At 36.5% G+C, this 124,900-nt stretch overlaps 1 protein-coding gene across 2 annotated transcripts; it reads right to left on the bottom strand.

The window, feature by feature from the left end:
• Window positions 1-8,122: 8,122 nt before the first annotated feature.
• Window positions 8,123-104,695, bottom strand: LOC123540230 (regulating synaptic membrane exocytosis protein 1-like). 2 transcript variants are annotated; one of them, XM_045325067.2, is made up of 24 exons: window positions 104,307-104,695; window positions 97,975-98,179; window positions 86,925-86,966; window positions 73,977-74,707; window positions 69,256-69,986; window positions 66,587-66,675; window positions 54,219-54,330; window positions 51,824-51,931; window positions 49,374-49,497; window positions 46,907-46,956; window positions 44,947-45,077; window positions 36,780-36,910; window positions 34,069-34,234; window positions 33,550-33,657; window positions 32,578-32,692; window positions 31,579-31,894; window positions 31,105-31,232; window positions 29,872-30,093; window positions 27,061-27,181; window positions 26,464-26,696; window positions 23,337-23,466; window positions 22,262-22,479; window positions 18,887-19,026; window positions 8,123-18,577 (listed from the first exon to the last, which is right to left on the bottom strand). In XM_045325067.2, the coding sequence occupies exons 1-24, from the start codon at window positions 104,438-104,440 to the stop codon at window positions 18,350-18,352; spliced, it is 4,713 nt and encodes a 1,570-aa protein (XP_045181002.2). In that variant the 5' UTR covers window positions 104,441-104,695; the 3' UTR covers window positions 8,123-18,349. The 2 variants fall into 2 exon arrangements, with proteins under 2 accessions (XP_045181002.2, XP_053382722.1); XM_053526747.1 differs by lacking the exon at window positions 86,925-86,966.
• Between the last annotated feature and the right edge of the window lie 20,205 nt (window positions 104,696-124,900).

Raw genomic sequence — 124,900 nt, forward strand, 5'->3', positions numbered from 1 at the left:
TTGCATATACTCTTTCTTAACATTAATCTCCACATTATTATTTTATCTTATCTGTCAATCAAACAGAAGAAAATTGTTAGAGGTTTGTTTTCCCTGTACAGCCCATGTGAAAAATTCCACTATAGGTCTCTATAACAACAACTACTGATGAGGAAGATCTTGTTACCACGTACACCTTCTCCTGTTTAAGGTGAGGTAAAGGAGTAGGAAAAATCAGATTATGAAATGAGCTTATACAATTACTGTGATAAAAAATGGCTTTAAAAACACAAGAAATGTTTCATGGAGATCAAATTATAATATGATTTTTTTCATGAAATATATAGCAAAATCTTGACACGGGCACTATCCCAGCTGACTGGACCAAGGCCAATGTCACTCCTTTATTTAAGAAGGGTGACAAAAGCAATCCTGCAAATTACCAGCCTATATCCCTAACTTGCATCCTTTGTAAATTACTGGAACATATCATAGCCTCTAATATTACCAAGCATTTCCAGGTTAACAATGTCCTGTATGACCTACAGCATGGGTTCAGAGAAAAAAGGTCATGTGAAACGCAGTTACTCGAACTTGTAGAAGATCTATCCCGAAACTTAATTCAAGGCCACCAGACGGACCTGATCCTTCTGGACTTCTCTAAAGCATTTGACAAGGTTAACCATCTAAACTTCATCAAGATGGCGTTCAGGGCACCACGTTGCAATGGGTCAAGTCTTTTTTGATTGGCAGGCGCCAGTCTGTCCTTGTGAATGGTGAAACATCAGAAGAAGTTCCAGTAACGTCCGGAGTCCCACAGGGCTCCGTCCTAGGCCCCCTTCTATTCTTACTCTACATTAATGACCTGCCTGAAAATCTAATTTAACAGGTTCGGTTATTCGTAGATGACACTGCTGTCTACTTAACTGTAAATAGTTCTGCCCAAGAAAACATCCTCCAGCAAAACTTAAATAGGTTACAGATATGGGAAAGTAAGTGGGACATGGAGTTCAACCCCTCAAAATGCACTGTTATGAACATAACAAGGTCAAAAAACCCTTTTAAATCAAAGTACACACTCCATGGCCAAGTCTTGGAAACAGTTCCTGATGCAAAGTACCTTGCGGTCACTATATCCTCAGATCTAAATTGGAATAAACACATCAATTTAGTCACGTCCAAAGTTACCCGAACACTAAATTTCATTGAACGAAACATCCCATGCAAGAACCCAAAAGTTTGAGAAGTAGCTTATAAATCAGAATATGCTAGCTGTGTTTGGAACCCTTACACCCAACAAAACATCCACCAGATCGAAATGATTCAGCGGAGGGCAGCGCGATGGGTAAATCATGACTACCGGTACACCCCTTACAGCAGTGTCACAAACATGCTAGGTCAGCTGAGATGGCGTACCCTTGAAGATAGGAGATCTGATTCATGCCTACTTATGTTCTACAAGATAGTGAATGGTTTGGTTGCTGTGCCACTCCCCCCCACCCCCCCTATGTCAGCCCCCCATCCCGTCTAACAAGACATATGCATCCCCACTCTTATACTCAGATCCTCACTCCCTGTAATTACTATAAGTACTCTTTCTTCCCAGCCACCATAGTACTTTGGAATGCCCTTCCAGTACAACTTGTGCAAGCCCCCACCCTGAATCAGTTTAAACAGGGTGTGACCAAACTTGTACACAATGCTTAACATGACAGACCTGTTTTTAAACTGCTTTTATCTGTAAATCCTTCTTGTTTTTAACACTATCAACTGTATTTATACTGCAATACACACCGTGTATTACTTTTATCCTTCTATCCAATCTACTTTTAACTTCTTGTACAGGCGCGCAGCTGCACATAATACTCGCAGAGAGGAGCGCTGCAGTACAAATAGATAGATAGATATATTGTTTTATAGAGTGTAAATATTTTGTTATGATTTGATTCATTGATATATTTTTAATTTTCATTTCATCGAGCTTGCGTTTCATATTGCTATATATTTCATGAAAAAAAGTCATATTCTGGCCAGATTTTGTGTAAATCGGATTGACCGTCATGGTAGATTATAACTTGCAGTTGTCATGGTGATGTGTGGTTGCTGTGCTCTAAGTCTAAGGAAATCTACCCTTGCCAGTTCATTTTTATGTGTATACATACTGAACCAAAGAGCCAAACCGCCATGTCCTATTTCAAAAATAGTTTTAAAATTACTGAAAGTATATTATTTCTTAAATTAAAGGGACAGTTAAATTGAACTATAAACATATCAAAATATCAATAGTATTAAATTACGCGAAAATATACTTTTATCCAGTCACAAAAATACGCATCAAAAACTGCGTTTTCAGAAAATAGGTCTAAATTTAACTAGAGCTATCATTAAAAGCGATTAATACCTCCAGTCACCACTTTGACACAGGGAAAGGTAAACGTTTCACCTTCAGTTGTGACACTGCATGACCTTGGACCTAGTGACCTGTGTGGTACACACTCCAACTCGTCTTGATCAGGCTAACAATTGATGGCAGTTTATGAAAACCTTTCTAGTAGTTAAGATGATATGAAGCAAACACAAATGTTAGCTATTTGATTTTTGACCTCTAAATATGACATTGACCTTGAACTCTGTTTGCTTTATGAATGTCATCTGGATTAGGTTAATAATTGGTATTTCTTTGAAGAAGTGTATTAGACATGGAGTTGATACAAATTTTAAGCTACTGAATTGACCTTAATGTGTGACCTTAAACTTGGGCTTAGTGACTTTGCAATTTGACTTAATACGGTTAAAAATTGGTGCTAGTTTTGTGAAAATCTTCCCAGCAATTTAGATGATACCTGGAAAAACTGATACGTATTAGACCTTCCTCATGATACGGAATATACACAAATTTTAGCTATTTTTAACATGTGACCTCCAAGTGTTAACATGACCTTGGATATTTTGACATTGGTTGTGCGCTCTGCACATCCTATTGGTGCGTTAAACAGTATGTGTTTTAATTTTATGAAAATCTTCCAAGCGGTTTAGACAATATGGAGCAGACACGAAATTGAGCTATTTGACCTTTGCCCTCCAAGTGTGACCCTGACCTTAGAACTAGTGACTTGGTTTATGTGTTCTGCACGTTGTTTAAACACTTGATGCTAGTTTTATGAAGAACTACCTTACGTCTATAATGATAAGTTAATTTACTCTATCTGACATTTAACCTCCAAGTGTGACCTTGACCTTGGACCTAGTGACATGCATGTTCACTTGGTGAGATAAACAGTTGGTGTAACTTATATGAAAATCTTCTGGCGATTTAGAGTGGACACATAATTAGATTATTTGAAGTTTGACTTCAAGTGTGACCTTGATCTAGAACCTAGTGACCTGAATTTACGCTCTGCGTGTTGTCTTGATCAGGCTGATACTAGTTTTATGAAAATCTTCCCAGCGGTTTAGAAGATATGGAGCAGACAAAACGGATGTATCTTTATTTGGGAATATAATAAAGACAAATATTCTGACCAGTTCCGACCAGGTTTCATTTATTTTCTCCAAAACAATCCAGTATTGACCTAGATTAACCAGTTTTGACCATAGCTTAGGTCACACAAAGGATGCTTAACAGTGCCGTAGCCAGACGCTAATTTTAACCGAGGCAATCTAGGGGATCCGAGGGCATACCTAGACTCTTCCACGCGTTTATATTACATATTAACCTCTGTATTTCTAGACAGATCAGTGTAACAGACTAAGGGCATATCCCCGCCCCTGGAATTTTTGTCCCCAAGAAGTTTCTTGTGCATTCTAAGGCCCATTCAGACGTGTTATATCACAGTAAAAATCGTCCTTTTAGCTTTATTTATCACAGTTACTTTCATATTTTTAGAAAACAATTACATTGATTACAAGGATAATTGGGGAATTATCCTAGTCTTATATTTTTGTAATTAAAGGCAATAAATAAAGGCATCAGTAAAGACATACAAGAACATGCAATTTTTTTCAGTTTACTAATAGGTTATTAGTTTATAGCCCGAGAGGGGGTAGATACGGGAGGGGGCTCTGTCCATGTCAGGGGGAGCAGGTGTAAGGGGATCTCTCCCCAGAAATTTTTGAAATACAGGTATGAAATGGTGGCCTCTTGTGCATTTTTCGGTTTAAATTTCAAGGAATGGTTGGGATTTCCCCCTCATTTTAGTGGGGCCAGAGGGCTCTCTTCCTGGAAAATTTTGAAATACAGATCCGAAATGGTGGCCTGTGGTACATATTTTGTCATTATTTTGAGGTAATTTAGGGGGAACCCCCTCATTTTAGAGGTGGGGCTCAGGGAGCTCTCCCTCTGAAAAACAAAATGGAATACAGGTATAAACTTTAATAGTATGGGCGGGGGTTTCCCCCATCATTTTAGTGTGGTCAGGGGAGGGGAGGCGGCTCTCTTCCTAGAAAAGTTTGAAATACATATACAAAATGGAGGCCTATGGTGCATTGTTTGGTGTAAATGTTTAGGTACTGAATGGGGAACACTCTTATGTTAGTGGGGTCAAATGGCTCTCCCTGGAAAAGAAAAGTGAAATACAGTTATGAAGTTGTTGCATGCCTCCGGTGCATTTTATGGTCTAAATTTTGAGATATGGTGGTTCCACCTCATTTTATTGGATCAGGGGGCTCTTCCCCTAGAAAATATTGAAATATCGGTACGAACTAGTGGCCTCTGGTGCGTTTTTGGATTTAAATTTGATAATAACAATAATAAACAGTCGGGTTTAACATTGATGGGTAAAGGTCACTTTTCAGTCAACTGGGGTTTGGGAAGGGGTAGTCCGGGCCTGGCAAAGCTATCAGTATGACTGCTAGAACTATACCTCACCTTGCCTCAAGGATGTAATGAGGCAAATGATTTCTGGTATATTCTATTGATATTAATAACTTTTTTGAACTTTAATAACTAAATTTTCATGATTGTGATAGGCCTATATTTTACTCTTTTTTTTCTTTTTGGCTCCTCAAATTTTAACCGAGGCAGCTGCCTCGGTTTGCCTCAGTGTGGCTACGGCGCTGCTTAATGTGAACCAAACAAAAATGTAGCTGATTGAGCGTTTGTGACGTTTTTCTACGATTTGACCTAGTGACCAAGTTTTAGACTAGATGAGCCAGTTCTGGGTCAAGTCGTTCTCAAGTTATTGATGGGAAAGTGTTTTCCATGTTCAGGTCCTGTGACCTTGACCTTTGCTCAAGTGGCCCCAAAGACAATAAGGGTCATCTACTCTGTAAGTCCTATCATCCTATGAAGTTTGAAGGTTCTGGGTCAAGTAGTTCTCAAGTTATTGATCAGAAACCGTTTTCCATATTCTAGTCCCTGTGACATTGACCATTGACCAAGTGACCTAAAAATCAATAGGGGTTATCTACTCTACATGTCCAATCATCCTATGAAGTTTCAAGATTCTTGGTCAAGTGGTTTTCAAGTTATTATCATCAACGTTTTTCCATGTTCAGGCCCCAGTGACCTTGATCTTTGATCTAGTAACCCTAAAAATAATAGGGGTCATCTACTCTGTAAGCCCTATCACCCAATGAAGGTCCAATGGTTCTGCTGCTACGGATCAATAATGAAGTGTGAAGGATGGATGGCCCCTGTGACCTTGGCCTTTGATGGAGTGGCCCCCCAAAAATAGGGGTCATCTTCTCTGTACATCCTATCACCCTATGAAGTTTGAAGGTTCTAGGTCAAATGGTTCTCAAGTTACTGATCAGAAATTGATTTTCATGTTCTGGCCTCTGTGATCTTGACCTTAAATAGAGTGACTCCAAAATCAATAGGGGTCATCTAATCTGCATGTTCTATCATCCTAAGGAGTTTGAAGGTTCTGGGTCAAATGGTTCTCAAGTTATTGATTAGAAATGGTTTTCCATGATCTGGCCCCTGTGACCTTGTTCTTTAACAGAGTGACCCCAAAATCAATAGGGTTCATCTACTCTGCATCTCCAGGCATCCTATGAAGTATCAACATTCTGAGTCAAGCTGTTCTCAAGTTATTGATCAGACATGGTTTTCAATGTTCAGGCCCCTGTGACCTTTGATGTAGTGACCCCAAAAACACAATAGGGTCGTCTACTCTGTAAGCTCTGTACCCTATGAAGTTTGAAGGTTCTAGGTTAAATGGTTCTCCACGTATTGATCGGATATGAAGTTTGACGGACGGACAGACAGACTGCCGGACGGACAGGGCAAAAACAGTTTTCATGTTTCTGATGTGCAAGTTCCTGTCCTAATATATGTACATGTGCAAGTTCCTATCCTAATAAATGTTGATGTGACATGTTCCTGCCCAAACAAATGTGGATGTGCAAGTTCTTGTACTAATAAATGCACAATTGCCAAATTCATTCCCTGTACATGTGGTAAATTCCTGTCCTAAAACTATGGATGTAACAAGGTTCAGTCCTAATAAATGTGGATGTGTAAATTTCTGTCAAAAGAAATGTGGATATGCAAGTTTCTTTACTAATAAATGTTAATGTGACCAATTCCTTTCTTCATTACTGTACATGTAACAGGTTGCTTTACTCATTACTGTATATGCAACAAGTTCCGGTCTTTCTTACTGTAAATGTGACAGGTTCCTGTCCTACTTACTGTACATGTAACAAGTTCCTGTTCTGATAAATGTGCACAGGAAAGGTTGTTGTACTAATAAATGTACATGTGTCAGAATGATATGACAAGTTTCTCTCATAATAAATGTGCATGTGACAAGTTCCTGTCCTAATCAATGGGCATGTGACAAGTTCACCTCTCATAAATGCACATGTGACATGCTCCAGTCCTAATAAATGTGTATGTGGCAAGTTCCTGTCCTAATAAATGTACATGTGACAAGTCCCAGTCCTAATGACAAGTCCCTGTCCTAATAAATGTGCATGTGGCATGTTCCTGTCCTAATAAATGTACATGTGACAAGTCCCTGTCCTAATAAATGTGCATGTGGCATGTTCCTCTCCTTATAAATGTACATGTGACAAATTCCTGTCCTAATAAATATGCATGTGACAAATTCCTGTCCTACTTAATGAGCATGTGACAAGTCGATCCTATCCTTATTACTGTACAGGTCATAAGTTCCTGTCCTGATATAAATGCGCAAGTTTTTGGGCTAAATGAACAAGAATCAAATGCCTGTCCTAATGACAAATTCCTGCCATAGTATAAATACACACCTAATAAATGTACCTTTGACAAGCTAATGTCTATTATGTGTCATTTACTGTCCTTAATATTACACATGCTGCACTCTCCTGCCTTAATTACCTGCAATAAATGAGGAAGAAAAAACAAACAAATATTAGTTATCAGGAAAGTGCTTTATTCATAAATAAAAATTATGAACGACTGTACGCAACAGGTATACTAAATACATATATTGAAAAAAAAATCACATACTAGTAAAATCATTTAACAGTGAATAATAGTTTTTTAAGAAATAAAAACTCTTTATACACATTCAAACACATAGTATTATTTATAGTATAATTGCAGAAGTTGTATATAATTCTATACATAAATATCAACAAATGTATATAACAAAGTATATATAACTGTTAACAACAATAATGTATAGCCAACTTGGGTTATATAATTACATACATAATTGTTTAATATGGAATGCTAACTTTCATTAAAAACCTTAAAATATTAAAAAAAAAAAAATCGCCAAATTTTACAGAAATGAACAAAAAAAAATGGCGCAACTCACAACAGTTTTCTATAAAGTCATCCTCTAGTATGAATTATGCACTGCAAACGATGCTACTTTACAATTATACACTAAGTTATTATGCTTGTAATGGAACTGAAAAACTCTAATGCATTATGGTTGTTACCAAAGCAAAGTACACTATGTATTATATTTGTAACTGAACCAAAATGCTCTATGTGTTACAGGTGTAATGAGATAGAAATATACCATGATTTACAATTGTAATGGAGCCAAAATACATTTTGGTAATTACTTCTGTAATAAAATCAAAGTACTGTAATGAAATGGAAATACACACACGGTGTATTAGTAATTTACAGTAGTAACAAAAGCTAACTACTTTAGTTTTGTAATTGTAATGGAACTGGAGGGGGGGGGGGGGGGGGGGGGGGGGAAATTGTATTAGTAATTTATGGATGCAATTGAGTCAAATTACTCTATGTAATTGCAGCTGTAATTGAATAGAAATAGACTATGATTTATAGCTGTAATGGGGCCAAAATACACCAGGTTACTACTATTGTAATAAAACCAAAGTATAATTTAGCTTTAATGGAATTACGTAATTAAAAGCTGTAACAGAACCAAAACACAGTATACATTACAACTGTAATGGAACAGAAATTACACTATGTATTAGTAATGTATTGATAATAAAGGAATTAAAATACAAAATGTATTAGTATTTTATGACTTAAATGGAACCAAATTACGTTTTGTATTCAGCTGGTAGTTATGGATTGAACTGAAGATAATTCCAACAAAAGTCATCCACAGATACCCACAACTGACTTAACCCTTACCCTGCAAAATTTCTATAATGAACTCGTCCATCTCCCAATTTGGACCATACCATTAAGTGTTAAAAGGGATGCTTACCAAAAAGATACTGACTGAATAGTGAACAGTGCAGATCATGATTTACACTGGTCGCAAAGGCAGAACCAATCGTGTCCAGCTTGGTAAGGGTTATTTATGTTTAACTGCATGCTATGAAATATGAGAAACAAAAATGGATCAGTCGCTGGTGTCTCACAATGAATACAACTGTTTAATCAAATCTACTTATATTAATTCAGGCAAAAAAGGGAGTATTATAGAAGTCTATCTGCAAAGCTATACCTACTGGCCAATACAGAATCATGATTTCTATATCATATTGTCCAACATAGTAATAAATAAAATATTTAATTGTTGTGGTTACATTTACACGGACACCTAGTATAGGCAAAGGCTTTAAAATTGTGTTAGGAGACCAGTCTAAAAACGTAAGCGTATGATTGGCTGCATCTATGAATGAATTTAAAATTGACCAATGACAAGGCTGCATTCTTGGACTGGTCACCAAATACAGAATTACAACCTTGGAGCCTAAAGAACTACATTTAAACTCACAATTAACAGCTGGGAATAGCTGACAATGTATTATGTACATGCAGCTGACCCATTCAAGATATACAACACTCAACAATGTTCATTTATCTCAAAATCTGAAAGACATAAAATACCTACAACTATGTTATGCCTGATACAAAAACTTAACAAAAACGTGTAACAGTTAATTAAATAATTAAACACACTATAAAATCAAACATATAAACATTTTGCTTTTTATTGCACACACAATATATAATCTAAATTAACAGAAAATAACAGTGCATTCTACATATTTTACTAACAATAAAAGTTGTTTTTTGAACACCCTTATTTGTATACTGGTAAGGCGGGTATAGGAAGAATGATGCATACAGATTTTGTCACAAAACCAAGGCATTTTTAGTCATCTCATTGTTTTTTTTTTTTTGCACAACTGTCAAAATTAACATCCATATTCATCGATGTTAAGACTATGAAATGCTAAATTACTTCCTGCCCTATGCTTGTTTATCTTAAACAGATTTAAATGAAACTTAGCAGGCGTATAGCATATACTTCAGCTTAAAGATATACAAAGTTTCAGTAGAACAGATACATAATAAAGAAAGTTACGTCAATCTGAAGTTTTTCAGATGTACGTCTTAACCCTTACCCTGCTAAATTTCCATAATTAATGAACCTGTCCATCTTCCAATTTGAATGGCGAACAGTGCAGACCATGATCAGCCTGCAAGATGATCTTGGTCTGCACTCGTCGCAAAGGCAGAATCACATACCGCCAGCTGGCTATGGGCTAATTTTAGAGTTAGAACATAAACCAGAATGTGCCCAGGTTAAATTTTATCTCGAAATTCTGCTTTTTTTTTATTATTCTTGAAATACAAACTTTTCGATATAAAAAACAGATATCATTCTGGACTGAAAAACGATAAAACTAAATTAAGGACACTAGATATCTAGGTCTTTCATGTTGTATTTTGAAAGACACTGTGGAAACATATGACTAAACTACGACTATTACAAATTTTAAAGTCGTTTGTCAACAAATCCATGTTCTGTAACATGAATCCATTTTACTGTGATAACACATGATTAAACAAACACCCTAACACACCAGATCTGTTGTTTACTTACACAAAGAAAGAACACAACTGTGATAAAATCTGTGATAAACAATGGTTGACAGATAAAAGAACAAATTGCCACATGATATATGATTCATTACTGCTCAGATAAGTTAAGTCCAGCATAATTTTTCTCATAATATTTCAACGAGCATGTTAAAATGAAAATAATCAATGCCTTCTTGTGCTTTATCATCAGATTTACCACAGTTCATCATTCAGATGCTTGGATATCTAAACAACTCTGGCTAATGCCGTTGTTCAAATTCTTGCACATCTGAACTCTGACCCCTGGTAAATCGGACAATATACCACGCAAAGGCATTGATTAATTGATAAACTTAAAATCAGGTGCTTGTTCAGTCATTTCTTATTCAAACCTTATACATTAAGCGATGACCTTATACTGAAATATAAAGTCAAATAAGTTGGCCACTGACAGCAAGTCACACACTTACAAATTACAATTCTGTTCAAAAATAGGCCACTTTGCTTTGGCCTTGCATTTACAGAAATTTCATAATCATGCTGCAAACAAATAATGATTCACAGAGTCACACAAACTTCAACTGACTATGCGTTTTCTCTTTGTATGTCAGTTCTGAAGATAACAGATTCCATTAATACAAAAAATGCACTTATAGGCACATTTTACCCTTTAAAATCTCTGCTATTTTTTCCCAATCAAACACAGTAGTCAATAATTACCCAAAAAAAACAAAACATCACAGTATCTGTACATGAAATATTAAATGAGCAGCGCCATGAGAAAACCAACCTAGTGGCTTTGCAACCAGCATGGATCCAGACAAGCCTGCGCATCCTCGCAGTCTGGTCAGGATCCATGCTTTTTTGCTTTCAAAGCCTAATGCAATTAGAGAAACTGTTAGCGAACAGCATGGATCCTGACCAGACTGCACATATATGCAGGCTAGTCTGGATCCATGCTGGTCGCAAAGCCACTATGTTGGTTTTCTCATGGCGTGGCTCAAATATGTGTTTCTAGGTAAGTGAATATATTTACTTATGTTTACCTACTGTAATTTTGCATCACTTTTATTTAGCATTTTGTAAGTCATCAGCATTGATATCATATGTTACATATACAGTATAAAAAGAAATTTTGCAAAGGATATATTTCCTCTAAAATTGCTAAAGGTCCATACTGGCAAACATAAATATTTGCAAAAGTGCTATTGTTCTAAATGTTTAACAAGTTGGCCATACATAGCAAATATTCTTACTCATGAATTAATCCTCAAAAATTTAGCCTTTTGAAAATATCTGACTCAAACAGGTCGTTTTGCTTGTAATGTACATAACAAAACACATCTAACTACAGTCAAATCAAACATTTACTGAGGATCAGATTTTTTGTGCTATATCTGGTTACACTTACTCTCCAAATCTTGGAAAAAATTAATATTCTTAAAAAAGCAATAATTTAAATAAACAGACCAGTATGTTTAGTAAGATGACCATATACCACAAATACTGATCTCTGTCTGTGACATGAACCAATTCAAATTCTGAATATAGACAAGAGGGTCATGATGACCCTGAATTGCTCACCTGAGTAATACGAGTCACATGTTTCAAATGGCAAACTGATGCTAAAATATTAGAAAGTAGGTCACACTCATGGTCACTGAAAGTCAGTTTTAAGATCGGTATGCAAAACTGTACATGTCATCCAAATTTCAAGGCTGTATCTTAAAAAACAAGAAAGTAGGTCAGCAGGTTATCACTTGGGTACATCAGGTAAATATAATTAAACAGTCTAGGAAATATGATCTAATAATTTTTGAAGTATTTTTTCCGATATAACTCATATAACAAGTGACCCCCAAGGCGGGGCCTCTTTTCATAATTTGCATAATTTGAACAATCCTGTTAGAGGTCCAGTAGGCAATGCTACATACCAAATATCAAAGACCTAGGCCTTGAACTTTCAGACAAGAAGATTTTTATCTTTTTCACTATATAAGTCTATGTTAAACTTGGGACCCCAGGGGCAGGGCCTCTTTTCAACCCAGGTTAATAATTTGAACAATTTTGGTAGAGGACCAAAAGGCAATCCAACACACCAAATATCAAAGGCCAAGGTATTGGCCCTTACAGAAGCAAGCCTCTGTGGCGTACATGCTGCGTATTTGCTGTGTATATGCCGCGAACACAGTAGTACGCCAGAGGAGTACATTTTACATACACCGCATGCTGCGTACTATTTCGACGAGTACACAGCATGTACGCAGGAGGTCACTAGTACAATTCAGGTACGCAGCACAGACTCTGAAAATTTAAGGAGTACACTGCATGTATGCAGGAGGGACTTGTACAAGAAAATAGTACACTGCATGTACACCGCAGATACTTTGAAATTTGTGCAGTACACTTCATATACACGGGAAAGACTTGTACAATTTCTTTTGGCATTTATACTTAAATTTTTTTTTTATAAAGTCTGAAGTAAACTTCATATACGCGGCTGGGACTTGTTCATTTTCTTTTGGTGTTTATACTTTGAATTTTTTTAGGTAAAAGTCTGAAGTACACTTCATGCAGGAAGGATTTGTACATTTTTTTTTTTTTGGAAGCAAGAACTTGATTTCCGAGTAACTTTTATCTTAATAGCATAGAATAGTTCAGATTACCGGTATTCTGAACAATGAAAATTTGCCAAACTATTTGCAATGTTCATTTGTGAAGCTTACATCTTAGTGATTTCTGAGCTGCACCTTGCATGCAGTGTAAAAATATATTCTTTTTCATTTTGAATTAATCCCGGAGCTTTCTAACTTGGATAATTGAAAAGCCTTATTTGAACTTCGTTGCACTGCATTTTGTAATACATGAAATAATTACCGAGATAATGCCTCAACAGCGCCCGAATGAGAAGAATTAATAGCTCTCACTGTTATTTGATTACTCTTAAGCAAAACACCATTCTATCACGTTTTATAAACTTTATAATAAAGGCTTAAATGCTCATTATGTTAACCCATTAAGGCCTCACCAAAGTTGTTCATCGGATTTGCCGCTCGTATATTTTCAGAACGTTTTTGGCTAATTGCGCTCGCCCCATTTGAAAAAATCAGTCCAAAATTTTTTGGTGTGCTACTTTTTACAGAAATAAAAGTGTATAAATGCTTATATAATTCGTCATAGATTGTTCTCAGATGGATTTTAATCAAAACAAATACATACTACGCACACATGGTCCATAATAAATCATAACACTTATATTTAGTTACATTAAAGTTGTTTCCCCTTGATGCAGTTATGCCATTTTCTTCAAATGTTTACCAAATTACAAGCTACAAAAATTGATTTATTTCATTGAAAAGTGGATGAAGAAAAGCATACTAATTTATTTGATAACATCAATCTACATTATTTTGGTAAGGGTAAATACTTATTAATGCATGTCACTTATCTTTTTTCTGTTTTTTTTTCTGTTCAAATGATCAGCATTTGCATACGAAAGTTGGTGGGGTAAGGAATTTACATTATCACAGCAGTTTCGCCACAAGAGTACACAGCATGTATGCAGCAGGAGTACACAGCATGTACGCCGCAGGACTCGGGCCAGGAGTACACAGCATGTACACTGCAGGAGTACACAGCATGTACGCCGCAGGACTCGGGCCAGGAGTACACAGCATGTACGCCGCAGGAGTACACAGCATGTACGCCGCAGGGGTAGTACACCGCAGGCTCATTTGCATGTGAAAAGTGTATGTGCCGCGTACATGCTGCGTACTATTTCCCGCATACTAAATTCCTCCAGCGTACATCCTGTGTACTATGTAGTCCACAGCATGTACGCAGCAAGTAGTACGCGGCAGAGCTCATTTGCATGTCAAAAGTGTACTACAAACGTACTATCGGTGTATGTGCGGTGTATATCCTGTGTACTATTTAAAGCCCTTGATTTCAGTACACATCATGTACGCATCATATACGCTGTATGTACACAGCAAGAGTACCCAGCAGGCCTTTTTCTTCTGTAAGGGGTGGTTTTAGACAAGAAGATTTTTAAAGTTTATGTAAAACTTCGGACCCCTGGGGTGGGGCCTCTTTTCCTCCCAGGGCCACAATTTGAAGAATCTTTATAGAGGACCATTAGATGATGTCACATGCCAAATATCAAAGCTCTATGCCTTGCAGTTTTGGACAAGAAGATTTTTAAAGGTTTTCCTTTCGGTTGCCATGGCAACCAGAGTTCTGCATGGAATTAAATTCTTTGAATAATTTTGAAAGGGGAACACCCAAGGATCATTCCTGTGAAGTTTAGTGTAATTCTGTCAGGTGGTTTTCAAGAAGAGGAGTTTTTTAAAAAATGTTGAGGGACACACGACGCACACCGCATGGCGCACGTAGGTCATTGAGCGGTCACAAAAGCTCACCATGAGCCTTTGGCTCAGGTGAGCTAAAACCTTTTAGCTTTTTGAAGATATCTGAGTTTAAAGAATGGCAATAGAAAGTTTTGAATTACAAAGCTGGGTTACCTTCAATCAAGCTGTCAAGGTTATAAAACTGAATTTGGGAACCTGTCTCATAACTTCAAGGTATAAAACTAAGTTAGGGAACCAGTCTCATAACTTCAAGGTATAAAACTAAGTAAGGGAACCAGTTTCCAACTTTAACGAATAAAATAAGTTAGGGAACCAGTCTCATAACTCAAGGTATAAAACTAACTTTGGGAACCAGTCCCCTAACTTTAAGGTATAAAACTGAGTTAGGGAACCAGTCTCAAAACTTCAGCATCAGATTGGTTTATTTTGAGCTTGCAGTGTAATTGACCAATGGCTCATTTGCATTTTTTTGACTGGTGTTCAAATTCAGTTTTATCACTTGGAATCTTGATAAAACCAAATTTGCCAACCAGTCTCTGACTGGCATAATTATCACTATTGGCCACAGCTCAGACACAACCAACTGGAAGATGGAGATTTCAGACTGGTCTCCTAACTCAGTTTTATAACCTCAGAGCTCAATGTGGAAAGTTATCATCATGACACATTTAACAACCTACCGCACCTGTTAAATGTTGGGCAGAATTGCACCATATAAGGGATAGTGGAACATGTTACAAATATAATGTTAGTGCTGTACATTATGGGTGATGCTTTAACATACTGATACATATATACTCGTAAAACTGCTCTGTTTATATGGAAAGTGAGAAAAGCAGTAAAAGAATGGAGTTAGGCCATATTTTACCTGCTATTATAATGGCTAGTTTTGACTGATATACAATATCAGGAGGGCCAACATGACCCTTAATCATTCACCGGACTGTACAGCTCTGTGCAGAGGGATGCAAACTTTTACACTTTCTGTTATAAGTGTCATGTAGATTGGAACAAAGTTCAGTGAAAATCCATGACTATTCATAAGAAGATGCTAACAGAGATTTTCTTCTTTCAGCTCTTATGCAATGGTTTGAAACTCTTTAAACAACCACAGTGTTCATTTTTATAATTCGCATTAAAGGAGGCTTCAATTAAATCTGGAGAAGATCCAAGAGAAAGAACCCATTTATACTAATTAAAGCTCACCATCAGCCTTTGGATCAGGTAAACAACAGGCCAAAATCAAGTTTGGTGAACATCTACCTAATGTTTCATGAGAAGTTGTTTAAAACTTCTCCTATTTTTGATTACATTATTTTCAACAAGAGTTATATAACATGGTTCTGTCTACAGATTTGTATTCTATGAGTATTTGTTTCAGGCTTATACCTAAAAATACCTTTTACCGATATCTCAGAGATTTACATATGGTCTGTAATTGTCTTAGTCTACTATTTCAACATAAAACAGTAGTTATGCTCTCATTTATCCCTCAAACTGTTGTAAGCTTGGTCTACCATGATCGGAAATCTGACGCAACGAGGTTTAAAGTTTGCATGATCTTTCCTTTCCTTAACAGTACAAACTTCAAAATTAACAGACTTTTCTGAAATGTATCACAATTATATTAACATAAATGATTTATCTATTTTTTGTACTTTTAACTAGTACACAAATAATATTTGTCAAAGCAGCAACTTGGATAACCAAGCTGTGTACCTACTTCTATCAAATAGAGCGCATGTGCAACTTAAAGGAAAGACAGCCAACAGTACACTAACCTTCACTTAAGAAAATCACAAAAAAATCTTTGGTTAACAAGAAAATCTTCAATTCACATGAAAATCTTTAGTTAAATATATAAACTGACTTTTCAAAAAGCAGTCTTGCATGTCTTGTGGCTGTTATATAAAGTCACTTTATACCTTGACAGAGTGCAAAATCCCTATATGTATAATTTTTCAATTGCTCAAACTACCAATAACTCTAACAAATATTGACTGTCCCATTAAGTTTGAGCAAATGAGGGTATGAGGGGTGGCAAACATCATGTTACCACTTGTGAATATAGTCTGTCAATACTTAGCTTGGTTGCATTCTAGGCTTCCAAAGGATCTTCTTAGAAAATTAACTGCGAAACCTTTAGTTTAATAACAAAAACTTCAGTAAACAAAAAAAAATTTGATATATACAAATTGTTATATCTTAGTTAATACAAAGAAGTATAAAATACACAGAATGGCAACAGGATATAATCACACGTAAGCAAATGTCACCACATTATCTTATTGAAGCATTTGCCGACTTGATCACTGAGTCTCGTAATAAACCGAATCAGGTCCAATTTTCAAATGACAACTGTTGATTTCTCAGATTTCCAATCATAAATTCATTCCTTCCCCATGTAGAAAATACTAATAACATTAAAAAAACACCATTATCATTATAAACAAACGATCTGATAGAAAGTTTTTCACAACACAAATTTTTAGCCTTTTGCTGTCTGTTTCATTCACTGGTAAAACGAGATCTCATTCAGTTCCCATGTGATGCTGGTGAGATTCGCTCTATATACCTTTCAAGTTGCTGATCTATTTATTTTATAGCTCTTTGGTTAACAAGAACATTTTTAAACTTCTAAACACACATTCTTTAACATGACAACAAACTTTCAATATTAATATTACAGCAGTTAGACTATAAGAACTAGTAATGGGAGAAGTGTTTTCCAATCACAACTTGTACAACCTTGCATGAGTGTTGTTAGAAAAACCTTTTACACTTGACACAAGTGTTGTTGTCACTACCTATACAATCTGATTTAATTGTTGCCAGCAGCAGAACACGCACAACCTAAGATTAGACTACCTTTCATCTTTGTACAAATTCATGCAAATGTTGCAAGCAGAACATGTACAAGTAGATCATGCAAAGATTGCCTTTAGAACTTGTACATATTCATGCAGATATTGCCTGCAGACCTTGTACAAGCTGATGTAATTGTTGCATGTAGAACTTGTACAAGTTGGTGCAAACATTGTCTGTAGAACTTGTATAAGTTGATACAATTATACTACCTGCAGACCTTGTACAAGCTGAAGCAAGTATTGCATGTAGAACTTGTACAATATACAAATATGCTTCACCTGCCTTTAGAATTTGTGTAACCTATGGCTTCATTTACTTTCACAGCATGTTCAAGATTACACTACAGCTATCTGCATATGAAACTCTTGCCTGTAAACTAATTTTACATCCCAGCTGCCTGCATAACTTGTACAATTTAATACAGAATCTACATGAGTTAATGCAGCTGATTGCCTGCAGACCTAATACAAACTGATACTACAGTTGCCTGCAGAATAAATTTAAAGCAAAATGAAAATTCAGCAAGACACATTTTTTGATTAATTTGCAGCGCTCAACCATTTTTTAGCAGCACTCCTTTTCAATAAGTCTCTGTAGCTGCAACATTTACTGTCATAAAAACATCTTTTTTTTTTTGCACTTAATTACATAAAGAGACACATTTACTGTAGTTTTGTTGACTGCAGATATAACACGTTGGTTAAACTATTCCTGTAGCACCTTGTGAACTCAAATTGCCCTACAGTATGATCCTTAACATTTTTAAAAGGCTGACCCTTTCACGCATGTTGCGTCGTATATAAATTTGACAATAAAATCAAGCAGACGCATCAGTTAATGCGAGCAAAAAATTGGAAAAGACTGGTTACTATTTACACAACATTAGCTAGGTCCGTGTGCTGTTATTATATCCACTGTCTAAAGAAGTACTGGAACCTTTCCTACTTGCCGTCAGGGTACCAGTCGAGGAATGATGGCCAACGAGGGAAGAGCTAGTATATAACTTATACCAGCCAATCACAATGTTCGATAGGTCAAGTTGGTCTAACATTATCTGAGCTACTCCCATAAACACTTTGCGATCCATTCTGCCATAGTCTCCCCATACTGTCAACTGTAACAGCAAAAATATATTGAAATCAAACTTCCAAATTTCAATGTGACTATTTCCTTCACAGATATATATATGAGATTTAATAAAGATGCAACTATGATTTGAACTATTTTATCAAATGCATCTATTTATGTGGTCATCTGTTTAAACTTACTGACAAAATAATTTTTTCAATAAAAAAAATCTATAAACATTTTGATTTAGCTCAAGATTACTTCATTCTCATGTTTCATATAAGGAATTCCTTCTACATATTTTATTCAAGAAGTGAAAATCCCCCAACTGATTTTACAGAAGACAGATAGATACCTGAAGAATTTTGCCAGAATATGGTTCAGTAAACATAAGCTGTTGCTGATAGAGAGGATCTAGTGTTCTCCTTGCTACAGTTGTCTTTTGTTTTTCTATACAGTGTTTACCCTCAATCAAATACACCTTTACATAGGGTGCTGAAAAATAGAACATTTCTATGCAGCGTTTACTCTCAGTCAAGTACACCTTCACATAAGCGGCTGAAAAATAGAACATTTCTATGCAGCGTTTACCCTCAGTTAAATACACCTTCACATAAGCGGCTGAGAAATAGAACATTTCTATGCAGCGTTTACCCTCAATCAAATACACCTTCACATAAGCGGCTGAAAAATAGAACATTTTCTATGCAGCGTTTACCCTCAATCAAATACACCTTCACATAAGCGGCTGAAAAATAGAACATTTCTATGCAGCGTTTACCCTCAATCAAATACACCTTCACATAAGCGGCTGTAAAATAGAACATTTCTATGCAGCGTTTACCCTCAATCAAATACACCTTCACATAAGCGGCTGAAAAATAGAACATTTCTATGCAGCGTTTACCCTCAATCAAATACACCTTCACATAAGCGGCTGAAAAATAGAACATTTCTATGCAGCGTTTACCCTCAATCAAATACACCTTCCCATAAGCGGCTGAAAAATAGAACATTTCTCTATGCAGTGTTTACCCTCAATCAAATACACCTTCACATAAGCGGCTGAAAAATAGAACATTTCTATGCAGCGTTTACCCTCAATCAAATACACCTTCACACAAGAGGGCCATGATGGCCCTGTATCGCTCACCTGACAACCATTGCTCAAAATGATAGGATCAAGTTTTGACATACAGCACAAAGGCATACACACTAAATATCATCAGGATAAACATTTTCTTGTAACAGTCCCTTTTGACCTAGTCAGGGCCAATTTCCATACCAAGTTTGAGGGTCCTAGGCTCAAATGATGCATTTTTGTACTAACATGACTATTCCTTACCCTGGAAGACTGAAATAACATTTAAAACCAATCTCATTAGATGCTGCTGATATATATTCATTTACATAAAATAAAGGGAGGTAATTTGTCATAAATTCAGTCAAAAGTTATCTACCCTGATTGTCCGAGTCCATCTGATGGCACAAATGACATTTCAAATCAGTATCTTCATTGGTTACTAAGTACAACCATTTTAATTTGAAACAAAGGGAGGTAATGTGACATAAAATCAGTCCATAGCTATCTACCCTGATTGCCCCAGTCAAACTAAAGACAATAATGAAATTTCAAATGAGTACTATAAATATTTACCGAGATAAATCCATTTTTATTAAAATCAGGGGAGGTAATCATGCATTGGTATATGCATGTAGAAGATACAGAGTACAAGCCTATACAACAAATTATTAGTAAAGTATTCATATCGATAAATGTTCAATCAAGAGTTATCTAATATGACTATTTCTTACCATGGAAGACATAAATAACATTTCAAACCAATCTCATTAGAAGCTGCTAAGGTGTATTCAATTAGATAAAAAATAAAGGGAGGTAATTTGTCATAAATTCAGTAAATATGTATCTTCACTGATTGCCCAAGTCCATCTGTTGACATAAATGAAATTTCAGATCAGTATCTTCATTAGTAACGGAGATATACCCATTTTAATTTAGGGAGGTAATTTGACATAAATCAGTCCATAGTTATCTACCCTGATTGTCTCAGTCCAACTAATGACAATAATGAAATTTCAAATAAGTTCTGTAAGTACTTACTGATATAAATCCATTTTGATTACAATCAGGGGAGGTAATCAGATATAAAATAACTCTGGAACCTACGATTGGATCTGACAGATTCGTCATGGAATCCAAGATATATTGCTGTTGAAGGTATTTTTGAAGTTTGTATCAAATCAAACCAAATATGAAGCCTCAATATGGCTGCAAAAGCCAAAACAGCAAATTTTGGAGCTTTAAGGGGCCATAACTCTGGAACCCATGATGGAATCTGGCCATTTCAAGAAAAGACCGAAATCTTGTGGTGATACAAGTTGTGTGCAAGTTTGGTTAAAATCAAATCATAAATGAAGCTGCTATTGTGCAGACAAGGTCAAAATAGCTAATTTTGGCCCTTTCAGGGGCCATAACTCTGGAACCCATTATGGGATCTGTCCAGTTCAAGAAAGGAACCGAGATCTTATGGTGATACAAGTTGTGTGCAAGTTTGGTTAAAATAAAATCATAAATGAAGCTGCTATTGTGCAGACAAGGTCAAAATAGCTAATTTCGCCCCTTTCAGGGGCCATAACTCTGGAAGCCATAATGGGATCTGGCCAGTTCAAGAAAGGAATCGAGATCTTAAGGTGATACAAGTTGTGTGCAAGTTTGGTTAAAATAAAATCATAAATGAAACCTCTATCATGCAGACAAGAAATTGTTGACGCACGGACAGACTGATGACGGACGACGGACAAAGGGTGATCACAAAAGCTAACCTTGTCACTATGTGATAGGTGAGCTAATAAGCTGCTGAAAAACAGAACATTTCTATATAGTGTTAACCCTCAGTCAAAGACACCTTCACATAAGCTGCTGAAAAATAGAACATTTGTATACAGTTTTTGTTCTGACAGTTAAATATACCTTTACATAAGAGCTGAAAAAACTTCTACACAGTGTTATCAAATACACCTTCACATAAGATGTTGAAAACAGAAAATCTTTATCAAAAACATCTTCACACAACTACTACCCAGTGTTAACCTTCAATTAAATTTACAGTCACAAAGGGCATTGAAAAAAAAAAACAACCGTTGTTTAACCTTCAATTAATTTTCACCTTTTCATAAAATTCCAAAACAGACAATATCATAGAATTAGTTTTCCTTCAACTATTATTAACGAGTTTAATATCAAATATTGCACAAGTGTTATTCCACACCTAATTTTGTAAATGGAGACATTATGGGATGATATTTAACACTGTTCATGAAGCAGAAAATATCACAAGTGTATAACTTTGCAAATGAAAACCAAAAGAGATTTTGCTGGTTTATTAAACAGCAACTGTGATATAGATAATATTCGTGGGGGATGAATTTCCATGGATTTCATGTTTGTGTCAATCCTAGACAGTTAATAGCCCATTTGTTTTATACATGCATTACAATATTATATCCTTGGATCTGCACAAATCTCAGGACCTCTCTGGGTCATAAAAAAAATCGGAAATCCGCCGAAAATCAAAAAAAATCTCATGCCCGATATATAAAATTTGAAATCCACAAATTCAAATCCAAATGAAAAAGAAGTTTTAGGCAAAATCATGAAATATAATACCGACAAATTTAAATGGTTTTACAGTAGAAGAAGGCAACAAACCTGGAAGTAATTTAGCGCCTGCTTTTGCAAGTAAACCTCTTGCTCGTATAACTTCAACCTCTAAATGACCTTTCCTGTCATACAGGCCAAGCTGTATCTCTCCCAGACATGCTGAACCCAGCACCTGTCTCCCTACCAATTGAGCCGGGCCCAAGCCTTCAACAAAATCACCAAACTGTCCTTCAGCACCAAGCCTCATACCTGGTGGTAACCACAGCCTACAAAACAAACTTGTGATCAGATATATTACCAAATGTAATTACAATTTAATTCTTAGCCTGCTAAATTTCAAAATGGACTGGTTCATCATTCAATTTGGGCAGTACCATTTATTATTCCAAGGGGGGTTCACCGAGAATTTACTGACTGAATAGCGAACAGTGCAGACCATGATCAGCCTGCACTGGTTGCAAAGGCAGAATCAATTGCCGCCAGCAGGCTAAAGGTTAATTGTACTGTAGTAGATCTATTTTTAGACTGTCATAAAATGTAAAGTGCTAGCAGTAAGTGCCACCTATATCATACCTAGGCAATGTTTGTATCTACAATCATTTTTTTTTCCATAATACCTCAAGTAAACACCCAAAGTAAAATTTCCATAGATCCATCACACCAAGCTAAATTTTGATGCTACATTTCAGACATTATGAAGGTGTTACAATTGTTTTGAATATCACCTGATTGTTGTCAGTGGATTCCCTAATATCCTGTTGGTATCTATTTTATACTTACATGCTACAGGAATTACTGCTATTTTTATCTAAATTATATTTACATGCTACCAGAATCACTGCTGATACTTCCATTAGTGGACTCTCTACTACCATGTTTTTATCTAAATTATACTTACACGCTGCCGGAATCACTGCTGATACTGCCATCAGTGGATTCTCTACTACCATGTTTTCATCTAAATTATACTTACACGCTGCCAGAATCACTGCTGATACTTCCATTAGTGGACTCTCTACTACCATGTTTTTATCTAAATAATACTTACACGCTGCCAGAATCACTGCTGATACTGCCGTCAGTGGACTCTCTACTGACATGTTTTCATCTAAAGTATACTTACACGCTGCCGGAATCACTGCTGATACTGCCATCAGTGGATTCTCTACTACCCTGTTTATACATATGACTTGGTCCTTCGCCGGCAGGTATCACCTCCTCACATCTCTGGAATGAGCTTCTTTTTCTGCCATCTGAAATGGATACAAAAATGTACATTTATTTATTTCTTGAGCTTTTTAAATCATCCTGTATCAGTACTGAAACTTAATACCACATCTTTTTGCTTGTTATCCTCATATAAACTTTTCATGTATATGAAAGCATAAAACAGACCTATTCAGGAAATTGGGTTCCTTCAAAGGGGCACAACTCTTGATATATCAAAACTCTTTTGTCAAACTTTGTTCACTCAAACTTGATCATTCGAACACGACCTTTCACTCCAGCTTAATGCATGGTCTGGCAAAATCTCTTTATAATCTGTATTTATCGACAACTTAAACTATCAATTTCTCACATGAATTTTGCCAATCCCATTGAGTTCAAGAGAACGAAGTTCAACTGTAATAACAAAGTGATTCAGGTAGTTCCTGGCAGTATTTAGTTATAAAACAAGAGGACCATGATGGTCCTGAATCGCTCACCTGTCCCAACATTACCCAGTTTTGAACTGAGTATGACGTCGTTTTTTTTCTACTATTTGACATAGTGACCTAGTTTTTAAGCTCATGTGACCCAGTTTTGAACCTGACCTAGATATCATCAAGATGAACATTCAGACCAACTTTCATACATATCCCATGAAAAATATGGCCTCTAGAGATGTCACAAGGTTTTTTCATTATTTGACCTACTGACCTAGTTACTGATGGCACGTGACCCAGTTTCAAACTTGACCTAGAAATCATCAAGGTGAACATTCTGACCAATTTTCATGAAGATCCATTCAAAAGTATGGCCTCTAGAGAGGTCACAAGGTTTTTCTATTTTTAGACCTAATGACCTAGTTTTTGACCGCAGCTGACCCAGATTCGAAACTGATCTAGATATCATCAAGATGAACATTCAGACCAACTTTCATACAGATCCCATGAAAAATATGGCCTCTAGAGAGGTCACAAGGTTTTTCTATTATTTGACCTACTGACCTAGTTTTTGAAGGCACATGACCCAGTTTCGAACTTGATCTAGATATCATCGAGGTGAACATTCTGACCAATTTTCATGAAGATCTTGTGAAAAATATGGCCTCTAGAGAGGTCAAAAGGTTTTTCTATTTTTAGACCTACTGACCTTGTTTTTAACCATAGTTGACCCAGTTTCAAACTTGGCCTACATATCATCAAGATGAACATTCAGACCAACCTTCATACAGTTCCCATGAAAAATATGGCCTCTAGAGAGGTCACAAGGTTTTTCTATTATTTGACCTACTGACCTAGTTACTGATGGCACGTGACTCAGTTTTGAACTTGACCTAGATATCATCAAGGTGAACATTCTGACCAACTTTCATGAAGATCCATTCAAAAGTATGGCCTCTAGAGAGGTCACAAGGTTTTTCTATTTTTAGACCTAATGACCTAGTTTTTGACCGCAGCTGACCCAGTTTCGAACTTGACCTAGATATCATCAAGATGAACATTCAGACCAACTTTCATACAGATCCCATGAAAAATATGGCCTCTAGAGAGGTCACAAGGTTTTTCTATTATTTGACCTACTGAACTAGTTTTTGAAGGCACATGACCCAGTTTCGAACCTGACCTAGATATCATCGAGGTAAACATTCTGACCAATTTTCATGAAGATCTTGTGAAAAATATGGCCTCTAGAGAGGTGACAAGGTTTTTTTTATTATTTGACCTACTGACCTAGTTACTGATGGCACGTGACTCAGTTTTGAACTTGACCTAGATATCACCAAGGTGAACATTCTGACCAACTTTCATGAAGATCCATTCAAAAGTATGACCTCTAGAGAGGTCACAAGGTTTTTCTATTTTTAGACCTAATGACCTAGTTTTTGACCGCAGCTGACCCAGTTTCAAACTTGACCTAGATATCATCAAGATGAACATTCAGACCAACTTTCATACAGATCCCATGAAAAATATGGCCTCTAGAGAGGTCACAAGGTTTTTCTATTATTTGACCTACTGACCTAGTTTTTGAAGGCACATGACCCAGTTTCGAACCTGACCTAGATATCATCGAGGTGAACATTCTGACCAATTTTCATGAAGATCTTGTGAAAAATATGGCCTCTAGAGAGGTGACAAGGTTTTTCTATTTTTAGACCTACTGACCTAGTTTTTCACCATAAGTGACCCAGTTTCAAACTTGGCCTAGATATCATCAAGATGAACATTCAGACCAACTTTCATACAGATCCCATCAAAAATATGGCCTCTAGAGAGGTCACAAGGTTTTTCTATTATTTGACCTAATGACCTAGTTTTTGATGGCACGTGACCCAGTTTCAAACTTGACCTAGATATCATCAAGGTAAACATTCTGACTAATTTTCATGAAGATCTTGTGTAAAATATGGCCTCTAGAGAGGTCACAAGGTTTTTCTATTTTTAGACCTACTGACCTAGTTTTTGACCGCACGTGACCCAGTTTCGAACTTGACCTAGATATCATCAAGATGAACATTCTGACCAACTTTCATAAAGATCCCATGAAAAATGTGACCTCTAGAGAGGTCACAAGCAAAAGTTTACGCACGGACGACGGAGACTGCGCGATCACAAAAGCTCACACTGTCACTTCGTGACATGTGAGCTAAGAATGTGTGTAATCTAAAAAATTTGTAGAAATGTGTTGTAAAACAAAGGAAATTAAACAGTGTTTATATTGTTTAGTATGCTTTGGGTTTAACATCATCTTTTCAACAGTTTGTCAGTTATGTAAGGTGGTAGTTAAACTAACCAGTGTTCCTGGATTCTGAAGTAACTTCCAACTTCCACACATGAATAAGAGGTGGAGGACAAATGATTTCAGACACAATTTCTTTTATCAAATCATCACGGAGAACATAACGCCAGGGATCAAACTCACAACTCTGAGATCCATAAAACTGCGCTCTCCCTACTGAACTAATTAAGCGAGTGGGCTTCAGCAAAATGTAATGCCACTGGAGCATTAATAAGAGAATATACAATAGTATATTTTATTCCTACCTAACTGAGTGGCACTGCTGCTTCTCCTCCTCAGTCCTACAAAAGATGCCATTTTATGACTCAAACTGGGCCTACGTTTACTCCGCCCTTCAGTTATACTGCTGGAAACGGCAGAATCTGATTGGCTACCATCTGTTTTCTCAAATCCGGTACTATCATTACTGGAGCTACGGGGCGGGGCACGACGGGCAGGCATTGGTGTACTACGACTCTCCATTCTAGATGTAAACTCACTGTAAAATAGTTTTTAATGCCATTGTCACACAAATAACACATTTACTAACTGATACTAAAACAGAGTATTGCAAAAAAATAACCAAAAACAGTTTTCAAACAAAAATAAACATGTTCAAATTTATCTCTTAGAAGGAAAGAAGACTCCCCAGCATCAAATATAAAGTTGCACTTTGACATTTTTTATTGATACTTAAACACTTCTGTAAAATTTCACAGCAGTACTTACACTATTAAAGCTTGCTGAGGCATTTAAATTTATGGTACTCATAATAAAATTTCAAAAATACTTTTGCATAATAACTTTATCACAACTTTTCAAGAGTATATTAGGTCATAAGTGTGAGAGATATATGTTAATACCTGAATTTTCTAGGTCTTTCAGACTGTGTGGACCTCAGACTGACAGTGCTGACTTTTGAGACTTCAGACATATCACTCGTCTCCGAGGCATCACTCTGAGCATCATCGTCCATACCAAACTCTGAAACATTTACATTATACATCATCATCCATATCAAACACTATAAATCATTATCAATACCAAACTTTGAAACATTTACATTATTATCTCCTCCTTTTTATACAGATTTCCATAACACTCTTACCTCTCCTTTACAGATTTTCGTAACACTCTTACCTCTCCTTTACAGATTTCCGTAACACTCTTACCTCTCCTTTACAGATTTACGTAACACTCTTACCTCTCCTTTACAGATTTACGTAACACTCTTACCTCTCCTTTACAGATTTCCATAACACTCTTACCTCTCCTTTACAGATTTCCATAACACTCTTACCTCTCCTTTACAGATTTACGTAACAATCTTACCTCTCCTTTACAGATTTACGTAACACTCTTACCTCTCCTTTACAGATTTACGTAACACTCTTACCTCTCCTTTACAGATTTACGTAACACTCTTACCTCTCCTTTACAGATTTACGTAACACTCTTACCTCTCCTTTACAAATTTACGTAACACTCTTACTTCTCCTTTACAGATTTCCATAACACTCTTACCTCTCCTTTACAGATTTTCATAACACTCTTACCTCTCCTTTACAGATTTCCATAACACTCTTACCTCTCCTTTACAGATTTACGTAACACTCTTACCTCTCCTTCACAGATTTACGTAACACTCTTACCTCTCCTTTACAGATTTCCATAACACTCTTACCTCTCCTTCACAGATTTACGTAACACTCTTACCTCTCCTTTACAGATTTCCATAACACTCTTACCTCTCCTTCACAGATTTACGTAACACTCTTACCTCTCCTTTACAGATTTCCATAACACTCTTACCTCTCCTTCACAGATTTACGTAACACTCTTACCTCTCCTTTACAGATTTCCATAACACTCTTACCTCTCCTTTACAGATTTACGTAACACTCTTACCTCTCCTTTACAGATTTACGTAACACTCTTACCTCTCCTTTACAGATTTAAACTAGAGATGCTTTTGAGAAAAGAGCATGCCTCCCACAACTGCCTAATTATCTAAATAGTAAGTCAGTCTTTATATACTGTTCACTTAATCCACATGTGCATGCGCTTTCTTGACACCAAAAGGACGCCTATACTAATAGTAGTATAGGCGTCGGTTTGGGGGCAAAACTACGCAAGAAATCTGAGTGATTTTGGTAATTCAAGGGCCATAATTCCGAAGTGCCTAGGCCGATTTGGCTAGTTATCGAACCTGGCCGAGCACTTATTAGCAGACACATTTTGTTGAAGTTTGGTGAAGATCGGATGAGAAATGTTCGACTTAGAGTACGGACAAACTTTGTGACAGACAGACAGACAGACTGGAGTAAATCAGTATGTCTCCCACACCACTGTGTGGTGGGAGACATAATAACACTCTTACCTCTCCTTTACAGACTTACATAACACTCTTATTCCCCCTGTTCTACAGTTTTATACAACTGTTGACCTCTCTTCCATATATTTCCCTTACAGAAGCAAGCCTCTGTGGCGTACATGCTGCGTATTTGCTGTGTATATGCCGCAAACACAGTAGTACGCCAGAGGAGTACATTTTACATACACCGCATGCCGCGTACTATTTCGACGAGTACACAGCATGTACGCAGGAGGTCACTAGTACACTTCAAGTACGCAGCACAGACTCTGAAAATTTAAAGAGTACACTGCATGTACGCAGGAGGGACTTGTACAAGAAAATAGTACACTGCATGTACACCGCAGATACTTCGAAATTTATAACACTTATATTTAGTTGCATTAAAGTTGTTTCCCCTTGATGCAGTTACGCCATTTTCTTCAGATGTTTACCAAATTACATGCTACAAAAATTGATTTATTTCATTGAAAAGTGGATGAAGAAAAGCATACTAATTTATTTGATAACATCAATCTACATTATTTTGGTAAGGGTAAATACTTATTGATGCATGTCACTTATCTTTTTTCTGTTTTTTTCTGTCCAAATGATCTGCATTTGCATAAGAAAGTTGGTGGGGTAAGGAATCTACATTATTACAGCAGTTTCGCCACAAGAGTACACAGCATGTATGCAGCAGGAGTACACAGCATGTACGCCGCAGGACTCGGGCCAGGAGTACACAGAATGTACGCCGCAGGAGTACACAGCATGTACGCCACAGGAGTACACAGCATGTACGCCGCAGGGGTAGTACACCGCAGGCTCATTTGCATGTGAAAAGTGTATGTGCCGCGTACATGCTGCGTACTATTTTTCGCATACTAAATTCCTCCAGCGTACATCCTGTGTACTATGTAGTCCACAGCATGTACGCTGCAAGTAGTACGCGGCAGAGCTCATTTGCATGTCAAAAGTGTACTACAAACGTACTATCGGTGTATGTGCGGTGTATATCCTGCGTACTATTTAAAGCCCTTGATTTCAGTACACATCATGTACGCATCATATACGCTGTACGTACACAGCAAGAGTACGCAGCAGGCCTTTTTCTTCTGTAAGGGTTAATAAACATTATTTCACCTTCTTTTTAACATAACACTCTAATCCCCTCTTATGTACATTTAAATAGCCCCTTTCTCCTTTTATACATTTACAAAACACTCTCTTTATTTACGTAATATTTTCACCTTCTTTTCATATATTTACATAAAACTCTTAATCCTTCTTCTTATTTACATTTATATAAAACTCTTACCTCTTCTTCTTCTATGATGATAACCTCCTCCTCCGAAATCACGACCCAGTCTGAAGTCATATTCTCTATCAAATGCTCTATCACGCGACCTTGACCTACTTTCATGACTCTTTCTACTCTGTCTATATCCTTCACTATCAGAGTGAGGCATGCTGGAACCTTCTGCCTGGCGAATAATTCTCTGCTTCATCATTCTCGCACGTTCCTCCAATTCTTGGGTCACTAAAATATACAGAATTATAATTAAATCAATAGTTACAGTCATGCATTTTCATTGGTCTGAACACTGTCACATGATCAATAATAAAATATTGTACTAACCAGAGGGCGGAGCCAAGAACATGTATTGACCAAGCAAATTTGCAAGGGCACTTAACAGAAGAGATATCAAAACATCAAACTGTCTCAGGATAGGAGCTAAATACATGTACTGAGGTATTCAGTTACTAACTTTAAAGTGGAACAAACAACGGTTACAACCAAGTCTTTTAGGCTCAGTCAAAATGGGGACTTATTGACCTGGGAAAAAGTTATATCAACATCAGGCTTCAACTCAAGTCTGTTAAAATAATTTTCCCCCCAAGTTGCTTAATTCTCGTATAGAATATACTAAAAACTAAAGATTGTTTTTCAAGAAAAACGTATGTTTCCCACCACCAACCATGCAGAAATTGTAAAATTCTACAAATTAAGGGCAATAACTCAAGGGAAAATCACTTGACAGTTACATTCAATATATATATATACAACTTGGCTTGGTAGTAGTAACTCCTGTGAAGTTTTATGGAATTCCAACCTGTGGTATCATAGAACTTACAAGTACAGATCAAACAATTTGACAAATCAAGGGTCATGACTCAGCTGAAATTAATTTACTCAGATCATGACAATAAAATGCATCAATTATACTTTGTCCTAATCACTTGTGAAGTTTGGTGAAAGTTAATTGTGATTTCTTAGTATTGTAACCAATTCTGCTGTCAATCAACATGCAAGAAAACAAAGTTTAATCTGTGGCCTGCTAAATTTTTAAACTGGACTGGTCCATCATTCAATTTGGACAGTACCACTTATCATTCAAAGGGGTGTTAAGTAAAAATTTACTGACTGAATAGCGAACAGTGGAGACCATGATCAGCTTGCATGGACGTGCAGGCTGATCTTGATCTGCACTGGTCGCAAAGGCAGCCAGCAGGCTAAAAGTTAAACAGATTTCAGTGTAAAAGTGAGTACCTCTATCTCGACTGGCTCTCTGCGCCTCTACCGGTATTGCTGGAAGCTGACGTTTCTTTGGTGATGGAGTACTGGTTGGTGAAATAACCGGCATTCGTACCGGGGTGCTAGTTGAGGAATGTCTGCTGCTGAAAATTGGGAACAATTTTAAACTTTAATAACTATTCTAACAGATGCAAAAGATTTGATTTTATACAAAAGTTTCTTGGTGTTTTAGTATAAGTCATTGGAGAACATACTGCTTTTTTTTCAAATCACCAAAAATAAAAAAATATTTCTTAGCACTAGTACAGAAACCAGGAATACTTGTTTGGTAAACTTGCAACAGTTACATAACTAAAATACTGTTGAAAAATGGTGCTTTAGCCATAAGAAACAAATTGTCATAAACAAAACACTGGTTAATTTCTACTGGTTTTTAGTACAATACAATAATTACAAATTCTAGTCATTAAACAGAAGTAAAAAATTTACCTGAGATCTGTGGGTGACAATGAGCGAGCTACAGTATCAGGCACTCGGTGATGTGAGGAAGGTGACCTTGACCTCATGTGACCATGACCTCTGTCTGGAGCAGGTGACCTTGATCTATGACCTTGTTCTGGAGCAGGTGACCTTGCCCTTTGACCTCTATCAGGAGCTGGTGACCTTGACCTCGTTCTGTGTCGATCTCTTGACTCTGGAACAGGAGATTTAGATCTTCTTCCCCTATCTGGAACGTCAAGTTTTTCATTTGCAGCACTTGGCATTCTAGCTCTCCTGCCAGGTTCCATTGTGTCTCTTGTCAATCCTTCAAATATACAAGTTATATTAACCCTTACCCTGCTAAATTTCTATAATGAACTTGTCCATCTTTCAATTTGGACAACACCGTTAACTGTTAAAAGGGTGCTTACCAAAAAGATAATGACTGAATGACAGGCAGTGCAGATCATGATCAGACTGCATGGATATGCACTGGTCACAAAGGCAGAATCCAGCATGACAAGGGTTAACAATTTATTATTAAACTTCATACAAATTTAGTCAATAACAGTGTACGGACTATAAGCTGTTATATAGTAAAATTAAATATTCAGGAAAATATGTTAATGTTACTTGAAAACAAATTGCGTCTAGTCCATTGGAATCAGTGTAGTCCATTGAATGTTACTTTAAACTTTAGCCTGCTGACAAAAAGTGCAAGAAGATGTGAGTGGTGTTGCACCTTGCATTACCACTCATGTGGTCGCAAAGGCAGAATCAATTGTGCCCAACAAGATAAGTGTTAAGGCATGATCTGGTATGTATTTCTGCTTCAAATGAGGAGTAATTTCAAACAATAATCTGTACAGCTAACAGTGCAGCAGAAGAACTTTTTTGTTACCTCTTACATTTCCTTCTTTAGAAATCAAGTAAACTTTTATTGTTTACATCAAATTACATTTTGTTTACATCAAATTACATTATCATTTAACGTAAACTTAAACTCACCACCCACAACTCCTATACTGTCATCAATTTCTGACACATCACTATCACCACGACCTACTCGAGGAGGTGACATCTGTTTTCTATGCCGAACATCATAGGGGTCTTTACTTGTTTTCTGAAATACAAAGTTATGGTCAACTTTAGTAAATGACCATTGATTCAAGTCTCAAGATGATAACTGATAGAAGTTAAATATCATTTCATTTTATTTTCAATGTTACTTTTTTCCAGTTAAAGTGGAATTTTCATGTACGTAAATTATGTAAGCCAGTTCCTGTTTTTATTTCATTGTGGACCTATACTTGACTTTTTGGTAGCATTTTCAAGGAGAATTTTAGCATTCACAGAAATGTAAAAAAACCTTATTACTCATGTGTTTATACACACATTTTAGCTGTCAGGTTGGAAGATATTTCATAGTTTTGACCTGTCAGACAAGGAATCCCTTAGAAGATAAATAACCCCAACTTTTCTTGGTGGTTTATAGGTCATTCTAACAAGACCAGCAAATAACCTACATACATGTAGAGCAAAATCTATCTCAGGTTATTCTGCAATAAACCACTCGCGTGCAATGACGTCATCCGATCCAGGTGCATAGCACGGTTGTAAAATGTAGTTACCATTTTTTCTAACATTTGTATGTCATGTTAGAATAGAAATAATAAGTTCCCAAGTGTGATTTACCACAGAAAAACCTGTGTTTTGAGTTCTTATGCATAAGAATATATCACGAAGGCCGTAGGCCTGAACGATATATTGTTTCGCATAAGACATCACATTGTAACTCAAAACACGGGTTATTCTACGATAAACCACGTTTGGGAACTTATTTCTTAATCTAAGAACATAAAGCTAGTAATTCATTTTTAAAATGGGCCTGGCTATGTGTTACAGCTCTCAGAAGATTGTTAAATTTTAAATAGAACATAAAGCAAATTTATTTACTACTATACAGTTGTAAATACTTACATTTCTAGGAGAAGAACTAGGAAGTGGTAAACTAGTGTTGTCATGGTTACTTAGCTGATACCAGTATGGTTCATCTGTGAGACATGCTGAAGTTAGATCTATTAATACCTGAAATAAGGTTTTATTAATAATTGTTTAATTTCCATGCTGTAAGGAAGAAGATTTTAACAAGATATGAAAGAGGTTATTTTTTCAACTAATTGTTGTCCTACTTTACAATTTTAGACAGATTTTTATTGAACAGAAATAATGAGCAGAATACACTTCATCAATACATACTGTAAAATCAGATATTTTATAAAGCAAAAAATTTCGCAACATTTAGATATTTGAGTTGGTTTGCAAGGCAGACCATTCAAGATATATGGCCATCTTGAGTAAGAGCTATTCATATAAATAAAGTGCTTTTCTGAGTAATAATTGTTTTGAATACCAGTAATTTGCAAATAGCGAAAAAAAATCCCTCACAAAAGTTTAAGATTTTATAGTACCACTCTACAAAAGAAATTGAAAGAATACCTCGCCAAGGAATTCACTTGCACCTATTCTATCAAAGTCCCACACAGTGATCTCTATCATTCTTTCTACAAAGTCTTCTGGTTTCACATTCTGGTACATGAAAGTTTGATTCCAGGTTGGTTCGTTTGTGTTCTGCACCGTTCGTGTTCTCCTCTTACTCTTCTCACTGAAACATTACACCCAGTACATGTTTACAAATACACAAAAGCTCTATTACGTCATTACAATGTAGAACAATGCCCAATTTTGTTAAAACTGTAATTATCTCAGAACCCTTCTATCATAAAGCAACACGCTTAAAGATATGATAATCATAAATAAACAAGAGCTGTCACAGGAGACAGCGCGCTCGACTATTTCGATGCTGGATAGTGAAACTGGGTACATCTGAGGAAACTAGAGCTGTCACTGGAGTGTTTAATGACTCCAATTGTGGATGAAGATATTGCACAATAGCCTGAGTCTATGTCAAAAATATCAACTTAAAGTAATAAGACAGGTAAAGATAAAATGTATCAAAACACTATATAAGTATATCCTAAGCAAAAAGGGATATAATTCATTAAATATTGGTAGCAGAGTTATGCAGCTTGTGTCATATAGTGTGGGTGATGATGTTGAACAACTATTTTAAGTTTGAATCAAATCCGTTCAGTAATAACAGAGACAGAGTGAAAGTGCATCAAAACTTTAACCTAAAATTCTAAGTAAAAAGGGGGAATAATTAATGAAAAATTGGTGCCAGAGTTATGCACCTTGCATCATATGGTGTGGGTGATGATGTTGAACAGCTATTTTAAGTTTGAATCAAATCCATTCAGTAATAACAGAGACAGAGTGAAAGTGCATCAAAACTTTAACCTAAAATTCTAAGTATAAAGGGGAAATAATTCATGAAAAATTGGTCCCAAAGTTAGGCACCTTGTGTCATATGATGTGGGTGATGATGTTGAACAACTATTTTAAGTTTGAATCAAATTCATTCAGTAATAACAGAGATAGAGTTAAAGAGCATAAAACTTTAACCTGAAATTCTAAGTAAAAAGGGGAATAATTCATGAAAAATTGTGCCAGAGTTATGCATCTTGTGTCATATGATGTAGGTGATGATGCTGAACAACTATTTTAAGTTTGAATCAAATCCATTCAGTAATGACAGAGGTAGAGTGAAAGTGCATCAAAACTTTAACCTGAAATTCTAAGTAAAAAGGGGGAATAATTCATGAAAAAATGGTGCCAGAGTTATGCACCTTGTGTCATATGATGTGGGTGATGATGTTGAACAATTATTTTAAGTTTGAATCAAATCCATTCAGTAATAACAGAGATAGAGTGAAAGTGCATCAAAACTTTAACCTGAAAATCTAAGTGAAAAGGGGGGATAATTCATGAAATATTGGTGCCAGAGTTATAGCCCTTATGTCAGATGATGTGGATGATGATGAGGAATAAATATTTTAAGTTTGAATCAAATCCATTCAGTAATTACAGAGATAAGTTGAAAAAAGAGAAAGTGCACCAAAACTTTAACCAAGGTGGGGACGCGGAAAGACGCCGACGCCGGGGCGAGTCGGATGGCTCTCCTTATACTTCGTATAGTCGAGCTAAAAATTGCTCTGATTTGCCACTGGTGTTCCTACACTAATGATATCACTAGTTTACGACATCACTTTGTAAAAATACAAGATCATATTTCTGGAGAGATTCTGTATTAAAGGTGTTTTCCATTTATTGTATATACATATTATTTTAAAGAAATAATGCTATCACTAATGGATCCAAAAAATGAATTCTCAACTAGTACACCATGAATAACACTATGCTGATGCAACCAACTGCAAATTGCCTTGGATCAGAGTAGTACCTCCCTAACCAGATGACCACAGTGTATGGTATAAAAGTAGTACCTCCCTAACCACATGACCACAGTGTATGGTATAAAAGTAGTACCTCCCTAACCACATGACCACAGTGTATGGTATGATAATACAGTCGACATTGTACTTGCGACCCCCTCTATTAAGCCATTTTTGTATTAAACGACCAGTCAAAACTCTCCCGGACGTTTTCAGTATATAAATTCATTCCATTAAACGACTTTTATATTAAATGACTAGTGACCACATTAATGTAGTCCCAACAGGTAAAATATTCAACGAAAGTATCTATTAAGCGACCGGGTACCAAAATTCTACCGGGCATTTCTTCATCTGTGTAATTAGTGGGTACGTTTTGCATGTGACTGAATGCAATTAACCTTTGTATCAGTCAAACTGACAAAAACAATCTAGCCATAATTTTCACAGTTTTTGGACTTGGAAAAGTATTCACAGTGTTAAAACAGATTTTGAAACCATACATGTATGTTCATAACAAATACAGTTAAAAATAACTTTCCTTTTCATCTGACTGAAATTCATTAAGACACCATTCCATTAAGAGACCACTTCTTAGCAGTCCCATGGGTGGTCTCTTAATAAATACAATGTCGACTGTATTACCTCTTTAACCACACGACCACAGTGTATGGTATGAAAGTATTACCTCCCATACCACACCACCACAGTGTACGGTATGAAGTAGTACCTCCCTAGCCGCACAACCACAGTGACTGATATGAAAATATTACCTCCCTAACCACATGACCAGTGTATGGTATGAAAATATTATCTCCCTAACCACATGACCAGTGTATGGTATAAAAGTATTACCTCCTATCTGGAAGCAGGTAGATTTTGCAGTAAGGGTTTCTAAACTTCCCATCATTGGTCATAGGAAGGTCTATAGCACTGATGATTGTAATAATGAGCTCAAAACTTCTCTTCTCATACCACAGTTTTACCTGGAAAATACAATGATACTGTTATAGTGAGCTAAAAACTTTTCTTCCCACACCACAGTTTTACCTGGAAAATACAACGATACTGTTATAATGAGCTCAAAACTTCACATATCATAGTTTCACCTGGAAAATACAATGCAAGGTAAATGAGCTAAAAACCCATACCGCAGCTTTTCCTGGAAAAATACAAGTCATAACGCTTCAAACTTTTCTTCTCACAACATAGTTTTACCCGGAAAATGCTCATTGATTTATACAAAGAGCTAAAAACTTCTCTTTGTACAGTTGAGAGCAGGCTGGTCTGGATCCATGCTGGTCGCAAAGCCACTATGTTGGTTTTCTCATGGCGTGGCTCATTTTCATGTCTTGTCTTAAAAACCCATGCATAAATTATCCTTTTTAAGTTGGATTTCAGTTATCTTAAAGTAAAATGCTCGATCCCTTGGATTTCGAGATTCTGAGTATCAACTGTGATTTCACTAGGCCAAAATTTCATGATTTTTTACAACTGTATACATTCTCAATGTTTAAATTTTGGTAACCACTATTAGGTGTCAAAATATCCAATGTTCTCATAAGCTGTTTTATAGCTGAACCCAGTTAATATCTTATCAATAAAAGAACAACAAATTCATTTATAATGTCTGAACTTTTATATTACTTAAACATTTGAAGGCACAGTAAAAGCATATTGTAGCAAACTGTTATAACCATGCTAGATAGATTGCAGAAGTTTTCAACATTTTCTGTTTAAAATAATGTTAAATTTTAGAAAGAACTTTACAATGGATTTTAGAGAGAAAATGGAATATGTTAAAATTAAACCCTAGTCGTTTATTCTGATGCTTACACTAAATCCAAGTAAATACTTATGAAACCATTTTACCATTGGAAAAGATGCATTAATATATTATAAGGATGTACTAAAACAAGAGCACTGCAATGTGGAGCAATATCCGTAAGTGTGACCTTGAAGCGAGCCATCCAAAACATGCGCTCTGCATGTTGTCTTGATGTGGTGAACATTTGTGCCAAGTTTCTTTAAAATACTTCAAGCAGTTCAAGAGTTACAGAGCGGAATAAAAAACAAGAGGACCATGATGGTCCTGAATCGCTCACCTCTTCCCACATGACCCAGTTTTGAGTATGACGTCGTTTTTTCTATTATTTGATATAGTGACCTAGTTTTTGAGCTCATGTGACCCAGTTTTGAATTTGATCTAGATATCATCAAGATAAAAATTCTGACCAATTTTTATGAAGATCCATTGAAAAATATGGCCTCTACAGAGGTCACAAGGTTTTTCTATTATTTGACCTATTGACCTAGTTTTCAAAGGTACGTGACCCTGTTTTGAACTTGACCTAGATATCATCAAGGTGAACATTCTCACTAATTTTCATGAAGATCTCATGAAAAATATGGCCTCTAGAGAGGTCACAAGGTTTTTCTATTTTTATACCTACTGGCCTAGTTTTTGACCGCATGTGACCCAGTTTCAAAACTGACCTAGATACCATCAAGGTGAACATTCAGACCAATTTTCATGAAGATCTATTGAAAAATATGGCCTCTAGAGAGGTCAAAAGATTTTTCTAATTTTAGACCTACTGACCTAGTTTTTGACCGCAGCTGACCAAGTTTCAAACTTGACCTATATATCATCAAGATGAACAGTCAGACCAACTTTCATACATATCCCATGAAAAATATGGCCTCTAGAGAGGTCACAAGGTTTTTTCATTATTTGACCTACTGACCTACTTTTTGAAGGCACGTGACCCAGTTTCGAATCTGACCTAGATATCATCAGGATGAACATTCTGACCAATTTTTATGAAGATCCATTCAAAAGTATGGCCTCTAAAGAGGTCACAAGGTTTTTCTATTTTTATACCTACTGACCTAGTTTTTGATTACACGTAACCCAGTTTCAAACTTGACCTAGATATCATCAAGGTGAACATTCAGACCAACTTTCATACAGATCCCATGAAAAAATTGGCCTTTAGAGAGGTCACAAGGTTTTTCTATTATTTGACCTACTGACCTAGTTTTTGATGGCACATGACCTAGATTCGAACTTGACCTAGATATCATCAAGGTGAACATTCTGACCAATTTTCATGAAGATCTTGTAAAATATATAGCCTCTAGAGAGGTCACAAGGTTTTTCTATTTTTAGACCTACTGACCTAGTTTTTGACCGCACGTAACCCATTTTCGAACCTGACCTAGATATCATCAAGGTGAACATTCTGACCAATTTTCATAAAGACCCCATAAAAAATTTGACCTCTAGAGTGGTCACAAGGTTTTTCTATTATTTGACCTACTGACCTAGTTTTTAACAGCACGTAACCCAGTTTCAAACTTGACCTAGATATCATCAAGGTGAACATTCTGACCAATTTTCATGAAGATCTTGAGAAATATATGGCCTCTAGAGAGGTCACAAGGTTTTTCTATTTTTAGACCTACTGACCTAGTTTTTGACCGCACGTGACCCAGTTTCGAACTTGACCTAGATATCATCAAGGTAAACATTCAGACCAATTTTCATAAAGATCCGATGAAAAATGTGACCTCTAGAGTGGTCACAAGCAAAAGTTTACGCACGGACGCACGGACGACGGACGCTGCGCGATCACAAAAGCTCACCTTGTCACTTTGTGACAGGTGAGCTAAAAAGTCATATGACCTTTGACCCCCTAAGTGTAACCTTGACCTTGAAGTGCGCCATCCAAAATATGCCCTGAGACTGCACATCCTCTCGTTGTGGTCAACATCTGTGTCAAGTTTCTTCGAAATCATTCAAGGAGTTCAAGGGTTACAGAGCGGACACGAAATTGCTAACAGATGTATGGACAGATGGACACCGGCGTCATAACATGATATGCCCCCTTCGGGCATATAATAAAAACTTCAACTGCTATTTAAGCCAAATGAAAATGTTTTGTGCAGCCAGTGGAATATAAAACCACTAGATCAACTTAAGAGAAATCTGTGCAATGGTGTAAAAATGTGAAATTCACAATGGTCTACACACTGTGAATATGTCAGTCATGAAATGGTGTTGTATTATATACAGTGTATTCATACAATATTGTCAGTTAAAGCTTACTGTCTCAAAGCAAGGAAGCACGTTATCGAATTTTCCGCTAAAGTGATGAGGTGTGCGTACAAGGCTACAAAATGTTTACTTACACAAATAAGTGCAATAGAAGGCAATACCTGAACTTTCATTCTGCGCTAATGCAGCAATTAGAAATGTATTATCTTTATAAATTATTTGAATTATCCTGATAAAAGTTTTTAAAATTCAATTCAGTGCTTAATGAAGCCATCAGAAGCTACCCTATCTTGAGAAAACCAACATAGTGTATTTGCGACCAGCATGGATCCAGACCAGCCTGCACATCCGTGCAGTCTGGTCAAGATCCATGCTGTTTGCTAACAGTTTCTCTAAATGCAATAGGCTTTGAAAGCGAACAGCATGGATCCTGACCAGACTGCACTGATGCGCAGACTGGTCTGGATCCATGCTGGTCGCAAACGTACTATGTTAGTTTTCTCATGGCGCGGCTCAAATACAGCTCTTAGAAACTAATTACCCTGCTAAAAGCACTAGCAATTAAACTTCCTTCTAATGCAGTAATGAGAGATAAAGTAGTTGAACTATCCTGATAGTTTTTTTGATCAGCATTAATTCTCCCACATTGAGTGTACGCACGCATAAAATTTACCCAATTAAACCTATTATTACCTAAACCTAACCATTAGTCAGTATTTTGTACATTCAATACATGCGTATATCCAATAGGGGCAATTTAATGTTGACAAGATTTTTTTTAAACCTCCATTTTGCACAAATGCAACAAGTAGAAATGTAGGGTCCCAGTATCAGTTTCGAACATTCGTTCTATGCTAATGCTTTTCAATATGAACAGTTGCATTAATATTTAACTGAAATGTACGGTCTTGATAAAGCATCAATATTCAAACAAATATTTTTAAGATTATGCAGCAATTAATAAAATGCATGATCCTGATGAAATCTTGAACTTTCATTCAGTGATTATATGGAAATTGGAAATGTATTATCCTTATGAAATTTTTGAACTTCCATTCAGTGATTACATGGCAATTAGAAATGAATTATTCTGAGATTGTACAGCAATTAGAAACAGATTATCCTGATAAAAGTTTTTGAAACTCTTTTCTACGACTCTGAAGCAGTTAGAAATGCATTATCCTGATAAAAAAAATTGAACTTCTATTCCATAACTTTGCAGCAACTGGAAATGCATTATCCTGATAAAGTGTTTGACCTTCTATTCCATGACTTTGCAGCTATTAGAAATGCATTATCCTGATGAAGTTTTTGACCTTCTATTCCATGACTTTGCAGCAATTAGAAATGCATTATCCTGTAAAAGTTTTTGACCTTCTATTCCATGACTTTGCAGCAACTGGAAATGCATTATCCTGATAAAGTTTTTGACCTTCTATTCCATGACTTTGCAGCAATTAGAAATGCATTATCCTGATAAAGTTTTTGACCTTCTATTCCATGACTTTGCAGCAGTTGGAAACCCATTATCCTGATAAAGTTTTTGACCTTCTATTCCATGACTTTGCAGCAATTAGAAATGATGAAGTTTTTGAACTTCTATTCCATTCATTTCATTCTGTGTTAATGCACTAACTGGCAATGTTATGTCTGTGAAAAGTTTTTAAACTATCTCAGTTTTTTGTTAAGGCAATAAATGGCACTGTGATATACATAAACAAGAGGACCATGATGGTCCTGAATCGCTCACCTCTTCCCACATGACCCAGTTTTGAGTATGTCGTCGTTTTTCTATTATTTGACATAGTGACCTAGTTTTTGAGCTCATGTGACCCAGTTTTGAACTTGACCTAGATATTATCAAGATAAAAATTCTGACCAATTTTCATGAAGATCCATTGAAAAATATGGTCTCTAGAGAGGTCACAAGGTTTTTCTATTATTTGACCTATTGACCTAGTTTTCGAAGGTACGTGACCCTGTTTTGAACTTTACCGAGATATCATCAAGGTGAACATTCTCACTAATTTTCATGAAGATCTCATGAAAATATGGCCTCTAGAGAGGTCACAAGGTTTTTCTATTTTTATACCTACTGACCTAGTTTTTAACCGCACATGACCCTATTTCGAACTTGACCTAGATATAATCAAGGTGAACATTCAGATCAATTTTCATGAAGATCCATTGAAAAATATGGCCTCTAGAGAGGTCAAAAGATTTTAATAATTTTAGACCTACTGACCTAGTTTTTGACCGCAGTTGACCCAGTTTCAAACTTGACCTAGATATCATCAAGATGAACATTCTGACCAACTTTCATACAGATCCCATGAAAAGTATGGCCTCTAGAGAGGTCACAACGTTTTTTCTATTATTTGACCTACTGACCTAGTTTTTTAAGGCACATGACCCAGTTTCAAACTTGACCTAGATATCATCAAGATGAACATTCTGACCAACTTTCATACAGATCCCATGAAAAGTATGGCCTCTAGAGAGGTCACAAGGTTTTTCTATTTTTAGACCTACTGACCTAGTTTTTGACCGCACATGACCCTATTTCGAACTTGACTTAGATATCATCAAGATGAACATTCAGACCAATTTTCATACAGATCCCATGGAAAATATGGCCTTTAGAGAGGTCACAAGGTTTTTCTATTATTTGACCTACTGACCTAGTTTTTGAAGGCACGTGACCCACTTTCGAACTTGACCTAGATATCATCAAGATGAACATAGAGACCAACTTTCATACAGATTCCATGAAAAATATGGCCTCTAGAGAGGTCACAAGGTTTTTCTATTATTTGACCTACTGACCTAGTTTTTGACGGCACGTGACCCACTTTCAAACTTGACCTAGATATCATCAAGGTGAACATTCTGACCAATTTTCATGAAGATCTCATGAAATATATGGCCTCTAGAGAGGTCACAAGGTTTTTCTATTTTTAGACCTACTGACCTAGTTTTTGACCGCACATGACCCAGTTTCGAACTTGACCTAGATATCATCAAGATGAACATTCAGACCAACTTTCATACAGATCCCATGAAAAATATGGCCTTTAGAGAGGTCACAAGGATTTTCTATTATTTGACCTACTGACCTAGTTTTTGATGGCACGTGACCCAGTTTCGAACTTGACCTAGATATCATCAAGGTGAACGTTCTGACCAATTTTCATGAAGATGTTGTGAAATATATCGCCTCTAGAGAGGTCACAAGGTTTTTCTATTTTTAGACCTACTGACCTAGTTTTTGACCGCACGTGACCCAGTTTCAAACTTGACCTAGATATCATCAAGGTGAACATTCTGACCAATTTTCATGAAGATATTGTGAAATATATGGCCTCTAGAGAGGTCACAAGGTTTTTCTATTTTTAGACCTACTGACCTAGTTTTTGATGGCACGTGACCCAGTTTCGAACTTGACCTAGATATCATCAAGATAAACATTCTGACCAACTTTCATAAAGATCCCATGAAAAATGTGACCTCTAGAGTGGTCACAAGCAAAAGTTTACGGACGGACGCACGGACGCACGCACGGACGGACGACGGACGACGGACGACGGACACCGCGCGATCACAAAAGCTCACCTTGTCACTTTGTGACAGGTGAGCTAAAAAGGACATTCATTCTGTGTTAATGCAGCAATAACCAGTTAAAATGCATCATCCTGGTAAAGTACTTGCATATAATACTGTCATAGGGTTGAGAACATACAGACTTGCTAAGAAAGTTTTTATGTTCAGCCTGTCAATAGCAGTTACCAGAGGGGAATGGCTATATGTGGTTGCTATAGATGTGTGATTACTGTATATATGATAAATAGTTAAAAACAACAGTTTGTCCATATTGTTGGGGGTGTGGGTGGGTAATGTGGGGGGTAGGAAATAAAGTGGATGATTGAATACTGTAAATGGTCTCTTCTCCCCCAACCCCACCCACTGTAAATATTTCAGTTTTAAAGTTAATACCTTGAATCTTTGTTTTTAAGTTGCTCTAAAGGCAAAAATTACAGACAGACTTGACTTTTGAAATCAGTTTGTAACTTTGACCTTTAGACCAAATTTCTAGACTCTGCAAAGCATCTCAGCCCAATCTACCTATATACCAAGTTTGAAGTCAATACCTTGAATGGTTATTAAAATATGCTCTGGACACAAAATATGACAGGCAGATTTGACTTTTAAGATAAATTTAAGATTAAGACTTGTGACCTTCTGACACAGTTTCTGCACTCTACACATTACCTCACTGCCACCTACTTACATGCAAAGTCAACAATACAATGGTTAAGACCCAGACACAAAATCTGACATACAGATTTGACCTTTAAGCTTTATCTGTGATCTTGACCTTTGATGCACTGGCTCAATTCATGTACTCGTGCATGTTTACTCGTTCTCACCTACCTATTATGCAAAGTTTAAACCAGTACCTTCCTTGCTTGGAGCTTAGCAACTAGAGGGCAACTTGCTTCTCTTCTCTCATACCCTCAAGATGATAGATGTCATCAGGAATGTGGTGATTAAGGCATAAAAAATATTGTTTCCGGTATCCCGACCTACCCTAAATTTTTGGCCTGACCCTAATTGTTTTATGGCCTTGGAGAATATTTTTTTCAACTTTTTAAACTGCACTTTTTATGCTTTAAACATCGTCAGTGATGTTAGAAATCAACTTACTGATGCTCTAAAGGTATAACCCCCTTATTTGTTTTCATATTTTGACTCAAAAATAATTTCCGAAGACTCTTTAAAAAAAAAAAAAAAATTTCCGACCTACCTACCGTAATTTTTTTTCGCATGTTACCGGATAACCTACTGTAATTTTTTTTTGAGCATGTTACCCGATACAAAGATTTTTTTTAGGCCTAATGTAAGTTGTACCACTTACTTTACAGCTGAACTCAAATAAATTAGCATAAACTAATGAAACTATACCTGTATTCTGCCAGAGATTTGCATTGCATTCTTTTGAGTCTTCTGCGTTCTAGGTGACTCTGGTGATGTTACTTTCAAACTTGGACGATTGAGACGTGTCGTCCCAACAACATCCTTTATATGACCAAAATCTGTGGAAGATAGAGAATATTGCATATAATTTGTATGAGAATATACAGTACTTCCTCATTTTACCTAAGAAAAGCAGTCAACACTTCATTCTATCATCTACTGTAAGAAAATGAGTAAATACCATCTAAGAAAATGAGTAAATACGATGTCTGAAAACAGCATCAATGTCTGATTCTTTCACCTAAGAAAATGAGTCAAGTCTCATTCTAACATCTACGAAAATAAATCAATGTCTCATTCTATTATCTATAAAACTTTGTCAATGTTGAACTAAATCATTTATGAAACAAGAGGGCCATGATGGCCCTATATCGCTCACCAGAGTTTATCTGGCATACTGGCCTAGTTTTTTATCCCAAATGACCCAGATTAAAACTGGGCCTAGAGATCATAAAGACAAACATTCTGACCAAGTTTCATAAAGAATGAGTCACAACGGTGGCCTCTAGTGTGTTTACAAGCTTTTTCTTTGATCTGGCCTACTGACCTAATTTCGAATTTGACCTAGAAATCATCAAGACAAACATTCTGACAAAGTTTTTTTAAAATATGGGTCACAACTGCGGACTCTAGAGTGTTCACAAGCTTTTCCTTTGATCTGGCCTACTGACCTAGTTCTTCACCCCATATGACCCAGTTTCAAAACTGACCTAGAAATCATCAAGATAAACATTCTGACCAAGTTTCATAAAGATTGGGTCACAACTGTGGCCCCTAGAGTGTTCACAAGCTTTTTCTTTTGATTTCTCCGGGTGACCTAGTTTTTGACCCAGCATGACACAGATTCAAACATGACCTATAGATTACCAAGACAAACATTCTGATTACTTCTCATGAGTTTCAAACTTAAATTGTAGTCTCTAGAGTGTTGACAAGATTTTCGTTTGATCTGGCATAGTGACCTAGTTTTTGACCCCACATGACCCAGTTTCAAACTTGACCTTGAAATCATCAAGACAAACATTCTGACCAAGTTTCATAAAGACTGAGTCAAAATTGTGACCTCTAAAGTGTTCACAAGCTTTTCCTTTGATTTGATCAGGTGAGCTAGTTTTTGACCCCACATGACCCAGATTCAAATTTGACCTAGAAATCCTCAAGACAATCATTTTGACCAAGTTTCATAAATATTGGGTCACAACTGTGGCCTCTAGAGTGTTCACAAGCTTTTCCTTTGATTTGGTCTACTGACCTAGTTTTTGAACCCACATAACCCAGTTTCAAACTTGACCTTGAAATCATCAAGACAAACATTCTGACCAAGTTTCATAAAGACTGAGTCAAAATTGTGGCCTCTAAAGTGTTCACAAGCTTTTCATTTGATTTGACGGGGTGACCTAGTTTTTGATCCCACATGACCCAGATTCAAACTTGACCTAGAAATCATCAAGACAATCATTCTGACCAAGTTTCATAAATATTGTGTCACAACTGTGGCCTCTAGTGTTCACAAGCTTTTCCTTTGATTTGGCCTACTGACCTAGATTTTGACCCCACATGACCCAGTTTCAAACTTGACCTAGAGATCATCAAGACTAACATTTTGACAAAGTTTCATAGATATTGGGTCACAAATGTGGCCTCTAGAGTGTTCACAAGGCAAATGTGGATGGAGGACGCACGTTGCACGACAGACGCCGGACAATGACCGGTCACAATAGCTCACCTTGAGCACTTTGTGCTCTGGTGAGCTAAAAACAAATAAACATCTTATTTTATATTCTAATCATGGGCAACTGATACAGCCTAATTACCACTATACTGTCTCACCGCACATACTCATGAACTGAAAGAGTGGTAAGTAACATTAAGAGGAGATGTGAAATACCTTTATGAGCATCATACTGACTGTTGGCACCGGGTGGAACTTCTCCAGTACTGTAAATATAACATACAAAACTGATCTTTACCACGTGTACCAAAATAGATGAAAATCCAAAATTTGAGCATTTTACGTCAAGACAACCTAAATTTGACTTAAAAAGTTAAAATAATATTTTGTGCACGTTTTTGAGACGGAACTTGACATCTACAGAACAAGACGGCCATGATGGCCCTATATCGCTCACCTGAGTAGAGTTGCTTGCTTGAACAAATTTCTTAGCTAAAGCTTTAAGATCAAGGCCTTCTGGTTTAATTTTAGCAAATTTATGAAGATTTCCCTATGCACAATCAAGTAACCCTGGGGCTGGGTCAATTTGACCCTGGGGGGTCAAGATTTGAACAATTTTGTAGAGGTCCACTAGGCAATGCTACATGTCAAATATCGTAAGCTCTAGGCCTTCTGGGTTTTTTTAAGAAAATTTTGAAGATTTTTCTATGTACAATCAAGTAACCCAATGGGGCGGAGCCAATTTGACCCCGGGGGTCATGATTTGAACAAATTTTGTAGAAGTCTACTAGGCAATGCTACAGGTCAAATATCTAAGAATTAGGCCTTCTGGTTTATTTTAAGAAATTTTTTGAAGATTTTCATATGTAAAATCAAGTGGCCCCTGGGGCGGGGTCAATTTTGACCCCGGGGGTCATGATTTGAACAAATGTGGTAGAGGTCCACTAGGCCATGCTACATGTGAAATATCTAAGCTGTAGGCCTTCTGGTTTATTTTTAGAAAATTTTTTGAAGATTTTCATATGTAAAATCAAGTGACCCTTAGGGCGGGGTCAATTTTTACCCCGGGGTCAAGATTTGAACAACTTTAGTAGAGGTCCGCTAGGCAATGCTACATGTAAAATATCTAAGCTCTAGGGCTTCTGGTTTTTGAGAAGAAGAGTTTTTAAGATTTTCCTATGTAAAATCAAGTGACCCCGGCAGCGGGGCCAATTTTGACCCCGAGGGTCATGATTTAAACAAATTTTGTAGAGGTCCACTAGGCAATGCTACATGTGAAACATCTAAGCTCTAGGCCTTCTGGTTTATTTTTAGAAATTTTTTGAAGATTTTCATATGTAAAATCAAGTGACCCCTGGGGCGGGGTAAATTTTGACCCCGGGGTCATGACTTGAACAATTTTAGTAGAGGTCCACTAGGCAATGCTACATGTCAAATATCTAAGGTCCAGGGCTTATGCTTTTTGAGAAGAAGATTTTTTAAGATTTTCCTATGTAAAATCAAGTGACCCCTGGGGCGGGGTCAATTTTGACCCCGGGGTCATGATTTGAACAAATTTGGTAGAGGTCCACTAGGCAATGCTTCACACCAAATATCTAAGCTCTAGGGCTTCTGGTTTTTGAGAAGATTTTTTAAGATTTTCCTATGTAAAACCAGGTGACCCCTGGCGCGGGGTCAAATTTGACCCCGGGGTTCATGATTTAAATTTTTTTGTAGAGGTCCACTAGGCAATGCTACATGTCAAATATCTAAGCTCTAGGCCTTCTGGTTTATTTTTAGAAATTTTTTGAAGATTTTCATATGTAAAATCAAGTGACCCCTGGGGCGGGGTCAATTTTGACCCAGAGGTCATGATTTGAACAACTTTAGTATAGAGGTCCACTAGGCAATGCTACATGTCAAATATCTAAGCTCTAGGGCTTCTGCTTTTTGAGAAGAAGATTTTTTAAGATTTTCCTATGTAAAATCAAGTGACCCCTGGGGCGGGGTCAATTTTGACCCCGGGGTCATGATTTGAACAAATTTGGTAGAGGTCCACTAGGCAATGCTTCACACCAAATATCTAAGCTCTAGGGCTTCTGGTTTTTGAGAAGAAGATTTTTAAAGTTTTTCCTTTCGGTTGCCATGGCAACCAGAATTCTCCATGGAATTCAATTCTTTGAACAATTTTTAAAGGGGGCCACCCAAGGATCATTCCTGTGAAGTTTGGTGTAATTCTGCCCAGTGGTTTTCAAGAAGAAGATTTTTTTACTAATTGTTGACGCACGACGGACTACGCACATCAAGCGGTCACAATAGCTCACCTTGTCGCTTCGTGACAGGTGAGCTAAAAAGATAATTAATCTTAGATGTTGTGGGAGTAAAATAAAGCCATATCATACTTTTTGTATTACACTAATTAAATAACATTTTAATGATGATGCTGTCTCAAGTATAAAAGACTTTGGTCAAACTGGCTTTGTTATAGATAAAGAAAGAAGAAATTTTTGTTTCGATGAGCAGAAAAAGCTGAAATATGATAAAAAGAATCTTACAATCTTACATAATTATGTATCTTTCTACAGTGAGTTTATTTTCTTGGAAGAGCCTCACATTTTATTATCTTATTCAACTCGTTTAATGAATTTAATATGAAGAGACACTCGTGTAAGAAGATCCTCTATGTAATATGAATAAGCTTTACCTTTTACTTCTATGGACGATAAGTTCGACCTGGGGTTCTTGTTTTGATTCTAGAACAATGTCACAGACTTCCTCAAATGTTGCACCTTGTAATGAACGACCATTCCATTCTATCACTTCATCACCTGCAGGGACAAAGCATGCTTTACTATGCATTATATACCAATAGATAACTGGTATGTGCTGAAGAAGAAACTATGACTAATTTAGGATCAAAGAACTACCAGGTATCTATAACCAATAAAAATGTTTTAGGTTTTAATTGTGAATTTAACCTTAAAAACCTTAATTTTAAACATCAAATAACTAGTGCACACAATGCATTTACGGCTAAACATATGTCAAGATAAGGATTAGCTATTAAAAGACAGTGTGTCCTTCATCTCTTGACCCTAAAATCTTCACTCATTGACCCTAAAGTCTTCCCTTCCTGTCTAAAAAACTTCACATCTTGACCTAAATTCTTCACATCCTGACCAAAATTTTTGACTTCCTGACAAAATCTTCACTTCTTGACCTGAAATCTTCACATCCTGACCAAAATTCTTTACTTCCTGACCAAAACTGTTCATTTCCTGACCAAAATTCTTTACTTCCTGACCAAAAATCTTCACTTCTTGACCTTAAAGTTTTCACTTCCGGATCATAAATCTTCACTTCTAGACCTTAAAATCGTCACTTCCCGACCAAAAATCTTTCCTTCCTGACAAAAAACTTTACATCTTGACCTATGGTAAGATCTTTTAATTACTTCTTGGCCCTTAAATCAATGGTAATCAACTCAATTTTTAACTCCTTACAAGTAAAGGGGACCACGATTTTGGTCATTTTAATTTAGTTTAAAATTCTGCAAAAAAAAATGAACCATTGAGACTTTCTATAATATCAACAATGAGTAAAGCAGCGTGTGTGACAAATGTCACGCAAAGGCTTGTTTTCAGTATTAAAATGTACAAATTGCTTTTTGCTAATTTACATTTTACTAGAACAATACAAAAACTAAAGCACATCAAGAACAAAATAATCTACATTACTTACCTTCAATGGTAAAATATCCTATTTGAAAGCCTTTTCAAAGGTTATGTTAAAAGGATATTAGCCACACCATGAGAAAACCAACATAGTGGCTTTGCGGCTAGCATGGATCCAGACCAGCTTGCGCATCCGCACAGTCTGGTCAGGATCCATGCTGTTCGCTAAAGGTTTCTCTAATTCCAATAGGCTTTAAAAGCGAACAGCAGATGCGCAGACTGGTCTGGATCCATGCTGGTCACAAAGCCACTATGTTGGTTTTCTCATGGCACGGCTTGATTATTATTTTTGAAACAGCTTGAGAGGTATGACTGTTTCTCATCCTGTCCTCGAAATATCACACAACAAAATTATCCTATAATTTTTCCTTCTTTTACATTTATGTTGACCAAAATGGCAGACATTTACACGAAAATAAAACAACCATCAATAATTCTAACAGAGTTACTATGGAAATTTAGAAATAGTCTTGACAACAACCTTGTTTGCACGATAAGTTTGTTACAGACATAGATCTTTTTGTTCTCGTGTACTGTCTTTCTTTTGTTCTAGCAAGTATTTAATTGGCGAATACCCTTAGATTCTGATGAGGATAAATATACCTTCAGGAGTCTTTTCTTTCTACTCTGTTTTTTTAACGAGTGTTAGCATAAAACTAGCTGCTAAAATTAAATTTTCTTAAAATAAGGATTTCTTGACAGTACTGGGTATTGTATTCTTAATTATTTGGTTTGTTCGTGACCCTGCGTGGAAATATGTGGGGTCTATATGGTAAACAGGGCAACGCGTTAGCCAAACCCTTTATTTATCATACTGATCCCACATATTTCTGTGGCAGGTCAACTAACAAACACTATACCTTATTTGCTTTATCAACCACTTACTTTTAGCCTGAAACGACATGAAAATCTACTGATCCTCCATAGAAATATAGGGGGTCACCACATGACCACCTTTTTATCCAATTAAAATGCTAGAATCTTCAGGGAGGTATTTAAACAAATAAGGATGCTATCTCCAATTTTTATACCCTATAAATCAAACCAAAGGTCAATGGGTTATCACAAGTACTTGGATAAAGGTCTCTACTAAAATCTTAAGTCTGTTACTAAAACAGAGCATTCTCAACTTACTGGATAAAAAACTAAACATTTTATCATCTATGTCTGAAAGTGAAAGCATAACTGTCTTGGATTTACAGTTAACCCTTACCATGCTGGACACGACTGATTCTGCCTTTGCGACCAGTTTAGATCATGATTAGCCTGCACTGTTCGCTGTTCAGCCAGTATCTTTTTGGTAAGGACCCCTTTTAACAGTTAATGGTACTGTCCAAATTGAAAGATGGACAAGTTAATTATAGAAATTTAACAGGGTAAGGGTTAATGTTTTTGATTAACGATGATATTCCATACAAACCTGCTCTTAAATGGCCTACTGTATCAGCTATAGAACCTTTTTTCACTTTGGTGATGTATGCTGCATAACTTCCAGCATCCGTCATACGACCTCCAACGATCTTTAAACCTACAAATAACAAAATAAAAGCTTGTGAGTCATACGACCTCCAACGATCTTTAAACCTACGAATAACAAAATAAAAGCTTGTGAGTCATACGACCTCCAACGATCTTTAAACCTACAAATAACAAAATAAAAGCTTGTGAGTCATACAACCTCCAACGATCTTTAAACCTATGAATAAAAAATAAAAGCTTGTGAGTCATATGACCTCCAACGATCTCTAAACCTACGAATAAGAAACTAAAAGCTTGTGAGTCATACGACCTCCAACAATCTTTAAACCTAAGAATAACAAAATAAAAGCTTGTGAGTCATACGACCTCCAACAATCTTTAAACCTAAGGAATAACAAAATAAAAGCTCATGAGTCATACGACTACCTGGGGCACCTGGGGTCTGTTCTTTCGACATCAAATGCTGTAAATTCACCATATGATCTATACATATTGTTAGTGTGGCATTGAACCCAATAAAACAAAACAAAAACTTGTACTGGTGTGTACAGTTTTGAAAAAGGAACAAGAGGGCCATGAAGGCCCTGTATCGCTCACCTGACCTAGGAATCATTAAGATTAACATTCTGACCAAATTTCATTAAGATATGGTCATAAATGTGGCCTCTAGAGTGTTAACTACCTTTTTCTTTTATTTGACCTGGTGACCTAGTTTTTGACCCCAGATGATCCAATATCGAACTTGCCCAAGATTTTACTGAGGGTAACATTCTGACCAAGTTTCATTAAGATTGGGCCAAAATTGTGACCTCTAGAGTGTTAACTAGCTTTTCCTTTGATTTGACACGGTGACCTAGTATCTGACCCCATAAGACCCAGATTTGAACATGACCTAAAGATCATCAAGATTGACATTCTGACTAAGTTTCATGAAGATACAGTCATAAATGTGGCCTCTAGAGTGTTAACAAGCTTTACATTTGATTTCACTTAGTGACCTAGTTTTTGACCCCATCTGACCCAGATTTGAACTCGACCAATATATCATCAAGATTAACATTCTGACCAAGTTTCATTAAGATATGGTCATAAATGTGGCCTCTAGAGTGTTAACTAGCTTTTCCTTTGATTTGACCTGGTGACCTAGTTTTTGACCCTACATGAATCAGATTTAAACTGGACCTTAAGATCATCAAGATTAACATTCTGACCAAATTTCATCAAAATACAGTCATAAATGTGGCCTCTAAAATGTTAACAAAATTTTCCTTTAATCTGACCTGGTGACCTAGTTTTTGACCCAGATGACCCAATATCAAACTCATCCAAAATTTTGTTGAGGGTAACATTCTGACCAAGTTTAATTAAGATTGGGCTAAAATTGTGACCTCTAGAGTGTTAACAATCTTTTCCTTTGATCTGACCTGGTGACCTAGTTTTTGACCCCAGATGACCCAATATCAAACTCATCCAAAATTTTATTGAGGGTAACATTCTGACCAAGTTTCATTAAGATTGGGCTAAAATTGTGACCTCTAGAGTGTTAACAATATTTTCCTTTGATTTGACCTGGCGACCTAGTTTTTGACCCCAGATGACCCAATATCGAACTCCTCCAAGATTTTATTGAGGGTAACATTCTGACCAAGTTTCATTGAGATTGGGCCAAAATTGTGACCTCTAGAGTGTTAACAGTCAAATTGTTGACGACGACGACGGATGGACGACGACGGAAACAGGGCGATCACAAAAGCGCACCTTGAGCACTTTGTGCTCAGGTGAGTTAAAAATAGCTAATTTTCTATCTACAATAAAATATATTAACCCTTATCATGCTAGTCACGACTGATTTTGCCTTTGCAGCCAGTGCAGATCATAAGCAGCCTGCATCTGTGCAGTCTGATTATGACCTGCATTGTTCGCCATTCAGTCTGTACCTTTTTGGTATGCACCCCTTTTAACAGTTAATGGTACTGTCCAAACTGAAAGATGGACAAGTGGTTAAACATTAACAGTCATACATAAAGTACAAGACAATGCAATATAGAAACAGGGATATAAATGCTCTTACTGCAATGGCATAATCTGATGACTGTTTCTAAAAATCATGTGTGCATCTCCATGAGAAAACCAAACATAGTGCGCTTGCAACCAGCATGGATCCAGACCAGCCTGCACATGCACGCAGTCTGGTCAGGATCCATGCTGTTTGCTAACGGTTTCCCTAATTTTCTCATGGTGCGGCTCATGTCGTCTTGAAAAACATCTTTGTTACATCAATGGTATTTTAGGTGCTAATAACTCTGCTATTTTAACACACTGGGAAGCATACGTACCTAACACACTAGAATCACTTGGTTTACCAGAACCATCTAATACTGCTTTCTTCAATATCATGTGACCAATCCAGTGTTGACCATCCGCTGAGGGTTGCCATATCACTGGATGCTAAATATAGATAGTATACAATGATGAGATAACATACCCTCTGCATCCAGATAGCACCTGCTCTGGAACAATAATATCCTATAGATACAGTTAAATAGCAGCCATAGCATGAAAGGTTTCACTATCCCCTGAAGATTAAATAGTAATTGTGACAAAAATCATGATACTAGATGCAAATACAGCAAAATTTGAAAGAGTTTCAATATCTACTATACATATAACTAGTAATCATGACAAAAAGATCATCTGATCCCAAATAATTAGCAGATTAGACTTTGTATCACTGGATGTTAATCTGGTAACAACTTGAAAAAACATGTAGGACATGTCAGTTACTGAACCCATGACAAACAGTTCTTAATATGTATTTCTGACAGATTGTCACTAACAATACCAAGACTAACCCAGGCATACCAGTTTCGCATTCCTACCACATTAACACAGTATACACTACAGCAAAAAAAAATGTGATTTAAACATAAGAAAAAACACTGGCTCCGACACACTGAAAACATCTAAGATGAGTTACTTCCATAATATTGGATAATATCTGGCTTCGTCACCTCAATGGATAATATAGCTGGTATTATCAAACTTGGCAACATCCAACTGCTGGCACAGGCCAGCACCTTATTGGATAATACCTAGCTAGTATTATCAAGCTTGGCAATATCCAACTGTTGGCACCAGGCTGGCACCTCAATGGACAATATCTATCCAGTATTATCAAGCTTGGCAATATCCAACTGTTGGCACCAGGCTGGCACCTCAATGGCCAATATCTATCCAGTATTATCAAGCTTGGCAATATCCAACTGCTGGCACCTGGCTGGCACCTCAATGGACAGTATCTATCCAGTATTATCAAGCTTGGCAATATCCAACTGCTGGCACCAGGCTGACACCTCAATGGACAATATCTATCCAGTATTATCAAGCTTGGCAATATCCAACTGTTGGCACCAGGCTGACACCTCAATGGACAGTATCTATCCAGTATTATCAAGCTTGGCAATATCCAACTGTTGGCACCAGGCTGGCACCTCAATGGACAATATCTATCCAGTTTTATCAAGTTTGGCAACATCCAACTGCTGCCACCACACTGGATAATATCTAGCTAGTATTATCAAGTTTGGCAACATCCAACTGCTGCCACCAGGCTGGCACCTCAATGGACAATATCTATCCAGTATTATCAAGTTTGGCAACATCCAATTGCTGCCACCAGGCTGGCACCTCACTGGATAATATCTAGCTAGTATTATCAAGCTTGGCAATATCCAACTGTTGGCACAAGGCTGGCACCTCAATGGACAATATATATCCAGTATTATCAAGTTTGGCAACATCCAACTGCTGCCACCAGGCTGGCACCTCACTGGATAATATCTAGCTAGTATTATCAAGCTTGGCAACATCCAACTGCAGGCACCAGGCTGGCACCTCAATGGATAATATAGCTGGTATTATCTAACTTGGCAACATCCAACTGCTGGCACAGGCCGGCACCTCACTGGATAATATCTAGCTAGTATTATCAAGCTTGGCAATATCCAACTGTTGGCACCAGGCTGGCACCTCAATGGACAATATCTATCCAGTATTATCAAGTTTGGCAACATCCAACTGCTGCCACCAGGCTGGCACCTCACTGGATAATATCTAGCTAGTATTATCAAACTTGGCAACATCCAACTGCAGGCACCAGGCTGGCACCTCACTGGACAATATCTAGCTAGTATTAACAAACTTGGCAACATCCAACTGCAGGCACCAGGCTGGCACCTCACTGGATAATATCTAGCTATTATTATCAAACTTGGCAACATCCAACTGCTGGCACCAGGCTGGCACCTCACTGGATAATATCTAGCTAGTATTATCAAGCTTGGCAACATCCAACTGCAGGCACCTGGCTGGCACCTCACTGGATAATATCTAGCTAGTATTATCAAGCTTGGCAACATCCAACTGCAGGCACCACGCTGGCACCTCACTGGGTAATATCTAGCTAGTATTATCAAGCTTGGCAACATCCAACTGCTGGCACCAGGCTGGCACCTCACTGGACAATATCTATCCAGTATTATCACGTTTGGCAACATCCAACTGCTGGCACCAGGCTGGCACCTCACTGGACAATATCTAGCTAGTATTATCAAACTTGGCAACATCCAACTGCTGGCACCAGGCTGGCACCTCACTGGACAATACCTATCTAGTATTATCAAACTTGGCAACATCCAACTGCAGGCACCAGGCTGGCACCTCACTGGATAATATCTAGCTAGTATTATCAAGTTTGGCAACATCCAACTGCTGGCACCAGGCTGGCACCTCACTGGACAATATCTATCCAGTATTATCAAACTTGGCAACATTCAACTGCAGGCACCAGGCTGGCACCTCACCGGATAATATCTAGCTAGTATTATCAAACTTGGCAACATCCAACTGCTGGCACCTCACTGGATAATATCTAGCTAGTATTATCAAACTTGGCAACATCCAACTGCTGGCACCTCACTGGATAATATCTAGCTAGTATTATCAAACTTGGCAACATCCAACTGCTGGCACCAGGCTGGCACCTCACTGGATAATATCTATCCAGTATTATCAAACCTGGCAACATCCAACTGCTGGCACCAGGCTGGCATCTCACTGGACAATATCTATCCAGTATTATCAAGTTTGGCAACATCCAACTGCTAGCACCAGGCTGGCACCTCACTGGACAATATCTATCCAGTATTATCAAACCTGGCAACATCCAACTGCAGGCACCAGGCTGGCACCTCGCTGGATAATATCTAGCTAGTATTATCAAGCTTGGCAACATCCAACTGCTGGCACCTCAATGGAAAATATCTATCCAGTATTATCAAGTTTGGCAACATCCAACTGCTGGCACCTCACTGGACAATATCTATCCAGTATTATCAGACTTGGCAACATCCAACTGCAGGCACCAGGCTGGCACCTCACTGGATAATATCTAGCTAGTATTATCAAGCTTGGCAACATCCAACTGCTGGCACCAGGCTGGCACCTCACTGGACAATATCTATCCAGTATTATCAAACCTGGCAACATCCAACTGCTGGCACCAGGCTGGCACCTCACTGGACAATATCTATCCAGTATTATCAAACTTGGCAACATTCACTCAGCACGCTGGCACCTCACGGATAATATCTAGCTAGTATTATCAAACTTGGCAACAACTCACCAGCTGGCACCTCACTGGATAATACTATCTATGTATTATCAAACTTGGCAACATCCAATTGCTGGCACCAGGCTGGCACCTCACTGGATAATATCTATCCAGTATTATCAACCTGGCAACATCCAACTGCTGGCACCAGGCTGGCATCCTCACTGGACAAATCTATCCAGTATTATCAATTTGGCAACATCCAACTGCAGCACCAGGCTGGCACCTCACGGACAATATATCTAGTATTATCAAACCTTGGCAACATTCCATACTGGCACTGGCAACCAATGCTGGCACCTCACTGGATAATATCTAGCTAGTATTATCAACTTGGCAACATCCAACTGCTGCCACCTCAATGGAAAATATCTTTCCAGTATTATCAAGTTTGGCAACATCCAACTGCTGGCACCATGCTGGCACCTCACTGGACAATATCTATCCAGTATTATCAGACTTGGCAATATCCAACTGCAGGCACCAGGCTGGCACTTCACTGGATAATATCTAGCTAGTATTATCAAGTTTGGCAACATCCAACTGCTGGCACCAGGCTGGCACCTCACTGGACAATATCTATCCAGTATTATCAAACTTGGCAACATCCAACTGCTGGTACCAGGCTGACATCTCACTGGACAATATCTATCCAGTATTATCAAACTTGGCAACATCCAACGGCTGGCACCAGGCTGGCACATCACTGGATAATATCTAGCTAGTATTATCAAACTTGGCAACATCCAACTGCTGGCACCAGGCTGGCACCTCATGGATAATATCTATCCAGTATTATCAAACTTGGCAACATCACACCGCTGGTCACCAGATGCCTTGGACCATCTCACTACTGGACAATATCTATCCAGTATTATCGAACTTGGCAAATCCAACTGTGGCACCAGCTGGCACTCATGGACAATATTTAGTAGTATTATCAAGCTTGGCAACATCCAACTGCTGGCACCAGGCTGGCACCTCAATGGACAATATCTATCCAGTATTATTAAGATTGGCAACATCCAACTGCTGACACCTCACTGGACAATATCTATCCAGTATTATCAAGATTGGCAACATCCAACTGCTGGCACCAGGCTGGCACCTCACTGGACAATATCTAGCTAGTATTATCAATCTTGGCAACATCCAACTGCTGGCACCAGGCTGGAACCTCAATGGACAATATCTATCCAGTATTATCAAGATTGGCAACATCCAACTGCTGGCACCTCACTGGACAATATCTAGCTAGCATTATCAAACTTGGCAACATTTCAACTGCTGGCACCAGGCTGGCACCTCACTGTATAATATCTAAGCTGGTAATATTCAACTGGATAGCATCCAACTGCTGGCACCAGGCTGGCATCTCACTGTATAGTATCTTGCTTGTATTATTAAAATGGATAACATTCAACTGCTGGCACCACATAAGATAATATCTAGCTAGTATTATTAATCTGGAAAACCTTCAACTGCTGGCACCTCACTGTATAATATCTGGCTGGTATTATCAAACTGGATAGCATCCAACTGCTGGCACCAGGCTGGCACCTATTTAGATAATATCTAGCTAGTATTATTAATCTGGATAATCTTCAAGTGCTGGCGCCTCACTGTATAATATTTAGTTTGTGCTATTAAACTGGATAGCATCCAACTGCTGACTCAAGGCTGGCACCACATTGGGTAATATCTAGCTAGTATTATTAATCTGGATAATCTCCAAGTGCTGGCGCCTCACTGTATAATATTTAGTTTGTACTATTAAACTGGATAACATTCAACTGCTGGCACCACATTAGATAATATCTAGCTGGTAATATTAAACTTGATAACCTCTAAATGCTGGGACCTCATTGCATAATATCTAGCTAGTATTATCAAACTGGATAACTGGATAACATGATAGTAATATCTCACTTGTATTATAAAAGTTGATAATCTCTAACTGCTGGCACCTAATATAATAATATTTAGCTGGTGTTATCAAACTGGATAACATGTAACTGGTGGCACATTTTATTTCTAGGTCATCAAGACCTTGACCAGGGGCTATCATGACCTTGACCATCAACCTATCAGCTACCAAAACTACATGGGTTATTTAGAAACCTTAAGTAATCATTCTATAAAGTTTGTCAATTGTAGGTCAAACCATTTTCAGAGGTCTCTGTGTCCTTGAACTTTGACCTACAACACTCAGAAACAATAAGGGTCATCTGATGACCATTGGCAATCATCTAAGGAAGTTTGACATCTGTATGTTAAAATTTTCTCCAAATTTTATATACAAACCATTCAGCATGACCTAATAGACCAAATGGCATAAGCAAAATAATACATTCCCTCTTCTTTGAAGTAGGACATAAATACATGAAAAACATTTTTAAAGAATACATCAAGGCATTAATACCAACATGCACACAGACAACATGTATATATCACAATTTAAAATTCACAATATTCAATATAGCAAACATCATTTTGTAAAACTGCATTATTAAAGAGTAATGTCATTAAAATGCAATAAAAATCAATAAAGCAAATAACCATTGATTTTCAAAATAAATGGTAACCCCATACATTGGAAAAACTGAATATAGTGGACACCTGTCTATAGCAGACACCTGTCTATAGAGGACACCTGTTTATAGAGGACACCTGTTTATAGTAGCCACCTTCTGTCACTGCCTCAGATGACCACTATTAACAGATTACACTATAATACCAGTTTTCAGAAAAAAAATCCAAGTAAAATCAAGTTCTTAGAAAAAAGAAGACTTTTTTTAATACAATTAACAAGCAAATGGATAACTTTGAACTAGATACAATATGTGATTAACTATAGTCTATTTAACCCTTAGCATGCTGGCGGCAGATGATTCTGCCTTTGCGACCAGTGCAGACCAAGATCAGCCTGCACATCCGTGCAGTCTGATCATGGTCTGCACTGTTCGCTATTCAGTCAGTAAATTTTCAGTGAAAACCCTTTGAGTAATAAGTGGTACTGTCCAAATTGAAAGATGGACCAGGTTAAGGGTTAAGATATTCACAACAGAGTTAACAACGGTACTCGAAAGGTAGTAATTTGGAAATAAAGTAATCCTATGCAACCTTCATAAAGATTAACTACCATCAGTATTTGACTGATACAAGGCAAAATATAAACAGATAATAGAATTCCAAATCCATCAGTTTGCTGAATCCAAAACATTTTTTAAAAACAATCTGTTGGTAGCCAAAATATATTCATTAACTTTTGCAAGAACTACTTAAGATTAATTAAAAAGAATATTTCTGACTAGAATATAGGATATTAAATGAAAACAAAAAAGATTATGGAAATCAATGTAACAAAGCTTAAAACTGGCAATTTGCCAACTTTGTACCATTCATGAAAACAATTACATTCCAGTATGATAAAAGTTCTATCATAAATTGTGTTTACATTTCTTTTTTATTTCTTTAAAGAAATTTGATATCAATAAACGCCTTTTACAGGTCTTTAATATATTATTAACATGCAAGCACATTAGTCTGTATTTTAATGTGATGGTTAATCTTTAAGATTTACAAACATATTACACAGAATAAAAGAAAAAGCTAACTAAACATTACTAAACAATATAAAATACAGCGGATTCACGTCCATGCACATAGTCTCTATGTAACAGAGCAATAAAATAACTGTGAAACCATTCACATTTGTTGGAATAACATTTCACTAGCTGTTGTTTTTTTATGTGGAAATAAATTCATGATTTAATCTGCTGGTGGCAAGTGATTCTGCCTTTGCGACCAGTGCAGATCAAGACCAGCCTGCACTTCCATGCAGGCTGATCTTGGTCTACACTGTTCGCTATTCAGCCAGTATATTTTCAGTGAACACCTCTTCAAATAACAAATGGTACTGCCCAAATTGAATAACAGGCCAGTCCATTTGAGGAATTTAGCAGGGAAAAGGTTTATCAATGATTTCACAGTAACTGCAAGAGAAATTGAAACATAAAAATATGACATGGAGAGATAAGAGTAATGCCATTGCTTCAAGCAAACCATAAACAAATCATGACACGTGTCGTCATCTTCCATGGTGTATTATATTAAATCCTGATGAAACTTGAAGACAAAGCAGTGATGTAGCCAGGCATGAAAAAGAAACAAGGCAGAACCTTTTTACAAGGGGATCAGAGACTATTCTCCTATTGTGATATGTCCATGAATAAGGCACTATATCACAGTTGCTTTAGTTGACCAAGCTGTAAGTGGGAAACAGTAAAATACTGGCGGTAATTTTACATCGATTCTTAAAAGGTTACAAAGGTTGCTTAAAATCTCCTTTACTTAGAGTATCCATAGTTTACAAAACAAGAGGGCTATGATAGCCCTATATCGCTCACATGACTCAAATGGGTACATAATTTCTTGGTAGAGGCCGTATTAAAAAATACTATATGTTAAATACGTAAGCTTAAGGCCTTCAAATTTTAGACAAAAAGATGAGTTACCCCATGACTGGGATCAATTTGAACCCTGTGCATTATTTGAACAGACTTATCTAATTATGGTACAGGACCACTACACATTGTTTCAAATATATCAGCTCCAAGGCAAGAAGATTTTTTTTCTTGATACAATTCTATGTAAAGCAAGTGAACTGTGCGCAGGGCAAATATTGACCCCAGGGGTATGATCTGAACAAACTTGGCAGAGGACCACTACAAAATACTACATGTCAATTTGTCCAATACCTTAGATCTAGGCCTTGCAGTTTTAGATAAGGGTTTAAAAGCTTTTCTTTATCAGTGTATGTAAAGCATGTGAACTCCAGAATTGGACCAATTTCAATCCCAGGGGCATGACCTGAACAAACTTGGCAGACAGCTATAACTCAATGCTACAATCCCAATAATAAAGCTCAGGTTCTTGTGGTTTAAGAGAAGATTTTTAAAGTTTTTCTTATATCTGTCTATGTAAAACATTTAACTCCCGAATGTGGCCAATTCTGACCCAAGGGGCATGATTTGAACAAGTCTGGTACTAGAGGACAATTAGACAATGCTACATGCCAAATATCTAAGCTGTGGTCCTTGGATTTTAGAGTAGAAAATTGTTCCTTCTGGTTGTCATGGCAACCAGAATTCTGCATGGAATGGAATTCTTTGAAAAACTTTCATAGATGACCATGCAAGAAACATCCAGGCCAAGTTTCATTATTTTCTACCAAACAGTTTCTGTGGAGATATTGTTTAAAGAAAAGTGTGGATGGATGGACTGATGGAACAAATAGATCATCCAGAGTACTCAGATGACCTAAGACTTTTATTTACTTAAAATTTCTACACACTCTTTTTTCACATGCTTTGAGTTTCATTGTACTGGAAAACAGTCTAAATTCAAAATAATTTGGACTTTTGTTTTTGAAATTCACAGAAAATATTAATCTTCCATTAAGGCTTTCTTCCATGAAACCTGGAAGATATACTGTACTTTGACACAATGTCACACCTTTGTCAAAGATATATGGTACAGACTGTAACCATAGCAACCTGTCTTTTCTAATCTCTATCCCCAATAGCATGAATGTTTAACCTTGCTAACACTTGTGTAGAAATGGATTTCATTGAGAAAAATGGAGGAATAAATTTCAAAATCTGCAAAGTATAATAAATGAAATCATTATGCAGAGTATCTATTCAGAATAACAAATATTCAACCCCATGACATAATTCATTTTTTGAGTGATATTTGACAAGGAATTCTTCAACATTGTGAAAATACTTAAGTTTTCTTAAGAGAAAGTAACCATAGTGTTACTATGAAAACTGGAAAAAAGCAACTTATATTCGGAAAACTGTTTCCATAGAAACTGTGTTACTATGGAAACTGTTAATTATAGAAACTGCTACTATGAAAACTGTTACTATAGAAACTGTTACTGTAGAAACTATTACTGCAGAAACTGTTACTACAGAAACGTTAATACGGAAACTGTTCCTATAGAAACTGCTACTATGGAAACTGTTACTTTAGAAACTGTTAATATGGAAAACTGTTACTATCGAAACTGTTAATATGGAAACTGTTACTGTAGAAACTGTAATTGTAGAAACTGTTACTATAGAAACTGTTAGTATGGAAACTGTTCCTATAGAAACTGTTATGGAAACTGTTACTACAGAAACTGTTACTGTAGAAACTGTTACTATAGAAACTGTTAATATGGAAACTGTTACTGTAGAAACTGTTACTATAGAAACTGTTAATATGGAAACTGTTACTGTAGAAACTGTTACTGTGAAAACTGTTTCTATAGAAACTGTTACATTACCTACAGAAACTGTTTCAATGGGAACTGTAATCACAGACAATGTTTCTATGGAGACTGCAGCTACAGAAACTGTTACTATCGAAACTTACTGCAGAAACTGTTACTATCGAAACTTACTACAAAAAATGTCACTATGGAAACGGTTACTATGGAAACTGTCACAATTTCTAGATGCATGCAGGTGTACTAATTGAGGAAAATAAGCAAGAAGGAAAAAATGTGCAAATATCTTAACATTGTTAGACAATAGGGAGTAGAGGGTCCTGTTAGACAAATGATAAAGGGACAGACAAAATACTACTTTTACCACAAATAATACAAACAATATACGGTGCAGAACTATTACCAATGTATCTAAATTTATCATCAACTTGGTGCAATTAAAGAAATTTCTGAAAGTTGATTTTTAAATCTACCTATCTACTGACATTGCCATTATAAAGTATCCGCTAATGCCCTCTGCTAGACAGAATTTTAAGATAGCTGTTAAAAATAAAAGTATTTTCTACCAAAAAACTGAAAGCTATAAAAGATAAGTGAAGTTTTCATAAAGCAGTAATAAAAGAAGAGTAAAAATGATAGGTTTAAAAAAAACAATTGTACACCAAAATGCATTCCAGAAAGTGTATAAGCTAATTTCATTTCAAGTTAGTTATAAAGCTATTGAGAAATTATCTAAATACACCCAAAAAATAAGTAAGAAAAATTTGCGAAAAAAAAAAATGGAGGACTGCTTGAACCTATCCACATTTAGATTGCTGTATATTATATACCTTTGATTTTAATGCTTCCTCACTTAGAGTTTGACAACTGGACGACAAGCATGTATCAATGCCAGAGTCTTTTATATGTTCTCGAGTTTGATTTTCTCGTTTTGGGGTGGGGATTTTGACCCGGCCAATATTTCCTGTGTAAGCTACGGACCGTGGATAAAAGTCGATTTGCACGTGATCACGTATTTGTTGAGCAATTTGGGACGTGTCGCTGGCAATACTTTCTATCTCTCCTGAATGCACAACAGAAACAAAATCATACAAAATGCCATACATGTATCCATTTGTATATGAATGTACAGTTGAAACTCGATATCTCAAACTCGCTTATCTAAAAATTCCGGCTTTCTCAAAGACATTTTCAAGTCTCGTCCCAAAAACATGTACAAAAAAAATATATGTTGAATTTTTGTTACCTTGAAGTAAAATGCTATCCCTTTGAATTTGAGATACCATGATTCAACTGTACTATAAAGAACTAAAAATCTGCATCCAAAATGCCCTAAAAGCTACCAATATTTTGCCAGTATATTTTTCTAGTCTGCCTCAAGTACCAGTATTTTCTAGACAAAATCTTTAACTTAATTATTAAATTTGCACAACTTTCCAAACATGACATGGTTTTGAGTTTGATGTTACAAAAAGAATGCTAATTTATATCTAGGAAAACCAGAAGTTATCCAATGATCATGATGCTATATTGCAATTAGCTGATTTCGTTTCACCAAAAAAGCACAGTTTATCATAAAAGCTTGTTTATCCTAAGATTTGACCTTCTGATCTAGTTTGCCACAAGGGTTAGTCTTTCCTAATATTAAATAACCTTTTTTATCTACAACGTACAGTCAAACTTCGTTCCCTTGAACTTGGACAATTTGTACACTATCCTTTGCTTGAACTTGTCGTCAGATCCCGGCTCGAACTACTGATAACTCAAACAAATTTTTATGGTCCTGATGATTTTAAGCAAACAATGTTCAACTTTAATGTGATTTTGTTAACTTGCTCAAAGACAGACTGGTGGGATATGAATTATTTGGACTTCGGTGATGATATTGTTCAAATTCTTACTTCAGGTAGGTCATGTTTTTCATATTTTTTACACTAAATTTTGGTAGCTTTTATAGCAATTATGTTACAAACAACCTTTTATCATTTGAGCCGCGCCATGAGAAAACCAACATAGTGGCTTTGCGACCAGCATGGATCCAGACCAGCCTGCGCATCCGCGCAGTCTGGTCAGACTCCATGCTGTTCGCTTTTAAAGCCTATTGGAATTAGAGAAACTGTTAGCGAACAGCATGGATCCTGACCAGACTGCGCAGATGCGCAGGCTGGTCTGGATCCATGCTGGTCGCAAAGCCGTTATGTTAGTTTTCTCATGGCACAGCTCATTTCATCATACGAAGTGATAACATACTGGGTTTTTTTAAATTGGTTTTAAATTCTTAAAATTTATTATCAATTCAATTAAAGTTATTTTTTTGAGCAGAGGGGCAAACCCAATAATGCCGTACACTTCTTGTATGTTGTGTGAGTTAAGCTGTTTGTACATAAAATTATGAAAGAGAAGCTGAGATTTCTTCATTTTTGAATCAGCATGTGTAATTGTCTCCATTTAAACAAACATCTAAGGTGTCAAAATTCAGCATGAGAAATTTAACACAATTTAGTTATACATGTTTAAAATGCGCTTGTTAAACATAAATCTGAATCTAGATTAAGTTGCAGTAAGCAAATAAACTAAAAGTTTTTTACCATTTTCATGTCATCCTATAACTACCTATGTATACTGGTTTAAAAAAAAATGTCTGCATAAAGACGAACACATCCATGTCTTGAAATCTCAACTTCCCTAAACAAACCTCAAACAAATCAAGAAAACAAAACTGAAATAACTGTTACATGTCTTAAACTCACCGACAAAAACTTTTTGATTTTTGCTTCTAAAATTTCATCTTTTTTCCAGCGATCGTCCGTGACTGGACGGTCGTATAAATATTCTCCTCCTGTATTGCACCAAGAACACAATATTCTATACATACAATTTACGTATATATGTCGGCATAGTCACATGAAAATGGACTGTTGCTGTACTTTTTAAAGATGCACTATGCTCATCTTCACAAAATATTTTTTCATTACGTACTGATTTAAATCTATGAAATCCTCAACAAATGTACTTAACTCAGCTAAATATATAAACTTACGGTGTCTAAAGAGCTGCAATCAAAATGAAATGTTATAATATATATAATATACAGCCATTTTGTTAAAAATACTTCAAATTTTTTTACAATGGCATTACATAGTCATACTATGTTTATTTACACATAAGGAGAGCTTGATTCATACAACACCGGGCTACCCTGATCACATAATCAGTGCAGCAAAATGCGGCATAGTGTTTTCATCGGTGTATTGGGTGAAATTGGAGTACACAATTTCAAAAACCTTGAGGCCTATTATGCACATTTTTTACTAAGTCAAGAACCCTTACTCTGGTTTGCTTAAAATCCAAGACAAAACCCCTGGTACACAACTTCACATGCTTAGTAACATTCCTATAAAGTTTCATGACTCTAGGTCAAGCAATTTTTAAGGTACGTGCCATTCATGTTTTAAGCCCTCTAAATCATATTTTTGACAATGTCAAGGACCATAATTCCAGCCTGGCACAGTGATACTGAACACAAAATCCCAGGTGCACAATTTCAAATCCTGAATAACATTTCTATAATGTTTCCTAGATCCAATACTTTTTAAGACACATGCAACACAAACTTTTAGGTTCTTTAAGCATATTTATTACTAGATCATAGACCATATCACTGGTATCAATTTGCCGAGTTAAATCTAAAATAAAACCCTAGATGTACAACTTCACAAGCTGAAAAACAATCCTATGTTTGATGACTTTGAGTCAAATACTTTCAAGATATAACAACACAAACTCAGACCGAAAGATGGATAAATGAACTGACAGACATACAAACAAGGCTGAATTTAAGTGCCCTCTCCACTATGTCTCGTAACATTCACCGAGCACTAAAAGAAACAGTTAAGTTTTAGTTTTAGTTTGGAAACTATCAAAACATCATTATTCATGACATTTTGACATGATTTTACTTTGGCTCAAGAAATATTCACTATTCAATTGAGGAAGTGGACGTTTGATGACAATAACCAATTTACGCATTCTTTGTATGTGCACACTGAACAATATTTGAGCCACGCCATGAGAAAACCAACATAGTGCCTTTGCGAACAGCATGGATCGTGACCAGCCTGTGTATCCGCACAGTCTGGTCAGGATCCATGCTGTTCGCTAACAGTTTCTCTAATTGCAATAGGCTTTGAAAGTGAAGCCTGGATCCTGACCTGACTATGCAGATGTGAAGGCTTGTCTGGATCCATGCTGGTCACAAATGCACTATGTTGGTTTTCTCATAGCGCGGCTCATTTGTGGTTGAAGAATGTTGAATTGGTTAATGAAAATACGTATCACACTGTATCACACTGAAATCGACAAGTGTTGTTACAGATTCATTATCTTGATCATAATAATCTTCTATTTCATTAAGGTATAGGTCCATATTTCCGAGAAAAAAGTTCGAACGTCATCAAATCATAGAAAGAAAGCGTTGTTTTACATGAAAATTTAACAGCATATAAAACATTTATATTATTCAACAAAACCATTGTCAATTTATTCATGTATGTATTGAATTCCGGAAAGGGACTGCATGAAGGGGCCACACTTCTGGACAGTTCAGCGCCTTTAAAAACTCACCATTTTGAAAAAGCTGTTACATGTCTTCGTTTTGATGCATTTGCAACATCGTGCGAGTGTTTAAACTTTACATAACTAGGTAAAACATCGTTTTTGACAATTGTTTACATTTATTTCTTTACAAATGACATTCTTATTCAAAGGGGGACAACTCATTAAGAATATTTTAAGTATTCAACTGTGTGGGACAGAACAGTAAAGCATGTATTGGACAGATAAGTTGTGCGTTAAGGTGCTGTTCACTTACTAAACAGATCTGTTATTTTGTGATATACTGCTAAACCTTAAACAATTGAGTACCAAATTTTCTAATCATTTTGTTGTTTGGTTTTATGCCATTTTACAACAGATTTTCAGTTAACTGTTGGGGTCACTTAATATAACCAGTGATCTTGAATTTCTTTCATACTGTAGAATAAATAAACCTAAGTTTTTGAAATAACTGACAACTTCTCCATATACAGCAAAGGTGGAGGCCTAATTACCTTACATGTATTGTCCTCATTCAGTCAGCATGTAGAATATACATCTCACTGAGTTTATCTACCGACCATTCGCTATTACTTTTGCAAAGTTTGATATCTGTTACTGATGTCTGGCATGCACTTTTCAGGAAACCTTTACAGCAACATGTCTCCAAGAGTACACCAAATATTTTAAAAATACTATGCAGAAATTGCAAATTATAAAGGTCACTGATGAAATCTGGGGGCATATTCCTGTAAACAAGTACTCTATACTGTAAATAATATATTTTCAGATTAGAAAAAAGAATACAAAAAAACACATCTCTTACCTTTTTCACTGACACTTTCACTTTCTAAATCTAATTCCTCACAACTTGAACATTCTGGGGTGGACCGTATCTCGTCGTCGGAACTTGACACAGAATGCTGCCGTTGCTTTTTCCCACGTTTGTGCTTATGAGGTTTTGGAGGAGGAGGTCGAACACAGTCAGAGGGGTCAGAACTAAGTGAATCATTCCGCATTATACTTTCCAATTTCCGACGATTACTACGTGATGTTTTTGCTACAGCAGAATTAGGGTCTAAATGCTGTTTACTTGAATCTGCATTTCGTTCTAGTTCCGCTATCTCTTCTGCTGCACTTACTTGAGTGTCACTGGCTTGTTCTATATGAATTAAATGCCTATGTTGAGGTGGAGATTTATATTGCCGTTCTTGCATTGTTGGTGAGCGTCGGTCTCTTCGTGAACCAGTTCGTGATACATTTTCTAGAGAACCTTTATGTAATTTATTTTGGGATTGATGAATTTGATCATGACCACCACGATCAGACATGTGACTTTTTCCTATTTTATGATCGTCAATTACACGTTCACGTGAGCCTCTACGTTCACGTTTATTATCTGCATAGTCATGTGGTCTATCATGTGACCTATTATTAAAGTTATCTATGGGCGATTGTCTATAATGATCCGGAGGTTCTTTCCGTCGTTCTCGTTCATCACCGGCAGATGATTTCTCATCTACTGAATGTCTAGGACTAGGAGAGTCTCTCATAGATCTGGAATATATACAGTCATTCTCAATTTAATACTGTAAAAAAATTAAAATTGTGTCTCTAGTAAAACTGGAATATATAGAGTCATTCTCAATATAACACTGTAAGGGACTGAAAGTGTCTCTAATAGATCTGGAACATATACAGTCATTCTCACCATAATGCTAAATGAGAAGTGTCTCTAATAGGTCTAGAACTAGAGCTGATTTTGAGAAAAGCGCATGTCTCCCACAACTGCCTAATCATCTGAATAGTAAGTCTGTCTTTATATACTTTTTACTCACATAAAATATACCTAAAATTGATTGTTTTGGAGTAAGAGTGTAAGCGACCTATTGGTAGTTTAAGGGCCATAATTTCGAAGTGCATGGGCCGATTTGGCTAGTTATCGAACCTGGCCGAGGACTTCTGTTATTGGTAAACACATTTTGTTCAACTTTGGTGAAGATCGGATGAGAAATGTTTGACTTAGAATGCGAACAGGATCTGTGAGAGATGGACGCACGCACGCACACACAGAGAGACAGACTGGAGTAAATCAATATGTCTCCCACCACACAGTGGTGCCGGAGGCATAATTAACCCTTAGCCTGCTGGCGGCAAGTGATTCTGCCTTTGCGACCAGTGCAGACCAAGATCAGCCTGCACATCCGTGCAGGCTGATCATGGTCTGCACTGTTCGTTATTCAGTTAGTAAATTTTCAGTGAACACCCCTTCGAATAATAAATGGTATTGCCCAAACTGAATGATGGAACAGTCCATTTTAGAAATTTAGCAGGCTAAGGGTTAATAGATCTAGAATAAACTACTAACTCATTAATTTCATTGGCATGAAATTTTGCGGTTTAAACCAAGACATTAAATTTTATAACACTGGGATATGTACTCATGGATTTCTCATTCTAAAGAAACTGTGATTAAATTTTGTGTTTTCAATCTAACACTGTAAAGGATCAGGAATGTCTTTAACAAAGTTGGAATATCTACAGTGATTTTAATATAACAATGTAAAGGACTATGAATGTCTTGAATGGATCTGTAATAGACTTGGAATGTCTTCAACAAATCTGTAATATACACATCTTCTAAGTATAGCACCGTAAAGGACATGGAATGTCTTTAATAGATCTGTAATACAAAGGTCATTCTAAATATAACACAGTAAAGGACAACAGATCTGTAATATACAGGTCTTCTAAATATAACAGTCTGTGAAAGAATTTGAATGTCTTTAACCTTTAGCCTGCTGGCAGCAAGTGATTCTGCCTTTGTGACCAGTGCAGACCAAGATCAGCCTGCACATCTGTGCAGTCTGATCATGGTCTGCACTGTTTGCTATTCTGTTGGTAAATTTTCTGTGAACATCTCTTTGAATAGTAAGTGGTACTGCCCAAATTGAATGATGGAGCAGTTCATTATAGAAATTTAGCAGGGTAAAGATTAATAGATCTTTAATATATAGGTCTTCTTAATATCACTCTGTAATGGACTTGGAATGTCTTTAATAGATCTGTAATATACAGGTCATTCTAAATATAACAGTGTAAAGGACTTGGAATGTTTTTAATAGATCAGACGTTTAAATATAGCACTGTAAAGAACTTGGAATGACTTAAATAGACCTGGAAGATATACAGTCTTTCTAAATATAATTCCCATCATTCTGTAATATAATTATACAACTATTCTATATATATAACAATCTATTACTCCTCTCTACAATCATCTTTCATAAGTGCAAGTAAGGACAGCTGGACATCAAATATTTGTATTTAATAACATTAATTTACAAAATTCTTAATTACATAATACCCTAAGTCAATTTGCATGATGTCATGAATGTTTTTTTTCTCTCCAAATCATGAGTAAAAAGCTAATTGATGAATGGAAGCAAAAAACTCCTGAGACCATATCCATTGATTTTTTTCTCTTTAATTATTGAGTGCTATTCATGCAGTAGGAGAAATTACACATGCTCATGTTTCCCAATAGTTTCCTGGGAAATGATTTAAGTTTTCTAAATAGTGACAAAGGAAAACTGGCCTACATAAATTATTTATAAATAATTATCACTTAAATGTCACTGAATCACTTCAGTTTTTTTTCAATTCCCATTACTGATTATTGGATGCGCTTTCTAAATGTAAAAAAACAATATAAAAAACTTCTGGTGGCACTTTTTTAAGACATCTTCATTGATGTTCTAAAAGGACCAAGTGCACTTTGGCAAAAAAGTTTTTTGACATTTTTGAACATCGAAAATATTTCCATGTCTATTGCAATAATATCGGATAAGCTATCAATAAGCTATCAAACTGCACAGACAGAAAATAGTCCTATGAGAAAAGGGTCCAAACTTCTATTGGTCGGAAAAGGACGTATTATACAGTAAGAAAATCAAAGGTCACAAAAAATGTTTTTTTTTGTTTTTTTTTGCAATTTCAAATGTTAATTTTGTTCACTTTATCTGTACTCCTGCATCATTTAGTAAGTACCTATTATTTGTTATTTTATTTCTTAATTTGCAGGTTACATGAACAAAATGAATCCATTTTTATGGCCGGTTAACAAACAGCCAACTTAACTTATCATGCTGAACATGATTGATTCCGCTTTTGCGACCAATGTAGATCATGATCAGCCTGCACATCCATGCAGTCTGATCATGATCTGCACTGTTTGCTATTCAGTCAGCATCTTTTAGGTAATTACCCCTTTAAGCAGTTAATGGTACTGTTCAAACTGAAAGATGGACAATGCCGATATAGAAATGCAGCATGATAAGTGTTAAATATGTCAGAATTCTGTAGTGTATATGTTTCAAGACTGTATTCAGAAACATGAGACACTGAATGTCTGTGCTAATTTTGAGAATTGCAGATACAGCATTTTTTCCGAGCTAAATTTCTTTTTGCAGTTTCAGAAGCAGTACGGCTTCGAACAAATGTCTTAACTTAACTGAAGTACAAAAGCGCAGTGATCTTTTGTGTGATGCAGAACATCTTGTGATCTTTGGCGGGTTATTACACAGTCAAAGACCTGTCAATCACTTCTAGGCTCTAAAATATCTGCAGTCACATATATTTTCACTCTTCAAATTTGGATATGTTCTTTTAATAAGCCGATACATCATGATTACAGTACTTCTGTTATAATGTATGGCACTATTCTTTTGAAAGGGCAAGTTTTCCTTGGCCAGCCGACCATATCTAACCATATAGGATTTTTGAGCACATAAATAGCGCATTTCAATTAGTTACAGATCTGTTGATAAAGAACAACTAGAATAATACAGCTAAACAAATGAAACAACTATTTTTGACAGAGGGATGGGGAAAGGGGTTTGGGAGGTAATATGGGGGATAGACGGGAGGAGTAATGTTGACTGTTGCACTCTTCAATGTGATTTACATATCCCATTGTCAACTATCTGTGTGGCAAGTTTGAAGTAAACATCTTAACTGGTTAATATAACATACTCCTGAAACAAAATATTACAAACAGATGGACAGATGGATAGATGGACAGATGCATACTATCACAAAATACATCCTGTTTGTCAGAAATTGGTGCATGAAAACAATATGTCTGTTACTAAAATGTCGGAAAACCAATGTTGGATCAATGTTAAAAATACAATGTCTAAAAACCTTTCATTTTCAACCAAAATCCAACATTGATCAAACATCAGGACACAATATCAGACGTAGTATAGACTTCAAATGCCTGCTGGGAAAGGACCTGGGTTCTTGTATACCACATGCTGTTATATTTTATGATTTTATAGTGAATATTGATAGTATTTTTATCATCCCTTGATAAATGAAAAAGTAAAAGTATTCTTATTTTGTTAAGTTTTAGTTTATACTAATTTGTTTCAACTCGATTGTGATGAAAGCTTGTTTCAGACATAAATATTCAAGGTTTTCAAAGTGTACTAAAGGACAGGATTAGATAACTAAGTCATGGGAATAATGAATAAAAGACTTTACCTTGATCTTGATGCAGATTCCTTTTTGATAATTTCTCTCTCTGGGTAGAGTCTATCTGGCCCCTCTTTTTGCATTCTTCTTGGATCTCTATCATCAGAATGGCGCCCTTTTTCACGCATTTCCCTTTCCCTTTCTCGATTGTCCCTATTATCCCCTACCCTGTTACCTAAAGCTTCACGCTGACCCCTCCCACCATGTCTATCTATATCCCCACCCCGTTCATGAGCAAAATATCTTTTATCAGTTTCAGATAGTCTGGTTTCACTATGGTATCTATGTCGAGCAGGAGATTTATCCCTAGCGCGACCTCTTTCTGAGGGAACGTTATTTCCTCTCTCACGTAACCTATCATGTCCCCCTGATCGATCCCCAGAATCTTTTCCTGAGGTCCCATTTTCCCCTACTTTACCCCTTTGAGCATCTAGTGAGTATTGTCTCTTCAGCTGTGAGCTCTGACGAGTCATTGGCCCTTTAATTTCTCTCTCGCCTTTTTCAGATTTCTCTATATTCTCTTTTTCTGAACTAGTATGTCCACTTTCATTCTTGTCAATATATTTTTGGCGTTTATCATTCTGTTGACTGGATTCAGATTTTCCAGAATCCCCTCCACTTCCTCCTGCAGCATCTACAACATCTAAACCAACGGGTCTAGCCATTCCGCCATGATACCATTGTCCTGTCTTAGCCAGGATTTCTTGTTTTTTCTTGCACAAGTTACAAGCCCATGTCGTCTGAAATAAAAACGAAAAGAAATTTACTGAACAAGCCACTGAATAAAATGACTGACACAAGCTCCTGAAAAAAACTCAGACTAAAGTCATCCAGATAATATGTAAATCCAAAACCAGTCAAATCTGAGTGAAGACTAAATCAGTCTTCTACTTAAAATATTTTTGCATGACTGCTGAAAAAAACTAACTTTGCTATCTTATTTGAAATTTTCAAACTTTTTATTTGAGTTGTACAAAACTTTGGTCTAATGTTTTGAAAAATTAACACACATGCACAGTCTCTAAACAATTGTTTGGTAGCAGTATAGACAATTCTATTCTTAGGAAGATTATGGTTATTGACTAGCCAATGCTGCTGAGTTCCCAACAAATTTCAAATATGGATTGATAGAGGTTGCTTATTACCATGCACCTTTACACAATGACAAAATATATACAATCAAATTTACTCTGAAAACAGAAGCATTTGCTTAACAATTATATTGTTTAAAATACAATACAGTAACCAGGGACTTCTGTTGCTGAGTGGTTAAGGTCGCTGGCTCTATATCACTCACTGAGTTTGAAACCTCGCCCTAAGTGTAGAATTGTTTCGTGTGAGGAAGTTATCAAGCTGGCTTACCAAAGACCTGAACAGTTACCAAGTGCTTGCCCATACTCAAAGTAAAGTGTGAAGGGCATCTAGGGTCCTCCTACATCAACTTAGGCGGGGAAGTTGTCCTATTATCTAACTTTATGTCACTGTAACTTTAAATCCAACTGAACCAACAAAACAGAAGAACAAACATACTGTGCTTTCAAGTTAAGCCATTAGAATTATTAGGTTTGCATTGTATTGTTGATCAGACAAATATTCTGAGAAAATATAAATTGTTGGTCAGTGCAGCTTTGTTTCTCTCTATTCTCACTTATTTTTGAAGCACCGACACTATTACACTTAGATCTTTCTTTTATTTGTATGTTGCATTGGACTTTGGTGCAATTTAAGGAATAAGTGAAAACTGTTTAACTTTTAGCCTGCTGGTGATGATTCTGCCTTTGTGACCAATGCAGACCAAGATCAGCCTGCACATCCATGCAGGCTGATCATGGTCTGCACTGTTCACTATTCAGTCTGTAACTTTTCAGTGAACACCCCTTTGAATAACAAGAGATCACAGAGTGCTCTTAGTGCCCACCAATGTGCCATTTTTGTGTGTTCCAAATTTCAAGACTTACTGACTACCTCAAGGTCAAATTTCGTTTCCGTACACAACACTGTGCATGTGGTCCAAATTCGAAAGCTGTAGCTTGAGAAATGTGAAAGTAGGTCACTAGGTCAATGTCAAGGTCAAAGTTTGTTTCAGTACACAATCCTATGCATGTGGTCTAAATTTGAAGCCTGTAGCTACAGAAATGTGAAAGTAGGTCACTAGGTCAATCTTAAGGTCAAAGTTCATTTCGGTACACAAAACTATGCAAGTGGTCCAAATTTGAAGGCTGTAGCTTGAGAAATGTAAAAGTAGGTCACTAGGTTAAAATCAAGGTCAAGGTCAAATTCTATTTCGGAATACAAAACTATGCATGTGGTCCAAATTTGAAGCCTGTACCTTAAAAATGTGAAAGTAGGTCACTAGGTCAATGTAAAGGTCAAAGTTCATTTCGGTATACAAAACTATGCATGTGGTCCAAATTTGAAGGCTATAGCTTGAGAAATGTAAAAGTAGGTCACTAGGTCAAAATCAAGGTCAAATTTTATTTCGGAATACAAAACTATGCACGTGGTCCAAATTTGAAGCCTGTACCTTAAAAATGTGAAAGTAGGTCACTAGGTCAATGTAAAGGTCAAAGTTCATTTCGGTACACAAAACTATGCAAGTGGTCCAAATTTGAAGGCTGTAGCTTGAGAAATGTAAAAGTAGATCACTAGGTCAAAGTCATGGTCAAATTTTATTTCGGAATACAAAACTATGTATGTGGTCCAAATTTGAAGCCTGTACCTTAAAAATGTGAAAGTAGGTCACTAGGTCAATGTGAAGGTCAAGGTTTTTTTCGGTACACAAAACTATGCATGTGGTCCAAATTTGAAGGCTGTAGCTTGAGAAATGTGAAAGTAGGTCACTAGGTCAAAATCAATGTCAAATTTCATTTTGAAACACGGAACTATGCATATGGTCCAAATTTGAAGCCTGTACCTTCAAAAATGTGAAAGTAGGTCACTAGGTCAAAATCAAGGTCAAAGTTTTTTCCAGTGCACAAAACTATGCATGTGGTCCAAATTTGAAGGCTGTAGCTTGAGAAATGTGAAAGTAGGTCACTAGGTCAAAATCAAGGTCAACTCATGTCAAGGTTCATCTTGCCACTCAAAAATATACATGTGGTCCAAATTTGAAGGCTGTAGCTACAGAAATGTGGAAGTAGGTCACTAGGTCAAAATCAAGGTCAACTCATGTCAAGGTTCATCTTGCCACTCAAAAATATACATGTGGTCCAAATTTGAATGTTGTAGTTATTGACAAAAACATTTTAAAAGCTTTTCCCTATATAAGTCTATATGAACCATGTGACCCCTGGAGCGGGGCCATTTTTGACCCTAGGGCAATAATTTGAACAAACTTGGTAGAGAACCACTAGATGATGCTACATTACAAGTATCAAAGCCTTAGGTTTTGTGGTTTGGACAAGAAGATTTTCAAAGTTTTTCCTTATATAAGTCTATGTAAACCATATGACCCCCAGGGCGGGGCCATATTTGACCCTAGGGGTATAATATGAATAATCTTAGTTGAAGACCACTAGATGATGTCACATACAAAATATCAAAGCCCTAGGCCCTGTGGTTTTGGACAAGGGGTTATTCAAAGTTTTTCCCTATATAAGTCATTATAAACTATGTGACCCCCAGGGCTGGGCCATATTTGACCCCAGAGAAATAATTTGAATCATCTTGGTAGAGGACCACTAGATGATGCTTCAAACCAAATATCAAAGCCCTAGGCTCTGTGGTTTTGGATAAGAAGGTTTTCAAAGTTTTTCCCTATATAAATCTATGTAAAATATAGAAATAAACAAAGGGCCATAACTCACTCATAAATTGTTGAACCAGTCTGATTTTCAGGGGGACACAACTAGGGTACCAATACATCATTCTGACAAAGTTTGGTCAAAATTCCCCCAGTAGTTTCTGAGGAGATGCGTTAACGAGAAATTGTTAATGGACGGACGGACGGACGGAATGACGGACCACGGACGCAGAGTGATTTTAATAGGCCACCATCTGATGATGGTGGGCTAATAAATGGTATTGCCCAAATTGAATGTTGGACCAGTCCATTTTAGAAAATTAGCAGGGTAAGGGTTACCCTTACAGAAGAAAAAGGCCTGCTGTGTACTCTTGCTGTGTACATATAGCGTATATGATGCGTACATGATGTGTACTGAAATCAAGGGCTTTAAATAGTACGCAGGATATACACCGCACATACACCGATAGTACGTTTGTAGTACACTTTTGACATGCAAATGAGCTCTGCCGCGTACTACTTGCTGCGTACATGCTGTGGACTACATAGTACACAGGATGTACGCTGGAGGAATTTAGTATGCGGGAAATAGTACGCAGCATGTACGCGGCACATACACTTTTCACATGCAAATGAGCCTGCGGTGTACTACCCCTGCGGCGTACATGCTGTGTACTCCTGCAGCGTACATTCTGTGTACTCCTGGCCCGAGTCCTGCGGCGTACATGCTGTGTACTCCTGCGGCGTACATTCTGTGTACTCCTGGCCCGAGTCCTGCGGCGTACATGCTGTGTACTCCTGCTGCATACATGCTGTGTACTCTTGTGGCGAAACTGCTGTGTTAATGTAAATTCCTTACCCCACCAACTTTCTTATGCAAATGCTGATCATTTGGACAGAAAAAAGATAAGTGACATGCATCAATAAGTATTTACCCTTACCAAAATAATGTAGATTGATGTTATCAAATAAATTAGTATGCTTTTCTTCATCCACTTTTCAATGAAATAAATCAATTTTTGTAGCATGTAATTTGGTTTGGTAAACATCTAAAGAAAATGGCGTAACTGCATCAAGGGGAAACAACTTTAATGCAACTAAATATAAGTGTTATAAATTTCGAAGTATCTGCGGTGTACATGCAGTGTACTATTTTCTTGTACAAGTCCCTCCTGCGTACATGCAGTGTACTCCGTAAATTTTCAGAGTCTGTGCTGTGTACTTGAAGTGTACTAGTGACCTCCTGCGTACATGCTGTGTACTCGTCGTAATAGTACGCGGCATGTACGCGGCATGAGGTGTATGTAAAATGTACTCCTCTGGCGTACTACTGTGTTCACGGCATATACACAGCAAATACGCAGCATGTACGCCACAGAGGCTTGCTTCTGTAAGGGTAGACAACAAAACTTTTGAAAACTAGAAATATGTCACAGACACGTATGCCCCACAACATGAGAAAGGTCACAGGTATAAGTTATTTATAGTAACAACTAAGGGAAGTAAATCTTAAAAAAAACAAGAGCTGTCTCCATAGGATGACATATGCCCCCGATGGCACTTTGAATGAGTAGTTATGGCCGATGTTAGAGTTTAGGACCTTTGACCTACGGAGCTGGGTCTTGCGTGCGACACGTCGTCTTACTGTGCCACACATTCATGCGTAGTTATTTTAAAATCCATGCATGAATGACAAAGATATGGACCGGACACGCCCATCAATGCACTATCATGAAAAATGACCTTTAACGTCTAAGTGTGACCTTGACCTTTGAGCTACAGACCTGGGTCTTGCGCGCAACACGTCGTCTTACTGTGGTACACATTCATGCCAAGTTATTTGAAAATCCATCCATGGTTGACAAAGATATGGACCGGACACGCCCATCAATGCACTATCCTTTAATGTCTAAGTGTGACCTTGACCTTTGAGCTACGGACCTGAGTCTTGCGTGCGACACGTCGTCTTACTGTGGTACACATTCATGCCAAGTTATTTGAAAATCCATCCATCGATGACAAAGATATGGACCGGACACGAAAATTGCGGACAGACCGACAGACTGACAGACGGTTCAAAAACTATATGCCTCCCTTCGGGGGCATAAAAAAAAAAATCTAAGTCCACATAAAAATCCTTACCCGTTAGAGACAGGTTAAAATACTTCTCAAAATTGGATGTAACATGCATATTGACATTCTGTCTCATGAGGGTATACAACTGAGGCAACTTACATTAAAATCCCTCCATGCATGAAGAAGAAATGCTCAAAACAAAGTCATTCTTGTACGTGACTTTTGGCCTCTAAGTGTGACCTTGACCTTTGAGCTAGGGACCTGGTTTTTGCGCAAGACACATTGTCTATCCATGCTTATTATTTGTGTCATATTATTCTGAAATCGGACCATGCGTGTCAAAGTTATGGACCGGACACGAAGACCATATTATCAGTATATATGTAGTGAAAATTGGCTAAGTTCAACCAAGGACTGTAACCTTGACCTTTGAGCTAGGGACCTGGTTTTTGCGCAAGACACATTGTCTATCCATGCTTATTATTTGTGTCAAATTATTCTTAAATCAGACCATGCGTGTCAAAGTTATGGACCGGACACGAAGACCATATTATCAGTATATATGTAGTGAAAATTGGCTAAGTTCAACCAAGGACTGTAACCTTGACCTTTGAGCTAGGGACCTGGTTTTTGCGCAAGACACATTGTCTATCCATGCTTATTATTTGTGTCAAATTATTCTGAAATCGGACCATGCGTGTCAAAGTTATGGACCGGACACGAAGACCATATTATCAGTATATATGTAGTGAAAATTGGCTAAGTTCAACCAAGGACTGTAACCTTGACCTTTAAGCTAGGGACCTGGTTTTTGCGCAAGACACATTGTCTATCCATGCTTATTATTTGTGTCAAATTATTCTGAAATCGGACCATGCATGTTAAAGCTACTGACCAGACACGAACATCATCTTTTCCCGAACACACAAACAAACAGACAGGGGTAACACTATATGCACCCCCCACCACTTATTTTATGGCGGTGACATAAAGACCCTTTTAGTAAATGACTTTTTAAACTGCTCATGTTTCACATACTACAAAATGGCAACAAATGAAGGTAAAAATTGATGAAGTAGCATTTCCAATGACTTCATGTTCCAACAATGAATCCACAGAACAGCCTAAATATATTTATCAGGCTTTCCTTGCAGTAGATTTATGAGAACATTTTAGTATCTGAAAACACAGTGAAGGAGCAAGTGAAGTTTCCTGTGAAAATAACAGCTTTAACCTTTAGCCTGCTGGGGGCAATTGATTCTGCCTTTGCAACTAGTGCAGACCAAGATCAGCCTGCACAGATCATGGTCTGCACTGTTTGCTATTCAGTCAGTAAATTTTCAGTGAACACCCCTTTGAATAAGTGGTACTGTCCAGTTGCAAACTGAATGGTGGACCAGTCCATTAAATTTTCAGAAATCAGGAGAAAAGGATATTGCACACACACTGGACAGGTTAAAAAGAGAATGCAACTGTCCAAGTCAAAAAATAGGACATTAACGTTTACCCTGCTAAATTTCTAAAATGAACTTGTCCATCATTCAATTTGGGCAGTACCACTTATTATTCAAAGGGGGTGTTCACCAAAAATTTACTGAATGAATAGCAAACAGTGCAGACCATAATTAGCCTGCACTGATGTGCAGGCTGATCTTGGTCTGCAATGGCCGCAAAGGCAGAATCACTTGCCACCAGCAGGCTTAAGGTTAATAAATTTTCCAAATTTTTGGCTTTAGCCCAAATTTGCATGCTTGCATGTGAAAACTATTTTAGGGTGTAATATTGTCAGTTTAAAGTAAACTGTAATTTTCAGCCTTAATCATCCTGCAGAGTAGACTACAGTAATTTTGATCTGAAAATGCAAATACACAATCCCATTTATAAACAATCCTGGTTAAGATCAAGGATATTTAAAACAAATAATATAATTAGATAAGAAGAGGGTCAGGATGACCCTATATTGCTCACCTGTTAAAATTGGCTTTGGAATCATCAAGATAAACATTCTGACCAAGTTTCATGAAGATATGGTCATAAATTTGGCCTCTACAGTTATAACAAGCTTTTCCTTTGAATTCAGTGGTGACCTAGTTTTTGTCTCGACATGACCCAGTTTCAGACTTGGCCTAGGAAGCACCAAGATAAACATGCTGACCAAGTTTCATGAGAAAGGGTCATAAATGTGGCCTCAAGAGTGTTAACAAGCTTTTCCTTTGAATTGACCTGGTGACCTAGTTTTTGACCACACACATAACCCAGTTTCTAGCTTGGCCTAGAAATCAAGATAAACATTCTGTGCAAGTCTGTATCAAATCAAAGCATAAATGAAACCTTTATACGGCTGAAAGGGTCAAAATAGAAAATTTTGCCCCTTTCAGTGGCAGTAACTCTAGAACCCATGATGGAATCTAGCCGGTTTTCAAAATGAACCAAGACCTTATTGTGACTTAAGTTGTGTGTAAGTGTGATTGAAATCAAATGTAAAATGTCACTTCTATCATGTTCACAAGGTAAAAATTAACAAAAGTTTGGCTCTTTCAGGGGTCAATCAAGGGCCGTAACTCCGGAACCTATGATTGGATCTAACAGATTCAGCCCTTTTTTTGTAAATTTGGAGAAGGGTACCAGGTCCCTTTTGGAGGGGAAATTTACGTCGCGAAATCATTGTTTGGAGGAATATATTTGCTGAGAAGTTGTTAAAATCAGGACTGAAAATCAAAACTAATTTCATTTTTTTTTGCATGGGGAATTTTTGGACAAGGTGGGGAAAAAAGTATACTTTTTAGATTGGGGAATGGGGCCGAATTTCGGCCCTAAAATTAGCATAAAAAAAGGCCTGAGATTCATCATTGAATCCAAGATCTGTTGTTGTTAAAGACATTTTTCAAGTTTGTTTCAAATGAAACTATAAATGAAGACTCTATATGGCTGCAAATGACAAAATAGCTAATTTTGGCCCTTCAAGGGGCCATACCTCTGGAACCCATTCCAATACAAGTTGTGTGCAAGATTAAAATCAATTGCAAAATGTGGTCTCTATCATGTTCACAAGCCAAAATAGCAAATTTTGGCCCTCTAAGGGACCACAACTCTGGAACCAATGATGGGATCTGGCCAGTTTTCGAAAGGAACCGAGATATTATGCCAATACAAATTGTGTGCAAGTGTGATTAAAATTGATTGCAAGATGTGGTCTCTATCGTGTTCACAAGAAATTGTGGAAGGATGACGGACAAAGGGCGATCACTAAAGCTCACCTTGTCACTATGCAACATGTGAGCTAAAAAGACGCCAACAAGACTAGCATGCATGCAGTTTCCCAAAATTGTCTCTCTAAGAGATTGACACAAGGGGAATTGAAAAGGGCTAAAAAATATGCCTATTTTAACGTTACGCATAAATTGCAACAGAACACCTTATTCATGCATTAACCTCTATAGAAGCCCTCAGACTGTGTTACAGACTTCCCTGAGGACTTCTGTCTCAGACTGTGTTACAGACCTCACATACTTTTGTCTCAGACTGTGTTACAGACTTCCCACTTCTGTCTCAGACTGTGTTACAGACCTCACACACTTTTGTCTCAGACTGTGTAAAAGACCTCGTGCTTTTGTCTCAAACTGTGTTACAGACCTTGCATTTCTGTCTCAGACTGTGTTACAGACCTTGCACTTCTGTCTCAAACTGTGTTACAGACCTCACACACTTTTGTCTCAGACTGTGTAAAAGACCTCGTGCTTCTGTCTCAAACTGTGTTACAGACCTTGCATTTCTGTGTTAGACTGTGTTACAGACCTCACACACTTTTGTCTCAGACTGTGTAAAAGAAATCGTGCTTCTGTCTCAAACGGTGTTACAGACCTTGCACTTCTGTCTCAGACTGTGTTACAGACCTCACACACTTTTGTCTCAGACTGTGTAAAAGACCTCGTGCTTCTGTCTCAAACTGTGTTACAGACCTTGCACTTCTGTCTCAGACTGTGTTACAGACCTTGCACTTCTGTCTCAGACTGTGTTATAGACCTTGCACTTCTGTCTCAAACTGTTCTATAGACCTTGCATTTCTGTCTCAGACTGTGTTACAGACCTTGCACTACTGTCTCAGACTGTGTTACAGACCTTGCACTTCTGTCTCAGACTGTGTCACAGACCTTGCACTTCTGTCTCAGACTGTGTTACAGACCTTGCACTACTGTCTCAGACTGTGTTACAGACCTTGCACTTCTGTCTCAGACTGTGTTACAGACCTTGCACTACTGTCTCAGACTGAGTTACAGACCTTGCACTACTGTCTCAGACTGTGTTACAGAACCTTGCACTTCTGTCTCAGACAGTGTTACAGACCTTGCACTTCTGTCTCAGACTGTGTTACAGAACCTTGCACTTCTGTCTCAGACTGTGTTACAGAACCTTGCACTTCTTTCTCAAACTGTGTTACAGACCTTGCACTTCTGTCTCAGACTGTGTTACAGACCTTGCACTTCTGTCTCAGACTGTGTTACAGAACCTTGCACTACTGTCTCAGACTGTGTTACAGACCTTGCACTACTGTCTCAGACTGTGTTACAGAACCTTGCACTTCTGTCTCAGACTGTGTTACAGACCTTGCACTTCTGTCTCAGACTGTGTTACAGACCTTGCACTTCTGTCTCAGACTGTGTTACAGACCTTGCACTTCTGTCTCAGACTGTGTTACAGACCTTGCACTTCTGTCTCAGACTGTGTTACAGAACCTTGCACTACTGTCTCAGACTGTGTTACAGACCTTGCACTTCTGTCTCAGACTGTGTTACAGACCTTGCACTTCTGTCTCAGACTGTGTTACAGACCTTGCACTACTGTCTCAGACTGTGTTACAGACCTTGCACTACTGTCTCAGACTGTGTTACAGAACCTTGCACTTCTGTCTCAGACTGTGTTACAGAACCTTGCACTTCTGTCTCAGACTGTGTTACAGACATTGCACTTCTGTCTCAGACTGTGTTACAGACCTTGCACTTCTGTCTCAGACTGTGTTACAGAACCTTGCACTAGTCTCAGACTGTGTTACAGACCTTGCACTTCTGTCTCAGACTGTGTTACAGACAGTGCACTACAGTCTCAGACTGTGTTACAGACCTTGCACTTCTGTCTCAGACTGTGTTACAGACCTTGCACTTCTGTCTCAAACTGTTCTATAGACCTTGCACTTCTGTCTCAGACTGTGCTACAGACCTTGCACTACTGTCTCAGACTGTGTTACAGACCTTGCACTACTGTCTCAGACTGTGTTACAGACCTTGCACTTCTGTCTCAGACTGTGTTACAGACCTTGCAATTCTGTCTCAGACTGTGTTACAGACCTTGCACTACTGTCTCAGACTGTGTTACAGACCTTGCACTTCTGTCTCAGACTGTGTTACAGACCTTGCACTACTGTCTCAGACTGTGTTACAGACCTTGCACTTCTGTCTCAGACTGTGTTACAGACCTTGCACTACTGTCTCAGACTGTGTTACAGACCTTGCACTTCTGTCTCAGGCTTTGCTGATTTTAATGCATGAATAAAGATTCCTATCATGAAGCAATACCACAAAAATATGATAGGTTCATTAGATGGTGCTACAGACAAAGTCTGATGAGGATCCAACAAGCCGTTGTTGAGATATTAGTCATTTTATCACCTATATATACTGACAACATGTAGCAGGTGTGACAAAAGTGAGGTGTAAGGAAAAGTCATTTTTAGTGCCTGTCTGTACTAACAACATGGAGCATGTGTGACAAAGGTGGGGTATGAGATTAATTCATTTAACACCTACCTGTACAGACAACATGTAGTATGTGTGACTCGTGTGAGGTATGAGAAAATGTCAGATTTAACGCATATTTGTGCTGACAACATATAGTATGTGTTTCTCAGGTGAGGTATAAGAAAAAGTCATTTTACCACCTATCTATTCTGACAACATGTAGCATGTGTGTCACAGGTGCGGTATAAGAATAAATGATTTTTAGCACCTATCTGTCTGTACTGACAACATGTTGTATGTGTAGCTCAGGTGAGGTATGAGAATAAGTCATTTTTAGCACCTATTTGTACTGACAACATGTAGTTTGTGTGGCTTAGGTTAGTTATAAGAATGTTATTTTTACCATATGTAGCACGTGTGTCACCTAATTGTACTGAAAACATGTAGTTTGTGTGACTCTAGTGAGGTACAAGTCATTTTTACATCCTGTTTGTACAAACAACATGTATCATATGTGACTGAGGTGAGGTATTTAAGACTACATCAATAATAACACCTATTTGTACTGACAACATAAAGTATATGTGACTCTGGTGAGGCAAAACATCATAATACAGAACAAAGTAAAAATTTGAAAACATGAAGAGGAACAAGATGGCCCTATATTGCTAATCTGATTCAAATGGGTACATGCTGCTTATAGTTCAATTGGTGGTTTTAACATCTTATACATGAAAGGCAAATATTCAGTATAATATGACTGATTGTGTGTTCTTTGGTACGTAAACTTGTACTGTCATGACACAGTCTTAAAATTAACACAGAAAGCAGTTTTACTGTTAGGGAACAGTCTAAATACAAATGCTGGAAGCAGGTGTACAATAAGGGAATATCACTGAACAGTTGAACTATCAGGGAACATTATAATCTCAAACTTGAAGCTGTAACTGTTGTACTATTAGGGAATACTAACACACGGACCAGTTGTATTTTATGGGAACATGCTAAAGATAAACATGGGAAACAGTTGTACTGTCAGGGAACATTCTAAACATTAACACACAGACCAGTTGTATTATTTGGGAACATACTAAAGTTTTTCATGAGAAGCAATTGTACTGTTAGGGAACATGCTAAAGTTTAACATGGGAAGCAGCTGTTGTACTGTCCAGGAACATTCTAAACATTAACCCACGGACAAGTTGTATTATATGGGAACATGCTAAAGATAAACATGGGAAGCAGTTGCATTGTCAGGGAACATTCTAAACATTAAAACACAAGCAAGCTGTACTATCTGGGAACATGCTAAAAATTAATTGTTCTGTCAAAGAACATTCTAAACACTATCACAGGAAAGTGATTTAATATCAGAGAACATGCTAAGAAATAAAACACGCCACTTACAATCGAAGGAGATGTATCTACTGTTATTTTGGAACCAGGAGGCTAAAGAGAAAAGGAAGGAAAAGAGATGTACAAGGTATACATAAACACATTGCAAATACATGTTATATACATTATTCTATTAATGGTATTTAAAAAAACATTTTTAAGTTTTAATCATGCAGATAAACTAAACCAATATAATGTTGCTACAAGAAGGTAGCTCCGATATTCTGTTATATTGAACAACATAAAGCATATAGTATAACAAGAGCCCTGCAAAGCAGGACAATATACACCTGAAGTTTTAGAGCAGAGGAGGAGAAAGTAAAATTTTAGGAATCGATGGATATTTGAATTTTTAAAATTTACATCAACAAATCATAGAGTTTCTTGTTTCACATGAAAATTGAATGGCATGTAAAACATGTATATCATTATTAGATGTGATTGTCAATTTACTGACATATACTTGAATTTCGGAAAAAAGGGCCACACAAAGGAGCCACTATTCTGGATAGTTCATGGGCCTTTAAAAATTCACCATTTTCAAAGAACATTTCATATTTTCAAAATTGCAGGTAACGATGTTAAACCTAGTCACTTGTTTTCAACAGAAATATCAAATTTTTCAAAGTACCATCTTTATCTTTTAATATATATATATATATTTATGTATTTTTCTTCCTTTTTTACATTAAACAGCACCATAAAAAACTCATCGACATGTCCGTTCCTTCAATACATCAATATCGTAATTAGCATTTAAGCTCTTACTGCCCTGACACACAGACACAGGGAAATAACTCTTGTTGTAGCAAAATAATATTTTAAGAATCAGATTTAGCAATATTTCCTCTAGAAACTTCTCTCACAATAAATATCAATATTCATATACAGTGCAGCATACTGCCTTGTTAAGCAAACAAGAGTTGAGCAGCAGTGTGCAGCCATTGAGACCATAAATTGAGTGATAATTTTTCAATAATTAATGAAACTCATAATAAAATCAATTTATGGTAAGTTGTCATCTGTCACCGAGTAGCGCAAATAAAACAAATACTCTAAAATCCTGATGATCATGTTTAAAACTGTCCTTAAGATTTTGTTATTCAAATTCACTACATGTTTTGCTTTGCCAGTTCTAACAAGAGTGCCAGACTGTCACAAAATACGCCCATCATCGAACTTGGCCTAATTCAAGGGGCATAATCCAAGAGTGCCTGGGGTGATTTGGGAGGTTATCGTACTTGGCCGAGATATTTATGATGCCCACAAACATTGTCAGCAGGTTTGGTGACGATCGCATGAAAACTGTTCAATTTAAGAGTGCGGACAAGGCTAAATTCGCAGTTTTTCGAGTAATTCAAGGGCCATAATCCAGGAGTGCCTGGGGCGATTTGGCTGGTTATCAAAACTGGCCGAAATATTATGCCCACAAACATTGTCTGCAAGTTTGGTGAAGATCCGATAAAAACTGTTCGACTTAGGATTGGACATGCTTTGGACACTGAAAGCCCACCTGCCGCCACAAGTGTTCACATAATACGTCCCGCTCTTTCAGTGACAGGCGTATAAAAATGCTCCAAATACCTTCAATGTATATAGTACCAGTACATTGCAGTTTTACTTTTCTTGGATGCTATATGACCCTAAGATTATCAACACATGACTTGAAATCTACTGAATTACATCTTTTGGAAGTTAAAGTACAAAGTTTCTGTTTTAACTAATACTTCTGGGAAACAAACAGGGATGAATGCCAAATTTTCAAATTTCAAAGCTCAACATGACCTTGACCTTTAACAAAGAGTTGTGATCACCTATAAACCATCCAGTTAGGTATGCTTGCTTGTTTGTAGGCCTAGTCCTTCTCCAGCTAATTATCAGAAACAACTTTTAGTTTTATAGAGAGTTTGATCCACTGATGATCCCCCCCCCCACCCCCGCCCCTGCAAAAAACCCCCAAAAAAACATTCATTTTAATGACCATAGGCAAGTATCCTCTGAAATTTCAGCTGTTCCAGTCAAAAAAGATTCATCAGATTTTGACCCAAAGATTCAAAAATTTTGACCAAGGAGTTCATAACGTTTTGTCCCAGGGAATCATAACATTTTGACCAATGGAATTATAACATTTTGACAAAGGGATTCATAACATTTTGACCCAGGGGTTCATAACACTTTGACCCAGGGGTTCATAACATTTTGACCCAGTGATTCATAACATTTTGACCCAGGGAATCATAACATTTTGACCCAGGGGTTCATAACATTTTGACCCAGTGATTCATAACATTTTGACCCAGGGGTTCATAACATTTTTACCCAGGGCCAAAATTAAAAATATGTTTGTTTGCTGTCTCCCTACTTACCCGCTTACAATGCTGGGCCTCAAAAGTTTTTATTAGACAATGCTGGTCAATTTTTTTTGAGTTGCGATATGACAAGTGCCACAATTATATTTCAAGTAAGCAAAATAATAAGTAAGAAAGTTTAAATGAATTACATACTTTTATACAACATATACAGATTTGTCTTATTTTTACTGAAGAAATATTCTGTAAGAAATGATCATAATTATATTCTGGTAAAAGTATAATCCCCCCACATTTTGACCGGGCCAGAAGTTCATAACATTTTGACCAGGGATTCATAACATTCTGACCCAGGGGTTCATAACATTTTGACCCATGTGTTCATAACATTTTGACCAAGGGGTTAATAACATTTTGACCCATGTGTTCATAACATTTTGACACAGGAATTAATATAATTTTGACTCAAGTGATATGAGCCCCTGTGGTTCCAACCTAACTTAATGATAGGGCATGTTTGTCAACAAATGGGCCAGTATGTCTGTATTGTGTTTTTCTCTAAATATGTTGCTATGTTTGTATTGTATATTGTGTTTTTCAATAAATAGGCTGGTACTGTATTATGTCTTTCACTAAATGGGCTGGAGTGTCTATATTATGTCTTTCACTAAATGGGCTGATGTGTCTGTATTATGTCCTTCACTAAATGGACTGGTGTGTCTGTATTATGTCTTTCACTAAATGGGCTGATGTGTCTGTATTATGTCTTTCACTAAATGGACTGGTGTGTCTGTATTATGTCTTTCACTAAATGGACTGGTGTGTCTGTATTATGTCTTTCACTAAATGGACTGGTGTGTCTGTATTATGTCTTTCACTAAATGGACTGGTGTGTCTGTATTATGTCTTTCACTAAATGGGCTGGTGTGTCTGTATTATGTCTTTCACTAAATGGGCTGGTGTGTCTGTATTATGTCTTTCACTAAATGGGCTGGTGTGTCTGTATTATGTCTTTCACTAAATGGGCTGGTGTGTCTGTATTATGTCTTTCACTAAATGGACTGGTGTGTCTGTATTATGTCTTTCACTAAATGGGCTGATGTGTCTGTATTATGTCTTTCACTAAATGGGCTGATGTGTCTGTATTATGTCTTTCACTTAATGGACTGGTGTGTCTGTATTATGTCTTTCACTAAATGGACTGGTGTGTCTGTATTATGTCTTTCACTAAATGGACTGGTGTGTCTGTATTATGTCTTTCACTAAATGGACTGGTGTGTCTGTATTATGTCTTTCACTAAATGGGCTGGTGTGTCTGTATTATGTCTTTCACTAAATGGGCTGGTGTGTCTGTATTATGTCTTTCACTAAATGGGCTGGTGTGTCTGTATTATGTCTTTCACTAAATGGGCTGGTGTGTCTGTATTATGTCTTTCACTAAATGGGCTGATGTGTCTGTATTATGTCTTTCACTTAATGGACTGGTGTGTCTGTATTATGTCTTTCACTAAATGGGCTGATGTGTCTGTATTATGTCTTTCACTTAATGGACTGGTGTGTCTGTATTATGTCTTTCACTAAATGGACTGGTGTGTCTGTATTATGTCTTTCACTAAATGGACTGGTGTGTCTGTATTATGTCTTTCACTAAATGGGCTGGTGTGTCTGTATTATGTCTTTCACTAAATGGACTGGTGCGTCTGTATTATGTCTTTCACTAAATGGGCTGGTGTGTCTGTATTATGTTTCTCACTAAATGGGCTGGTGTGTCTGTAATATCTCTTTAACTAAATGGGCTGGTGTGTCTGTATTATGTCTTTCACTAAATGGGCTGGTGTGTCTGTATTATGTCTCTCACTTAATAGGCTGGTGTGTCTGTAATACCGGTATGTCTTTCACTAAATGGGCTGGTGTGTCTGTATTATGTCTCTCACTAAATGGGCTGGTGTGTCTGTATTATGTCTCTCACTAAATAGGCTGGTGTGTCGGTATTACGTTTTTCACTAAATGGGCTGTGTGTCTGTATTATGTCTTTCACTAAATGGGCTGGTGTATGTGTATAATATATCTTTCACTAAATTACTGATATATGTGTATTATGTTGCCACTAAATCAACTGGTATGTCTATGTTTTTCACTAAATGGGCTGGTATGTCTGTATTATGTTTTTCAACAAATTGGCTGATGTTTGTGTATTATGTCTTTCACTAAATAGGTTGGTGTGTCTGTACATATTTTTCACTAAATGGGCTGGTGTGTCTGTATATACTTCTCACTAAATGGGCTGGTGATTCTATATTATGTTTTCTGTTAAATGGGCTTATGTGTCTGTATTCTGTTTTTCGTTAATGTTATAATCTATATTACGCTTTTCACTGAATGGATTGGTGTGTCTGAAATAACAACAACAGGATTGGTACATCTTTGACCTTTCCTTCTTACTTTCCAGATTTTGATGGATGAGAAGACCCCCGTTGCCCCTACATGCATTATTTCAGGCATGAGCCAGAGCATGAGTTACCCACTGACAGTCCATAAAACAGCGGGATGGCTCCCATACACAAACATTAAATTCTTCTGTTTAGTTTTTGAAGGGTTTAATATCAAGCCTGCACATTAGAATATCATATCCAGACCTTCCAGCTTTTGATATAAGAGAAAGACCCTAGATGCCTCTCCAGGCGTTATTTCATCGTCTGCGGGCACATACGTAGAACTACCGACCTCCCGTATGTCACCTGGATGGTTTCCCCACATACAAAATTCTATGCCAGAAGGGAGGTTCAGACCCACATCTGTGAGGAGCAAGTGATTTGAAGTCAGCAAACTTCATCACTCTGCAAGGGAGGCCCCAAAGAATTAAATTAACACCCCAACAAGATTTCTAACATGCAGCAATGAGAGGCAAGAGATTTGGAGTTCGCAACCTTAATCACTATCTCATATTATTATATGTCACGTTTTAATATTTGATTAACATAGTAGGAAGTTATTATTGAATCCATCCTTGTTTTAGAACCTCCTTTGATGGCTCTGACAGCACAAGTTCATGTGAAGTGCTCTTCCAGCCATGAATATTCTGCGTATTTTCTATTTGGACAGTTGCTTTGTCTGTTTTAACATAAAATTAAAAGCTCTATGAAGCTTAATTAAAAGCTCTATGAACCTTCCAAGTACTGCAATAGCAAAACTGGCATCAACGTTTAAGAGAACTGTTCAAATCTTTCATGGTTCTATCAAAACTATCAATACAAAAATATGCTCTTTCTTTTCAATCAAACAAATAGCTCACTTTCAATACTTTGGGCTAATAGTTATTCAATTGTACTCATTAAACACTGGGTGCTTGACGCTGTATCAATTTTTTACTCATAAGGGAATAAAGGCTATATAAACCAGCTCCATACAGCCGATTGATTTTTCATGTTTTGTTCACATTAATATTGGAGAGATTCCCTCATTTTGCATCTATTCAGTGTCTGGGGCCTAAGCAAGGCAAATGGTCAAACATCTACACTTTCATGTTTTATCACACAGCACAGAGTACCAGTAGGTTCATACTATAGCAAAGTTTACTGCCTCAGTGTTTGTGGAGTAAAAAAAAGTCTGACATCCAACCTGCCAAAATGTGTCTTTTTACCATATCTTCATCATTAACTTGATAAGAAAAAACTGTATCCATTTAGCAGTAAGCAAACGTCAGATGCTACCATTCTGCTACCTCTAAACTGCAACCATTTAGCAATAAGCAAATGTCTGATGCCAACTTTCTGTTGTCAATTCACTGCAACCATTTAGCAGTAAGCAAACACCAAATGCCAAAATTCTGCCATCTCTGAACTGTAACCATTTAGCAATAAGCAAATGTATGATGCCAACTTTCTGTTGTCAATTCACTGCAACCATTTAGCAGTAAGCAAACACCAAAGCCAAAATTCTGCCATCTCTAAACTGTAACCATTTAGCAATAAGCAAATGTCTGATGCCAACATTCTGTTGTCGATTCAATGCAACCATTTAGCAGTAAGCAAACATCAGATGCTAAAATTCTGCCATCTCTAAACTGTAACCATTTAGTAGAAGTAAGTAAATGTCTGATGCCAATATTCCTTCATAAATTAACTGTATTTTACCATTTAGCAGTAAGCAAATGTTTGATGCCAGTATTCTTTCATGAATTATCTATAACCATTTAGTAGTAAGCAAATGTCTGATGTGCATAAACTGCAAACATTTAGCAGTAACAAAATGTTTGAAGCCAACATTCTGTCGTCCATAAACTGTGACCGTTTAGTAGTAAAAAATGTCAAATGTCAAGAACCTGTCATCCACAGACTGCAACCATTTAGCAGTAATGAGATGTCTAAAGCCAACATTCTATTGTCTATAAAATGTGACCGATTAAACACGTCAAATGCCAACATTCAGTCAGTAAACTGCAACTATTTAACAGTAATAAGATTGCCATCCATCCATAAATGGTTACCATTTAACTGCTAACAAAAGTTTGATGTGACCTTTCTGAGGTTTTTGGCATTCTAACATTCATAAACCTACTGAGGCCGTAATTAAAAATTTTAGTTTGTAGTAATGTGACCCAAAGTTTTTAGTGTGGGTAGGTAGGTAGGTAGGTAAAAATTTTTTGCATATAATCAAATAGGGGAAAAAATTCATTTGACTGGCCAGAAAAAAAAGTTGGGTCGCAGTGATTTTCACTGGTCGGTTGTGTTACCACGAACAAATGTTTTTTATTGATAGCCTGAGTATTGTTTGTTTGTTTGTTTGTTTTGGGTTTAATGCCGTTTTCAACAGTATTTCAGTCATGTGATAGCCTGAATAATCAATACAGTCAACTAATTCAGACTGTTATGATTTAAAGTCTGTACAACTTGCATTTAAAAAGTAAAACCAATATGTTTGTAACAATAAGGACACTTGTAAATGTGTTCTCCATAATAACATGTTCACAATATTGTATCTATATATGATCAGTGTATGTTATCAGAGCTGCTGTAACAGATGTATGTAAAAGCTTTCCACATATGAGCCGCACCATGAGAAAACCAACATATTGCGTTTGCATCCAGCATTGATCCATGCTGTTAGCTGACGGTTTCTCTGACTGCAATAGGCTTTGAAAGCGAAGCATGGATCCTGACCAGACTGTGCAGATGCGCAGGCTGGTCTCAAATGCACTATGTTGGTTTTCTCATGGTGCGGCTCATATATATTACACATACAAATTAAACCTGGTAATTTCATGTACTTCAAGAGATGTTTGTAAAACATGCATGCCCCCCATGATGGGTAATGTCCTATTTGCAGTCCCATGATCACTATGTCCTTGACCATTGGCCTACTAACCCTCAAAACAATAGAGGTCATTTACTTGATAAGCCTTTAATCCAGCTGTTAAGTTTGAAAGTTCTGGATCATGTGGTTCTCAAGTTATTGGGTGGAAACCGTTCATTCTACCGACTGACGTAAATCAATATAGGGGGAGGCATATTAAGTGTTCAAAACCCTATGTACTTCTCCTGAAGATCAATATTACTCTTCATTTTAAGGTAAAAACCTGTAAATACATTTGTCAATTTGGTGTGACTGTGCCTTCTTCTAGCCAACTGGCATTCCTTTAAGTCATACATGTAGCTCAATCAGCAGCCCAGATGACTACTGCGTACTTGTAAAAACCTGGGATTGCCCAACCAGAGAACGCCTTGATATAGCATTATAGAGAATACAGAAGTTGCCACTTTTCATTACTATACACTACTTTAACCACATATTTTAATTAAAGTTTCAATGGAAAAAAATCATTTGTGATATGGATTAAAACATACATTGCTCCTGTAATGATTTGTCAGTAAATAAAATGTCAATATTTTCATGATAAATAATTCATTCACTCATATCAAATAATTAACAAGTTTACACTGAAGTGCTAAAATGTCACAGTTTTCTAAAACAATCAGTATAAAAAAAAGGTGACCACAAGCTATATTGTTTTAGCAACAAATCTGACAATTATGCATGTAAATAAATGGCAAATGGATTTTAATACTTGTTCTTTAATCTTTAGAAGCAGGCTGATCATGGTCTGCACTATTCGCTATTCAGTCAGTAATTTTTCATTAATCACCCCTTCAAATAATAAATGGTACTGCTCAAATTGAATGATGGACCAGTCCATTTTAGAAATTGAGCAGGGTAGGGTAAAGGTTAAAAAGGCAACAATCCAAATTGTACTGCCTATTTGCGAATACATCCTAACTATTTCATGCTGCTAGTAATAGAAATCAGCCTCAAGAGACAAGAGATATAAATCATAATAACTGGCCTAGAGGTTGTTACATAAATACAGGCCTATTTAGGAGAGGTATAAGAAGCTAGGCAGATCAATATACATATATACATTGTTCAAAGAAAGGCTTGTGTTTCCCCCCAAGTGATTGCAAGATGTACTTTAATTACATGTAAAGAAGAACTTTGCTCACAGTAAACTATTGGGTGCATTTCTGCTGTTTTGAGAGTTCGGCTTTAAAAAAAAACAAAACATGGGGGTATTTCAGCAGTTTTTGAGAAAAGACTGGAGTAATTCTTCTGTTTCTGGAAATTTTGCTCATATAAGGATGGGCGTGTTTCCCCAGTTTTTTTAGAAATTTGCCAATAAACAGCAAATTGCATTTTACAATGTCTTGTGAAAAGTAATTCTGTTTATTGTTTCATAACAGTGAGGACACAGCCTATTTCTATGTCCCCCATTTTTTTTCTTTGAAAAAGGCGAGGGACAACAATGCACAGAAAAGTTTACTCTCTCTCTCTCGATCTTCTTTCAAAGTGGGACTTATAGAGTTAGGTCCATGTTTTGGAGAAAATAGTTTGAACATCACCAAATCATAGAAAGAAAGCATTGTTTTACATGAAAATTAAACAGCATATAAAACATGTATATTCTACAAAACCATTGTCAATTTACTCATATATGTATTGAATTCAAAAAAGGGACTGCATGAAGCGGCCACACTTCAGCGCCTTTAAAAACCACCATTTTTAAAAATCTGTGTCATGTCTTCATTTTGATGCATTTGCAACAATGTACCAGTGTTTAAACTTAACATAACTATGTAAAACATCATTTTTGACAATTGTTTACATTTATTTCTTTACAAATAGCTTTTTTTTTTAAAGGGGGACAACTCCTTTAGATCAGTTTAAATATCCAATTCTATGGGACAGAACAGTAAAACATGTATTGGACAGATAAGCTGTTTGTCAAGATGTTGTTTGTTTACTAGTAATTTCTGTTGTTTTGTGATATATACTGCTAAACTTTAAAACTCAGTAATTTGAATGAAAGAGCAAAGACAGTGAATCATGTTCATCAGACATTAACAGTTACCACTGCATAAAACAGCTAAGGTAATTATTGCTGGCACATGTAAATGAATACTATTTGAAGTACGGATTGTGTATCTAGTTATGAATACTATTTGAAGTACGGATTGTGTATCTAGTTATAGATTGTGTATCTAGTTATGAATACTATCTGAAGTACGGATTGTGTATCTAGTTATGAATACTATCTGAAGTACGGATTGTGTATCTAGTTATGAATACTATCTGAAGTACGGATTGTGTATCTAGTTATGAGTACTATCTGAAGTACGGATTGTGCATCTAGTTATGAATACTACCTGAAGTACGGATTGTGTATCTAGTTATGAATACTATCTGAAGTACGGATTGTGTATCTAGTTATGAGTACTATCTGAAGTACGGATTGTGTATCTAGTTATGAATACTATTTGAAGTATGGATTGTGTATCTAGTTACATTATTAGCAACAACAAAATCTCACAGAATAAAACAGTTCTGTATTTCTTTATTGACTATAACGGATTTTGAGTTGCAATATAACCAATGGTTTCAGTGTTTAAAGTAACCACTGTCCGTATCTTTCATGGGTCTTACAATACAGTTGTAGCTCAATATCTTGAACTTGCTTATCTCGGAATCCTGGCTATGTCGAATACATTTTCAAGTCCTATCCTGACATTCTTACAATTCATTTCTAACAACTTTATCCTGCTTTTTTACAATCATTTTCTATCTTCTTTACAATCTAGTCTTACAATTTTACAACGCTTATCTTTTGACATTCCTTATTTCTCTTTTTTTGCAATATTTATCTCATTTTTCTTAACTTACTTCCTTATTTTTTACCCACTTTTTTACAATCATTACCTCACTTTCTCCAATCCTTGTCTTACATTTAAGATTTTGCAATAAATATCTCACTTTAAACAACTCTTACTTACTGACTGCAATCCTTATCTTAAAATTTTTACAATAATTATCACTTTTAATATCATTTACTTTTTGCCATCCTTTTTATTTTACTTATCACAATCCTTAACTTACTTTCTTGCAATCCTTGTCTCACTTTAAAATGCCACGAAACTAAATGGCATACCGCTGTCTGCCTTTACCTTCTCTGGTGTGCAGTAACCTTAATATTCTCGAGCTTATTATTTTCCTTTTAATCCTACTTTTAAGTGCCTCAGAAATATGGCACAGAATCAAAGATGGCACAGAATCAAATATGGCATACAGTAGAAACAAATACACATAGAATCAATTATAGCATACAATCAATAAGGAAGAGAATTAAATATAGCACAGAATCAAAATATGGTACAGAATCAAATATGGCATAGAATCAAATGAGCAAGAGTTTTCACTGTCCTTACCTTATTTTTGACAGTTACTCTGCCTCCACATCTGGCACAAGATTTCAGGTTACAGTATGTGCATTTATGTCCGACTCCATCTGCAAACTTGGTTTTACGACAGATATCGCATACAGCACCAGTGTCTGCATTGTCTGAACGTTTTGCCTCCTCTCCAACCTTCTCAACTGTCTGTCTGTATGTGTCAAATTCCATTTGCATTTGTCTAAAATAAAGAGAAGGCCACAATGTCATCTATAATATCATATCATATACCATGTTCAAAACAGTACCTAAAAATTGAGGGCTGAGTACAGTAACTGAACCAAGAACAATAATTGATCTGAGAATGAGAATAGTAAATAAACCGAGAATGAGAATATTAGCTGAACTGAGCACGTTAACTGAACCGAGAATGAGAACAGAAACTGAACCGAGAACAAGAACAGTAACTGAACTGAGAACAAGAACAGTAACTGAACCGAGAACAGTGACTGAACAGAGAATGAGAACAGTAACTGAACAGAGAACGAAAACTAACTGAACCGAGAACAAGAACAGTAACTAAACCGAGAACAGTAACTGAACAGAGAACGAGAACAGTAACTGAACTGAGAGTGAGAACATGAACTGAACTGAGAACAACAACAGTAACTGAACAGAGAACAAGAACAGTAGCTGAACCTAGAACAGTAACTGAACAGAAAACGAGAACAGTAACTGAACTGAGAATGACAACAGTAACTGAACAGAGAACGAGAACAGTAACTGAACTGAGAACGACAACAGTAACTGAACAGAGAACAAGAACAGTAACTGAACCTAGAACAGTAACTGAACGGAGAACCAGAACAGTAACTGAACTGAGAACGACAACAGTAACTGAACTGAGAACAAGAACAGTAACTGAACCTAGAACAGTAACTGAACAGAGAACGAGAACAGTAACTGAACTGAGAACAAGAACAGTAACTGAACAGAGAACAAGAACAGTAACTGAACAGAGAACAGTAACTGAACAGAGAACAAGAACAGTAACTGAACAGAGAACAAGAACAGTTACTGAACTGAGAACAGTAACTGAACAGAGAACAAGAACAGTTACTGAACTAAGAACAGTAACTGAACAGAGAACGAGAACAGTAACTTATCAGAACAGAGAACAAGAACAGTAACTGGACTGAGAACAGTAACTGAACTGAGAACAGTAACTGAACCAAGAACAAGAACAGTAACTGAACTGAGAACAGTAACTGAACCGAGAACAAGAACAGTAACTAAACTGAGAACAAGAACACAAACTGATCCAAAAACAGTAACTGAACCGAGAATGAGAACAGTAACTGTGTTAATAAACAACTTTCACAGGATGCACTTTAAGGATTTAAAGACATTTTTCAACAGAACTTCTGTAAATGTACGTAACAGTGGGCAGTTACCGTAACCTAGATTCTCAATCAGTAAGTCTTGCCTGTTCTCTGCCAGTAACTGCAAACTTCTCTACAATTTCTTCTATGAAATCATCATGGAGAACATTTACTCTGCCCGGGGATCGAACTCATGACCCCACAACACCTAGGTCTGCACTCTTCCCACTGACCTAAGCAGACTTAATCTTCGACAAAAATAGATGTGACAAGGTCAATTTTCAGTCACAATAATGGTATTCAGTCACATTTAAGCAACATTTTTCATTTTTTTAAATATTTTGTTAGAAACATAAAGAGCCATTACACAGAGTTAGATCCCTACTAGCAATGTCTTATTTATTACTTTATATGAAATTTTGTAATAAGCCAACTTTAGCTGATATGGAAGTATCTTAGTAACTTTTGATTTTGTCCAAGATTTCCATTGAAAGCAGCATTTTAATAGGCATACATGTTCGAAAAAAAACCTGGTTACCTCCTTTGGCTCTATCTTGCTATCAAATACTGTTCACCTGGTACAATTCCCCTTTCCAATATTATAAGAGACAAGTAGGCAGAGCAAGAAAAAAGACTAATATAGAAAGTAGTGACAGTGGGATGTCAAAGTGGGAAAGTAAGACTGAAATCTAGGTGTACAGACAGGAGAATAAAATCAGATTAAAAAAACCCTTTGGTGCTATAGACTGTAATTGTGTATTTTATATGGTTGCTGATTTAGGCCGTTTCCTTATGCCAAACCTGCATGCACGCTGTTTATGTAGCACATTTCTTTTTGACAAACAAGCCAGCATGCCATATTGAAACTTTGAGAGTTTGTGAGTAAGTTTAGCATGTACACCAATGTGTTAAAAGGAAACTAACAACGCGGCACAATGAAACAATTTATTTCCTGCTGGCACACTCAAACACAATCAAAATAAAAATTCATGTTAGCGCGTTAGCATACAGTCAAAACAAAAGGAAAATATTTTGTTGTTTCGCATTGGTGTGCGGACCATTTACAAAATTTTGTTTCTGCATGTTGGTGCATGCGCCAGTGCGTGACATAACTGAACATTTCATTTCGTTCTGATGCACATACACCAATATGTCAAAGTGAAATCTTTTTAATGGTACACATTCTGTCACTTTCAGGTCCATTCCATGATTCGTTATGTCTCATAGTTAGTACCGTTAAGCTGCATTGGCACATGTGCAATAATGATACGCAAAACTTTCAAAATTTCATTTGAGTACATTGGTGTGTCTGCCTGGACTGCACAATGCCATGTGCTTCAAAAGCAACACACACGTAAATGGCACATAATGAAATGTCCTAACTCAGCAGCAATAATTTTAGCAAGGATTCAAGTGTACACAACTTTTTTGGATGGAAGGTTTTTCCCTGAGGACAAGGCTACTTGAAAAGAATGAAAAATATAATAAATATAATAATTGGCAACTGTATAGCATAGTGCAAATAAATTTGGAAATATCTGAACACTAAAGGGAGATAATTACATTTTTTACAAAAACAAATTTCTGACAGAGATCAAGCTATATATAATGAAGAATTTTGTTGATGAAAAAATACCAAAAAGTGAAGAATATCATAAAATATTGTAAGTGTCTGCATTCTAGCTGCCCGGTAACAGGACAACTAGCTAGCCTATCTGCTTAAGGTTTTTCTAGCTGTCCGGTAACCAATTTATTTAGAATAGTGTAATAAATAAATTTAATTTATCATATTTTGTTTGCAAAACATAGCAATATTTACCTGTACACAAACATTAGGCTTAATTCAGAACAACAATTCCATATATATTTTTAATTTAATTTCTGTTTCTCAACAACAGGTTTGACAACCTTTTATAGGTATACTGGATATAGTCTCACAAACATATAGAGGGTATAGACAATATTTGGAATTTAGTAATCTTGTAACCACGCCATTATAAACAGGCAATACATTTGATGAAGCACAGCAGTAACTAAATTCATTAAAGAGTCTACGTAACCTGGCAGAATGTACACAGAAGTGTGTGAGTAAAAAAAAATTGAAAATCTCTATCTGCTGACTGGAAGTTTAGATTAGTTAAACTATGCATGAGCAAATCTTGGACTGTTAATCAATTATCATATTACATTAGTTTTGCATTTTAAAATATTTTATTGTACAATTTTAACTGGTGATGAACGTTTCCATTATTCTGATTATCTCCCTTTGTCTATTCTGTCCCTATGGACATTCTGTGGCTAGAAATATATAAAGATATTGATAAACCCATAACTGAAACATTCTGCAAGAATTTCAAATATAGAATTCAAAGAAAACACTGATTTTATTGTTTTATTTAAAGTCAGAGTCTTAAAGCCTTAAAAGGGAGTATATAATTAATATACAACCTTTCTTTAAAGAGAATTCCTATAGTTTTTTTCCTTTCATAGAATTTTTTTAAATTCACATAACTGATAGGAAAATTTGTGCTGAAAACAATGAACAAATAAAAACAATAGGTCACCAGGCTTGTTTTTGTGAAAAATTGTTTTGAACACACCCACTGTTGCTGAAACTGCCAGCGATTTTTCAACATTTTCATAATTTTCTGCTTTTTTATAAATACCAACCAAAATATACATCCAGGAAGCAAAATACGGATTTTTCTTTTTGCAGATTTTATTATATACTTATTTGATATCATAGTCGTATTTGTAATACTCTATCCTTACAATAATGGGTACAAATGAAAAACAAATATTGTTTCATATTTACTTTTGTGAACTTTTTTCAATGAAAAATACCCATAGTGAAGAATATTTTTTTTAATTTTGAAAAAACTCTTTCATAGAATTTTTTCTTTTTCTTCTTGTGTATAGATAATTGTATTGTGAGCATAAAAATGGCTAAAAATGTATGGGTCACCAGGCTAAATTTTATGTTAAGACCGCTAGAATACAACACCTGTTCGGACGGAAATGGCGCGAACCTGGCCAAATTGATTACATGTATGTCTGCTAAAAGTTAAAAAAAAGTTTTAAAAATTCCTAATTCTTTCTATAATTGAATACTAAATAATCTGAAAGGTGATATTCTCTTATCAGTACTAAATCAATTATCTTACATTATATGAACAACACTGTCTTTGTACTAAATTGCGATGTGAAAACACAACCACAAAAATAGCAAGATACCTGTCAGGCATGATACTTGTCAATACAACAAAAACCAGTATCAACATTTGATTACTGATATAACTTATCAAAAATGTTATTTCATTCAAAATTCCTCATATTTAAGATTGTCTGTAACATGTTTCAACAAATGTTGACTTCAGTTCAGTTTTCCATAGAAAGTGTCGGCTGCGCAGAAAGATGCACATAAAAAACTATAGGAATTCCCTTTAATTTATGAAATGAGTAAACATTTGAAAAAGAAAACTTTGTATTTCTCTTTAAAAAATGCAGAATTAACACAAAAGTTCAAAATCTCTAAAATCTTAATGTTGAAATTTTACAAAACATTACTGGATGAGTTAGTTTTTTTTAACTCTTATATATTTACAGTTTACAACTAGGGCACTATTAATCTGATTTTAGAAGTCTGACATTCTTATTCAATAACATTATTTCACATGTTTTTTAAGCTGGTCAAAAGGTTAAAATAAGGAGGCTGGCATTATTTTCATACTTGAGGTTGTTTAAAGCATACAAGCATAGGTGCCCCCCCCCATACTCCATGTAAAATCTGCTGGCATTCACAGTTTAGTTAGCAAATCAATATCAAAGGATGTTATTAATAATAACTAAGACAAAAAACTGACATTCCAGGGTCAAAAAATATATATATATATAGTTCTTTGAATAGTTTCATTAAAAAAATATTTAAAAATGCTGCTTCTTTAATTAAATATTCAGACTGTCATTGATCGTCCATGTGCATCTACATCTACATCTACATCTTTCACCCAACCGTCGATTTCCGACTATCACTGGGCGGCGCTGTCAGAGAAACAGTTGTTAAAGAACTGATATGTTACAATGTTAAAAGAATAAAAGCTAAAAAAGACAGTATGCTACAGTTAAAATGGGACAGAGGCAACAGAATTACATACTGACCACCGCCAGCCTCTCTCTAAAGATACTGAGACTGGGGCTAGATTTAACATGAGTTGGTAGGGAGTTCCAGAGTCGGATGGTCCTAGGGAAGTAGGAGTTAGAAAAGTACTGAGTGTGAGACATGGGGATTAAGTAATTTAGGTTTCTAGTTGGAATAAGATGAGATTGGTCGACTGCAACTGTCTGGGTCCTTATTTTATAAAACATTACTAATGAATTGTGTACATATGTGTATATATGAATCATTTACAGACTCATCAATGACTGTGTAAATGATGTACATCCTACATAATGTGGTCCAGATATATCCAAACAACAGAAATCCGTAGTTAACGAATAAGCTCGTAGCACAATCTACAGATCTTACACGATAATTTGACAATCTGTGTACATTCGATAACACCAAAATAAAATCTATTGGACCAAAACTGGTTCGGCGCGTGGGTGGATAGTGGGTAGTAAGGGGGTTGGGAAGATAAGACTTCAATAAGACTCCTGAACACTTAAATATTTAAGTTGTCTAAACACAATTCACCCACATGCCGAACCCCCTCTGGATAGGGCAGATAAAAATTAAAATCCCGATTCGCCAATTTATACTGGTGCACGGTTGCAACGCCTCGCCTACCAAAGGTGATTAAAACATACGTCATCCATTCCTACCATAAAATTAATTTCCCATGCACCGTTAATTGCAAACTCATTATTCTTTATTTCTAGACAAAATAACGTAGGAAGACTAAGAAACTTCCTTATTTAGGCAATAATAAACATTCCCCATTGTGAACCCCAATATTTCCAATATGGCGGACAATTTCCCAGCCATACCGAATCATATCCTGTTCTCTCTCTTCCTCCTCACGTTGGCGCTTTAAAACGTCTTCAATGATCTTCCTTTCCTCTTCCTTCAGATGAGAGAGGTCAGGCATTGGGGGAAGGGACGGTCGTCTGGTCGCAGACATCTTTCAGAGCGATCAAGTCTTTCAGCCCCCGCCAGAGAAAGTAATCAAGTTCTGTCACTGGTTCACTGTTTGACAGCTCGTCTTCATTTCATGGATCCGTCCATTTTCCCAGTCATTTTATTATAAAATCCGATCTACTTCATATTTGTTAACTCCGAAATAAATAAATCCATTACAGAACTATGTTTCTTCCATGATTTTGCTACAATTACACAGGAAATAATGCGATACGACATTGCTGTATACTTGACACATTCAGATTCATTCAGAGTTCGATTGGAGAGGGATGTCACAGATGTTCCAATATTGGAATTTTGTCGTGCCGTACAGCACGCGGCGACCAATGCACTGCGCGCTAATTTACCGCCTTTTAAGGAGGTAGGTTACCTTCATATTTGTATGTGCGCATGTCCAACCGGAAGCTAACGTGACGATTTACGACGACGTTTACGACAAACTAAATGTGTTTGTATATTCATTCTTCTGAAAACAAATCATGAACCTGTCTTCGATCTGATGCTTTATGGCTTAATAATATAGAAATAATGAATAAATTGCCGCAGAAACGCTTCAAAACAATGTTGCCTTAAAATGACGTCACTGACGTCATGACGTTACGTGTCAGTTACCGCGCAAAATTAATAGTTTTTGTTATGAAAGTACGTAATTCTGTGCATTATTTTTTTATTTTAACTATTTTCACATAACCATTATTTGCTGAAATATTTTTATGTGTCTTTTGCTCTGAATAAAAATCAATATTTTGCTTCTTTTATGTAGTTATATTGAAATGTTATGCGGAATGTAAGAAAATGGATGATGGCAACCAATGTTATTTGGAATATAGTTGGGTGAAAGGTTACTTGTTACGGCCATTTTTAAATAAAAAATCTAGCAGTTTGATTTGTAATACCTATTTTTCAGGTTCCGTTGATAATTTGTTACTCATATACTAAAACTAAGATCTAAAATTGTTCAAATTTCGGTAGAAAAATGTGGTTTCTTGAATTGAATTGATTTTACCAAGGAAACGAAGCCCGTGACCTATGTATCTAAATGTAAAATTCAAAAGCGTTGACACTGGTCTATTTAAGAAACACAGCTTCGGCATTTTATTTTCATTTCAACAATATCCGTGAGAATAATAGCAGCATGCTGAACGATTTTTCCATGAAAAATGCCAGACGAGGGGTACTGCTGTAAGTATTCTAAGCTGTGAAATTTGTTTGAATAAATGCAAAAAACACGAAAATATAACTTACGTTAGAAATAATATGTTTTATAGCTACATTAACTAGAAAGATAATCTTATTCAATATTTTTTATAAGAAACTACGACAAAAATCAAGATATAAGCTATTTTAAACATCTCTGTTGCCATGGTTACTTTACACGTTAAGGAAAATAGGGTACCATGTAAAGTGCTTGGTATTTTGCTAATAATATTACCCAAATATTCAATGTTGGTCATTAACAGAATGGCACTGAAGCCGTCGAAAACCCCTATTTTCATACATAGTTGTTTAAAAATGAGAGAAAATGCGTTACCATGGAAACACGAGCCCCGCGACATATACATTTTAAACTTTTATTACAAAGATAACGTGAATACTAGTAAAATTATCAATTATGCAGACTTCTACGGATATCAATGAAAATAAAATACACTGAAAAGTGTTAAATATCCGTATTTTCCTTCTTCTTTCAATATGAAATACCTTTGGAGGGTCATGTTCTTCAAACCTGGATAGAAATTGAACTTGAAGGGACAGAGACAAACGAAATTGAGATTATAGCAGTTAAAACTTCATATTACACGAAATACAAAAATGTGCTGCGGTTCAACTAATTTGAATTTACCCTTGTAACAAGGTAACCTACCTCCTTAACAATGAAAAGAGCGGTAATTTATGCTGGTGACATTTGGAACCTTATCGTGTATAATTCTTCGAATATTTTCTTTAATAACATACGTGTAATGGTATAAACACAAAGCTTAAATTTAATATACATAGGCTGAACTATCATTATTTCGAGACAGGTAGTTCTAGTGATAATAATAATGCTAAATTGCAAGCAATAAGCATTCTATATGCTAAGTAAATGCATCTGCTGAGAATGATGTAGATAGCAAATTAAACAGCCTTTTTTAGAAGCAACTAATGTAATGTTGATCATTGTTTTTTGTATCATTTTGAAATTCTTAGTCCGTATATTTAAGCTTAAAACTACCCTGTCGTTACCTTAATAAGCACATCAACCAATAACACCACATCTAGTATACTGTGTCCATCAAATGCGTATACATACGTTTAGTGTTCCGTAATGCTTTTAATTTTATGTTACATTTACTACAGATAAAGCAGTTACCCAAACTAGACATTTATGAGAAACAGTTGAGATGAAAAACACAGAAAATACGAAATATCTATAAATTAATACGTTAAGCCGCAATTATAAAAAGCCGTCGTGACGTTTGCAGGTTTTATATGCTGACCATTGCATATTTTCTAACTGGTTGATTGATTCTACTTTATTTATCACCTTGTTGTTGCATTTTTTTAAATTTAATAACACTATACAAGATTCTAAAATATCTTATCATTTTTTTTTATTAAATACCTGGAACAACTGATACGATAGACCTTCCTGTTAAATACAAAACGTAACTTCTTCCCATTTTTTTGCAAAAATATTGAAATTTTCATATGCATATTTCGCGGACTGTATGACATTCTGAATAAAAATATAACGAAATGTTTCTACGTTTTAATTTATATTCTATATGTAATAAGCTTGTACAAAGTTGGTAGTTCCACCCCGGTGTTCACGCGTATTTGAAATAAGCGTACTGCACGGACAATCGCCTAGGGTTTCCTCGATCATTCAAGTTTGAAAACTGCTATATATGACATTACCTATCGATGTTTATTGAAACCCAGTATGACAAAAATCGAAACATTTTAATTTGTAACCAGGTACGATGATCGGATAATTTTCACCGCCTTGGCAACAGCCCTCTCGCTGGAAACTTATGTATGCCGAGCGTATTAAATATTTATAACCATTTCTCCAATCGATTGGTTAATCACAGTGACGTCACTGCGACCTGTCTCCGTAGCCAGTCAGTGTAATATCGGATTATCGATCAGTTTGAAAGGAGAGACAAGCCGCTTATAGATGTAAGTTCATCACTCCCGATATTTGTTTCGCCTGTCGCGGAAGTTAATGCATTCTGTTCTACTATTTATCCGATTTTATTTCTCTCCGACCATATAATCCATGTTTAGCGTCTTTAATTAAAAATTTTAAATGTTAACTCTGCTATAATTAAATTTAATTACATGTTTGTACTGTATTCAGCATATGCTCGATTGACTTGAAGAAAAAAAAAAGGTTAAGAAGGTTATTTCTGATGTCATTTAATAAAAAAACTGAATGACTTGCCGGTCAATAGTCTAAAATATTGCCCGACGACCAATAGTACACATGTATTGAATGGCTTACCGCTTCCACATACTGCGATCGAACACGGGTGAGTAATGTAAGGAGTCATTTATTAACAAATGCCCTTTGCATATTGACCATACAGCAATTAAAAATGTGTTTATTACTATGATTACAAGCATAATTTTCAACCAATATTTGTATTTTACCTCAAATTACAATAAAATTGTACGTACAAAAACTACTTTAAAAGAAAAACTTTTCGAGTTAAGAAAACGATCTCAGACTTTTTTCCATTAAATCATATGTAAAATGTAAAAACAACTAAACATTATAAAGTAGATTTAAGTATTTGGCGGACAGATCTTGGACAGTCTGTCTACAACAGGCTCTGTTTACTTAGACTTTACTCTTTCTGTGGTTCAAAGTGAACGACGTAGATCGCCAACTGGTCAGAATAATATCCAACAGTTTTTCTCATTCTTTCATAGGACGGTATATTTATGGTAATATAGACCAGCAGCCAGAGACTGCACAGTGCATAATATCAGCTTTGACATATGGCGGTCATAAAATGAGAACCTGTTCATACTGTAAATTTTATTAAACGAGTTGAATGAAATAATGCAATGCAAGGCTCTACCGAGCATTTTGACAGTTTCATTCAAATCTTTTAATAAATTCGATATGGAAGGACACAAACGTAATATTCTTTTCATCACACGTTTAGCTTTTCCTACTGAAACATTTTTTCTTTACCTATTATTGACAAAGTCAATTCAACAAACGTTTCCCTTTATACTTAAAACGACGCCAACGTGTTAGAGGTTAATGTACGTCTTTAGAGTGCCCTCTGGCCTTAATAGCCAATCTAGTGCAATAGTGGGCCGAGAGGGTCATAATGAAACTAGATGTGCCATTGTGATCAAAAGGCACATCCCAGTTTTATTGTAAGGTATATAATAAACGTGTGATACTAATATTTAGCAATGGCTTCATTTCACTTCAACGACGTCAAACATGTGACAAATTCGTTTATTCTCGAATATTTTGCACTTTATACATGGAGCGTGACGTCAATTCTTTCGTCTAAGGTCAGTTCCATAGTGTTCACAGTGGAACGAAAAGCGTATCAGTTACACAACGTTCAACGAATTAGTTTTCGCAGCGCTTTGCAACCTAATATTAAAACAGTTGTCATGGATGTAAATATAACACTGCTGGTCAGCCTTTTTTTAAGCTCGGAGTCAGTTTATATCTATATTAGATTTCACAAGAAAGGTCACCCACCTATGGCTGTTTCTTCTTATAGACATTTAATTTAGGCTGTGGAGTTCAGTTGTCACGTCGTTTCCAAACCTTTGTACACTTGATACTGATGAAGACTCATCCTGCATCAGGGTGGATACCAATGGCAACTACACAAAGTTCAACGAATTAAATGTTGTTGTTCTTTATAATGAAAGAATAATGATCTAAAAGGAACAGTCACGCCCCAAGAACACAGACTTTCCAAAATGAGCCACTACATCAGTGTATTACTGGTGTGAATAGTTACACAAAAATACATCTGCAAGCAACGTAAACAATTAGACAATTAGGACAAACAAATAAGGTACAAGTTTGACACGACCTAGGGACAGTCAACGGCTAACTCCAAAGTGGAATCTAAACCGGATTATGATGACAAAAAGTCCGATATGTAAATAACAAAAATGCTCGTGCCAAATATAGAAAAAGCAAATTTAAAGAATGATTAGACTCGTAAACGCATGCACGCAATAACCTTGCAAAAAAGAATATCAACAAGGCAAACACCTTCAGAGGACAGGCGAAACAAGCCATACAGATCAGTCCCAGTGGACTTCCAGTACTACATGTGAAGTCATTTTCCACCTATTCCGTCAGTTCATAGTCAATCAAAGAGGGAACTCATAATAGCCATGGCCCAGAATATTACGAAGTGTTTGCAAACGATATCTCCATAAAAGTCAAGTTTTGATATGCATTTTGTCCATGATATGATTGCAAGAAGTTTAATGACAACATTAAATGTTTCGCTATCAATTCTGTCACCAACAGAATACCGTTCAAAACGTTTTTTTAGAAACCAACAAAGACATGTGATGTTTCTATCTTGGAATCTTGGAAGTAGCCATATCATACGACTAGGGTGTATATACAATACGTGGTAGTAAGATGTTCAGGTGTTCAGGGAGGGTGTAGATACAATACGTAGTAGAAAGATGTTCAGGAAGGGTAATGGAATTTAGTCCTAAAAGCTAGCAAAACACGAGCATGACCAGTGAAAATCGTTCTTTTCAGCAAGTATGTGGAAAAGGTGGTAAGTAAAAATAGCTGGCATTATTTTGCACAGAGAGAGTGGTATGTGAGTAAGGGCTTAAGGTTTACGCAACACGGATACATTTAAGGTCATATGGCGACTCTCCAGTTTTTGATGATGGAGGAAACCCCTCATGGCATTATTTCAAGTACGAACGGGCACCTGGGTAGAACCATCAACCTTCCGTAAGCTAGCTGGGTGGCTTCCTGTTATGAATATTCTACACCCCAGTGATTCAAAGGTCGGCGACCTTAAACACCCAGTTACGGCGATTCCTAAAATAGCTTGTACAGTTGAATCATAGACCTACATGGTCGAAACTGATTGTATACATTGTTGTTTTTTTTTTTTCGAAACAACTTGTGGCTTTCTGAAGGATAAATTATAACACGATAAATGCAAATCATTTGTTTTCATGACACCAGACACAGTACCCAACTGCAAGAACTGATGCCAATGTCCTTATGAATATGGTACCTGATGAGAAATTAACATAGTTGTGAATTTGAAACAAAGATTGGGGTTGAAAAATATATTTTTTAATGTCGACTTTCGTAAAATTATTCACTATGCATATTACGGAACATTTTCTTTAAATTCCAAGGGGAAAATATGACCTTCTTTAGGGCTATTTTTGCCTAGGGGAAACAGCTTGTATTGTCTGAAAAAATAGCAAAAAAAAAAAAAAAAAAAAAAAAAAACAACAACAACACTTGGCAGTTTTCCGGTTCGGGGAAAGTGGTGGAATCCCTTTAGGAATGGGAAATAGGAGGAAATCACATCATAATAAAACAATATTTTTCATATGTATATGTTATACTTGAAAAGAAAATGACTTAAAACACATTGTTTTATACACAATTATGTAGGTCTACAATGAGATTTAGTTCGAGGGAAAAATGAATAGATCTACTTATAAAAATCAGATCTTATTTGGATTTTTCTGTAGGCCATAGGATAGACGACTTGTCTTTTTATTTGGAGTTAAGAAGGGTTCTGGGGGAATAGCCACTAAGATATGGGGGGGGGGGGGGGTTAATAAAAGATCATAATCAGTCGTTGGTCAATGCGACGTACGTCAAGTCGTTTCCAGTTAAGTGTGGTCAACGTCCATAGTTGCGCATTGCACTTCCCTTATATAGATCAAGTGTGATTATTTAGTAAATTTTATATATGTATTATAATGGATCCCTGATGTGACCATCAGCAAAATAAATGTTTGTTTTTGTTTTTGTTTGGGTTTAAAGTCGCACCGACAAAATTATAGGTCATACAATGGGTATGGTCAGGGTAGGGTCTCACATTTTTTATGCTATATACTATTATAAAGCTAATATTTTTATACTATATACTGTTATAAAGAATACTTTATAAAAGTATATAGCATGAAAATATGAGACCCTTCCCGGTGTTCCAGATTTGATGATAAAGGAAGACCCCAGTTGCCATCCGTGCATTATTTCATCACGGGTGTGCACCTGGGTAAAACCACCGACCTATTTTAAGCCAGCTCGATGGCCTCCTCACATGACCAATTCAACGTCCCGAGTGAGGCTCGAACCCATATTGGTGAGGGGCAAGTGATGGCCCCTAGCTTAGAAAATATAAGTACCTTTAGTTAAGTTACAGAAGCTATCTCTAAGGGAACATAGAAGTAACATGATAGCGTTTTGAAGTTCTTATTGCTTCTGTTTTGTTTATATTGTTACGTAATTTCGTAAAACTCGAAAACTATTCCAAATCGAATGGGACAAGCAGGTCTCCCACAAAAATGCAAATGGCGTCACGCTATGTAAGGGAAGTAAAACAAAAGTTTAGAATAATATTCTGAATATTGCTTTGTACTCTATGGCATGTCAAACGTTGCTAAAAATTAAATTATATATGTATGTTATTGTTATTGTATGTTTGTTATTGTTACTCAGTGTCGTGTCATTCATATTCTAAAATTTGATATTATTATTGGATATGTCTGTCGTTATTCTTATGTATGTTCGATATTCTTATGGTAAAATTCATTATTGTTACTCTATATTTCGTTATTAGTTCCCTACTGGTTAAAAACCAGTTTCGGTGACTATAGGAATGCGTTTTTCCGTCCGTCATTCCGTCCGTCCGTCCGCAATTTCGTGTCCGATCCATATTAAACTCTGTCATTCATGAAGGGATTTCAATATAACTCGAAACAAATGTTCACCATGATGAGACGATGTGTCATGCGCAAAACCCGGACCCCTAGCTCAAAGGTCAAGGTCAAAATTGGAGATCAAAGGTCAACAGGGTTTTTTCCTGTCTGGTCCATAACTCTGCCATCCGTGAACGGATTTTGACATTACTTGGCACAAATGTACCTCATAATAAGCTGAAAGGTCAAGGTCACACTTGGCAGTCAAATGTTAACATGGCATGAACAGGGTCTGTTTCGTGTCCGGTCCATAACTCTGTCATTCATTAAGGGATTTTTATATCACTTGGCACAGATGTTCCCCATAAGACGACGTGTCCTACGCAAATCCCAGATCCCTGGCTCAAAGGTCAAGGTCACAACTGGGGGTGGGTCAAAGGTCAACAGGGCTTTTTCCTGACCGGTCCATAACTCTGTCATCCATGAAGGGATTTTAATATTACTTGGCAAAAATGTTTCCCATGATGAGTCATGCGCATAACCAGGACACATTTCTCAAAGGGTAAGGTCACAATTGGAGGTCAAAGTTCAGTTCCATAGTGTTCACAGTGGAACGAACAGCGTATCAGTTATACAAAGTTCAACGAATTATTTTTCGTAGCGTTGTCATGTATGTAAATATATAAACACTTCTGGTCTGCCTTTTTTTTTTTAGCTCGGTCTATGTTAGATTTCAAACCTAATAAACAGTTGTCATGGATGTAAATATATAAACACTTCTGGTCTGCCTTTTTAGCTCGGTCTATGTTAGATTTCACAAGAAAGGCCATCCACCTATGGTTGTTTCTTCTTACAGACATTTCATTTAGACACGAGAGTTCTGCCGTCACGTCGTTTCCAAACCGTTGAACACTTAATCCTGAAATGGGCTCATCTTGCATCAGGGTGGATGCCAATGGCAACTACTCAAAGTTAAATTAGATGTTGTTATTCTTTCTACTGAAGCAAGAATGATCTAAAAGGAACATTCAAGTTAATGAAACCTTACGTCAGTGTATTACTGAAGTTTGAATTATTCCACAAAAATACATCTGTAGGCAGTAACCAATTAGACAACTAGCACAAACAAATAAGGTACCAAGGGAACAGTCAGTGGCTAACACCAAAGTGGAATCTAAACCGGAATATGATGACAAAAAGACACAAAAATGCTCGTGCCAAATATACAAAAAGCAAATTTAAAGAATTGTATACGCATGCACGCAATACCATTGCAACAAAGCAGGTCAACAAGGCAAACACCTTCAAGGGCCAGGCGAAACAAGTCAGAACAGATCAGTCCCAGTGGACTTTCAGTACCTACATGTAAAGGAATTTTCCACCTATTCCGTCAGTTCAGTCAATCAAATAGGGAAGCATAGCATCCAGCTTTTCCTAACATGCGGTCTCAAAATAGCCATGGCCCAGAATAGTCACGTTTTGATATGCACTTTGTCCATGATATGATTGCAAGAAGTTTAATGACAACATTAAAATGTTTCGCTATCAATTCGCTATCAATTCTATCACCAATGGAATACCGTGTAAAAGGTTTTTTTTTTGTTAAACATGTTTTAAAAAGTAGAAACCAGCTAAATCATGTGATGTTTCTACCTTGGAAGTAGCCATATCATACGGCTACGGTGTGGATACATTAGCGTGGTAGTAAGAATTTCAAGGAGGGTAATGGAATTAAGTCCAAAAATACTAACAACATGAAGTAGCAAAACACGAGCTGGACCAATGAAAATCGTCCTTTTCAGCAAGGATGGGGAAAAGTAGCTGGCATTATTTTGCAGAGATAGTGGTGTGTGAGTGGGGGCTAGAAATTAATGCAAAACGGATACATTTTAGGTCATAGAGTGACCTTCCAGTTTTTGGAGGCAAGCCTTCGTGGCATTATTTAAAGTATGGACGGGCACCTGGATAGAACCACCAACCTTCCGTAAGCTAGCTGGGTGGCTTCCTAAACCCCAAACGAGGGTTCGATGCCATAGAGGGGTGGGCCAGTGATTTAAAGTCGGCGGCCTTAATCACCCGGTCTCGGAGATTTCTAGAATAGCTTGTACAGTCCAAACATAAAACTACATGGTCGAAACTGGTTGTATACAGTGATTGTTTGGATAGGGGAAAATATAGCGCGATAAATTCCCAAAAGGGATAATGCTGCTTTGCAAATCATTTGATTTTCATGGTAACAGACACAGTACCCAACTGCAAGAACTGATGCCAATGTCCTTATGAATATGGTACCTGATGAGAAGTAATCATAGTTGTGAATTTGAAACAATTTCGGTTGAAAAATATATTTTCTAACGCCGACTTTCGTAATATTATTCACTTTGCATATTACGGAACATTTTCTTTAAATTCCAAGGGGGAAATATGACCTTCTCTAAGAGAAAATGTAACAATTATAGGGGAAAATATAGCTATTTTTGGCTTTTATTTGTTTTGGGTTTAACGCCGTTTTTCAACGTCATGGCGGGCAGTTAACATAACCGGTGTTCCTGCATGTCCTGGATTCTGTACCAGTACAAAGCTGTTCTCCGCAAGTAACTACCAACTTCCCCACATGAACCAGAGGTGGAGGACCAATGATGTCAGACACTATGTCTTTTATCAAATCGTCACGGAGAACATACGCCCCGCCCGGGGATCGAACTCCTTAGATCTGCGCTCTCCCTATTGAGCTAAGCGGGTGGGCTCCTTTGGCTAGGAAAACAGCCTGTATTCGGCTGAAAGAAATAGGAAAAATAGATCACTGGTATATGGCAGTTTTTCCAGTTTGGGGAGAGTGGTGGAAGGACCCTTAAGGAATGAGAAAATCACATTACAATAAAACAATACTTTGCAATTGAAAAGAAAATGACTTAAAACACATTGTTTTATGCACAATTATGTAGATCTACTTGGAGTTGTTTTTAGAATAATTATGGGGAAATTTTGTCAACAAATAGGGGAAATACGGCCGCCACCATAATGGCCCTAAACAATGATGTGCTTCTACAGCAGGCGTGTCTGAGCTTTTTAATTACAAATATTGTTTATCACTACTAAGTGTCTACGTCCTTGTAAAGGGTTAGACAAAAATGAAAGATAGATAGATATTAACCTTTAATTGGCAGTATATTTATTATTTGAGACATTTAAGTGTTTCGTGTTGCGACCAGCCTATAAAGAGACGCATAGCTAAAAATTCAGTTTCAAAGATATGTGTCTATAGCCAAACCTCTCACGGGGACATAGACTTTGACGCACGTCAACTTACAAAGGGAGAAAATAATAAAAGCATAAAAGAATGAGTATATACAGATTTATTTGAAATAGGTTAAAACAGAGCAGGTTTCTAGGGGACACATATTCAACCTGGTTGACTGCCTAGCTGAACTGATTTCTTCCGAGAGAGACAATATTCTCAGGGAGTGAGTTCCAATGGACAATAGTGCGAGGGAAAAATGTATACATGTATGTACTTATAAAAAATCAGAGCTTGTTTGGATTTGAGTGGGATAGACGTGGGTGATGTATTAGATCATAACCAGTCGTTGGTCAATACGACGTAGGTCAAGTCGTCTCCAGTTTAGGGGGGTCAACATATCAGTAAATTTGGAGGTTCGTCCACGGTTGCGCATTGCACTTCTCTTATACTATATAGTGTGATTATATAGTAAATATATACATTTATGTACTGTGATAGATCCCGGATGCGACCACCAGAAAAAGAATGTTTGTTGGTTTTTGTTCTTGTTGGGTTTAACGTCGCACCGACACAATATATGTCATATATTTGATGGTGGAGGAAAACCCCAGCTGCACCTCCGTGTATTATTTCATCACCGGGTAGAACCACCGACCTTCCGTAAGCCAGCTGGATGGCTTCCTCACATGAAGATTTGAACGTCCCGAGTGAGGCTCGAACCCATATTGGTGAGGGGCAAGTGATGGAGGTCCCTAGAAAATAAAGTACTGTCAGTTGAGTTACAGTTGTGAGAACTAAGACAGAAGTACCACAATGACGTTTTGAAGTTCTTGTTAATTTTATTTTGTTTATAATGTTACGTATATTTTCGTAAAACACGAAAACTATTCCACATCGATCGTTTTGGACACACAGAGCTCCCACAAAAATGCAAATGGTGTCACGCTATGTAAGGGAAGTAACAAGAAAGTTTAGAATTATAAGCAGATAATATTGGATGCGATATTACAAGTAATATATGGTTATAGGCTTAGCATGTGCTAAGAAATGATATTGCATTGCTAAACAACACCGATGGTTAAAATATAAAAAGTTAGAAAAGAGTAGTCTAAATTAGTAGTCTAAACGAAACTGATAGTAGAAGACCCTGTAGTGCACTTTTTAATAAAAAATTATTGTAAACAGTTAAATATTAATGTTATTGTTTTTTTCTTCACATATACATAAAGAGATGTTGTTTAAGATTATCAATACAATACCATGATGATAATAATACCTGATGTAACAAAGGCCCTGTTAAATGTATAGTGGATTACGTCTTCATCAGCATTTCATTCAAATATGTCACAATTTGGCAGAGGAAAAAACAAAAGGCAAGATTTAAAGTTAGAAAAGTTGTGTATATACTGTAATTCATTCTAGCTTTTCAGTGTTTTTTTATATTTTCTATATGAATGCTATACTAATGGGCAGTTGTTAAAATTTGAGCTGACAAAATATTTATAAACTTTATAGAGCCAGAAAATTTGTACTTTGGTCGAAGAATTTACTGTCTTTCTGGGATATTTATTCGACTTGCAGCTTTTTACATATGTTTGAGACTGTAAATCAAAATACATAAAGGAGTCAGTTTGTTCATTAATACAATTCGCCTGAAAGTTATTACGGTTCGCCTGCTTTGAATTATTTTCAAATCAGTTTATTAAAACGATATTTTTATAAAGAATATTTCATCTACACAAATGTTAGAAATAAGAGGACGTATGTAGGATTTACACCCTGGTGAACACCATACTCAATAGGGGGTCATCTTTTTTGCATGTCCAATCATCCTATAAAGTTTAACATTCTTGGTCAAGTGTTTCTCAAGTTCTTGATCGGAAACGGTTTTCCATGATCAGGCCTATGTGACCTTGACCTTTGATCGAGTGACTCCAAAAGTAACAGTGGTTATCTTCTCTGTAAGTCCTATCATCCTATTAAGTTTAAAGGTTCTAGGTCAAATGGTTCTCCAGTTCTTGATCGGAAACGAAGTGTGACGGACGGACAGTGCAAAAATCATTAATTTTGATCTAAATGCCACCAAGACGTTATGGAAAACTGTGTCAAAATGAGTGATCAAATCTGTAAAAAGATCCTTTGGAAGCAAAGAATGCAACCAAGAACAATAATAGCAGACTCGGTTTGATTGAGTCTGTTCATGAGAGGTAATGAAATGTGCAACACCTCTCACGCCCACTAGCACCGGCTTAAGCGGAGCTCTATTACATATTTGTTGACTGGACTCCATGATCCCAATGGACCAGAAAATATAACAACACTGAATCCAAGTACGGGAAAACTTTTTACAGCCGCCAAACGGACCTTAAAGATTGCTGTTGTGATAGTTAATAAAATCATTTTACAGATTTTATTCTAATGCGTTTTAACAGGTCACGTTTCGTTAGAAACAACAAATGAGATAGCAGCGCTCTCTAGCTTCCAGCCACAAACACTTGTTCACTGTAATTCTTTGCTAATAGTGATGAGGAACTGCCGTTTAAGTAGAATTTCGGTTAAAGATGGTAAAGTTAGTACAAAGCGACCCCTGATTACACTTGCGTCAACGCGTAAGTATGACACTATCAAACAACAACTATTTTCTCGTAATCGGTGAATTGTCATTGCAAGCATATAAAATAATCTACCAAGAGTGATTCTAACGTAAAGAGCGATGGATAATTGCAATGCACAAGAACGCGTGTATGTACTCTTTCAAATGAGATATAATTTGTTTATGTGTGACTCTTTTGTGAAAAGTTATTAGCATTTGTTAAGTGGACACATATTCTGGCACACCCTGTATTACGGTGTGTCCGATTTCTTTAATGTCCATTTTGGGCTTTTAACTTAACTAAACAGCTTTTCCCCGGACTTTGACAGGGGTACAACAACATCTCTTTGACATCAGAAAGCCATAGTAACTCAACGTTTAGGAAAACTATATATTATTTTATGACTCCTTAAATAAATAGAAAAACAAAAATAGAAATCCACAGATCGCCCAACACCACAAAAACGAAAATATTGCATTGTCGGTTTTTGATTGAGCCTTTTCATGGACGGAAATGGAAATGCATGCTAAACGAGAAAACAATGGGCAGCATGAGACAAGCTGGAATTTAGATTTGAGGTTTCACATAAATTGCTTTTTTCTAAAAATAGATAAATAAAAAACATAAAACAATGAAAATAAAAAAAACAGGCACCATATCCAAGGGGTCATTAGAAAATACCCACAGTAACATTATAGTACTGTATTGCTAATATAGACTCCTTACTTAAATGTCTATAGTTTTCTAGTGTAATAAGGCTATAAAACAAACGTTTAGTATGTTAAGTTTTAATTTAGACACTTTGCAGAAAAGGTCTTGATTAATCTCTTACCTTTTTGGAGAGTTGACAGATTCTGATTCTTGTCAATTTAACAATGATGTTATTAGATCTGCTATAAATGGTGCAATATGGGTTAAAAATAAAGGTTAATTTACCATTGTGGCTTGTTACTATACTTTTAACTTCGTTTCATCATTATAAATACATATATTCGCATATATGTTTGTATATACAGTATGCTTAAATAGCTTGTAATAAACAGTTGAGTAAAACCAACCCCAACCTAAATGCACTTTAGTCAGATTTGACGCAAGTAAATAAGTTTAAAGGTGGCTAATCAGACTTTGGTTGACACGGTTAAGTCAGCTTATGATTTTGTTCGAAACTTTAATTCATTTACACTTATTTGCGTTCACTGAATGTTTAGTAAATGTTAGACTTTCATTGAAAGTATGTTTAGGATTTGAATTTGCTATCCCGGTTGGTTGTCCAACCAATATAGAAGTATTTCAACATATAAGTATAATGATTTTCCTATCCCGGTTGGTTGTCCAACCAATATAGAAGTATTTCAACATATAAGCATAAGGTTAACAAAAGTCCAACCAATATAGAAGTATTTCAACATATAAGTATAATGATTTTCCTATCCCGGTTGGTTGTCCAACCAATATAGAAGTATTTCAACATATAAACATAAGGTTAACAAAAAATACTTTGCATAGGGAATGATATGAATATAATGGCTGCTGGATTATGATTGCATAAATTTGCATTGACAACTAAGTATTTCGCGGAAACTCCTTACAACTGTAAGTTTGTAAAATTACTATTACCTCCCTTTGCTTATCTTGGTTGCACGACCAAGGCAGATTGGTATCAAATGAAATCGGAAGCTACATACTGTTTTTAAACTTCCCTGTTAGTCCAGACTCTTATTCATTACAAAATCTATCAAAGTCAAAGGTCAAACTAGAAACTATATAATTTGAAATGAAAAGAAATTGTCCGCTCTGAATACACTTTCATATTAACATGGGTACTTACAAATTTTCATAAAGAATAATGAAACATACATTTCAAACAGGGGCCTAACTCTGTGTTACAATTCTTTTCGTTTCTTCAGAATATACGAAAACTGATGCAACATCATAAAATGTTGTTTAAATATGACCGACCAGCTTTAAACTTAAGCTTTTGCCATTGTTTGTCCCAATGCTGTACCTTATTGTGTTCCTTCTTCGTGTTTGTTTGTGTCAGTTTGTTTCCATGTGGAATGCTGTATTGGCCTCTGCTTTCGTCCTTGTTGTGTACAACATTACAGTTATATACTGAAGTACTGATTTGTTTTTACGGAAACACATGTAAACGGAGAGGGTACAAAATACTCTAAGTTCAGGGTATTGGGCAATAAAAAAAGTTATATATAAATTTATAGGCAGGCCATTAATATATACACGATACGTACATAGGCATTCGACACATTGGTTTGGTCAATAATGATGCTATATATGATATAAAATCATCAATAGACAGTCCATGACCCAAAAATAAATCCAGCACCCATTTACCATATATATTGATTAATTACTCTGTCTATTGATGCTTTTTTAAATCATATATAGCTTGATTATTGACCAAACAAATGTGACGAATGTCTTTGATATAACAGAGACAGAAGGGATCTCAGACGGAACCTTGAAGTACATCAGATATTACTGGGATCTCCTTTGATGCTGCCACGTCTACTAAGATGAACTGGTATGGTTTTGATTGAATAAAAAATATTAAGAAAGTAAAAAACATTCCCAGGAAGCTGTGTTGGTGAAGTTAATATGAAAGTTAAAAGAAATTATTTACCATTACATGTATGCTAATTTGAATCTTTTTATCACATTCTCACGGTGAAAAATTAAGATCTCAGGATGAGGTGGGTGCGACAAAGCATATATTTTGGCGCCACACGATAGTTGGTGTCTTCCACCTGCCACTAGGCTGTTGATTAAATATTAAAATTTCGGACCCATGAACTTCATTTTCTGAAAGTAATTTCTCTGATCTGAAAGTTACACTTGATTCACACTTAGGAGAACATGCCATTAGTATTCCCTATATAACAACACTTGAAGTAAAATATATTATTTCTAAACTATAAATACACATAAATCTACAGGTCTCGATGGAATGGGGCCTAAAATTTTGAAGCACTGTGGGGATGTTATTATTCCGTACATTACATCAATTATAAGTAACAGTATATATTCTGGGATTTTCCCTGATAAACTTAAAGAGGCCCGTGTCTTGCCTATTTTTAAATCAGGAAGTAAAGAACTTGCAGAAAATTACCGCCCAATTTCAATTCTACCTACCATTTCCAAAATATGTGAGCGCCGTATAGCCTCACATCTTAAATTATTGTTTTCAAAATACAAGTATAATACACGACAAACAGTCTGGGTTCAGGAAAAATCATTTTTGCAATACAGCATTAATTAGATTAATTGATGCTTGGATTAAAGATATTGATATAGTGGAAAAATTATTGGAACAATTTTTTCTTGATTTAAGAAAGGCTGTTGATCTTGTCGATCATGAAATATTACTTTACAAATTGAAATTATACCATTTTTCAGGAAATACACTAGGTCTTTTCAAGTCTTATCTATCAAATAGGAAACAGTCCAGGTGGGTAACTTACAATTAGACATACTTATCGTCAAATCGGGCGTTCCTCAAGGTGGGGGCCTCCGTGGCCGAGTGGTTAAGGTCGCTGACCTCAAATCACTTGCCCCTCATCGATGTGGGTTCGAGTCTCACTCGGGGCGTTGAATTCTTCATGTGAGGAAGCCATCCAGCTGTCTTACGGAAGTTCGGTGGTTCTACCCAGATGCCCGCTCGTGATGAAATAATGCACGGAGGGGCACCTGGGGTCTTCCTCCACCATTAAAGCTGGAAAGTCGCCATATGACCTATCATGTGTCGATGCGACGTTAAATCCAACCAAAAAAAAAGTTCCTCAAGGTTCTATTCTAGGACCTTTACTGTTTTTAGCTCACCTGAGCACAAAGTGCTCAGGGTGAGGTATTGTGATCGCTCACCGTCCGGCGTCCGTCCGTCCGTCCGTCTGTCCGTCCGTTGTACGTCCGTCCACACTTTCCTTTAAACAACATCTCCTCCTAAACCAACAGGCCAATTTTGATGAAACTTCACAGGGATGTTCATTGGATGGCCCCCTTTCAAATTTGTTCAAAGAATTGAATTCCATGCAGAACACTGGTTGCCATGGCAACCGAAAGGAAAATTTTAAAATCTTCTTCTTAAAAACCAGAAGCCCTAAAGCTTAGATATTTGGTGTGAAGCATTGCCTAGTGGACCTCTACCAAATTTGTTCAATCATGACCCCGGGGTCAAAATTGACCCCGCCCCAGGGGTCACTTGCTTTTACATAAGAAAATCTTAAAAAATCTTCTTCTCAAAAACCAGAAGCCTAAGAGCTTAGATATTTGACATGTAGCATTGCCTAGTGGACCTCTACTAAAATTGTTCAAATCATGACCCGGGGTCAAAACTGACCCCGCCCCAGGGGTCACTTGATTTTACATAGAAAAATCTTCAAAAAAATTCTAAAAATAAACCAGAAGGCCTAGAGCTTAGATATTTCACATGTAGCATTGCCTAGTGGCCCTCTACATAATTTGTTCAAATCATGGCCCCCGGGGTCAAAATTGACCCCGCCCCAGGTGTCACTTGATTTTACATAGGAAAATATTAAAAAAATCTTCTTCTCAAAAACCAGAAGCCCTAGAGCTTAGATATTTGACATGTAGCATTGCCTAGTGGACCTCTACTAAAATTGTTCAAATTATGACCCGGGGGTCAAAATTGACCCCGCCCTAGGGGTCACTTGACTTTACATAGGAAAATCTTCAAAAGTTTTCTAAAAATAAACCAGAAAGCCTAGAGCTTAGATATTTCACATGTAGCATTACCTAGTGGACCTCTACAAAATTTGTTCATATCATGACCCCCTGGGTCTAAATTGACCCCGCCCCTGGGGTCACTTGATTTTACATAGGAAAATCTTCAAAAAATTTCTAAAAATAAACTAGAAGGCCTAGAGACTAAATATTTGACATGTAGCATTGCCTAGTGGATCTCTACAAAATTTGTTCAAACCTTGTCCCCCGGGGTCAAAATTGACTCCGCCCTAGAGGTCACTTGATTTTACATAGGGAAATCTTTAAAAAAAATTCTAAAAATAAACCAGAAGGCCTAGATCTTAGATATTTGACATGTAGCATTGCCTATTAGACTTTTACAAAATTTATTCAAATCATGACCCCTGGGGTCAAATTGACCCTGTCCCATGGGGTTACTTGATTGTACATAGAAAAATCTTCATAATTTTCTAAAAATAAACCAGAAGAGCTTAGATATTTGACATGTAGCATTGCCTAGTGGACCTCTACAAAAAGTTTTCAAATCTTGTTTTTAAAGTTACTTAAAGAAAATTTCAACTATATTTTCTCATAATTCTTTTGATTGATTTCTGTTATGATCTTTTGACCTTGAAGACTTGTCCTTAAGTGCAATGATAACAGATGAGCGATATAGGGCCATCATGGCCCTCTTGTTTAATATATATCATTGACATATAAATATATATCAATGATACATCATGATCATTAACTGAAATTCGAAACACTTTACAACACAACCTAAACTACGTCAATGAATGGTGTATTCTAAACAACATGCCCTTACACCCAAAGAAAACGAAATGTATGATAATCGGTTCTTCGATGAAAGTAAAGAAATGAAATGCTCTTAGATTAAAATAAATGACACGGAGCTAGAAAATGTTACAGTGCAAAAAATGTTAGGTATTTATCTAGGTAATTGTATACACTAAATTGGCATGCTTAGATAGAAAATGTATGTAAACAATTGAATGCAAAAATTGCACTTCTGAGAAATATCATTTTTTATCTTAGCGAAGAAGCAAAATTGATGTACTTTAATGGATATTTCCTTCCCATTCTCGATTATTGTTCTACTATTTGGGGAAAAGATACAAAATGTTACATAAATAAAGTGCAAGTAATACAAAAAAGAGCAGGCAAGATTATACTTAACAGACTGATAAGGTCACCTACATTAGAACTTTTTAATGATCTAAAATGGCTTAGATTTAGTAACAGCGTCAAATATCACACAGCTGTGATGGTTTACAAATCTATGCGATCAACAGCTCACAAAGATCTTGTTTTGCGTATTTACCTCGTACAAATTATCTTAAAAATTCGTTCTCGTACTTCAGCATTTATATTTGGAATAAAATACCTGCTGAAATTAAGGAATCGAGTACATTACAAACATTCAAAAATAATATCAAATGACATTTGTTCATGTTTCAGTCCAGTGCTTAAAATAATTATATTATTACAGTTTTTACATACAGTAATGATGTCAGTTATTTCATAATTATTATTATTATTTTGTTTTACTGTTGTTTGTTTAATCTCTTTTTAAAAATAGTCTTATAATTTTGTAAGTGTCTGTCGGATGGATGAATGGGAAGCTTTTACTCGTATTTAATACATAGATCATTGATACATTTTTTTTAAATATGATTTTGTGAAATCTTAAAATTAATGTTTGCATATGTATTCATGTGTGTTGTTGTTGTTGTTAACTGAAGGCCATACTGAAAATAAGTTTACGTTTTATTTTCATGTTATATGTACACTTTGTATGTTACCTTCATTAAATAAAGATTTTATTATTATACACCTATATATTTAATAAGCACTCGGTATACAAAATCAAAGCCTTGAGATGTCTGATTGTTGCGGGTTTTGCTAAATTTATTTTCTGTTTAAATGCCAGTCTATAAATATACATGTATAAGAATCAAATACAAATGTG

Source organism: Mercenaria mercenaria, chromosome 16 (genome assembly GCF_021730395.1).
Source record: "Mercenaria mercenaria strain notata chromosome 16, MADL_Memer_1, whole genome shotgun sequence".
Classification (NCBI taxonomy): Eukaryota; Metazoa; Mollusca; class Bivalvia; order Venerida; family Veneridae; genus Mercenaria; species Mercenaria mercenaria.

Excerpts from the sequence above, each read along its gene's own strand:
- LOC123540230 (XM_045325067.2), bottom strand. The coding sequence starts at position 104,440 with ATGTCTGCGACCAGACGACCGTCCCTTCCCCCAATGCCTGACCTCTCT. Across the intron at positions 66,676-69,255 it reads TGAAAGTGTCAGTGAAAAAG|GAGGAGAATATTTATACGAC; the intron begins GTAAGAGATGTG and ends GGTGCAATACAG. Across the intron at positions 33,658-34,068 it reads CAAGTGAATTCCTTGGCGAG|GTATTAATAGATCTAACTTC; the intron begins GTATTCTTTCAA and ends ACCTTATTTCAG.